The sequence below is a fragment of the Populus alba genome, chromosome 18, assembly GCF_005239225.2.
Source record: "Populus alba chromosome 18, ASM523922v2, whole genome shotgun sequence".
NCBI classification, from domain to species: domain Eukaryota; kingdom Viridiplantae; phylum Streptophyta; class Magnoliopsida; order Malpighiales; family Salicaceae; genus Populus; species Populus alba.
The window spans coordinates 14645296-14786174 of record NC_133301.1 but is presented as its reverse complement, the minus strand read 5'-3'; the positions used below and the strand labels follow the sequence as shown (position 1 = coordinate 14786174).

General features: G+C 32.6%; 16 protein-coding genes and 2 long non-coding RNA genes across 31 annotated transcripts; 9 read left to right on the top strand and 9 right to left on the bottom strand.

The window, feature by feature from the left end:
• Positions 1–3709: 3709 nt before the first annotated feature.
• Positions 3710–5948, bottom strand: LOC118039550 (transcription factor bHLH35). Its single transcript, XM_035046275.2, has 5 exons — positions 5747–5948; positions 5452–5617; positions 5080–5313; positions 4424–4594; positions 3710–4058 (listed from the first exon to the last, which is right to left on the bottom strand). Exons 1-5 carry the CDS (start codon positions 5824–5826, stop codon positions 3966–3968), a joined length of 744 nt encoding a protein of 247 aa, XP_034902166.1. The 5' UTR covers positions 5827–5948; the 3' UTR covers positions 3710–3965.
• An 11840-nt stretch (positions 5949–17788) lies between these two features.
• Positions 17789–22234, bottom strand: LOC118039551 (transcription factor bHLH35). 3 transcript variants are annotated; one of them, XM_035046277.2, is made up of 5 exons: positions 22081–22234; positions 21784–21946; positions 19125–19355; positions 18814–18984; positions 17789–18118 (listed from the first exon to the last, which is right to left on the bottom strand). In XM_035046277.2, exons 1-5 carry the CDS (start codon positions 22158–22160, stop codon positions 18029–18031), a joined length of 735 nt encoding a protein of 244 aa, XP_034902168.1. In that variant the 5' UTR covers positions 22161–22234; the 3' UTR covers positions 17789–18028. The 3 variants fall into 3 exon arrangements, with proteins under 3 accessions (XP_034902168.1, XP_073262261.1, XP_034902167.1); XM_073406160.1 differs by lacking the exons at positions 21784–21946; positions 22081–22234 and adding exons at positions 19496–19658; positions 19782–19961 and having other exon boundaries at positions 17789–18114; XM_035046276.2 differs by lacking the exons at positions 21784–21946; positions 22081–22234 and adding exons at positions 19496–19658; positions 19782–19960.
• Positions 22235–29529: 7295 nt separating this feature from the next.
• Positions 29530–31246, top strand: LOC118039553 (uncharacterized). Of its 2 annotated transcripts, XR_004685939.2 has the most exons (3): positions 29530–29688; positions 29827–30002; positions 31111–31246. It is a non-coding gene; the product is annotated as an uncharacterized lncRNA (long non-coding RNA). The 2 variants fall into 2 exon arrangements; XR_004685938.2 differs by lacking the exon at positions 31111–31246 and having other exon boundaries at positions 29827–31066.
• Positions 31247–31297: 51 nt separating this feature from the next.
• Positions 31298–34476, top strand: LOC118039584 (putative multidrug resistance protein). Its single transcript, XM_035046328.2, has 2 exons — positions 31298–32914; positions 33025–34476. Exon 2 carries the CDS (start codon positions 33607–33609, stop codon positions 34474–34476), a length of 870 nt encoding a protein of 289 aa, XP_034902219.2. The 5' UTR covers positions 31298–32914; positions 33025–33606.
• Positions 34477–36460: 1984 nt separating this feature from the next.
• On the top strand, positions 36461–37124 carry LOC140954944 (uncharacterized). The gene is made up of 2 exons (XR_012168628.1): positions 36461–36748; positions 36844–37124. It is a non-coding gene; the product is annotated as an uncharacterized lncRNA (long non-coding RNA).
• A 789-nt stretch (positions 37125–37913) lies between these two features.
• On the top strand, positions 37914–40905 carry LOC118039554 (protein At-4/1). 2 transcript variants are annotated; one of them, XR_012168720.1, is made up of 9 exons: positions 37914–38033; positions 38126–38231; positions 38328–38383; positions 38526–38603; positions 39312–39385; positions 39470–39603; positions 39698–39793; positions 39945–40262; positions 40372–40905. XR_012168720.1 is itself a non-coding variant. In XM_073406450.1 (8 exons), the coding sequence occupies exons 1-8, from the start codon at positions 37971–37973 to the stop codon at positions 40088–40090; spliced, it is 753 nt and encodes a 250-aa protein (XP_073262551.1). In that variant the 5' UTR covers positions 37914–37970; the 3' UTR covers positions 40091–40905. The 2 variants fall into 2 exon arrangements, 1 of the variants encoding a protein (XP_073262551.1); XM_073406450.1 differs by having other exon boundaries at positions 39945–40905.
• A 771-nt stretch (positions 40906–41676) lies between these two features.
• On the top strand, positions 41677–48030 carry LOC118039555 (mannosyl-oligosaccharide 1,2-alpha-mannosidase MNS1). 2 transcript variants are annotated; one of them, XR_012168719.1, is made up of 12 exons: positions 41677–42160; positions 42420–42532; positions 42663–42728; positions 42839–43010; positions 43169–43258; positions 43469–43593; positions 44323–44388; positions 44976–45084; positions 45175–45273; positions 46334–46498; positions 46589–46669; positions 46752–46786. XR_012168719.1 is itself a non-coding variant. In XM_035046279.2 (12 exons), the coding sequence occupies exons 1-12, from the start codon at positions 41783–41785 to the stop codon at positions 47555–47557; spliced, it is 1719 nt and encodes a 572-aa protein (XP_034902170.1). In that variant the 5' UTR covers positions 41684–41782; the 3' UTR covers positions 47558–48030. The 2 variants fall into 2 exon arrangements, 1 of the variants encoding a protein (XP_034902170.1); XM_035046279.2 differs by lacking the exon at positions 46334–46498 and adding an exon at positions 47309–48030 and having other exon boundaries at positions 41684–42160; positions 46752–46922.
• A 1578-nt stretch (positions 48031–49608) lies between these two features.
• LOC118039556 (receptor-like kinase TMK4) lies at positions 49609–53208 on the bottom strand. Its single transcript, XM_035046281.2, has 2 exons — positions 50848–53208; positions 49609–50429 (listed from the first exon to the last, which is right to left on the bottom strand). Exons 1-2 carry the CDS (start codon positions 53129–53131, stop codon positions 49927–49929), a joined length of 2787 nt encoding a protein of 928 aa, XP_034902172.1. The 5' UTR covers positions 53132–53208; the 3' UTR covers positions 49609–49926.
• Positions 53209–75256: 22048 nt separating this feature from the next.
• On the top strand, positions 75257–79626 carry LOC118039557 (protein SMAX1-LIKE 4). The gene is made up of 3 exons (XM_035046282.2): positions 75257–76846; positions 77620–77833; positions 77941–79626. The coding sequence occupies exons 1-3, from the start codon at positions 75588–75590 to the stop codon at positions 79516–79518; spliced, it is 3051 nt and encodes a 1016-aa protein (XP_034902173.1). The 5' UTR covers positions 75257–75587; the 3' UTR covers positions 79519–79626.
• A 3550-nt stretch (positions 79627–83176) lies between these two features.
• Positions 83177–90917, bottom strand: LOC118039558 (protein TRANSPARENT TESTA 9). 7 transcript variants are annotated; one of them, XM_035046283.2, is made up of 21 exons: positions 90646–90917; positions 90326–90377; positions 90126–90202; positions 89897–90030; positions 89717–89813; positions 89556–89613; positions 88867–88975; positions 88637–88760; positions 88366–88552; positions 87913–88220; positions 87551–87639; positions 87401–87474; positions 86937–87047; positions 86234–86299; positions 85601–85738; positions 85257–85377; positions 85099–85170; positions 84932–84990; positions 84480–84639; positions 84065–84231; positions 83177–83804 (listed from the first exon to the last, which is right to left on the bottom strand). In XM_035046283.2, the coding sequence occupies exons 1-21, from the start codon at positions 90696–90698 to the stop codon at positions 83475–83477; spliced, it is 2586 nt and encodes an 861-aa protein (XP_034902174.1). In that variant the 5' UTR covers positions 90699–90917; the 3' UTR covers positions 83177–83474. The 7 variants fall into 7 exon arrangements, 6 of the variants coding, with proteins under 6 accessions (XP_034902174.1, XP_034902176.1, XP_034902175.1 ...); XM_035046285.2 differs by having other exon boundaries at positions 85257–85362; XM_035046284.2 differs by having other exon boundaries at positions 87401–87471.
• A 1896-nt stretch (positions 90918–92813) lies between these two features.
• Positions 92814–95766, bottom strand: LOC118039559 (B3 domain-containing protein Os01g0234100). Its single transcript, XM_035046290.2, has 7 exons — positions 95562–95766; positions 95389–95466; positions 95133–95164; positions 94876–95026; positions 94582–94788; positions 93938–94028; positions 92814–93832 (listed from the first exon to the last, which is right to left on the bottom strand). The coding sequence occupies exons 1-7, from the start codon at positions 95589–95591 to the stop codon at positions 93120–93122; spliced, it is 1302 nt and encodes a 433-aa protein (XP_034902181.1). The 5' UTR covers positions 95592–95766; the 3' UTR covers positions 92814–93119.
• An 801-nt stretch (positions 95767–96567) lies between these two features.
• LOC118039560 (18.5 kDa class I heat shock protein) lies at positions 96568–97412 on the bottom strand. Its single transcript, XM_035046291.2, has one exon. The coding sequence runs from the start codon at positions 97314–97316 to the stop codon at positions 96864–96866; it is 453 nt and encodes a 150-aa protein (XP_034902182.1). The 5' UTR covers positions 97317–97412; the 3' UTR covers positions 96568–96863.
• An 11550-nt stretch (positions 97413–108962) lies between these two features.
• Positions 108963–109750, top strand: LOC118039561 (uncharacterized). Its single transcript, XM_035046292.2, has one exon. The coding sequence runs from the start codon at positions 109185–109187 to the stop codon at positions 109389–109391; it is 207 nt and encodes a 68-aa protein (XP_034902183.1). The 5' UTR covers positions 108963–109184; the 3' UTR covers positions 109392–109750.
• A 6015-nt stretch (positions 109751–115765) lies between these two features.
• LOC118039563 (uncharacterized) lies at positions 115766–118627 on the bottom strand. The gene has a single exon (XM_073406290.1). The coding sequence runs from the start codon at positions 118360–118362 to the stop codon at positions 118210–118212; it is 153 nt and encodes a 50-aa protein (XP_073262391.1). The 5' UTR covers positions 118363–118627; the 3' UTR covers positions 115766–118209.
• Positions 116345–117996, top strand: LOC118039562 (UDP-glycosyltransferase 91A1). The gene has a single exon (XM_035046293.2). The coding sequence runs from the start codon at positions 116345–116347 to the stop codon at positions 117743–117745; it is 1401 nt and encodes a 466-aa protein (XP_034902184.1). The 3' UTR covers positions 117746–117996.
• A 2361-nt stretch (positions 118628–120988) lies between the features above and the next one.
• Positions 120989–123596, bottom strand: LOC118039564 (large ribosomal subunit protein uL30x). Of its 2 annotated transcripts, none has more exons than XM_035046295.2 (7): positions 123477–123596; positions 122789–122974; positions 122577–122674; positions 122430–122487; positions 121738–121817; positions 121550–121652; positions 120989–121463 (listed from the first exon to the last, which is right to left on the bottom strand). In XM_035046295.2, the coding sequence occupies exons 2-7, from the start codon at positions 122966–122968 to the stop codon at positions 121248–121250; spliced, it is 735 nt and encodes a 244-aa protein (XP_034902186.1). In that variant the 5' UTR covers positions 122969–122974; positions 123477–123596; the 3' UTR covers positions 120989–121247. The 2 variants fall into 2 exon arrangements, with proteins under 2 accessions (XP_034902186.1, XP_034902187.1); XM_035046296.2 differs by having other exon boundaries at positions 123480–123504.
• Positions 123597–125588: 1992 nt separating this feature from the next.
• Positions 125589–129414, top strand: LOC118039566 (uncharacterized). 2 transcript variants are annotated; one of them, XM_035046298.2, is made up of 7 exons: positions 125589–125944; positions 126253–126320; positions 126619–126659; positions 126862–127688; positions 128087–128176; positions 128264–128325; positions 128988–129414. In XM_035046298.2, the coding sequence occupies exons 1-7, from the start codon at positions 125792–125794 to the stop codon at positions 129091–129093; spliced, it is 1347 nt and encodes a 448-aa protein (XP_034902189.1). In that variant the 5' UTR covers positions 125589–125791; the 3' UTR covers positions 129094–129414. The 2 variants fall into 2 exon arrangements, with proteins under 2 accessions (XP_034902189.1, XP_034902188.1); XM_035046297.2 differs by having other exon boundaries at positions 125590–125944; positions 126793–127688.
• A 470-nt stretch (positions 129415–129884) lies between these two features.
• LOC118039567 (mitochondrial inner membrane protein OXA1) lies at positions 129885–135683 on the bottom strand. The gene is made up of 9 exons (XM_035046299.2): positions 135127–135683; positions 134953–135043; positions 132431–132478; positions 131860–131918; positions 131321–131396; positions 131090–131221; positions 130814–130921; positions 130481–130535; positions 129885–130350 (listed from the first exon to the last, which is right to left on the bottom strand). Exons 1-9 carry the CDS (start codon positions 135549–135551, stop codon positions 130085–130087), a joined length of 1260 nt encoding a protein of 419 aa, XP_034902190.1. The 5' UTR covers positions 135552–135683; the 3' UTR covers positions 129885–130084.
• Positions 135684–140879: the final 5196 nt, after the last annotated feature.

Genomic DNA, 140879 nt, shown 5'->3' with positions numbered 1-140879 from the left:
TTATATAAACTTTGATCCTCATTCTTTTTATAAACTTGAAAAAAAATTAAAAATTAAAAAAAAATTATATTTTAGCTTATTTTTCATTATTTAACCAAACACTAGAAACTCTTTTTCTAATTTACTTTTTTATAATATTATCAAATATCAGGAAATAATTCACTTTTTAAAAATCTAATTTTAAAAAAAAATATATTATTTTTTTTAAAATTATTTTTAGCAAAGAAACACACATAGTTAAATATCAATTTGCTGGAGGGAGGTTGTGCATGTTCGAATGGGCAGAAACTTTTATACAAGGAGATCATGTAAGCCGTAAATATCTCACGTAGACATTAATTTAAAGGTGCTCATATAGAAGATATATTTATAATCCATCAAACTAATCTTTTAAATTGAAAATGATATTGTTCATCATTATATATAAGCTTTTGTTCATACATGTCAAATAAAAATACATAAGAACATGCATTTTATACATAAAATCCGGCTGTTCCAAACTCTTACAATAAATAAATATTTTAATTCGAACTCAAGACTTATTGTATAAATCTCAAGTCCTTTACTATCACATCACGTCTTTTAAGAACCTTATATCTAAACACGTACGTGCACCATAAAATCAAAATACTGTCAATGCACGCACACCATGCACTTCATAATAATTAATACGAGAAAGCAAGGTGGACATGCCAATTTATGAAGATTTTCTTTTGAAATTTTCTGTCATTTCGATGAAGCGTGCTTCAGTATCCATAGCTTCGTTTGAACGAAATGCAAGACTTTTTCTAGCCACCCACGTACAGGATAGCCACAACGTGCATCCTGCTATTTCATATTACTTCGAGAAAATAGAACATGTTTGTATAGTTTTTGTAATTTAATATTTTTCTTTTTTACATTTTAATTTTCTTTATTTGTTTATTATAGTTGCTGGTAGAGATAATTTACTTTAATATATAAGTGTGAGGTTGGATGTAAATAATTATTCATATTAGTGTTATATATGTGATGAAAAATTTTCTTAAAGGTAAAAATATATAGAGATATATTAGTAGAACTTTTATGATATCTCAAAATACTAATAAAGGCTATGCTGCATGCTTTGAAAGATGCATGATATCCAAACAATACAAAAATTATTACCTGGATTAACTATTATGTTGATCATTTCAAAGGTACATAGTTAGAGAATCAGTGATTATAAAATTCATACTTATTTAAAAAATTTAATTCAACAAGAAAAATTAGTGATTGTAAAATTAATTTGTTAAAAGTTAAAAAAAGTTCAAAATACATTTGAAAATCTAAGTTCTTCGGAGACGATATTAAAAAAACAAAAAATGATGTAAATATATTAAAGCTATATCTTTTATTATTTTTCTAAAATTTTATTAAAAATATAAATAAAAAATTGAATATAATAATTAAAGACGTCGTCATCCATTTAACTCACTAAATTATCGAAAGAGGAGAGTCGTTGGGTTTCCATTGTATGCGGCGCGACTTAGATTCAGTCTATCCACACTTGCTTAGGTGGTGTTGTATGCCTTTGAAAATGGTGGCCCTAAGATTTCACAATTGGAAAGTGATGCTCACTGACTTGACTCGTGGTGGTTGCACAAACGTCCATGGGACATTTATGTCTTCGAACATCTCTTACCATTCCCTCTTCGGTAGACACTAGATAGGCCAGTGCAATGCTGCGGTCTCTCTTTTTTATTTTTATTTTTGACATAAAAACCGGTGTATGTTTATATATATATATATGAAGACACTCCAGTATAAAATAAAACGAACAATAGATGAATTGACAGAAAAAATTAACAATGTAAAATAATAAAAAAAAAATTTTGATTTGAGCCCATTCGGTTTAACATACAAAATCTATGACTTGGTGATGATATCATGATAATCTTATCGAAAATAAATTAAATAAAACTATGAAACTCAATTATTAAACAATCTAATGTTAAAGAAAAAAACTAAAAATAAAGAATAATTTAAAAAAAAAGCAAAGAAAAAAAATATATGAATCAACCTAGGTTGACTCACTAAAAAAAACATACAAAACAACTAAAATTAACTCGTGTTAACCTTTGAAACTTGTAACCCTGATTATGAGTCTGGAACTAATCTTATAGAAGGCAAACTTTAAAAATAACAAAGAAAAATTATAAATCAAAAAAATATTGGGGATGAAATTGAAAAAAAATCAATAAAACATAGAAATAAAAAGAGGACTAAATTTGATGTAAAAATAATTTGAAATCGAATATTAAGGGATGAAATTGAAAATAAAAATCAATTAAAAAAACTATAGAAATTAACAATCAAAAGAATGAGAATCAAATTTGATATAAAAATTAAATGAAACCAATTGATGAGGAAAAAAATTAAAGAAAACAATAAAAAACCGAATAGTAATAAAAAAAATGAAGATCAAATTGAATACAAAAAACAAATGAAATGACACCTTTATATTTTGTCAAGGAGAAGAGAAGGAAAAGAGGGAGGAGAAGAAAAAAATTTACCAGGTTCCAATCATTACGTCACCGTGTACACACGCCACACCAATATTAGGAAGATGATATTTGGACATGCGACGACGCATTACACAATGCTTAAAGGGTGTGTGTCACAAGAATGAACCACTTTAATTTCTTAAATAATATTTATATTCATAAATATTAAATTATCTCTCATTCAACTTGTTAATTACTAAAAAAACCAGTTTGAAAATACAATAAAGATTATTGGTGCAAGTTTCAAAACTTTGTTTTTAAGGATAATATAATCGTTATACTATGATCGCATTACTCCCAATTGCAAGTTCATTGATTTTATATTGTGGTCAATAATGATTTATGTCCAGGTTAAAAGTGAATTTTTTTATGCCAATCGTTTTTTTTTTAATTGGTAATGGTTGAGTTCAGCTATTGAAAAATAGATAATAGGTTTATAATGAATATTTAATCACTAAAAGTTTAATTAATATTGATGAAATTATTATTTTTTCTTTATAAAAAAGAGACAACGATGCGTTTAGAGTTTTTTTTGACAGTGTCGATTAAAGCAAAGTTATTTATAGATATTTTTAGTTTTAGCTTTGCAAAATGAGAAGCTTGAACTTGTTGAAATCATTGAAAGAAACGGGACACAAAATTGGAATGAAAAATAACTAGAGGAGTGTATGCAACAACAAAACATTAATTAATGGGGTCCAGTTGGCCAGTATAGTTTTTTTTTTATTATTATTATTATTAATATAGATGTTTACGTCAGTTTGTGTATATCTTAAATAATCTCTTGTGCTTTAAAATTAATGATTATATAAATTTTCAGTAACTATCATATTAGTAATTATAAAATTTAAAAATAAAATTACAGACAAATAAATCCCTTACTCTTATTATTGGATGACGTACTAAATGGGTTGTAAAATGTGGTCTTATTTACGTTGTTGCTTGTCCATGGAAACCTGAAAGATTCGTTGACTAACAAAAAGACAAACTTTTCTCTATCTTAAACTATGCGTTAAATCCATAATTTTCATATGCTTTCTGTAAATAAAGTGATCGATTCTGTTTTCACATGCCTAGTTAATTCCCTACGTCGTCCTTTGCGTGGAAAGAAAACGTTCTTCGATTGAACCAAGAAATCAGCTTGTGCACGTTCATGGAGGAGGAAGAAACAAGAAGCTAAGCAGTGACGGGTTAAAGGGGTGCAAATAGTTAATTTGTTTGACAGTCAAAAACTTTTTCAACTGAGAAAAACTAAACAATAATTGTACAATATCGATCAATCACAGTAGCCAATAGTTATTCTGGAAAAGGCACAGCTCCTGCCTGATACCAAAAAAAGAAAAAAGAAAAAAAAAAGAACAACTCATGGATAGGGTTGTACTTAGATTTTAGCATTCCAACACAAGGCTTTAGGGAAATTGTTCTTCGATTTGCCATTATTTAGATGCTCATCATAGGATTATATGTGGATGTAAGAGCTAACACAGCCGTTTCAATTTTTGTCTTCAGATGCTCTTTCTCTTCTTCATCTACCTGCAAGACACAAAACTGCTGTCAACTTTCATGATCATGACGAAGTTTGAATATATAACTTCTTGGCACAATTTCAATTGTGCTATAAGTAAATATTTTCTTTGAACAATTTATGTCAATATTTAATTTTTTAAATGAATATCTATCTACTCTCAAGATCACTGGCCCCATTTTACTTTCTGTGGGAAAGCTCTTTCTTGTTTTCTTAAAATCAAAACCACAACTTTTACAACCTTTTATTTTGTAAATTATAATTTGGCACCATATGAGTTTTTTTCCAGTACTTGAAGTATGTTATCCACCACACAATATTGGTGTCACTTGAATTGAAATGATGGAGGTGAGGAAGAAGAAAAGATGCTGACCTCTATCAAGACAGTCTTCTTGACCATCCCTGAGAGAGTTGTGATATTTGCTGTGATAATTTTCAGCTTCAAAGGTTCAAAAGCCTCACAAATCCTAATCATCGCGTCTGCTGTTTTACTACATGTCAAGCTCACGAACAGAGTTTTCTCCCCCATAGAAGTGACACTAAGCTGAAAAACAACACCAAACAGTGTACCATAAGTAACACACAATAAAGCTTGATACGAATCATTTGAGGTGCAATTAGCGGGATGATATCTACTCTTTGATCTTCTGTAGGCTGGCAAAGGAAGCGGAGTGGATTTTAGAAACTTACTCCTCTAATGCTATGAGCTTGTTAAGAGATCTAGTGGAAGACCATGGAGAGTGCAGAATGAATTCAAATCAATTTTCAATTACATTAAAGGGTAAAGTCACTCTCAGAGATGTTCCAAGGGAGGAAAATGATTTAGCTCATAGCTTAGCAAGAGAAAGCATAGGAAGGCAGGATAGGATGTCTCCAGGTTGTTATCTCTGCTTTTTTGTTAGCACTAGTCATTTTCTTGTTGGCATGTGCTTGTTTTAATGCACAATCATCACCACAAAAAATAAAATAAAATAAAGAAAGAAGGAAATTGTGGGATATTTATTTTGCAAGGTAGAGAGAATCACTTACTTCATGAACTTGAATAGGACAAGTACTTCTGGCCAGGCAGTGATCATAAATTTGGTCATGTCTTGTTCTCTTTGATCTTAACAAGACTGGCAGCTCATCCTCAATGTCATAAGTATGATTTTTCTCCAATCTCCTGGATTCAAGTTCCCTTATATCAGCTTGGAGTCTCCTCTCTTGTTCTTGCAAATCTTGGATATACTTAATAGCATCTTTGATTACAGAAGCCTTATCCAGCTAAATGTTGCAAACCCAGAAAGAAAAGAATATTAATAACCTTTCAAATCATACAAACGAAGTAATAGACATTGGAATTATTGATCAATAAACGTTGGGTCAAATCTTATATATGTGTATATATGATTAGTGAAATACTTTGCTGATTTTGGGGACAGCTTCTCTGAGTGCCAAGAGCTTGTCACTAAGCTTCTGCCTCCTGCTCCTCTCTGAAACAATATTTTTGGATGCTATTGTCTGAGTATTTCCATCCGGTGAGCTTGAATCATAGTACCCGACATTAAATTGCTGATTCATTTCCCAACTGTATCAAAATTAAACTACTTCTTTAAGTTGAAAACTCTGTAGTGAAAAACAGATAAACTTAACAGAAACTACAAAATAAGTAAAGAGTTTGAACGTCAAAAGCAAGAATCAATGTGAGAAAGGGTACCTATAATCAAGGTCTTCATTCCAAAACCTGTTAGTCTCCCAGTAGTTTTGGTACTCCAAATGATTGTCGATAATTTCCATGGAAAGGTGGGGCTGTGTTGAAGGACAGAGAGAGAGAGAGAGAGAGAGAGAGAGAGAGAGAGCTCAATGAATCTTGCTTGTGATGTAGAGTGTGTTTTGCTTGCACACCCATGCAGGGTTTGTGGGCTTTCTTTATATAGACAGCGTGAGCTATCCCCGGGGATTCAAAGAATAACATAAAATTATTTTTGTAATTCGTTAAATTAATTTTTTTTTAATATGACGTTAGAGTTTTGATAAAGAAATTTTTATACTGTCGTGAGTTGGAATCTTACAGCCTCCTCTAACCATGCTTTCTAAGTAATTAATAATAAATATTCTTGGATGTTTTAAGCCTACAAAACTTGAATCGGATTACGATGACAAGTTAAGAATGACCTGAAGAGGAAGGGGAAAAAAAGTCTTTAAGAAAACGGAAAAAGAAGAACACTGGGAAATGTGCTGTCCACAAATATTTCAGGGGCTATTTTCTGCCTGTCTTCCACGTATTGGAAAAAAGTCCCCACATCCAACTGTTTGCAGCTCTTGTGCCTCTGAAACCACTTATAATACAATATTTATTTTATTTATTTTTTCAGCGTGATAAAAGATATTGAGCAGTGCCATGGCAAGATCATTGTGGTAGCTTGACTCTTGTGATTATCTAACATGCAGTGGTCGTCTAGCTAGCTAGCTAGGAGCAAGACAACTGTCCATGGTGCATTAGTTTCAACAAGAACAGTATCTTTCGTTGCAAGGAAGTTGTACATTATAATCACAGAGGTCGTGAAAGAAAGATTTGCTACCATTGAAAATAATTAATTTTCTTGTTGTGGGCACAGATCAAAACATTCCTTGGCATAGGCCACCTGTTGTCATTAGTTGAGATCTAGTTTATTATCTATATATATGTATGAATGAGATGTATAAATATAATTGAAGTCAAATAATGTATTCTTTATTATTTTTATTGGATTTTTAATTCCATTTCTAATTGAAATAAAATCTTAAGAAATAAAAATCCAAATATTCTATTTTTTGGTATTAATATAAAATGAAATTAATCATATATTGCTCTTCATTTAAGAAAAACAATTAGAATGAAAGAGAGTGTGAGAGGAAATAAGAGAAAGGAAGTGAGAAGGGAGGATTTTTGAGGTTAGAACTAATCTTAGATAAAATCTGAACGAGTAACAAAATTATTGATGAAATATTCTGTCCTTAATTTGAATTCTATTTTACAAGGATTTCGGTTAAAAGGGAAATAAAAATTTGAAATTATTTTTCAAGTTGTTTAAAATATATTTGTGACATAATTATTGTTGGAAATTGGATTTCTTTTTAAATTAATGCTATAATTTATATAATTAGAGTTCCGTCGCTAATTATACTTGCATTTAGCGACGGAATCACTCATTTTCGCTGTAATTAAACCTTTTTCGATGATAACGGCACCTGTGGCTCTTGTTCAAATGAAAGGAACTGGAAATAAAAACGAAGAAAAACGAAAAACAAAGAGAGAGCCCAATAAATACACATGAATATCAGCTGGCTAAGGAACCAATTAGCCAGCAAAGAACTGATTCGGTAGCATACAGACAAAACAAAAGGAAGAAGCAAACAACATGTTCAAAAAGTAGTTAATGTGATGGAACTACACACAGTAGGGATGTGGCCTATAATTCCCGGTCCGTTCAACTTTCCTTCCATACTCCACTGATTAAGCAGTCTGGTTTGTCTGGTGCTCGCACACTTGGCAAGCCATAAGCTTGGGGTTCCTGCGTTTTGGAACTGCACAAATTAATTGCCAGTCGAGTCTTTGTTTTGAAAATGAGAGGCAAAATAGCTTTGACAATTTGTAATTTCGGCCACAGCAGGAAGACAAATCATTCAAAAAGCAATATCTGATAAATGCAATGCATGCATAGGCTTACCTCAGGAGACGTCAAACTAATAGAAAACGCGCTTTCAAGAATATTAATGAGCACAAACAAGCAGGCACATTCGAGTCTTAGAAAATAAGAGATGGGTAATATGAGTTGTGATTGGGATTCCATCAAATATTTGTGTTTTTAAAAATTTTTGATTTTTTTTAAATAATTAATACTTTTTTAATCATCTTGATATATTAATGTTAAAAATAAAATACTTTCAAAAATAATTTTTATGGCACTCTCAATCATGCCTAAATAGAACCTAAGAGAGGAATCTGAGGAAATAAGAGAAATTAATTGAGAGAGAAGGGATTTTGAGGTTATAAAGAGATACCCTTCACAGGAGGAAAATTTTCTTCAGAAGGGAGGAAGCTAAATCCTAGACAAAATCTGAATTAGTTACCGAATTAATGATGAAATATTTAATCTGTAGTTTAAATTCTTTTTTACGAGAATTTTTGTTAACATGAACTGGCCAAGGAACCAATTAGCCAGCAAAGAACAGATTCACGAGCATCTACACAAAACAAAAACTAGAAGTAAACAAGATATTCAAAACCCACCATACACTGCGGCCTATTAATTCCTCGTTCAACTCTTCTTCTGTATTCTAGTTAGCTAATTAAAGCAAATATACACTACTGCATGCTTTGTCTGGTGCCTATGGGCATGGAGGAGATCACACACACACACTTGGCTAGTTACAAAATTGGGGTCCCTGCATTTTGAAATTCTGGCAAATAAGGAACAAGGATGTCATTCTCTTTGGGTACTTAAAGTGTGATTGTTTGTTTTTGTTTTTTTTTTGTCAAAAAGCGTTTTGAGATTTTTTTATTTTTTTTGTTTTAAATTAATTTTTTATATTTTTAGATCATTTTAATGTGTTGAAATGATGTCTTGAAATTAAAAAAAAATTTAAAAAATAAAAAAATATATTATTTTCATATATATATATATATATTTTTTAAAAAAATTACTTTTAAAAATAATTACTATTATAATTTTAAATACTAATTAACTCAATGAGATATAGAAGAGCCTCGAATAATTTTTGCCGGGTCACAAAAGAAATTGGCAGAGTCAAGAAAATGACCCCCTGATATTGAAGCCCTTGTTCGGTTTTATATTGTATAGGGACTGTACAACTATTGGCTCTGCTAGGTCACATTTACATGTGAAACTCGAGATCTAAGTTTGATATGGACAAGGTTTTTAATTGTACTGGGTAGAATATTGACTTAGGAATTAAAATTGAGTTGATTTGACTGGATTTTTAATAATATATTTGACCCGGGTAAACCGGTTTTTGTTAATCAATATCTTATTTAATTTAATTAGAAATACAATCAAATCAGGTTAACAGCGAGGAAAAAAAAACATTGTTAATAAATAACCGTTGTTTCAAGTTAATTTGATGACTTATAAGTTGATTTAATTATCCAGAATTTTTTTCATATTAATTTCTAAGTTGTGTAACAATTATGATGAAAATTTCTTATTTTGTATTGTATACAAGGTCATTGAATTAGAACTAATTTTAGATAAAATCTAAATGAATAACAAATTTATTGATGAAATATTCTATCCCTAATTTGATTTCTTTTTTACAAGGATTTCGGTTAAAAGGGAAATAAAAATTTGAAATTACAAGTTGTTTAAAATATATTTGTGACATAATTATTGATGGAAATTAGAATTTCTTTTTAAATCAATGCTATAATTTATATCATAAGAGTTCCGTCGCTAATTATACCTGCATTTAGCGACGGAATCACTCATTTTCGCTGTAATTCAATCTTTTTCAATGATAACAATACCTGTGGCTCTTGTCCAGATGAAAGGAACTGAAAATAAAAACGAAGAAAAACAAAAAACAAAGAGAGAACCCAATAAATACACATGAATATCTGGCTAAGGAACCAATTAGCCGGCAAAGAACTGATTTGGTAGCATACAGACAAAACGGGAGGTAGAATCAAACAACATATTCAAAAAGTATTTAATGTAATGGGACTACACTAGGAATGTGACTTGTATTGAGAATTATTTTAACTCGATAGTTTAAATTATTAGGTGAGATATTAGGATATGATTTATATTTTTTTTAACAGAATGAAAGCTTTTTGGGTTTGAAATTTGCACATGTTTATTTTACTTTATGCTTAATTTTTATCAAATAAATAGAAATGGTGAGATTCAAACTTGTTATAATTTGATCATTAAAGTTGTGATACCATGTCAAATAACCATCAAAACCTAATAACTTAAACTGTGAGATGAAGTTCTAAAATATAATTTATATTATTTTTTAATGGCCTATAATTCCCGTTCAACTTTCCTTCCATACTTTAGTTAGCTAATTAAACACTACTGCTTAATGGTGATGCTTGATTAAGCAGTCTGCTTTGTCTGGTGCTCACACACTTGGCTAGCAATAAGCTTGGGGTCCTGCGTTTTGGATTTGTACAAATTAAGTGCGTATATGTTATTCTCTTTGGTTACTAAATGAGAAACAGAAGAGCCTTAAATGTACACAATTTCGGCCAGATCTCAGAAAAAATGGCAAAGGCAAGAAAATAACAGTGAAGCCCAAGTTTGCTGTATGGGGAGTGGGAAGGTACAACTATGGGTTAAAATCATATTCATTATATCTTATCTAACAAGTTTATTATCTGGAGTCTAACTTACAACGAATTTATAATTGAATTAAACAAGTTATTAACTTGAATAAATCTAATTAATCTCCTTAGACTTTTAATAATATAAATGATTTTGTTAAACTCGATCTAAACTTAATTAGATCAATACCAAGAAAAAACAATGAGTGAAATATTATCGATTGAATAAAATTAATTGATCCAAATTAACTAAGTAAAAAACCCGCAAATTGATCAAGCAACCCAATGACACAGGATGTTTCCGAGCTGGTCTCCAATCTAACAATTATGATAAAAATCCGTTGTTTTGGATAGGATAAGATGCTTTATTAGCAGTCGAGTCTTTGTTTTGAAAATGAGAAACAAAATAGCTTTGACAATTTGGCCACAGCAGGAAGACAAGTCATTCAAAAATTGACTTGTTAACAAAGCAATATCTGATACATGCAATGCATGCATAGGCTTACCTCTGGAGACGTCAAACTAATAGAAAACGCGCTTTCAAGAATATTAATGAGCACAAACAAGCAGGCACATTCGAGTCTTAGGGTTGTGATTGGGATTCCCATCAAATTGTGTTTTTTAAAATTTTAAAATTTTTTTGTTTTAGATTATTTTTTTAATCGTTTTAATATATTAATATTAAAAATAAAAAAAAATATTATTTTAATATATTTCTAAATAAAAAATACTTTAAAAAATAATTTATATCATACTCATAAACATGCCTAAATAGAACCATAGAGGGGGATAAGAGGAAATAAGAAAAACGAATTGAGAGAGAAGGGATTTTGAGGTTATAAAGAGATACCCTTCACAGGAGGAAAATTTTCTTCAGAAGGGAGGAAACTAAATCCTAGACAAAATTTGAATTAGTTACGGAATTAATGATGAAATATTTAATCTTAGGTTTAAATTCTTTTTTATGAGAATTTTTGTTAACAGAAAAGTAAAATTTTGAAAATAAATTACAAGATTTTAAAATATTTATGAAATGTAACCATGGATAGTTGTACTAGGTAAGATATTGACTTAGTAAAATTTAGTTGACGTTTTTAATGATATGTTTCACTTGATTAAATTTAAGGGGTCAATTGAATTTTGTCAATTATTATTTTATCCAATTTAATTAGAAACTCAACCAAATCAGGTTTCGAGTCGGGTTAACACCACAAAAAAAAAATGTTGTTTTAATAATTACGATTGTTTTGAGTTAATCTGATGACTTATAGGCTGATTTAATTATCTAGAGTTTTTTTCAGATCAATTTCCAAGTTGTGTAACAAATATGATGAAAATTCCTTGTTTTGTATTGTACACACGACTATTGAATTATATAGTTTATAACTTTCAGATGCTTAGAGCTTGTTTGGGATTGTGATGGTAGTAACGGTTTAATTAAAATATTTTTTACTTAGAAATGAATTAAAATAATTTTTTTTTATTTAAAAAAAAAACTTTTTAATATAAGCAATGATATGAAAATTTGAAAATTTTTTATTTTAAGCAAAACAAAATTTAAAATTTTAGAAACCCAGTCCAATCACACCCTTAATAATTACTAGTTGAGGCTTGGTCATCGAAATGAGAAACGGAAGACCGTTAACAATGTATAATTTCGGGCACAGAAGAGTACTTGTTGTCGTCGGCCGGAGGAATAATCATCGGCGTGCTCGCAAAGCATCCATGTATTTATTTTGATAAGTGCATGCATCGCTTTCCTAGGGACCTCACTGCTAATGTATATCGTTTTGAGAAAGCAACCTGATTATTCCTCGCGTCTGTGATCACTTGAATAACATTTTTTTAAAATAGTGTTGAAATAAATCTAAGTTAATTCATTGATCGGCAAACTTGTGGCACAAAACTTGAGCTAGGGGAGATCATAGAATAGTTTTAGAGTAGTTCTGAGTTGCAAGTGTGGTGTATTTGGGAGTGGGAAGGTACAACTTGCCGAGGCAGGAGACGGTCCCCGACCAAGGTACGACAAGATTCTTCTGAATTTCCTTGGAGGTACCAACAACAATTCCTTGCCTCCTCCGTGGTGTAAGTGTGTGTTTGTTTTAGAGGTTGAGGTTCAGTTTGGGTGTGGGATCCACTAAAAAAACTATAAAAAACAAGAAAAAATAGCTTTTATGGTTGAGATTTTTGTGCATAATTGGGTTATATCCAACCACAAAAACTAAAACAAACAGCCAATAAAATTTCTTCGCCGATAAAGTAAATGGCCAGTATCGATTTGGATGTCAATTGTCAATCTTTTGAAAGAGAAAATAAATCAATTATTGCGATAACTTTCCAAGCAATTACGAATGGTGTTCATGCAATCCAGAATGAAAAGTTGAAATTACGAATGGTTTTTCTTTTGAAAAAATTTGAAAAATAGGGTCGGAAATTAGGTAATAACAATTATTATGGAATCCAATGAAGCTGAGCTATACCGCAATTAAAAAGGCTATGGAAATTAGTGCTGCATCTTTATTCTCACTGCAGGTTAGCTGGATTATAGAATCTTACTCCGACAATGTTGTGGCTTTGATGCTTTGGAGCTTTTTAAACCCGGTGAGGGGGTTGGGTCAGTCTAAAATCCGGGTTTTGACCGGATAAATTTTTTTTTTATTAAATCAAAATGATATTGTTTTAGTAAAAAAAAAATATCAACAAGTTGCAACCAGATTTTGACCGAGTTTTGACGGGTCAACCGAGTTGCCAGGTCACCTCGGGTTTTGCTTTTCCACATTTTTTATTAAACCTGGCCCGGTTTCAGTCCCGGATCGACCCGCCGAGTTGGGTTTTTAAACTATGCTTTGAAGGTTTCAAATTTGTTTAATTCTATATCCATGCTAGCTATAAGGGGTTGCGGTGCAACTTGTGTTTCCTAATTTCTTTAATTTGTTTTACTAATTTTTTTGAATTTTTTTGAAATGTTGATATCAAAAAAAAAAATTTAAGAATAAAAAATTATTATTTTAATGCACTTTCAAACAAAAAATACTTTAAAAATCAACAATTACCACACTCTCAAACACTCCCTTAAATCTTTAAAATCAGTTAGTTTCAGTCATGTATTTAGAGAAGCAAATTAGTTTTTTAATTGCACATGGCTAATTTCTTTCATTCATTCATTTTTTTTCTCTTTCACATATAATTACGTTTTAAACTAGATTTTGTAAGAGTTCAAATAATTTATTTTTTTAATCATGAAAATTTGTTTGTCATTAATGAAGACTTGATTTTCATTTATTTTACCTATAAAAAGTTATCTTATAATAGTTTTTAAAAATCTAATTTTTTAAAATTGCAATTAAAAACACCCACAAGAACACAACTTGCTGATGCAGGAGACGGTCCCCAACCAAGGTACGACAAGATTCTTCTGAATTCCTTGTAGGTACCAGCAATAATTCCTTGCCTCCTCCGTGGTGTTTTTGAATCCTTGTCGTTGCCCCAGCCGAGAAAAGTTCTTCGCCGAAGTAAATGGCCAGTATCGATTTGGATGTCAATTGTCCATCTTTTCAAAGAGAAAATAAATCAATTACTGCAATAAATTTCCAAGCAATTACGAATGGTGTGAATTACGAATTGTAAATTGTGTTTTTGTCATTGATACATTCCCTATCACTTGGAATTACGAATGGTGTCAATTACGATCGTTATAACCATATCATAACACGTCCTGGAAATTGATGAAATGAATATGCTTCTTTAAAATCTAATAAAGTGTTCACATCAACTTTTATACACACACACACTTAAAATTGAAGAAAAAATTAATATTCAACCAACAAAAACAAGCCTAAAAAAAAAAACAGAGAAAAAACAATGTCGAATAATGAAAAAAAAAAGAGTAAAAAAACGATGTCAATCTTGTTAAACCATTAACCATGTGACTCGAGTCTTTTGACCAGAAATAATAAATTTAAAAAAACATTGAAACCTAATTTTAAACTAATCAAACGTTGAAGGATTAAATTGAAAAAAAAATATACGAAACGAAAAAAAATAGCAATTATAAGTTTTTTTAGAAAACGATTTCAGGCTGCTCGGGTCAACCCACCTAACTTATGGGTCAGGTTATGAGATCTAGATAACCTGACAAAAAGTAAAACTAAGGAAATAAAAACACCTATTCTTTTTTTATATAAAAAAATAAAAAACAATATTGAATGTTGAATCATGAGATGGAAAAAAATTAGAAAAATTGCATTTATAAGTTAAAATAAAGATTTGAGCCCACCCAAGTGAATTCGCCATACCCACAATTAAGGTCATCATGAAATTGGAATAATCATACAATGGAAAAAAATGATGAATATAAAATCATGTTTATTTTCAAAAACATTCCATCCTTCTCTTCTCTAATTTAAGACCTCATTACATACTCATATTTTCTAAATTATTATTAAAAAAACTATCGTATATATATTAGTTTAATCTTCTAGGGCATGATAATTGGGCAACAATCATTTTCAAGTTAACCATCAATCTTAGCTGGATTACAATGTGAGAAGTTTCATTTATGAGTATATGGATATGATCCACCGACTAAAGCTTAAGAAGTTAATTAGGTTGAAAGGTACATCACTTCTATAATAGGCCATAGCTTTTGATTTGAGAGTTCAATTAGAAATAAATGATGAATATGAAATGCTAATTTAAAGCTTCATAGAATAATGATAATGCAAAATTAAGGCATCGAAGCTTATTTTCAAGATTAAAATTAACTCTGAAAATCCATTTTCATGCACTTTCTTTTTTTAACTTACAAATCAAATTTAGATTGCTCCTATTTAAAAAATTATAGCTTTCTAATACATCATTTTTGTGCATGTGTTTTTAATGTTTTCAGACTTGTTATTGATTTTTATCCTTACTATTTTGCCTTTTTTTTCAAATGATTTTTATTTTTATTATTTTTATAAAAACTATAAGATCGATATACCATAGATTTTTCATGTCCTATAATAATCTACTATTTTTAAGTGACTTTATGTGTGAACGTAGGAGTGATAATTATTTGCCGTTTCATTTCGTCAAACTATATGTTACATGTTTTTCAAGAGCAAATAATATTTTATTAAAAATAAATCAGTTGTATTTGATTCTTAAATTCCAGGGCTAATACTTGACAAAGGAAAGGGACGTAGTTAATTTCATATCCTGTGGTGTGCAAAAGTAGGAGATTAATTATTTGTTTCATAATTCTGTGCGGCGCGACTTTGATTCACCCTGTCCACACCTGCACAAAGACTTCTTAGGAAAGGAATGCCTTGTTTTCTGTTTGAGAATAAAATGATGACTTCTTGACTTGACTCGTGGTGGATGCTACGACGGAGCACATTGCTGCCTTGGTGGTGGGTCTCTTGTCCGAACTCCGTCGTCGTGAATTAAGGATTTTTTCCACTGCAAAATTTCTATATGGATGGCGAACTTGTCTTATGCTCTTGTCGTGCCCTTTAAAACATCATAATGTCGTCACACGTTTTCATAATGTCATTACACGTTATTCGTAGTTACATGAAATAAATAGTGATCGGTCCCCATACGTAGCGCATAAAATCATGACAATAATACTAACCAAATTAATAATTGGATCAAATCCAACTGATAATAGGGGAGTAAATGAAAAGAAATGTTCCATCACTATTCGTCTGCAATTCACCAAATGAACTTCTATTTCTGTCTTGTTAGCCATGCAAGGTCAGTAAAGAAAAGGGATTTCACTGCTCAACGATCTTCTTCTTGCAGTGTTGAATGGAGATTCAAAAGTATTGGGAACTTAAGAAAAATGGCAGACACACTGTTAAATCTTGTAAGTACTAGAAATCTCATTGACATTGAGCAAACAATCTGTCCACCTTGTGCTGCTGAAAGAGAATCTGCTGAGAACATCTTTTCCTCCACTATTACGAGTCTTTAGAGACTTTGGAGCGGTTTTATGCATTGGTTAGGGTTACAGTGGTGCGTGTCGAGTACTACAGAACAGCTTTTGATACAGTGAAGTGTCCTTGTAAGAGGAAAGTCTCAAACATCAAGTTGACATCATTCTGGCTTATGGAGTTTACAGGGGGTATTTGGATGGCTAGCAACAAATTGATCATCCATGATGAGTTGCCGTATTGGAATCCAATTTTGGAGTTAATTTTACATTGTCTGGCTTTACAGTTGATGGAAACTTTAGGTACACAAGGTTAGAGAGACTTATTCAAGGATCCAGAAGGTATACGAAATGGACTTATAATTAATGACCTTCATAGAGAATTTCTTCTTCTAGCTTAAGCGACTCTTACTTCAGTTATTTAATGTTTAGCTCCTTTTTTCTCTTTTTTTTTTTTTTTTTTTTTTGTATATAAGATCATGTACGTGTTCCTTCTTTAGCTAGTTTAGCTACTTTATACAATAACATCAATTTTTAACTTTAGATGATCTTCTCTCTTCTACATCTGCCTGCAGGACTGATCAGTATCAGATTCCATGATACTTGTTGCAGGGGACATTTCGATGAATTAAAGGTAAAAAATGTCCAGGTACAAGACAGGATGGAATATACATCCAGGTTTTAGCCCCTTCTCCTGAACAATTTGGCTATCTATTGCCCCACCAAAAACTTCAAGGCTTTATGTGGCTGATACTCCATAATGGCTTGAGTAATGTTCATATGCATTGACTATTATATTTTTTTTTTAAATGCCTACATAATAACAGAATTCTCATCAGCTTAGCGTTTGGCAATTGGCAATGTATCCACATCTACAAGAGCAAGAAGTTTTTATTTTTACTATATAGTAATGTAGAATTTTACATGCATGATATGTATTTATAATAGATCCTACATCGTCTAGGAAAACCTAGCTGTCCAAGAAGTATTAATACATTCACGGAAGCATTACCCCTGCATCACCCAATCTATTAATCATTCCTGATAACAAAACAAAAAATAAATCACATACTCTACTTTGAAATCTGTCCATGAATCCAAACCACAACAAATATTCACTAACAACATCTTAACCCTAACACATGCAGGGTCATCCTGTTGTTAAAATACATTTTACCCAGGATTTGAACACGTATCTCTCTTGACTATGCTTTTGCCATGACAGATCCTGGAAGTAAACAAATACCTATGCTTTTTATCAAATTCAGGGTTGATTGGGGTGCAAAAGAAGGAGATTATTTGTTTCATAATTCTGTGCGGCGCAACTTTGATTCACCCTGTCCACACGAGCTGACGGGGTGCCGTAGCTTCTGGGAAATTATGGCTCAAAGACTTCCAATGTTGGAAGGAAAGTGACGCCTTCTTTTTTGTTTGATAATGGAGAGAAGACTTCTTTTTTGTTTGATAATGGAGAGAAGACTTCTTGGCTTGACTCAGTGGTCATTTGCACAGTATAAAACCGAGCATAACGTGATCCCATCAAGTAATTATTAAAGAGAGAAAGATCAAATGCTAATTGCAGAGTCCGAGTTACAGTAGACAGACAGTAATTCCTACTGAAGCAAGCAAGTCTTGAACATACAAATGACAAGGTCATTTCATTTTACTTCTAAAGAAAAACAGAGACTGGAAAAGATTATTTAAAATAATTAGATATGGTTTGTCAAAGCTGTGGTCCTTCGATTTTCAATCAGCTACATGCCTTGAGGGTTATATGGACCGCTTAGAGCGTTAATAGCTCTTTCTATTCTTGACTTCAGATGATCTATCTCTTCTACATCTGCCTGCAAAACAAATTAACTAGTGTCAGCTCCCATGATGATGACCAAACATTGATGAGTAAAATCAACCAATTTTTCTCTTTTTTATTAACAATTCTTTCTCTGATTTACAGCATGAGACTGAAAATATTTATCTACATAGTATGTTATTATATATATATAATCCATCGTGAAAAAAATAATTGCACGGGCCCTTTTTAAGCTAGTCTTGTAGAAGTTTAGAACCAACTTATGTTCATTGTTCGTCTCACTGTTTAATTCATATAATGGTACTTGAAGATATAAGCTATATATATTTATATATATTTTAATCCTATCATGAATGACTTATATTTTATTGAATTCGATAGTTTATTCCGATCTTACTTGAGTCTCACTGTCTAATTCATATAATGGTGTCTTATTTTAAACTTTACATATGTTGCTTTATTAATTTGTTGTTTATTTATTCTATGTAGAAATGATGATTCTAACGATTCTCCGCACTTGCAACCTTTATTTTAAGATTTCTTAAGTAGATTGAACCTCATGATCTTCACTAAATGGTTATGATTTATACCTATGTGATTACTTATACATGAAATCGAAAGTTCTGTATCAACATTTACATGTATCCTGGGCAGCCATTTCTTATTGCTTAACATTTCAGTCCCTTGGAGTGAGACAATAGAGAGGCGGGGAGGAAAAAAGAGACGGACCTCTATCAAGAGTGTCTTCTTGACCATCCCTGAGACAGTTGTGACACTTGCTGTAATAATTTTCAGCTTTAAAGATTCAAAAACCTCGCAGATCTTAACCATTGCTTCTCTAGCTTGACTGCATGTCAAACTCACAAACAGAGTCTTCTCTCCCATGGACGAGACCCTAAGCTGGAAGGACATCAGCACAGATATCTCAAGTACTGTTCTAACATAACTAATGAATTGTTTGAGATACCTAGAGAGAGATTTGTTTTTTATTTTTTTTATATTTAAAAAACTGTGGCATATCTCCACTGTTTAGAACTTACTTGATGAACTTCTATGGGATCACTTCTGGGCACTCTGTGATCAGAAATGTGGTCATATCTTGTTTTCTTGGATGTTAACAAGACTGGTAGCTCTCTCTCAAATTCAAAACCCTTATCTTTCTCAGATCTCTCGGATTCAAGTTCCATTATCTCAGCTTGTAGTCTCGTCTCTTGTTCTTGCAAATCTTGGATGTAGTCTATAGCATCTTTGATTATAGAAGCCTTATCCAACTAAACGAGTTCAGCCCATAAATGAAAAACAACACCAATTTTTTTTTTCAGATTCAACAAACAATAAATTGGAAATAATTATTGCAATAGATGATTTAGAATGTTAATGACATGTCATGCTTAATGAGCTGTAAACTAACCTTGCTGATTCTGGGGACTGCTTCTCTAAGCGCGTAGAGCTTGTCATTAAGCTTCTTCCTCCTGTTTCTCTCTGAAACTGTATTTCTAGAGGCTGATGCTGAAGCAGCTCCGTCCGGCGAGCTTGAATCATAGATCTGGCTCGATGCCTGATCCATTTCCCAACTGTCTCAAAATCAAAGAACTTTTGTTCTTAGGTGGAACTAGTACGCTGAAAATAAACATGGACATGGAATAACAATAGAAGAAAGGTTTGGCCACTGAAAGCAAATAAGAAGGGATGAGTACCCGGTAAGCTCATCATTCCAAAACATGCTAGTCATCTCCCAGTAATTTTGGTACTCAGAAATGTTGTCAAAAGATTCCATGGATTGAGAGTGGGGCTGTCTTAAGGGAAAGAATTCAATGAGAAAACTTGAATGGTGCAATTATGCTTGAGATGGTGGGTTTTGGTTCCTCGGCCATGGATGTATAAAGGCACTTTATATGGACTAGCCAGGTGGACGGTGGGTGGGGTTATTTGAAATGTGACGAGACTAGTGACGCGGGGCGTTGCATCAACAAGTTTGGCGGTATACCACCTAAGATATTTTGATAAATAAATGAATTTTAAGCAAAGAAAAATAAACATGGATGGACAGTAAAATAAATAAATGTGTTTTGTACATAATGATTTTTTTATTTATATTTTGGATTGTTTTGATGCACTAATTTTAAAAATAAATTTTAAAAAATATATATATCATTTTAATGTATTTCAACATAAAAAATACTTTAAAAAATAACCGAAACTTATACCTCCAAACAATTTCTTAACTGATTTAATTTAAAACCTATTTTAACAAGACTAGAAGACAATATTTAGCGCAGTCAATTTGGAAAGGGAAAGTGTGAAGTGGGGAATCGTAGATTTATAGTTCTTTGCATCATGAGACCGTATGAGAAAGATCATAGAAATTTTACAGCATTGAAAGAAAAGGAAACTCGATTAGTATGTCTAAGTTATGGCGGGTCGAGTGATGACGGAAGGTTGGTCTTATTTACGTTATTGCTGGTGCATGGAAAGTAGGTGGAGCTTTCTTGACCATCCAAAAATACTTTCCTTCAAAGACAATAAAATGTGAACACCTTCCAAAGCTAAAAGTTAGATTATGCTCTTTTTGAAAGAAAATCGTGCTTTGATTGTATCAAAGTGTTCATTTTTGTGTACATCCATGGAGATTAACACAAAAGGATGCAAATTTCTAATTGGGACCCATGATTAATTCAATTTCAACTTTAGTCCATGGATAAAAAAATCGTTGCAATGTTATCCCAGTATATAAACGTACTCATTGGGCTTAAATCACCTTTGGTATTGTTAACAAGTTAGTTAATATCATAATTCTCACAGTCTTATAGTTAAGGAGATAGGTAAACCAGAAGTTTTTTATTTTTATTATATTAAAATAGAATTATATGGTATGTATTTATAATATATCCTAAATCGCTGAAAAATACCATCCTAGAGGTATTAATATATTTTTTGTGATACCCTTTTATAGTATCGCGGGGGCATTGCTCTGACGCCTCCCAATCTATGAATCATAGCAACAAAACATCAAATAAATCACACAGGGAGGTAGATGCCCGTACTCCGATCCAAAATCTGCCTCTGAGTCAAAAACTATAACAAATATTCTCAAACAACATCATAACCCTAACACATGCAGGGTCATCCTGTTGTTAAAATACATTTTACCCTGGATTTGTACACGTATCTCTCTTGACTATGCTTTTTGTCAAATTCAGGGTTGATTGGGAGCAAAAGAAGGAGAATATTTGTTTCATAATTCTGTGAGGCGCGACTTTGATTCACCCCGTCCACACCTGCTGACGGGGGGCTGTAGCTTCTGGGAAATTATGGCTCAAAGACTTCCAATGTTGGAAGGACAGTGACGCCTTCTTTTTTGTTTGATGATAGAGAGAAGACTTCTTGACTTGACTCAGTGGTCATTTGCACAGTATAGAACCGAGCATAACGTGACCCCATCAAGTAATTATTAAAGAGAGAAAGATCAAATGCTAATTGCAGAGTCTGAGTTACAATAGACAAACAGTAATTCTTATTGAATTGAGCAAGTCTTGAACATACAAATGACAAGGTCATTTTATTTTACATCTAAAGAAAAACAGAGCCTGAAAAAGATTGTTTAAAATAATTGGATATGGTTGCAATATAGAATTAATTATTGCAATATATGATTTAGATTGTTAATGACTTGTCATTATTAATGAGCTATAAAGTAACCTTGCTGATTTTGGGGACTGCTTGTCTAAGTTCCAAGAGCTTGTCATTAAGCTTCTTCCTCCTGTTCCTCTCTGAAACTGTATTTTTAGAGGCTACTGCTGAAGCAGCTTCGTCCGGCGAGCTTGAATCATAGTACTGGCTAGATGCCTGATCCATTGCCCAACTGTCTCAAAATTAAAGAACTTTTGTTCTTAAGTTGAGTACTGGTGTGAAAAAAAGAAAAAAGAAAAATGGACATGGAAAATAAAAATGTAAAAAACGTTTGGCAACTGAAAGCAAATATGAAAGGGGGTGTACCTTTTAAGCTCGTCATTCAAAAACATGCTAGTCATCTCCCAGTAATTTTGGTACTCAGAAATATCCTCAAAAGATTCCATGGATTGAGAGTGGGGCTGTCTTAACTCTCAAGGGAAAGAATTCAAAGACAGATCATGAATGCTGCTGTGCTTGAGATGGTCAGTTTTGTTTTCTCAACCATGTATGAATGAATAATGGGACTTAATACGGACTAGCTAGTTGGACGGTGGTTGCGACTATTCGAAATTTGACTAGAAACTGTTGACGGGTGACAGGACAGTTTGGAATCACATTCGTTTCTAAAAACTTTAATTTATTTATTTTTTATTTAAAATTATTTTTATATATTTTTAAATCATTTTAATGTACTAATATTATAAAATTATTTTAAAAAATAAAAAATATTAATTTAATATATTTTTAAATAAAAAAAATAAAAAAACAAATAATATCCTTTTTTAGTACCCCTTGTGTAATTCTTTAGAGGACGTTTGTTTCTGTTATTGCTTCTGCTTTTGAAGCCAATCACGAGAAACAAATGTTTGATAGTTCATAAAACTCAGTTTGCAATTCATGGATCTCATTAATTTCTGCGTTGAAAATATAGGCTTATTGAAAGTAGCACGAAGCTACTTTTAGCTTTGAAGAGCTCCACTGTTCATTTAAGGGAACAATGAAGACATGAACTACTTTTCACTTAAGTGAACAGTGGAGAATGTCTCTACTATTTGCTTAAGTGAATAGTGGTTCATGTTTCTACTGTTCTGGTTAAATCAGGTCCATTTCAAAGCTAAATGTATTTAATCGGGTCTGATTTAGTAAAAAAAAAATTAAATTAAATTTTTTATTTTTAATTGTGTTATATTGATGACTTAGTATTTTCAAAATTTGATCGCAATCTTAATTTTGTTTCTGATTATATTTTGCATGATGTTGGTGTGTGCTCAAGAAATCAAGGAAACTCTAGTTCTTGTCAGATGTATTTCATATGTGATGAAATTGTAGATAGTTTAATTGAATAATAAAAAATAATTTAAATAAAGTATTATTTATTTCATGATATAATAGCCATAGTTAAATCTACAATATTTAAATTAAAAACCATTAATACACACACACACACACACACAATTATTTTATAACCTCAATTTCAAAAACATTCTTAACCAAACATATTAAATTATTTTTTGTTGAACCTCAATTTTAACCAGTGGCGGAAGCAAGGGGGGGCAGGCAGGGGCCCGGGCCCCCTGCAAAATACATATTTTTTTATTACTAGGTAATTTAGTATAATTAAATAAGAGGAAGAGTTATTATTTTTAAAAAAGTGGGCCTTTCTTTGAGTTTATTCTTGATGTACGTGAAAAGAAATTATTTTACTAGGTAATTGAGTTTATTCTGGAGAATTCCCAGTTTATTCTTGAGTTTATTTTGAGAAATAAAATTTTTTTATCAATTTAATCTAATATAAATCATGCAATAATAAAAAAAAATTATAAATAAATTTTTTTTATAAAAATATTAAAATAAATCATCAATTAATTTATCTTTCATCAAACAAAACAAGGTAATTTAAATTTTAAATCTATTTTTGTTTTGTTTTGAGATGTTTGTTAATAATTTGATGAGATTTTTTTTATATAATTCTACCATTTTTGTTCTTTTTTTTTTTTTCTCAGATATGCTAATTCTACCAATTGTTTTTTGAATTCTTGTTATTGTGATTTTTTTTTTCTAATTAATTAGATATATTTTATTGGTTTTTTTGATTGAATTTTTTTATGTTGTTTTTAGAAGAGCCACTAAAATTATCAATTTTTTTCTTACGATACATGTTTTGATTTTAGGTTGAATAATGAACAAAATAAGAAGAATTGATATGATAATCGATTATTTCTATTTTATGAAAGAACGACGAGCACAATTAAAATAAATATGTAAGAATCATTCTTTATTATTTTTTTATTTCAAAGTTTATCAAACACAAATAATGCTTCGCTTTAGCTAATGTTTCTTATATACTTTGTATGTTTATATTTAATAGGTATAATGACTAACAACATTAAAGTGATGAATGCATTATGAAGATGAAATTAACTTCATTGCTTTGACTCGATTTGATATTGCTCCAAACCTTTTATCTTATACAAAGATCATTATATGTGTTTGTAGTAAATTATTTAAATAAAACTAAATTATACAGGTTTTGATTTATAACTCATATACAATAAATTAAAATAAATATTATATTTTATTATATTAATTTTGGCCCTCCCTAACAAATAATTCTAGCTCCGCCCCTGATTTTAACCACAGTTTTAACCAAACATATATAAATAATCAATAAACATTTTTCAATAAATCATGAAAAAAAAACTAATACGAAATTTAAAAACATTCCATAGCAACCAATTAAAAAAATTACAAGATTATATCAGCAACAAATTATTCATTTAAATAAATAAAAGCTAATATCAACAACAAAAAGGATTTTTTATTGTTGATAATAAGCAGCCACAAATATACATATGATAATTTTCATTACTGATTTATTGCTAAGTTTTACAAGTAATAAATTTTAATTTTATCCGCAACGTGAACTAATACTATCTTACCCAGGATTTGAACACATAACTGTTGATGTTTCTCTTGACTATGCTTGGGGCATATACCAAAATATAAGTGAACCTTGGACAAGTTTATAGTTTTGAAACCCAACTCAATGACCAATCTAGTCTAATAATCAGATTACTAATAATCAGATTACGGGTCAAATGGATTTATCCGGATCAACCAAAAACAATTAACTTGGCAAAGATAAAAATATTTCTGACGGCTGAACCCCCTTAGTTACCTAATGAGCTCATATACATCAAAATACCATGTTTAACTTGAAAGGGTGCACAGTTGATTTGTATAATTCATTACCCTCTCAGATTCCCTTCTTTCTTCGTCCCAATAAACCTGTGATGTTCATGGGAGCTGATGTGACTCATCCTCGCCCACTAGACGATATCAATCCATCTGCTGCTGCTGCGGTTGGTAGTATGAACTGGCCTGCAGCAAACAAGTATGTCTCAAGAATGAGGTCGCAAACATATCGACAAGAAATCATCTGGGACCTTGGTGCAATGATGAAAGGATTGATAGATGATTTTTACCAGGAATTGAATGAACTTCCAAAAAGAATAATATTCTTTAGCGAATGAGCAGGCGAAACCCAATTTTATAAGGTTCTTAAAGAGGAGTTGCAAGCCATTAGAGAAGCTTGTTCTAGATTCCATGGTTAAAGACCTCCCATTTCTTTTGCACTAGTCCAGAAGAGACATCACACAAGGTTCTTTCCTTGGGAGACTGATCCATCATCGACTAAAAACCAATTTTCTAACGAAAATATACCACCTGGGACTGTTGTAGCTGAGTTATAAGGTAAATGAAGGGTAGCAACAAACAGCATTGCCACTTCAATTCCAAGAAATTTATAAAGAACAAAAAAAGGAAGGTAGCCAGGTCACAGTCAAGTTTACCCGGGTCAACCGAGTTTTATCGGGCTAACTTTCTAGCAGGTTTTTACTTAGACCCAAACCGGTCTCAAGCTCAAATCAACCGGGTTCTAGGTCGACCCGCCGGGTCAGTTTGGATTTTAAAACTATGGATAAGTCATTTAAGATGCCGTGGGATGCAAAAGGAGGAGATTATTTGTTTCATAATTCTGTGCGGTGCGACTTTGATTCACCCTGTCCACACCTGCTGAAGTGGTGTTGTAGCTTCTGGGAAATTATGGCTCAAATACTTCCAATGTTAGAACTTAGAAGGAAAGTGATGCCTTTTTTTTTTTTTTCTTTTTTCTTTTTAAGAATAAACTAGTTGGGTGATTCACGTGATGCTTCGACATCAATTTTTTTTGCATAAAAATTATTAAAAAAAAGATAAATATTTTTTTAAAAAATTATATAATATTCAAGTAATTGGTTTGTATTGATCAGAATTCTGCTATCTTGAAGATGACGCAGATATGCCCTATTGGAGTACCTGCAGACGAATGGAGAGCAGAGCATAATATCCTCAGTCATAAAAAATGTGAAAGCTATCTCCCCTCTTCCAAAGCTGTATACAGAAGCTTTTGATTTCATGACTGCATCTGGATTATCCATCATCTTTACTTATGGTAGAGTTAGAATCTTGAACTTGTCCTTAATTTATTGGAGAGTTATGATCACAAACTAGCTATATAGTTTTTCACCCATCTTACCTTTTTATTTCTTTAATTTCAAAAAAATTAAATAATACTTTGTATTAATCTCTTAAAATACATTATTCTTTTTCTGGTGAATTCTTGCTGATGAGCTCCTCTTTTGTAGGGATATTTTCTTCAACATTAATAGTTGAATTAGAAGCATATATTATTACTCTGTTTTTTTTTTATAGCTTAGAAGCTTATATTATTACTCTGTTTTTTTTTATAGCTTAGGAACTTGCTTAATTGATTATAATAAAAATAAGTATATTATAATTAGATTTTGGTCAGATTTTTTTTCTTAGTTGTGTATAAAAAAATGTATTGCATTTGTTAAACCATAATATTGCAGCTTGAAATCGAGATTCACATTCTTGCTTCTAAAATGAACAAGCAAAAGAGAAGAATTTCTCTATAAAAAAATCCATCAACAATAAAAAAAAAAAAAAAAAAAAAGTTGAGAAAACCAAGCAAAAAAATAAAGATCAAGATATCTAACATCACAATACATATAATTTACCTGATTATGTTTAATGAATTCTTTATCAAAATAAATTTGTAATAGAAAAACACATAAAATTTATAATAAAAACCAACATACACATAAAATTTAAATAATAATTAAAAAAAAATGCAAGGCAACACATATAAAAAATCTTATAAAAAAATTCAATATTTTAAAAAAAAAATTAGTCTATATAAAATTAAGAAAAAATCACAAATAAATCATATCTACCTCTTTAAAAATTAAATGCACCCAATATCATTTAAAAATAATCAAAATATAATTAAAACATAAACTCAAAATTTATTTGAAAAAATAAACACAAATAATGCATTATTTTTAAAAAAAACTACAAAAAAAAAAAAAAAAAATCAGGTTAGGTATTGTTGGGCCAAGCAAGTCAGAACCCACACCTGACCTAATAAAGCAAAGGCCCACGTGTGGCCCTTTATTTTTTAAAAAAAAGTTAATGGGGGCGAACAACATCATCTGCCCCATGTATATATAAAAAAAATGACGAGTTGTCTGTGAACCTAGAATCCGGCCACCATGGCGTTCGGGAAAATATGATCCTTTTTTTTTTATATAAAAAAATCTATTTTTGATCCAAAACACTTAGAAAAAGACCCCAAACACCTTGTTAAGCCAATCTATGACCACAAAAAATCCAATAAATCACTCCAAAACTCAAAATTCACCCAAAACAAAAAAAATTTATGAGCTCAGATTTGTTTGTTAGGTGTTTTTAAGGAAAAAAAACATCAAAATATAAAATACTCATTATATGGAACCTTTTGATATAAAAATCAATCATTTTGATGATTGTAATCTTTCCCAACGGCTACTTTTTCTTTCTAAGCTGAAATCCGGTGAGTCTCTCTCTCTCCTCCTAATAAAAAAGAAAAAAAAAGAAAAAAATTATGTATCAAAATATATTTTTTTAAAATTCAAGGGACTAGTTATCTAATATCTAAAAAGTTAAGAAATTAAAATAAATATGTTAACAAAAGTTTCAATCTATACCTTATGTTTTCACTTCAATTCCTTATCTTTTAAGTTAACTATTTCTTCTAAAAAAATTATGTAATTAAAGGTTAATTTGAGTTCAAGAACGTAAAATCACCTAAAATAAAAATCCAAAATCCAAAATAAAAACTATAAAGAAAATGCACTAATCCGATCGACAGTGTACTGTGAAAGAATATACAGTAATTCAAAAAGCTATTGTCCTCTAGTACAAAGCTATTTTCCCGGCACAGTTTCCTTATGGACGGCTACCTTGTCTTATGCTCTTACTGTGCCCTTTGAAGGGTCATAATGCCATCACACGTTATTCACAGTTATGCAAGATAAATAGCGGCAACCAATATCATGACGATGTTAGTAACGAAAAAAGGGGAATCAAACCCAACCGAGAATATATAGCAGAGTATGCGAATAAAAAAGGAGAAGAAAAGGAGGAATATTGTATGTTTCGTCTTGCGCATGTTCTCGAATTGTATTATGCAGCTTAAAGCAATGCTAAAAGCATGCAAAATACGACTAAAAGATCATTTAAAGCAGGCACTTTGCAAGGGCAAGTGTGAACGTACTGGGGAATCGTAGGTATAGTTCTTTAAATTTCGCAGCGTTGAAGGAAAATGAAAAACTTTCGATACTCAGCATTTTTTTCAAAAGTTTCCATGGATTGAGGGTGGGGGCGGCTGTCTAAGGGAAAGGATTCAATAATTAGATTTAATGTTATTTTCATAATCTATTCTGGTAATTATGTTTCTAGTAATTCACTAAATGAACAAACGATTGCATGTTTCGTCTGCAAAATACGACTTTAGAGCAGGCACTTTTGCAAGGGGAAGTGTGAGGTACTGGGGAATCGTCGATAGTTCTTTGTATCATGATGAGACCGTCCGAGAAAGTTCATAGAAATTTTACAGAATTGAAAGAAAAGGGAACGCAATTAATATATATGTCTAAGTTATGGTGGGTCGAGTCATGATGGACGGTTGGTCTTATTTACGTTATTGCAAGTAGCAGGAGCTTTCTTGACTAACCAAAAATACTTTCCGCCTATTAAGAAATTAATAATTTCAAAATAAATTTATTATTGGAGTGGCTTCATTTATATATGCTGTTGAGGTACACATGTTTGTGTACCCTGGATTTCTCTTAAAATTAAATGGGGCAAGTGCCAACTGCCAACGATCAGGAATGTAACAGCCTCGAGAAAAGGTGGTGGTCCTTCAGCCCAAGTAATCTTTTCCGATCCACACGTGCATGTGCGATTAAATTCAAGAAACATCAATTAATAAGTGTTGTTGCATTCTTTCGTATTTATAAGGGGCAATGGGAGCAGGAGGGTGGCTGTGGCGGTCTCTGTGCAGCCATTCGTAGGGCTTGTCTCCCCCCGCCCCTTCATAATGGTGGTAGCATAGTTTTAAAACCCGGCCCGGCCCGGCCCGGCGGGTCGAACCGGGACCCGGCCGACCCGGGCATGGAACCGGTCCGGGTGAAGGCCAAAACCCGCTTGGGATTTGGCCCGGCCAAACCCGGTCGACCCGGTGGGTCGACCCGGGACCCGGTCGACCCGGCCAAACCCGGGTGAGACCCGGTCACTTTTTTTTTCTTTCCTGTCAATGAAAACGACGTTGTTTTCAGCTTTCTAAAGTGACAAAAGTCACAAAACGCAGAACGGCTGAAGACTAAAAAAAGACTGATGAAGAATGCACCAAAATCATCAATTCAGTAACCTAATTCCTCTTTGAAACCCAGCTGAGGAGCTGAGGGGGCAGTGGACGTCGAGCCATCGAGCCCAATCGCTGCCATCGATTCATTGTTCGTTGCTTCATTCGTAGCCCAGTCACCTCAGGTATGTTTCTCTAGCTTGATTTTTGTCTTTTCTTTTGCCAATTAACTCAGTTTCTCTAGCCCGATTTCAACTTCTGCCAAAAAAATAAGAACTTTGTTGTTTGCATGATGAATGCTGTTACTGATTCTGGGGACGTAGTCGATCACATGCTATTTTACAACTTGCTGTTAAGAAGCACAGCGAAGTAAAGGACTCCAGGAGGAACAATGATGTGAATGAGTCTAAAAGTGGAAAATAGTTGGGAAAATTTCATTTATTGATCTTGCTGGCAGTGAACGAGGCGCAGACACCACTGACAATGACCGGCAAACAAGGTACCCTTTATCTGAACCATACTCTTCATCTCTTCTTTTGCTCTAACTTCAAGTTCATTACTCTGGTTTTTGTTAATTACTCTGGTTTTTGTTAATTACTGACTCTACTCCATTGCTTGAGTTTTTAAGAATCCATTTATTATTTCATGTCAATCAAATACGATTTGTTGATCAGCAACATCAAGGCCTGTTTATGCTGCATGACTAGTGTGCCAATAGGACGGGTTTCCTCAGATTTTTTTCTCTTTCCAGCTTGGTCTGTCTAAAGAATTTGGGGACAAAAAAATACAAATTTCTATCGTAGAGATGCTAATTACTTATTTATTATGTCTGAAGCAGTTACTTTGTTTGGTAAAATTAATTTTCTGAAGAAACTTTCAGGATTTTAAGGTAAACGAGTTTACTACGTAAGACAAATAAAATTTCAAAATTTCCTAGAATGAATTTTTTCAAAGATCTTCCCATTCTTCCTGCACCTCTGTCAGGCAGTGTTTAACTATTCAATGGATTTTGGTTTTGTGATGAAGACTGGTAATGCTATCTTTTGCAATCTGGTTGCCTCTTTGGCATTGCATGGTTAATTGGGGCCATCAATCAGCTGAGTATCCCATACACATGTTTAGAATTCATTGACCTGGTGGTGGGCGAGCTAATTTTCTTCTAATTAAGGTGCTGGATTTTAGCTGTAATATCTAGGTTTTTTTTAGGAGAGTCAGGTCTTGTTATTTTTTTGGTATCTTGATTCATCACATTATGTTTGCTGTGGGGGTAATTTAAAGATTCAGTAAGAGATCCACACTAAGACTTCTCTAAAGCTTTTGTGTTTTTTCCTGGTTCCTGGCACCTAAACTAGCAATGCCAGTCTTGTACTGATGGGATTCATTCTCCATATGCTACATAAAACAACATAAACTAGATTGGCATTATCATTTTGCCTGATGTCCATCCTCATGACCACTGATGATGGATATGTTATACTCGTTGCAAAAAAAATTATATTTGGTTTGTATTTTGGATATTGAATTAAATTTATGTTGTTGGTTTATAATTTAAATTTGATTTAAGTAAGTGTTGTATTGTAATTAGTTATGTATTTTTTTTTATATAGGTTTTTTTGGGTTGACCGGGGTTAACCCGGGTCAACCCACCTGACCCGTGACCCAGAGGGTCGACCGGGTCAATGACCGGGTCGGGTTTCAAAACTATGGGTGGTAGGCCATGAAAGGGTGTGAGTTATGCTGGGTCGGCAAATTGTTGGGCGGGAGGGGGGGGGAGTTGTATATTATTGTTAAATTTTAATTTTGTATTTTTATTTTCTCAACCAATCTTTAATTATTTTCTAGGTATTCTTGTGTTTTTTTTCGCTGCTATATGTATTTTTCTTTTACCGACAAAAATGGGTAAAATTTTTCAACCAACATATTTTTATTTTGTGTGGGGATCCGAAAATGGATAACAACATGTAAAATCATTGGGTTTTTTTTTATCAACAAAAATAAAATTATTGACGAAAGGTTCATTGATGGACGGTTTCTGTTCATGAATTAATCGGTAAAATTCTTCCCAACGGAATGGTAGAGTAAATACCAACAAAAAAAAAAAAACTGTTAAATGCATTAGTAATTTTTATTTTCTATAGTCAGAATAAACTCAGTCCATGCATGAAAAATTTCGATCCAGAATCACGTAGGGTGGAACAACTGATTTTCTTGCCAATTTGTGAGATTCTCCCCCAAATTTCTTGCATTCGTTCCCCTAGTCACTGGCAAACCTGCTTAAGAATCCTGCACTGTGAGATTCCAAACTGAATAAAACTTGCAAAGAAGGAAAGATAGTGATGGTGGCATTGTAGACTTAGTCGTCTCTTCTAAATATGCCAAATTGTGTCCTTATTCCATGGCCGCCCCTTCTTGTTGAAATCATGCTACTATTACTGTTTAGGACTTATTGATTGAAAGTAAATGCAAATCGTTTTTGTTTACTCCATTCTTAAGCCGGACAAGAAAATGATGGCAACAACAAGGTGACTTGGTAAATTGCATTGTAGATTCCAAGAAATTAACTTGTTTATTCAAGAAATTGTACAGACAAAGCCACCAAGCAGCCAGTATTTTTTACTATTTATCAGGATCACCATCGTAGTAATTAATGGTTTTTCTAACTTATTTTGCTTGATGAAACATTAAACATTTTTATGACAAAACAAGTGCAAGAATTATATCTGTACTATCACTTTCATGGTTTCAATATAGGTTAAAACTGCCTCCAAAAAGAAAAGAATCTGTATGGGCTAGATTTTCCAAGCAGACAGGTTTATCAGCCAGCCTAAGTACAGATCAACTGACCATTTAGAGCGTGTTTGGCAGTATAGTAATGGTTGTTTTTTAAATAATTTTTCATGCCGAAATACATGTCAATGATATTTTTTTATTTTTTAAAAAATTATTTTTGACATCAACATATCAAAATGATCCAAAAGGTACAAACTATACTCAATTTTAACAAAAAAAAAAATTAAAATTTTTAAAAACACAGGTTGAACCGCATTTCCAAATTGCCTCTTAGTCTGACTTTACAGTTCAAAGCTATATCAACTTTAAACAAAACAATTGTGGACCAAATTCATGGGTTATATATGCTTGTCGAAAACAAAACAAGTTAGCAAGAAATATTAGGTGGATGGCAATGGAAGCCAAGCTGAAAGTAGAATCAAAGAAGAGAGAGGAGCTATCGAGCAGGGATGAAGCTAAGAAAAAAACATGTGATTCCCCATCTGGGCCATTGGAGACTGTGTTGGAACAGTCAGATTGGATGGATATGTTGCTGATGGCACTAGGGATAATGGGGAGTGTTGTAGATGGATCATCAATAGATATGGTGTTACTTCTGTCACCATTGAAGCAATAAACAAGGTATGTTCATAGATAGATTAATAGATTTGCAATTATATTATAGAAGCAAGCATCGTATATAACCGAGACATCAAAATCTAAGAAACTTTTCGTTCGTGTTAGTACTGCAGGGCGCTTTGACCTTAACTTATCATCGCACACCGCTTCTCCGCATTGCTGACTTAATTGCTGTTATTCAGTCTGGACAAGTGGGAGAATCTGGCTCGCACGAACAGCTTATGCAAAACTCAAGTGGTACATATGCAGTAATGGTGCAGTTGCAGAGAACATATATGAATGATGAAGTTATGCTGGAAGACATGGATAAAGAGCATGGAGGTGCTTCTCCTCTTGATGATGGAACCAGTCAAGCAGAGGAAACACCTGACAAGTCACTCTCTGGAAATTCTAGTTTTGGCATGATGACCGACCAGAAGCAAGAAGATGATTACGGTTCCCCATGCATCTTTACGGCAACTGATAAGCATGACAGCACCTGAGTGGAAGTCAACTCTAATAGGTTGTGTTGGAGCTCTAGGATATGGACTAGTTCCGCCATTGAACCCATTCTTTCTTGGTGCACTTCTAGCTGTATACTTTGAAGATGAGCATGCTCAGATAAGGTCTCAAAAAGAATCTATGGCTTTGTGTTTTTAGCCTTTCCTATCTTTACTTTGCTGGCAAATGTGATTCAGCATTACTATTTTGGGATAATGGGAGAGACATTGACTGAAAGATTCAGGGAGGCATTTTTTGAAAAAATCTTAACATTTGAGATTGAATGGTTCGATCAAGAAAACAACAGCAGTGGGGCTCTATGTGCAAGATTGGCCACAGACGCGGTAATGATGAGAACTCTTGTCACGGATCGCTTGTCATTGCTGACTCAGGCAGTTTCATCAGCAACTTTAGCTGTTGTCTTAGCTTTTATGTTGTCATGGAGACTTGCACTTGTAGCTATCGCCCTGGAACCTGGAGTCATTGCTGCCATCTATCTTAGAGAAATGTCAATGCGAATAATGTCTAAGAAAACTCTCAAAGCACAGAGCGCAAGTAGTGCACTGGCTAGTGAGGCTGTCGGAAACCACAAAATAATCACAGCATTTGGCTCTCAGGAAAAGGTTGTGAAACTATATGACCGTTCACAAGTAAGCTCTGGGAAAGAAAGCAATAGCCAATCTTGGTATGCAGGAACAATTAATGGAGGAATAGAGTTTAAGCAGGTGTATTTCATCTACCCAGCAAGACCAAAACAGATAATTCTGAGGGGAGTGGACCTAAAAATTGAAGCTTCAAAGATTGTTGCACTGGTTGGAAGAAGTGGGTCTGGAAAAGCCACCACCATCAGATTAATTGAGAGATTCTATGACACATTGAGCGGTTCAATTGAAGTTGATGGAATCAACATCATGTGCTCTAACCTAAGGGCTTCGAGGTCACATATAGCATTGGTAAGCCAAGAACAAACTCTTTTCGCAGGAACAAGACGCGATAACATTGCATATGCAAAAGAGAAAGCAACTGAAGTAGAGATTGTTGTAACCCAATTTTGGATTCACCAAATTTTCTTGAATATAATATAATTTTTATTATTATTTATAAAAATCCAAAAAAATTAAGAAAAATTTTAAAAAAATCAAAAATATTTTTTTTCTCTCGAGTCAACCGCATCTTTTCATTAAAACCATGTCGACCAGGGTAAAAAATGAGTTTCGGGTCAAAACCGTCATTTTCGACCAAAACCGAGTGCACCGGATCTATACGGGTCAAACCATGTTGACCAGGTCTAAAAATGAGTTTCGGGCTGTTTCGGGTCAAAAACATCATTTTCAACCAAAACCGAGTTCACCGGGTCAATACGGGTCAAACCATGTCGACCAGGTTTAAAAATGAGTGGCGGGCTGTTTCGGGTCAAAAACGTCATTTTCGACCAAAACCGAGTTCACCGGGTCAATACGGGGTCAAACCATGTCGACCGGGATGAAAAATGAGTTTCGAGCTATTTTTGGGTCAAAACCATTATTTTTCGGTTAAAACCCGGTTTACCAGGTTAATACCCATCAAATGTGTTTTTGGTATTCCGTTTCTTTTTTTTTGCGGTTGAAACAGGTTTTTTCTAATTCTGATTTGAATTTTTTAATTTTACCTGTATAAATATTTATTATTATATATAAAAACAAAAAATCAATAATACAGAAAATTTTTTCAACGGAGCAGAGCGGAGCAGTTGGGAGCAGTTGTGTTTTATTTAAAGAAGATGCTCGCTGTCCCCTCGTAATTGGCTATAAATAGGAAATTAAGGGGGGCAAAAAAGAAGAGAAATAAAAGGAAGAGAAAGAATCGTAACACTGCATGTTTTTTTTAATTTTTCTTCGGGAGAGTAGGATATTATTTAAAAAAAAAAGACAATTTGAAAAATACCAAATATATCCCGATTCATCTCAGCCATTGAATTAATTCAAGATTTAATCCCGTCGCGCCACGTCATCCGGTGCACCGAGATTTCGGTGCACCGAGCCACACAGGATCAAAAACCAGAAAATCACAGCCGTCCGATCAACCTGCAGATCTAGCTAATCACAGCCATCCGATCGTTTCATCCAAGATCCAACGGTTAACATCCTTCAGCGGCACCGGTACACCATATACGCATCCGCACCGTAGCCAATCTCAGAGCATCTCTCTCCTCTCGCCGGCGACTCTCTCTCTCCTCCGATCTCCCATCATCGGCCGTATCAAGCCTCCGCACCACCACATAAAGGTTCCTCACATGCTGTAAAGTAAAACCCCGGTGGTTTTCATCGTTTTCACCGCCTCATCTGGCCGGCAAAAGGCCGCGATCGTCGCCGGCAACCGAAGCTTCAAGGCGTTGATTCTCCCTCTTCAGCCATCAACGGCCGTCGAGACCACCACCAACAGAATCCTCGGCCTCAGATCTACCAGAACCGACCATCGGTTGGCCAGAAATCTCGCCGCCACCAACAGTAGCCGCGCGTGAGCCACACGCGCCGCCAGTGGCATTTTCGTAAATTTCTGATAAATCCGAGGGTATTTCAGTCTTTTACCTATACTGTGGTGCTCAAGTATTTTTTTTTTATTTCTAACATTTTTGTTATTTTGTATATAAATTTTCTTGCATGTTGTAAAATAAAAAAAATAAAACAAAAAAAAGAATAACAACGCGGGTCCAACACCCATCCTATAATGTTATCGTTTGTGGGTCCAAAGCCCAAATTTCAAATATAAGATACCCATTTCTCAACGATATAAAATAAATTTTATAAACAAATATTATTCGTCGACATGTCTTTTTTTTTAGAAAAAGATCGATGTCAAAAGTTTAAATACCAATATGGATTATGTCCATAGTTTTTTTTTTTGGTAACTCAGACGTACTTCTCCTTTATAGGGTTAAACGTCAATATTTTAGACAAGTCTTCTATTTTTAGGGACTGATGTCATTTTTAACGTGTCTCCTATTTTTAGGACCGACGTTAACCATAAAAAAATAATAAAAATTGCAAATAAAGCTCAAAATATAATATCATTTGAAACAAATAAAAAACACACAAGTAAGGGTAACCTTTCTTTTGAAAGGATGTTTTAAGGGTGGTGTCTACCTTCCCTTAATCATAACTAACCCAGTACCTGAATCTCTGGAACCAGTGTCTAATTTGGGATTTCTAGTTCCCTCAAATTACTAGATGGCGACTCCAATAAAAATTTCATTTCAACCAATCAAAACAAAATCTTTTTGTTAAATAAACAAAAATGATATGAAGCCGTCGCCCGACGTCGTGTATCGACCGAGATAATCGAAGCAGCAACCATTGCAAATGCTCCTGGTTTTATAAGGTATCATTACTTGTTCATTTACTTTTGGACTAATCATTCTCGGTCTCTTATCTCCTCATTGCCTAAAGTTGCTTAAATCTCTATTTCCATGGTAGCTACATGAAGGATGGATACGAGACTTACTGCGGAGAAGAAGGTGTGCAACTATCAGGGGGACAAAAACAAAGGATAGCACTCGCTCGAGCCATATTGAAAAATCCTGCAATATTGCTTTATAAAATCATGAGCATTTGCAGTGGTTGCTGCTTCAATTATCTCTGCTTCAGTTGCGTTCTCTTTTGTAAATGCAATGATGTCTCGGATTTTTCCTTGAGAAAAGAGTTGGTTCCTGACTTACTAATGCTATATTTGACCTCAAAGCTTTCAAGTTATAGCATTTGATGTCAACTCCATCAATTTCAACTAAACCACTCGCTGTGTCATAAAATCTCTCTATTAATCTGATGATGGTGGATTTTCCAGATCCACTTCTTCCAACCAGCCCAGCAACCTTTTGAGCTTAAGCTAGGAAATCCAAATCAATTCAAAAAGGTCTTTTTATTTATTTTTTTTAAATACAAATTATATTTTTTAAAAAATTAAACCGGGTTGATAATATTATGAATTAACCTAACAAATAAATTAGGTTATCTTCAAATATAATTTGATATAAAATCTTACTTGAGTTAGGTTCTAGATTGATAAGTCATTAACTTAAATGTTCAGTAAATTTTTCATCAATACCCTAAACTATACAATTAATATCAGATTCTCCATCAAATAATTATTTTATTCTTAAACTTTTATAAATTTTTAATTAAGAAATATTATTTTAAAAGGTTTTTTATCTATATTTTTATTTAAATTGCACTTTTTCTATAACAAATCACAGGATTTTGCATATAGCTTAACGGATCTGTTAATTGATTCTAACAAAAATTCTAGTTAATAAATAAAAATATTTTTTCAAAAACAATTGACAAAAAAAATATAGAATAAAAAACTTGCAAAAAAAAAAAAACACAAAAAACATTAAGCTGTAGAAAGGGCTGCTTGTTTTTAATAAGGCCCAGATAAAGAAACCTTGCGAAAAAATAAAGCCCAAACCAGCCCATTTAAATTACGAAAGGCCCGTATGTATAATTATATATACACACAGTATTACTAACTATTTATTAGACGGAGATTTATTTTCTTTTTTCTTTATTTTATTTTATTTTGAAAAGAAAAAAAAAGCGTGAAAATGGCGGCAACGATCGACGAAGAAATCAATTCGCTTCTCTCTTCCTTCGATCACATTTACGAGGCACTAAAAAATCTCCTTTCTGTTTGGTTGCTGAGAAAGCACGATAAAATCGAAATGAAAATTTATTTATTTATTTATTTATTTTTCTGAAGGATTTCAAGAACGGTATCACGGAAATTCAAACTCTGAGATCAAATTTGAATGCAGAGATTAAGAAAACAGAAGCACTCGAGTTCACTTGCAAATCTATTAATCAAGGTTTTCCTCTTCTTAATTACTGCTTAATCACTCTCTTAATCGCTTTTTTTATTTGTTGAGTATTATTATCATTATTATTATTATTATTATCTGCAGAAAATGAGAGACTTAGGAAGCTGTACACAGGATCTTTGAACAATCTAGCTGAAGAGGTACGTGCAATTTTGTTAATTATTAAAGCAAGTTTTTTTATATGTTGCTTAGTTTTTAATCACTACAAGTTTAAAGCAGAATTGATTGATAAAAATAAAAAATTAATTAATTTTTTTATTGCTTGAATTTATGTGAGTACAGCTTGAGCGCCGTACGAAATGTGTAAGCTTGAATGAGGAGCTAAAAAGATTGAGAGATGAGCTGATTAATAAAGAGGATGTAAGTTAATTTCATAATTATTGATGCCTCGAGTCTCCTGTTGATTGTGAGTAGATCAAAGTGCTATGTTGAAGCATTACATTACCATACGATGTGTGATTCAATCCCGAATGAGTTTCTTGAATACTGTCAACCCGTGATGGGTGGTGTGATGTGGGAATCGGATCCATCAGTTGAATCCACCTATGATGGTTGATATTATTGAGGGAATTAGTTCAATGTGGCTATTTTGAGATGAATAGCGTTACTTATAACTAGAGAGTAATTTGGAGTTCAATTTCTTTGAGAGATGATAATTTGTTGTGAAATGGATCATTCAATCTTGGATGGATTTCTCGAGTAATTTCATGTGGGAATGGGACCTGCCAGTTGAATCCCCGACGTGATGGTTCATATTTTCGGGAAACTCGTTCAGAGTGGCTATTTCGAGATGAATAGCGTTACTCATAACTCAAGTAATTTGGAGCTTAATTTCTTCAAGAGATGACAATTTGTTGTGAAATGTATAATTCAATCCCGAAAGAGTTTCCCGAATAATTTTGTATGTCATGGTTGATAGGGTACTCATAACTGGGGTAATTTGGAGCTCAATTTCTTTGGGGATGATAATTTGTGATGGGATGGAAATGGTTTCATTTAGAACATACACTATCTGATTGCATGATGAACATTGTATACCAGGATTAAGATGTTAAAATATGTGGGCAGGAGCATAAAACGGCAGTGGAATTGCTTAAGAAAGACTACACGACTAAGGTTGGAGATTTAGAGGACCAAATCAGGTAGCTTGTCTAATTCTGAGGGATGATTCAATTACTTTCCTCCGAGATGACTGTTCTTTTCTGCGTGATGATTATGCATGTTAGAGGATTTCTACTTGGGAAGGAAACAAATGAAGCAACTGTGACTCACCTCCGCCAAGATTTAGCAGCGCATAAAGCTCATATGCAAACTCTAGCAAACAGGTTGGACCGTGTAGCTTTCGAGGTGGAATCAAAATGTGAGGTTCATAATTTGTCAAGAATTCTTGAACTTGGTAGTTGGATTTTATTATACCAAAGGAATACTAAACTTTGCTGATCATTCCGTGACAGATCATCTTGAGCTTCAGGATCTGAAGGATTGCCTCATGGTTGAACAAGAAGAGAAAAATGAGTTGAATAAGAAACTCCAGGGTTTGGAAAAGGAATGTAAGTGTCTTATCTTTCTGTGCCTAATACATTTAAATGGTTCTGAATAACTTCGTACTTGTTTTCTTGCTCAAAAGATGTTTCTTCCGAGTAACTGAGGTTCCTTTGGCATGCCATGATGCGAATGGTTTCTGTATCTGGTGAATTGCAGTGCTGATAAGCAAAACAAAGCGGGTTGAACAGCAGCAAGATTTGGCTTCCAGTCGACTTGTTGAAACACTAAAACAGAAGATTATGAAACTGAGAAAGGAGAATGAGATCCTGAAAAGGAAGCTTTCCCATTCAGAGGAGGGCTAAAGTATGGTAACTGAAACTTAGAATAGATTTCTGCTTGTTAGAATTGAACTTTACCATGGCAAGCTGTAGGGCATCTAGCATTTGGTGCACAATATAAATGAATCAGAGATCCTATGCCTTTCAAGTTCCTGCCAGGTTCAGCAAACATTGAGAACCTTCATTACTGTTTCAAGTATGTTTACTTCTTAATAAACTGCTTCTGGCACTTTGACTAAACTTGTTCAGCCCTTCAAGGACAAGAAGAAGACTATTACATATAATCAATTTTCTGGTGTTTGCAGCTAACCACCAACTGCCATAGAAATGCAATGGATGAGTGACTTTCAAGCACTCTGATGGGAACAAAAATATGTTTTTTGTTACCCATAAAGCCGGCCAACAACAACTCTCTGTATGTTTCGACCTAAGTAATAACGTTGCCTGAATTTATTACATCATTAAGGCAAGAAAAGGAGAGAAGAGCTACCATTTCAAACTAAGACAACAACTATAAGAAAAACTCATATTGGTTCTCAACCTATACGCAAATCTTCAATGCAGTCCTCAAACTATCCATTTCCTCCATTGGGTTTAGTATACCATACATTCCTCAATCGAGTCTCTCAATGAAGCTATAACCTTCCCCATTCTAGAGACACCGAAACGTGTTTCAGGTTGCTGCCTTAGAATGATAGAGAAGCTAGAGAGCTAATCTTCGTCAAAATCTAACCCTGCTATGTTGCAAAGATCCAATCTTTCATATCAAATCTAGACAAAGATATTCAGAAGGTTAATGACTCAAAATAGTCCATGTGTTGCGAATATGCTTGTGTGCGATCATCTTCTCTTTTATATCAAGATAGACATGAATTGTTCACTATCGAGCTATATGGTTTGAACTTTATATCTAATGTAAACTTAGTTTAAGTTCTATTTTTATATCTCTTTCTTTTTTAACTAAATCTCATTTGTAATTTAGTTTAGCAGTAAAATATATGACTTGATTCGATACAACATATGACCTGATTCAATATTCAAGTTATAACTTTGGCATATTAATTCAAAATGACCTAAATTAATCTAGAATGATGTTATTTTAATATATATATATATATATATATATATTTTTTAAAAAAAAAAAATAATATTGTTTTGATTTTTTTTAAAATCAAATAAGATTTTGATTGGGTTAGAAGTTGACCCCTTAAATTAACCAGGTTAACTCTTATTCGATTTATTTTAAAATTTAATTAGTATTAGATCTTGAATCAATGAATTATCGAGTTAGTTATTAAAAGAAATTCTAAAATGACAAGTTATCAAGTTAACTTGCCAAAATAAATTTATTTTAATATATATTCTAATGCACCTAAAGCCTCGAATTTACTTCATTGTATTGCATAATATATGCAATTTAGATGTAAATCTTAAAGAAGATAGACGAGATCAAGGAACGTATAATACTTTGGGAACCCAGTTCATTAAATTAATAGTAGAGAGACCTAGTTGACAATTAGTGGATCGTTAGGAGAGTAATATGATGTTTGACCAAAAGACCAAGACAAGTCATTAACAACATCGTCCAATGACTTCAGTTTTGAGTTGACCTTACGTAGACTTTAGCACATGAATTAAATATATTAAGAAAGGAAAACTATCCCATGAGCCTCTCTCCCCTAAAATTTGGGTTTGTTTCTTAAATTTTAATCCAAAATGGGAAAAAAATCTTCTTCAAATTCCACTTCTTTATCAATATTTAATCCAAAATACTACCTCAAGAAACCCCAACAACTTGTTCTAGTCATTTTTGGATTTATCTCTCTAGTTTTGCTTGTTTCTGACCGTCAAAATCTTACCAGTGACCACCAAGAAGAGGTTTTGAGATTGAATGAAGAATTGGCACGGCTAAAATTGCAGCTTGAAGATTTTAATGTAAGGGTTAAATGGTCAGCAGGTCTGGACAGTGCAGACATTAGCAAAGATGATGATGATGATCCTGTTAGTGTTGAAAGAAGAGAGAAAGTCAAAGAAGCTATGCTTCATGCTTGGACTTCTTATGAGAAGTATGCTTGGGGCCATGATGAACTTCAGGTCTGATTTCTTTCTTTTCTTTTTTTTGTTTTTTAATCGCAGAAACTTACTGGGTTTTTAGTGCTTTGTATTATGATTTATTGATCAAGTTCAATACTTTTAGTATCTAGGGCTTTATTTTTATGATATTTAGGGTACGAGTGCAGTTTCCTAAAGAATGTTTGTGTTCACCTTTCTGTCTGTTATGAGAAATGGGGTTGGGGGTTGAGGTGTGGTGAGTCAATTTTGCAACCAATGAGTCCATTCTGATTCTAAACAGCCACAAACAAGGAATGGAGTTGATAGCTTTGGTAGTCTTGGAGCAACTCTAGTGGATTCTCTTGATACATTATTTATAATGGGTCTTCATGAGCAGTTTCAAAGAGCCAAAGAGTAAGTTTCTATTTCTTGAAAGTTGATTGGAAATCACTGTGGTTTATAATTTGGTAATTTTTTAAATTGTTTTATTTCTAGATTTAGAAATGGTTGTACGTAAGCTGGCTGTTATGTTACTTGATTGCAGGTGGGTTGCGAACTCATTGGATTTCAACAAGGATTATGTGGCTAGTGTCTTTGAGACAACCATAAGGTGGCATTAGAAGTTTTAATCTTTAATTTTCAGTTGCGTTACATTTTTTGCAAGACTACATTCTACCTGTGTTTCTTCTTAACTCTTTTGTCTACTTTTGCTGTGTTCAGGGTTGTTGGAGGGCTTCTCAGTGCTTATGATCTTTCTGGCGACAAAATTTTTCTTGAAAAGGCTAAAGATATTGCAGATAGATTGCTGCCTGCATGGAATTCTCCTTCAGGAATTCCCTATAACAGAATTAATTTAGCGCATGGGAGTGCACACAACTTTGGGTGGACTGGGGTAATTTGTGTTGTTCATTGGCTTTTTTAATGCTCCCAGATTATTCCTCGCTTTGTAATCTGTTCATACAATGCACTGAGAAGCCTGCTTCTGTCGTGAGCTTGACAATTCAAGACATACTCAACTCATTTTGACTCTAATGGTTATGTGTTTTATAGGGAAACAGTATCCTGGCAGATTCTGGAACAGAGCAGCTTGAATTCATTGCTTTATCTCAAAGAACAAAAGACCCAAAATATCAGGAGAAGGTATTTGCACTCTCATGGTTGTATGTCTGGAAGTTTCACTTTTGAATCTTTTTTTTTTTTTCGAGTCATGTTTGTTTAGTTAAGACTAGTTTTGGCAATTCGAAATATGATATGTGATTCCCAAAGAAAGCATGGTAATAATAATAGATGTGGAACTAGAGTGTTTCGTTATATGCTTTCTGTAAGTTTTTCTGTGAACTGATATTTCAGGTAGAGAAAGTCGTAAAAGAGCTTCAGAAAACCTTTCCAGCTGATGGTTTACTTCCCATATATATTAATCCTCGCTCTGGAACAGCTGCTTACTCAACAATAACATTTGGTGCCATGGGGGATAGGTATTGATGCATATTGTTGTATTGAAGATGCAATTAGCTGCAGAAACATTGTAAATTGATTTTACTGAATATGTTCCTTTTTATAACATCTATTGATGCTAAAAAAACAAAAATGTAGTATGTCAAGCTAGCTATATCATTTTTAAGAGGGCAGTGATCAAAAAATCATCTTGTAAGCACCATTCTGTCACGTATCATCAGACAATTAAACCTGAGTAACATGAATTTCGAACAAGATATTGATCTCGTCATGTATGATAAAGAAGCCATATATTGTGCTACTTGAATCCGCTACTTAGATACCATGATCAAATGATACAGGATTCATTTATGAAATTGTGCTTGTGATCCTTTTTTTTTTTTTTCCTCACATAAAATGTTCTATAGTGTTAATTCGTAGGTTTTATGTTTCTTGCTGGCAACAATCTACTTCAAAAGTTTGATCTCGTAGAAAGTGCTGTAACATTGTACTTGGTATTGCAGGTATTTGATCAAATGTTTGATTTACTAGGCAGTTTATGAAATCACCCAAATGGTTAATTCTTTATGTTGTGTTGATTATTGGGCTTGATGACCTGCCCATGAGAGGGATAGTTATGGACATTCTTAAACCTTTCTAACAGCCTAACTTTCTAGATTGAATGGTTCTTTTAGCATAAAACAACTCCACGATGTCATCTATGGCCTCTTAATACAAGCATAAATGACACGATGCTATTTTTTTTGCAGCTTTTATGAGTATTTACTCAAGGTGTGGATACAAGGGAACAAAACAGAAGCTGTGAAGCACTATAGGTAGTCTATATTCCCAATTTTAAATGATAAGCATTGATTATGCAATTTCACTTAAAATGCTTGTAATTTTGTGAGCTGTGTGGTAGGATTGGCAAAATTCCAAAAATCATGGTGTTAGATAGATGATGATAAAAATTCCTAACTGCTAATCTATAACCTGTGGGAGAAATGTTGCATTTCTTAGTGTTATATTTGGTTGCTAAATGATAAAATGATAGGTTACTTGACTAATTTATTGTTTGTGCCACCATGAAGACACCTATACCTCTGTCTCTCGCCTTGTAATATTATTTTTGCAAAGCTTGTAGAAGTGAGTAGCACGAAGTTTCAGTTCCCTATAATGTTGATTTCTGTGATGAAAAATTTATGGCATTGGCTTGTGATTTTGGAAAATCAATGTTAAATAGTGACATGGGATGCTGTGATCAATTTCTTCAATTGGTCACTGAACCATTATGATAAAGATGAGCTTTGATTATTATTCCCCTCATCTGTTTTGTAATGATTACATGACATTTTGCATTTTTGAGAACTCTCAAATGAATCTCTACATTGACTAAATCTGTGTTAATGAATACTGCAAACAGAGAAATGTGGGAGACATCGATGAAAGGTCTCCAAAGCTTAGTTCGGAAAACAACCCCATCATCCTTCACATACATTTGCGAGAAGAATGGAAATTTTTTATCTGACAAGGTAGTCAAACAATTTGAGGAAATCTCCTAACTATTTGATGACTAAGTTGTTGTGTGGTCTTTCAAGAGCTTAACTTTTTCATCACTGTAGATGGATGAATTGGCATGCTTTGCTCCTGGCATGTTGGCTTTAGGATCTAAAGGTTATGGCTCTGGTGAAGCCGAAAAGATTTTATCACTTGCAGAAGAGGTATTAATTAAGAAATAGCCTTTATATTTATTGATTTTGTTATCATTGTCATTTGCACTAATGTGCTTGTTTTCTAGTCAATTAGTATTAGTCTACACTGCAATACACCAAGCTAATTGTATTAAGACAGAGCATATAAAAAGGAGTTTCTTGGATTCAACTGACTTTGTGGTGTGTTCAAACTCTTAAAAAAATGAACTTAGAATATTGACAGTTTGTGAGATAAGAAGATCTGAATGAGCCAATAATCACTGAATTTTCAAATGAGTTCTGCGTCCTTTGTGAAGTTTATGAGAAGCAGAATTTATGGTGGTACAAAGTTAAGTTTAATTGATGAGGGATACCTTGATTTTCTGAAGTTTAAGGAAATCTCATTGTGTTTGCTCTCTCTTCTTTCTATCATGCCCCAACCCATCAGCCTTTGAAGGCTCCTGACCACTATGGATTTTGTATTGATAGTACAGGAATCTGAATGAAGTTTGTAATGCCATGTGTCAGTAGTAGACTGCTGCTTCTGTCACTGTGCTTGCAATTCTCCGAATGTATTTCCATGGTTCAAAAAAGATAAAATTTAAATATTTTTTGTTGAATTTAGAGATTTTGTTTTAAAGGAAAAATGGATGCTTATTGTTGCCAACTGGTCTTGAAAACTGCTTTGTTTTCACAAATAGTTGGGATGCTGGGATCAAGAATACTGGCTATCACATAAGGGAATACTAGGGAATTATGGTAATTTTACATTTCTTCTACTTCTAGATCAACGATAAGGTGTCGAACATAAAATTGTTGAGATAGATAGAAGATGGCTGCAGGAAGACAGAATTTTGTGTGGCAGAAGTGACATGGGAATTTAGATGAAGTGACTGGGAAATGCTTGGATGTGTGTGGATTAGATTATTTGGTAAGTATGAAAGAGTTCAAGTGTTGAAACCACAATGAAAATATGCTTTATTGAGGTAGAGTCATGTTTTTTTCAAGAAAATGCAGTAACAAAGAGAAGCGAGAAAAATAGCACGGTCTCCACCATCGTTATCCTTATTGTTACTATGATTGGTATTAGGTAACCTCAAGGATGCATTTGCAGAAAGCTTGCTTGCCTGGCCAAAAGTTGAGGTTCATAATACAAGCAAAAGCATTTAAAGAAGCATATAGGCAAAAAAAATGCGGCTGAGAACTTGAATATGCTGGTCCAGTTTCATGGCTTCCTAATCTACTTAATTGACTGGTGCATAATTATTTTGTTCGTGGTCCACATGTTTATTAGCTTCAGATTTCGGTGGCTACATCTAATTTAATTTTTGGCTTTGAACTGTAGCTTGCATGGACTTGTTATAATTTCTACCAGTTGACACCTACAAAACTGGCTGGAGAGAACTATTACTTTCACCCTGGACAGGTTTGATACTCTCTTCTAGATTGGAAAAATGGAAGATATTCACTTGTTGTATGCTAGATACTGAAAGATGATGAAATTGCAGGACATGAATGTTGGCACTTCATGGAACATTTTGAGGCCTGAGACAGTTGAGTCGCTGTTTTACCTGTGGCGTATCACTGGAAACAAGACATACCAAGAATGGGGTTGGAATATTTTTCAAGCATTCGAAAAGAACTCCCGCTTAGAGACTGGATATGTTGGTCTTAAGGATGTAAGATTTCTCTAACCCAAAGATTGTAGTCTTAATGTTATATAACAAACACCTTCATGCATGCACACGCATAATGACCCCAGTCCAGTCCATGTATTCTGTTGTGTCTTTTCAGAAAGGTATGACTTGAATCCTCTACTACTTTAATGCATGTTCGAGAAATAGAATGAACCAGAACCGCAACTCCTAAATACCACTGGTTTTTCCCATGCTTTGTGGTGTTTAGTTGCCTCAGAAGTTTGTGGTTTTGTTAAATGTACGAGTCCTATTCATATCCATTTTAAAATCCCATGCATGGATTTATTTTAATGAATAATCCTTAATTAGAACCTAAAAGCAAAGCATTATAAAGTTTTGAACTCAATTATTCTTGATTATTTGTGCAGGTGAACTCAGGTATCAAAGATAACATGATGCAGAGTTTCTTCCTTGCCGAGACGCTCAAGTATCTGTACCTCCTATTTTCACCTACATCTGTCATCTCTCTGGATGAATGGGTATTCAACACAGAAGCACACCCTCTGAGAATTGTGACTCGTGGTGATCTTCATCAGGAGAATTTCCAAGTTGACAGACAACAAAAGTTACCAATTCATTTTCGTGGTAGAAAGGAGGGTCGACTAGGATACAATTAGCAGCCATCCTCCCCACATTTTCAGACAGCTCACTTGCCTCCTGTCCTCACATACATCAACCATGAAAAAGGTGACGGTGCAGAACTTTTATATTATTCTAGATTCACAGCAGCATTAGTCCTTGAACCTGGATAAAGAGTGACACTGTCAATCATGTCCATCAATTAAGCAATCAGGGTGGTGCTGGTCAACATTCTGCCTCAGAATTTATATCCTCATCTTGTTTCCAGCTTGGATGGTTGTGTAAAACAGATAGCACATTCTCACTAGAAATTATCATATAGACATGATTGAGGGGCAAATGAGCTGTTGTGCAAATACAATATGGGTTCACAGGTCATAAAGAATGGTTATAGATTATTGAAAATAAAATAAAGGGAACCAAAATATATTCGTGCAGAATTCTTGGTGTATTTAAACCTTGTCAACTGGATAACATAAGAAAAGAAAAATGAAGTATACTGTTGCTATGAGTCTGGATTGTGTATTTCTTTCTCAAAAGAAAATCTATCAATTTTATATTATAATTATTTAGCAGTAACAACGAAAGATTTTCCTACATAGAAATACGTTCATCAACGAAGATTTTAAGAGAGAACTAATGTTTTGAAGTGAGATATTATACTTGAAAAGGTTAGTTAAGGTGGTTGTTTTCAATTAGGTATTTAATCAAACAACCTTGCAATATAAAGTTGAACAACTCTTGAAGATGTTAGTTGTGCTAGCTTTATGATCCATCAAGAAACTGTAATTGTGAAAGACAGCTCAAAGAACATCCTCTTTAATGAAATACCATTGCCAACTCATACATGTATTTTTCCTCTTTCATAACAACAACCATAGTTTTTCCGTGGGACAGGTTCTAGATTAACTCGGGTGGACAAAAAAATTAAAATAATTTTAAAATAATGTTTTGATGAAATAAAAATTAATTAATTGATGCTTGGATTTATATCTAATCAGACATGGATCAGCTAAATTATCAAAATTATCAGCTAAACCCAAGTTTTTCACTAGGTTAACAAGGTTTTTTTTTTTTTTTTTTTTTTTATATATATGATCTGATCAGATCAAAATTAGCTGAACTACCGGAATAACCCAAGTATTTTATTAGATCAACAAACTTATTTTTTTCAACCTAGTTTATTCTGAATTCTAGATCGAACGAGCTTTACATTGCTATTAAGCCCGTTCGAGTTTACTATAACGAATCATTATTGCAAAAATAATTTAATTATTTTTCCTAAATGTAGAAATGGAGATTAGGTCCCATGGCATGTGCTGGCACCTACAAAAAGTCATCCTGGAATCAAGAACAGAACGTGTGGACCACTACAAAAGTCATCCGTTGATGAAGGGATCTTTCTGAATTCCCTCTCAACATGCCGTGGTTGCACCTTTGAAGGAATGATTTCCATGTGAAATCACTTTTAAGTTCAAACCATATAAAGCACACATAACCTTCTTTTTAAAATTGAATGATTAATTAATTTCAGTTGAAATTACTTATGATTTACTATTGTATATGATATTATATGATGATATGATTCAAGAATGAAATATCACACATAATCTTCTTTTTAAAATTGAATGATTAATTAATTTTAGTTGAAATTACTTATGATTTACTATTATATATGATATTATATGATGATATGATTCAAGATTGAAATATGAAAAAAGTAATGCAAGAGATTTAAAACAAAACATTTATGCAGTCCACAGTGACTACAAATTAGCCGGCACAAAAGCTTAAATGCTTGGAAAGCAAGAATATTATCAGAGCCTGTCATCCAGCTAACATCCAACTCATCAGAGCATGCCCCCACGGTGGTGTCTTTTTATTCTTGTACAAAGCAACTAACCTTGAAGCCTAGTTGACAATAACAGGATCCTAACTCCTTCCATTTGTTTTCACACAGCCTTGAGAATTACTCAACACGTCTAAAGCTGGCAAGAAATATTAGAGAATATTCCAGGGAAAATGATGAGAGAAAAGGGGTCAAGGTGATCATGGACCTACAAGATGTAAATGTAATGTAATAGTGAGATGATGAAAACCGAGTGAAGAAATATATTACAACATCCCCCATTGTCTGGATAACCAAATCAATTGGTTAGCTACAAGGAGTTGATCAAAAACGACAAGGCTATTAGTTTGGCTCTGTAACGGATAAGATCATTCAAGGAAAAACAAAAAAACAAAAAAAAATGAATCGATCAATGTAGCAAAACAGTGCTATCAACTGAGATTTTGCATTGCAGCTCGCGGGGTTGAATAGCTTGGCAGCCTATCTCTTCCCCCCATTCATCTTTAACTGTATGATACCTGTCTCCTCTTAAGAAATATACAGATTGTTTCTTTCTGGTCACCGGCAATCAGTTGACGTAAATGAGTCTGAAAATCCTCCTGGAATACTTGATTGGGATTGGGAGTAAGACATGTTAAACATTGTCGAAGTGCCTTCATCAGCTTGCCATCTCTGGAGAAACTGAGGAAGGCTCATGTGGAGATCAATGCCAGAATTGCCTTCCTCTTCATGGTTGGTAGGTTTCCATTGTTCTACTAGAGGTCCTAAGATGTTGACAGCATGGCCCATATCTGGTCTTTGGTGTGGCTCGCGAGCTGTGCAATGCCCTGCTAGCTCAGCCACTTTGAAAATGCTCACAAAGGTCTCCTCGTCAGGATTCAGTGTTTGGTCGATTGCCTTTGGAAGGTTGTCCTTGTTGACTAGGACTCGGCGGAACCATGTGACCAAGTGAGCCCTCTCATCTGGCACTGTATCATCTAGAGCTTTTCTCCCTGTCATAATCTCCATCAAAATCACTCCAAAAGCATATACATCCACTTTTGTTGTAACCCTTCCAGTAGCTGTGCAGGACATAGCAGGTTCAGTTCATATTTGAAGAGAACAGTCATCAACAAATCAACATATTCAAGATGAAGCAAATGAATATGAAAACTTAATATACCAACATCTTAAGATCATATTAACAGGAAACAACTGAAAGATAAAGAGGATCGTGCCTCTTGATCAAGAATCACACTTTCTGAAACTTCAGTGTGCATAGAAAAGTACCATGCTCGTTGAAAAATGAAATGCAAGTGTGTAGGAGGCCTTAGGTTTTCCTATAATTATACAAATGGGTAAAAGTAGGCAATTTTACTACTTCAAGGTTGCATGCATGGAAAGATAACAAAATGCGAATTAATGCAATATAATAAGCTAAGGAACTTGCAATCACTTGAATGGAGATAACCAAGTATGGACATTTAAACCTCTACTAACCAGCATATTCGGGTGCAAGATAGCCAAAGGTTCCTGCCAGCCTTGTCTCCATAGAATACTTCCCATCAGGCGCATTTTTAACCAAACCAAAATCAGCAACCTTAGCTCTCATGTCATCTCCAAGAAGTATGTTTGAAGGCTTCAAATCTCTATGAATGAAACTCTGCTGAGCTAAGCTGTGCAGGTATTCCACTCCTCGAGCCACATCCAGTGCAATTGTGACCCTCTGTTTCCAAGTAAGAGGAGGGTAACCAAGTTCTTGCCATTCAAACAAATGTTGAGCGAGAGTCCCCTGTGGCATGTACTCATACACCAAGAGCCTCTCATTTCCATTTATACAGTAACCCAAAAGAGCAACTAAATGCCTGTGCCTCACTTTAGTAAGTACTGCAATCTCTGCCTGGAACTCATTCATTCCTTTTGTCCCCATTGCCCCAGATTCCATCCGCTTCACAGCAATCTTAGTCCCATCATGCAATTCGCCCTTATAAACCACACCAAAACCTCCCTTACCCAGAATCTTATTCTCGCTGAAATTATCAGTTACTTGTCTAAGTACCTCGATTGAAATCACAATGTTCCCACCCTCAAAAAAGTGCCGGCCGCTATGGTTGCCGCTACTTTGACTTTGTATTTCACTGAGAACCCCGTACCCCTTCGTGCAACACGATGAACCATTCTTAACCAATGGATTGATTCCATTCCCATTCTCTTGATCATTCACTCTCCCAGACTTCCCTCTCTTTTTCTTGCGATAAACCTTAAACAACACGAAGAGGCCAATAGCACCAACAATCACAATACCAACAACACCAGCAATGACACCTGGACTCACCTTCTTACCACCATTTGCTCTTCCATTAGGAACACCTCCAGGTGTAGTTGAATTTGAATCTGAACCAGATGGTGATGTCCCTCCACTTCCAGAACCCCCACCACTCCCAAGAAAAGGATTACCTGGTGTAATGGTTAGCTTCACTGAAGGTGCGAAAGCTGGGATCTTCCCAGTGAGATTGTTATTGGAGACATCAAGAATCGAAAGTTGAGACAACTTTATCAAGCTATCGGGAATGGGACCCGATAAATTATTATCATTCAATTTCAAAGTTGTCAAAGCAGTGAGATTAGCAAATGCAGGAGAGATTATCCCTCCAAAATGCTGCTTCCCCAAACTCACTGTAATGACAGTCTTTTTTAGTGAATCACAGGTAACAAAAGGCCAACCACTGCAAGCCTCATTCCCTTTCCAAGAATCAGACAGCACCACAGGATAACCAAAACCACCAGCAATCTCGAGCAAAGTGGTCACTTGTGGATCACAAGCAACACCAGCAGTATCCACACAAAAATTATTAAGACCACTATTATCAACTTTAACACCTTTTCCAAACAGAGGCACAGGACCTTGTAATTTATTATTATAAAAAGAAATATTCAACAAACCAGCTTGGGAAGACAAGGAAACCGGAAAGATCCCAGTAAACTGATTATCCCTCAACTGCAAATCAAACAAATTCTTGCTCTTTGAAAAATCTGGAATTGGCCCAGTAAACTGATTCTTCTGTAGCCAAACTTGACTCAACTGCTCCATTGAAGGCAACACCTCAATAGTACCAGACAACCCCATTTCCTGATTATTAAGCCACAAATTCTGGATCCCAGAATTAGCAAAAGATGGAGGCAACCCTCCGGTTAAGTTATTATAAGACAGTCTAAGATTTTGCAAACTAGGAAAAGAAGCAAACATATCAGGTATAGTACCAAAGATGTTAGCGTTACTAGCCTCAAAAGTATTTAAACTAGAAGACTCACTTAGATCAGTAGAAATAGCCCAAGGTTCCAAATTTATATTCGCACCCATGCTCAAAGTTTGCAAACTAGTTAACCCTTTAAAGAAACCTATAGGGATACTGGTAAAATTATTGGTACCCATATAAACTTCTCTCAAAGAAGCTAAATTTGCAAGAGAAGGCAAAGGACCGATCAGCTTGTTGTCTTGAAGAGACAAACTTTGAAGCTGAGAAAGCGTTGAAAGCTCAGAAGGGAGAGTCCCTGAAAGACCTTGAGAAGCTAAGTTAATGGAAATCACATTGTTGGAGTTGTCACAATTAACGCCACTCCACTTGCAGAAACCATTGGTGTTTGTTGTTGACCAGCCTTTTGGTGTTGGGGTTAGGGCAGAGGCTAGTTTTAGCATGGTGCCTGCATCATCCGCGGTGGTTGTTGTGGTGGTGGAGAGGAGGAGAAAGAGGAGGAGAAAGAAAGAGAGAAGAAGGTCAGCCATTGAGAGAGAGAGAGAGAGAGAGAGATTGGTATTTTTCCTTTTCTGTGTTATAAAGTCCTCTTGTTTTGTTTGGTGTACTGACTAGGGTTCATGCGAGATATTTAATTGTTGTTTTTTAAGGTTTTTTTTATTTACAAATATAATTAAATAATATGTTTTTAATTTTTAAAAATTATTTGTGATATTAATATATTAAAATGATTTTAAAATGTTAAAAAATAATTTAATGTAAAAAAAGAAAAATAAATATTTTTTTCAAAAAAACACTTTCAAAAAAATTCCAACTATTAATATGATTTAATGTTTTCTAATACTTTTTTCTTTTTTTGTATTGGTGAGGGATTTGGTTTTTTTCTAGATTTTTTCTCTTTTTTGAAAGCGATTTAACTGGTAATTAAAATATAATGAAACCTCACATTGCGATAAATCAAGAATAAAATCAACTATTTCTTACTTAGGATTAACTTGGGATTTATTTGTTTCGAGATTTGAATTTGTTTATGTAAAAAACAATTAAAAATTTAGATTAATTTGTTAATTTAATTTATTTGGGTATCAATCGGTTAAAACTCAACCTTCAACTCGTAAATTTTAAAAAAATAATAATAATAATATTTTAATTTAAAAAAATAAATAAATTTAAATTAACTCTGATAAACTTGTAATAAAAACCTTTATCTCATGTTAACCCTAGGTTTTTACAACTATGAATAATCTTTCTCCATTTAACAATCAATGTGATGCTTGCTGTCATTGGCATGGTTTCCCTTCCCCATATGTTTCCTTCTCTTTTACACTTTTGTGAGAGAAAAAATAATAATAATGACCAGTGATTTGTAAATTAATAAATGGCTCTATGATCATAACCACCACGATCAACGTAATTTTTTAATTAATTTTTATATATCAAGATTAAATTTGTTTAGCAACTAAATAAATCCAAGCTTCGAGGATTGACTATGATTTATTTATTTCTCATTTAAAAATGATATATAGATAGGTCAAGCATATATATAATGGTGAATATTGTAAAAGTACACAAGAATGCAATAAGTATATTTTAGTTAATACTAGATAATTTTACGTACGTTGTGTATTGGATTAAAAAATTTTAATATATATATATAAAATCAGTGACAATATTTTTAAAGAATCGGGTTATTGATTTGAATAAGTTAAATAAATTTAGTTAATTTGATAATATAATTAAAAAAACATTATCAATAAATAAAAGCAAACAAAAAAATCAACAATAAAAAATCATAAAAATAAGTTATTAATATTATACTCGGCAAAATAACAAAAAAGACTTATTATCACGAGAGTTTAAACTTTATTGTAAACAGTTGCATAATAATACTAAAAACAATTGCACACACTTTCAAGTGAGGTTTTAGAAAAACAAACCATACAAAATATATAATAAGTATCTTAAAAACACTCATTTTTTTTTTAATGAATGGAGCTAATAAAATATAGATATACCATCTTAAAAAAAAAAAAAAAAAAAACTGAAGTATTTTGGTCTCGAGGCTTGCATCACAATTATACTAAGATTGAAATTTATGATGCCTTAATGAATAAATAAGACTATAATTTCGATTCCCTAATTAGAATGGCACTCAAGAATAGAATTCATAAGCTTTTTATAATTTTTAAGAGTATTTAAGAGTACAGTAGTAATTATTTTTTAAAGTAATTTTTATTTTAAATTAAAATAATTTTTTTTAACACCAACGTGTCAAAAATAATTTAAAATATTAAAAAAATTAATTTAAAAAAAATGTTTAAAAAATCATAAAACAAGATTGCACCCGCGACCCCAGCCAACTTCTTGATCTCCAGAGTTCTTCAAGCCATCCACCCTCTCAATCTAAATCAATCTCTCTGTCTCCCAATCTCTCCCAATATCTCTATCTCTGAATCAAATCCCCTCCTCCAAGTTCCCGGCTCCTCTCAATCTCCCTGTTTCTTTGTCTCTTCGATGCCATCGTCTCCGTCTCTTCGTTGCAGTCGTCTCTGTCATGACATCAAGGTAACTATTTCTTTGCCAAGTTCATGAAAAGAAATATTTTTATATGAACTAGCACTGGGATCTCATTCGTAATATCATATATAGTGGCTTATATTGTTTGATAGTAGCTGGTCGTTTTCTTTTCTTGGATAGAATTTAGATTAATTTAGATTTTGTAACAGTGGTTGTCTCTGTCAACAATAGTTCTCTGTTTTTTTTAATAAACTCTGATGATCGATTACTTATTAACCATCATTAATTTTTTATCCAGATTAATATAATAAAGTTTTTTCCCTTAACTATTGATGTTTTGTCTGGAAATGATATCAGGTAAAGGAAAGTAAGAGAAGGAATTTTCATTGGACTTAATTTTTTTTTTTTTTTTAGCTTGATGTCCATTTGTTCTTTTTAGTTGAAAACCGAACCAAAAATGAACATTTCAGACTCAAACCCGAACCGAGATGGAAGTCCATGCCACTAGATGAACCGCTGTTGGAGTGAATTAAGAGACATAATAATTGAAGAGGGATCATTTTTGTTGATTACTAATGATTAGCAGAGAGAGGGAGTGGAGTTATTAGAACAATTGATAAAAATAAAAATAAAAAACTGGTGAATGTTGTTAGCTTGACAATGTGAATTTATGCTCATTTGAAAAGGACGAGTGTATAATTTTGCAAAGTGAGTGAAGATGACTCTTGTTGTTGAAATATACTAGTTTACATATCTCCAATTCGCATCAAATTTGTTTTAACATAATAAAGATTCTAGAGGTTTATAATTATTTGATTAAACCTAATCTAATAGGTTAATTTTGAAATGTTTTATTATAATTATTATATTTAAAATTAAATTATGTAAAAGTCATTCTAATATGATTTAATTGATATAATTGGTTCAAAGACAATTACCAGTAAAAAAAAAAATTTAATGACGAGATTAAAAAAAAATATAGTGTAATTGAAAAAAAAAAAAATCTTTCAACCCAACTTTTTAAAATGATTTAAACTAAATTATGTAAAAATTGCCTAACATATTCAAAGCTATGACAATATGTAATGCTTAATGAGATTACTAAAATCTTTGTCTCATGTATTTTGATTTTTTAAAAAATAAATAATATTGTTATGGATGATTTTTTTTTTAAATAAAATGATATTATTTTTTTAAAAAATATTTACTCAATCACTTGAATTACTAACTAAGCTGCATAGTAACTTCGGTTTAATCAAGTCAAATTTTCCATATGATTTAACATAAAACTTAATCCGAGACAGGTTTCAAATCCATCAACTGCTAATGAGTGCACCTAGGAGTAGTTGTGTCTATTTTATTAATAATAATAAAAAAGATTTAGTTCATTATTTGATCGAGAGAAGTCGCTGTAGTTGTTTGGAACTTTGGATACTGAATTTTAGCGTGAAAACGAAGCTCAAGATTACAAAACTGTACACGCGGAAAGCCTCAGACAAAGATCAATGCGATGGGGCCCAGCAACAACGAACATGAGGCTTCCTCGCTAGACTATGTACACACACACACAACCAACGAAGACACATGTTTTCATTGCGTTTTAAATGGTGTTTCATCAAATTTTAAATTTTGTTTTATTAAAATTAAATGTGGTTTATATTTTTTAAATCGTTTTGATATGTTGATGTTAAAAATATTTTTTAAAAAATAAAAAAATATCATTGGCATATATTTCGGCACGAAAAGTTATTTGAAAAACAACCGCTACCACACTATTAAACACACTCTTACAATAAAAATATCGTTACTTTATCTCCATGCTTAATTTCCATGTGAAGTGTTTGATACTAGGTTTTACCAACTTGTCGAAGTTAGATAATACATTACCTACTAATCCACCATGCAATGCTATTGTAATTTTCATGTACAGTTTAGGATTGCAGTTGGATAATATTTTTTTAAGTTTTTTTACTTTTAAAAGTTTTAAATTAATATTTGTTTTAGTGTTTGTTTGATCGTTTTTATATGTTGATATTAAAAATAAAAAAATATTATTTTTATTTATTTTCAAATAAAAATATTTTAAAAAATAATTTTTATCACACTTTTAACCAAGCTTTCAATCTAATTATAAAACTCAATTTGTTTTAATAGTTTAACTTCATGACATGTGATTGAGATAAATTAGTAAATAAATATTTTATTATTATTATTATTATTATTATTATTATGACAATGCTTTAGAATTTTTTTAAAAGTTAAAGGATAGATTGTCCTTGATTAACGATTGTAACTTCAATATCAAACTTTTTTTTTTTTATATTAGAATTTTAAAATGCTCTCAAATCAAGTTATAACTATAATTTTGAAATAAACATCTTATTTTAAGAGAAAAAAAAACCCTTTATAGTGCTATTTTTTCTTATGATAAACGGTATTTTTGAATCAAATTGCACGTAAATCAAGATTAAATATTTTTGCATCATGTAATTGCTGAGTTGCATCCAGCTTGGCCGAGATATTTCGTTCCAATTCACGCGTTATCCTAATTGGAAATATTAGGTAGCAGCTATAAATTCGTCGGTTATGATATTCCTTGAAAAGCAAATCTTCAAGGCCATAGAAGGCCTGCAACCAGAGATACTGACAAATCCAGATGGCTGATTGAATTTATTTGGTCTAATTAGGTGCCACGCCATCTACCAAAATTAAAATATAGGATGTAACATGACTTCTTGACATAAGCACATGAAAGGGTGGAGAGGGTTCTCAAAAAACAAAAAGAAAAATACGTGCAGGTTTATCTGTGAGATCCATATGGAAACCCTCTACGCACAATCTTTTCATGAACAAGGATGCTTTACAAATCTCAGTTTATGGTCATGTACCAAGATCCGGCAACATCTTGTTGTTTGATTATGCCATTCTTTGTAAAAAGGTCAAGATTTGTAGGCATAATAATGAAAACCCTTGACCCGGCCTTCGACCTGAGTTATCAATCGTTAGATTAACTCGGGTTGATTCTAATCTTGTGTAGACCGCATAAAGTTGGCCAGATTAGATTTGATAACTGTGATTGTGTGTGTTCTCCAACAAACTTTCATACCTATATGCACACCTTTGAATCTCATATGATCTGCTCTGCCCCATGTTAACTGGTTTCCTTGCAAGCAAGCAAACAGAGGACAATTGCTGCATAATATATGTATGGACAGGGTCCAATCTTTGAATTGATCATCACTGTGTTTGCATAGCTACATGAGTCCAACTACGTACGCTGGGAGGGAGCAATGCATTGAATATTTCAGAAAATCCAGCAATCAATCCTCAGGACAGCACCCCTTTTTGTCTATCAAATTGGTGACTTTTGAAGGTGATGGTAATGGACATGAAACCATTTCCATTTCACATCTTCACTCTCCTGCCCTCTCCCCGCCATTGAATTCCTTGAAGAATGTATAATACCTCTCTGCCATTGTCCTTTGCAGCTGCTGAGCATAAACAAAATTGACAAGTAAAAAAGCCATCTAACGAGGTAGGGTTTTAATACCAGCCCAAGAAAATCTTAAGAGTGGATCTTGAAATAAAATCATGACCTAGGCTTGAAGTCATTGCTGCACATGATTTGGGCTTTGAAGTATACAAGATTTCTTTCGCTTTGATTTAGTTTCTGGGCTGCTGTCTTCGAGATGTATTACAACGGGCTTGATGTACATGTTCGAATTGTATTCTTTACTGGGCTGGGTATAGTATATATATTTTTTTAATTTTAAAAAAAAAATAATTAATAGATATTTTTTTAGTGTTTTATGATGGTTTTAATGTATTAATATAAAAAAATCTGAAAAAATTTATTCTGAATTTTCAAGCAAAAATCTATTTTAAAAAGCACCTTACACTTGCACTCTCGTCACCCCTCTCATATTCCATGTTGATATGGTACATTTAAAAGATTTTAATAAAATTTTCCGAATACAACTCTGAATATTTGAACCATTTTATGGGTGTGATGGGGCTATGAATATCAGGAAAACCTGATAATTTTTCTTTTCAGCAACTTCAATCGGAAGCCATTTTGTATGAAGACAGCAGGATCCAAAGAAATTGGGAGATTTTTTTGCTGGTGGATTCAATGGCCTGGAATAAAACTAAAAATGGAAGAGAGCCGTTCACATGCCTGGGCTGGGGAGGAGCTGACAGGGCCAATCCACCGTATTTGAAGAGGCAGAGGTGGCTGGGCTAGGGTGGGTCTATGAAACTTCAGTAAATTCACTCCCATGGAAGCTCCAACGTATGGCAGCTTGAAGGAACACTCTTTAGGTTGTTGGTATGATCATGCGGTTCATGTTAAGCTATTAATTCAAGCAAGCAAAGCAACGTGAGATTAATTTGGATATTTTATATTTGTCTTCTTCAAATCGCAACAATTATGAACAAAAATAAAGGAAACAATTCCACAACAACAACAAAAGTATATTTTTATTTTTTCATATAGTAGGGGATTTTACTTAAAAAAGAAAATATTAATTCCATGCTATGAGATTCATGTCGGTAACTATGAGTTTCAATGTATGAGATCTTTTAACAATTACTACACAGAGAAAATCAATTTTCTATATATATTATTAGTTAGATATTCTCTTTAAGGCATGGATAAAAGTTCTTTTCCACAATAAAGTGAAAAGAGGAAAATTTTCTACATTTTATTTCTAATAATATCTACATCTTCTCCAACTTTATTGCAAATTACGACTAGTATTGTTTTTGAGCTGTACTCTATTAAGAGTAGTTTCCTTTGGGCAACGTTACATCACTATTTTATAAAGTTTTGATTTTTTTTTTTACTTTAAATTAATTTTTTAGTATTTTTTGGATTGTTTTATTATTCTGATATAGAAAATAAATCTTAAAAAAATTAATTTTCTATATTTTCAAATAAAAAATACTTTAAAAATAATATCTATTACTGTTAGAAATATCCCAAAGAATTACACGAGTGAAAATGACATGGGAAAACGTTGATCACTAATTAGCAAGAAGCAATTAAAGGTCATGCTTGAATATTCTTTCCATTTCACTTCACACACACACTCACAAGATGAACAAACCCACAGTCCCAAGACAAGTGGAGGGCACAAAGATTGAAGAAGAAAAAGAAAAGGAAATTCACAAGCTCAAGCAAAGAGACATTCCTTCAACCCTACCCAAAAAAAGGTATGTTCAAAGTTAAAAAGCAACACCATCCCCACCACCACCTCAGCTGCAATGATGGCAATAAGAGTGGGAGTGGGGTCTTTTTGACACATAAAATAATAAAAACAATGTCCCAGAAAGGATCATGATCACAATTTATGATTCATTATATTCCCATGCAAAATACATAAACAAATCATCAATATATATATATATATACACCATAGTGAGCAGTAACATAACTCTCTCTCTCTCTCTCTCTCTCTTGAAATAAAGATGATGAAAGGGAGGAGCAAAAGTGTGAAAATAGAATCTAGTACTATCTCTTGAGAGAAGTGATGGGTTTTGCTCTGGCAAAGAGAATCCATGTTGCTTGAAAAGGTGAGCCAGCAAAGAAAGAAAAAGATAGAGAGGTGAGTGTTTAGGGTGTTTGTATGTGTGTTTGTGTCAGCTTGATAGGGCATGCGTTTCTCAAACTTCAAAGGCAGATAGATATGGAGAGAGCTGATGCTGATGCTGTTGCTGTTTCAGACATTAAGGAATTTGAGGGGTTTTCTTCGGTCCTTTCCTTTTGGCGTTTTACTACATTCCCTTCAAATCTTAGCCCAGGCTTATTCCCATGCTACCCATTTATGTGTCAGTAGTCATTATACATTATACTTTTTTTTCTCCCTTTCATTTCTTGCTCTAAGAGTCCTAGGGACTAAGTAAGTTATTGAGAGGTTGTTTAATTTAAGTAGGGCTCGATCCTACGTCTAGATTAATATATTTAAGCCTCGTTTGATCATGTAATTGGAGTATGTTTCGCCCCTAAAAGAATGCTTTTTTTAGGAGTATAATTTGTAGTTAATTGGAGTATATCTTAACATGATTTTGACGTAAAACACTTAAAATTGTTTACAAAAATATTTAAGCCTAATTTGATAATGTATTTGGAACATGTTGTCACGCAAAAGAATCAAAATGAGAATTTTTATAGTATTTGTAAACGATCTTGATGTGAATTATATGTCAAATAAATTATAAAATCATCAAATATACATTCATCTATATCACGGTAATTAAAATTTTCAAGTTTTGAATCAAGCCACAACCTCTTACCAATTACTCTAGAAATATTTTTTTAGTTTACTTTGTTACCAATGTACTGTACTTTGAGGTATAAACTCTCAAATCAAAAAACAAAACCTTTTTCTCTCTGTCTTCCTGGTGGCAAATTCTTTGTTTTATCAAAGATGGAAGGGAGAGGCGAGGCCAATAGGCCCTCAAAGACATAAATGTAAGATACGAAAAAAGCTTTCTTGATTCGATCTTCAACCCAATGATTTAAATAATAAAATGATTTTTTTATTCAATTTTTACTGGCATGGATAAAGGATTCATAAAAGGTGTAAAAGGTGAAGAAAACTTTTGACTATAATAGTGGCGAGTGTGTTCTTGCACCTTTTTACTCTTTTATTTAATGTGTCTTCGTAGCTTTTTCCTCAAAAGTTATTGCCATATGTAAAGATCCCTGTGCTGATCAGACGTGTTCAATCACATATAGATTCTTTTCTTCAAGCGAGAATCAATCAAGTACGTTCAATTTGATTTGTAAATGTTTTTATATGTAAACAAGTTTAATCATGGATTTTAATTTCTAATGTGGATCATGGATACATTTTCTTAAAAAAAACAACCAGCTTATTCCATATGTTTGCTCTTGATATCATAAACAACACTCTTAAACATAAATATTAAATTAACTTGATATAGTGTAAAATCCAGGTCACGAATTAAGTAAATTAACTCATATCAATTGAAATTTTTAAAAATATTATTTTGAATAATAATTAAGAATAAATCAATCGGGCTATGACATGATCAACTAGATAATAAGTTAACTAAATTTATTCTAAGTTGATTTTTTTACACTCTAACTGACTTAAAGAGATAGGTTGATCAAATCAAGTTTAATAATATTGTTCTTGAATGATGATTACTAAATCATACAATTAATATAAAAATTATCAAAACTTTGGAAACAAAAATCTTTCAAGAATATAAAAGGATCATGAATTTTAAAATTGTCCGGATCCACTTCATGCGATGTTTAAAACTTAAAATTCAATATAAAGGAAGGTTGCTACTAATTTAATTTGAAGGGAGCAGTATGCGGCCAGAAGCTTAATTTTGTGCTATCATGCATTGCATGAAACACAACATTAATCATCTTTTTGATACTTAGGAGTAAAGGAAAAACAAAATGAGGGTTAAATTCAAGAACCAAATGAGTGATCTTTTGACAGACTCGTGAGATAAAAAGATTCATGTTGTCATTAATGGACAATTGGTACTTCAATAAAAAGTTTTTATGATTATTAGGAGAATCACTGTGAAATGATATTTACATGCATGCTCAAATAGATGATCTGCTAAGAGAAAGTTGAACTCGAAGAGCAGTATCATTCTTGAAATGATTAATTTCAACTGTAAATTTGTACATCTGCCTTGGTCTTTACCACACAGTTTGTTTTTTTTATTTTATTATTATTATTCTAATTTTTTAATTATCCATTGCCTAATCCTGGCTTTCTGCATGGATTTTTGGATGACAAGACCCTTATTCATTTTATTATTAAACCAAGCTTAGCTTGTTGCATATCATTTAACTAGCTGAGAGTTAATGTAATGTAATTTAGTTATTTTAGTTAAAACTGACTTCATTTTTTATTTTTATTTTTATTTTTTATAAAAAATAATGTTAGTTTAATTTTAAAAAAATCTTAAAAAATATGTTATTAATTTTAGATTGATCCAAATTAACCTATTAAATTCATAAATTTAAGCTGGTACAAGTTTAATAACTTTTTTTTTATTATTAAAGACTAAAAAAAAAAAAAAAAAAGCCGAGGCCAGGGAAAAACTACAGGGACAGGAAGGGTAAGAACTTTACAAATGGAAGAGCACATATCAATTTTAGTCAATAGCGCCATCACTATCTATCTATACATGGCGCAGGCTCTGCTGACCAATATGGGACAATTGAGTCTTTCATATATGTCATATTGCATATTCTTATTCCCAGCTGACTACTGAGCTTGAAAATTAGTTGATGTTTGCATCTGCAGAATCTTCACAAGTTTCCAACATCTTCAACCCCACAGATAGGAATATTATGTAATGTGATGCAATCACAAAAGTTGTCGTATCAAATATTTCTTGGAGTTTTTTGTTTTGGCCAATGAATAAATCTTAGTGCATCCCTGTCATCTTACGAAGAGACATCATGAAGAATATAGGACGACAAGAGTTTTTGATTTCAAATTAAGTTCATTATTAATTACCAGAGCAAAAAATTATTTTAGCTAGGTTAAGCACACCATACTGGCCTGTTGAAACCCCAGATAGGCCACAAAGAGTTAATTAAAGTGTATATATATTTTATAATTAAAGACTTTTTAGTCTTAATTATGCAAATAAGCTAAATTTACTTCATAATAAAAAATAAAATTTGGGTTATCTTACTTCTGCATTTGTATTGAAGGAACAGGATATATTTACCCTTATTTGGAAATTCCTTTTTCTTAATAAATAAATAAATTTAATCATTATAAATTAAGGAACCTACAAGGGGAAGACATTATATGAATTAATCATTGATTTTTCAGCTTCAAAAAAATGGAAAAAATACTATAATATAGAAATAATTTATTTAACAACTACTTACATGTGTTGGTCTATTTTAAGAATACAGAAATTCATTCTAAAATTAAAAATAAGTTTATGTTTTTATCTTTATTTCTTTAGCTAAACACATTTTTTTTCTTTTAAATATGTGTTATCTTTTCAATCCTGAAACACTAATCAAACACCGCTAAGATAAAATTGAACATATACTCACATGTCCTCTAGTTTTCACTGCCAAACTCAAGAACAAGACGTGCTCTTCCAATGTCCAAATGAAAGAAGCCAATTTATTGGTCATAAATATGGCTAAATGCCTTGACAAGCACAGTGCATGTGTTTACCCTTAGAACAAGTAGAATATTTGTGGGGGAGTCTATTCAAAATCCAGCACGATCAACATTAACATTGTAGATGTCAATTTCGAAACCATCACACGCGTTTTGAAAGGTCTATTTCTAACCCAACACCCATGCACAGGGACTTTGTTGTTTAGTAACATGACTTAGGTGGTAAGATCAGTAAATTTTGTTTCTCTTACAACCCTAGCTAGAGACCGTAACATAGAAATCTTGGATTCCACTACTTCTCTGCCATGCACCAGAGTTATTTGAAAGAGAAGCTAGCCTTTTGTCTATGAATTATTATCTGAGTGAAAGCTTTTGTCCATCAATTATCAGCTCCCTGCGATCCAGGGCATAAGTCATGACTTGTGTTGCAAATTGCTTAAAAAAAGAAAAAAAAAACTGACAAGGAAAAGGAAAAGGCAATATAAAAAGGATGCCAACAGAGAATAAAACAAACTCAATGTTTAGAATGATTTGACTGACTCTCGTAGCTGTGGAAAGTTGGGGGATTGCTCTAAAGTTTCTTGTTTTTGAGAGTTATCACTAGTTTAATCCTGCCCAAATCTTTTTTTTTTTTTTTTGGGTGAATGCAGATCTTGATGGGAATGATTAGTAGTTTAATCCTATCAAAATCTAGAAGGGCATTGTTCCAATATTATTGGAAAAACTTCAATTTAGTGTCAAACATATGATCTCATCCCAAATTAATCTTATAGTCTTAATCAAAATATAGCCTCCATCAGACTGCATCACCTAAATTTATATATTTTTGATGTTAAACACTTTTATAGAAGCATAGCCTTTATTTATGGAGGTATAATAAATTTTGACTGTGATATGAATGTGGTGGAAGTTTTTTCAAATATATATAGAAGTGAAATTAAGATGTAATTTTCCTTACTAGATGTATGGTCAACTTATATGCCCTTCCATTTTTTTAATAACAAGAAAAAAATAATATCTATAATAATATATCATTCTTCTATAAGTAGAGAGAATTTTATTATGACTCAACAACTAAAATTTTTTTATATTCTCTCAATGTTCTCGCTATGTTAATCAATTGAATCTAATAAATGTATGCTTACAATTACCCATCGGTCACAAGTTAATTAATTCCATATCAAGATCATGCTTGAGTGTTGATGATCGAGATCGTGAAGAAAATCAACCGGAAAGTGTGCTTCTTTTAGATTAAAATGGATTGGAATTGTAGAGAAATTGAGGCTATTGTGCAAGGAAAGATCTAAAAACAAAGGCAAATCTCTTGAAATGTAGAAGACCCTCCAATATTTAAACTGGTGAAGAAAAATATCCTTAAAAGGTTGTGCTGTGTAGGTTTACCTAGCAAAGCTTAAAGAGAAACAAGGTGAAAAAAGTTCAGGAAAAAAAAAAAAGAGAGAGAGCATGAGATTGAGATATATATTGAGAGGAGAGAGAGGATACCCTTTACAATTTGTAAGATGCATCAAGAAATAAATTTGCTTTTTTTTTTTTTTTTGCATAATCATCGAGAGAATTGGCAAGTAGAGGCTATTAATGGACGTTGTGATGGATTTTTCCATTATCAGGCCCCATCAAGAAAAATCTTCGAGGTCTATCAAGATCCATGGCAATCTCGGTTTCAATGCATATGTAGGTTAACATTGTCATAGTACCGATATCAAACTTTTTCTTCATATTCTTTTCTTCCATTCTTTTTGTTCAAAGAAAATCTTGCATAAAAATAAACTAGATCACACCCTAATTTAAGGACACGTCGGGCCATCAAGCTGGACATGTACGTAAGTAGGTCTTAATGCTTTCTAATTATTCTTTCCTTTCTTAACACATCCATTCTCAAAACGGTACTCCTAATTGTTCTTGTAAAGCAGGTGAGAAAGAAAGAAAAAGAGGGAGAGATCATAGATTCTTATTCTGCTCATAGGGATTGGTGAACAAAAGAAAGAGTGAGAGTAATGATGGGTTATAGGTTGTCATCGTTATAAATGCATGCAATAAGGGAAAAAGAAAGAAAGAAACACACTTTCATTTTCTTTTCTTCTTTTTTTTGTTTTCTTTCACTTTCTTTTGCTTTCTATGGTGACCTACTTTGATCATCAGTCTCTTAGATTTCAGCATCAAACGTTCCTTTACTCTCATTTTTGTTCTGTACATTAATAAACATGGATTTTTGCTTAGGCTAGCGATTGGCCGCCTTCTCAAACGGGTTTCTCAATAAAAAAGAGCCATTAATGCTATTTAAATTACAAATTCTATACATGATGCTAGCTCTTAATTATATATTTAAGAAGCTGTATTATTGCTCAATCCCATTAATGGAAAGACTAACTCAAATTACTTATATCTTTTCCTTAATTAGCAGGGTCATGCTTGTGCCAAGCAGATTGATCTTGCAAAAAAATAAAAATAAAATGATCTGTGGCATGATTTACAGTCATGACAAGCAGATTGAGTTTGCAACAGTACTTTTTTGCATGCATGGCAAGTACTCAATAATTACAGCTCACCATCGACTACAAAGGTGCGATCGATCCATTCTTTCATCACATGAAAAGGTTGGAGTGATTGCAAAACCCCACAAGAAATCTAAGGCATATATGCTTACCCATTTATATCAATCGGGATATATTGAAGGACCACTGTCTACGAAACATTTTTGATGAAATACTTCAATTAATTACAATGACATGAAATTTTTTTAGTTTTATTGCTATTATCTACATCTTTCCGCAAAATTCACCTGTTTTTTTTTTTTTAAATAAAATTATTAGAAGGTCTAATGGAGAATATCCTTAATGTATTATTATAACTAAAAACACTATAGCTATTGAAACTCAAACTTCAAGTGACGATTTGGTTAGCTTTTCAAAACACTAACCAAGTATAAAAGGGATAGAAAATTGTTTGGCTAGAAGAAAAAACAAAAAAAAAACCATAAAATAAATTTGTCTTTTATTTTTTATCTATTTTCTTAGAGTAAATTTTTGTTTCTTTTTTTTAATAAATACACACACACGCAGCATCCACCAACACGTACCTAATGCAAAGCAATGCATGCTAAATCTTGAATTCACATGGCAATCCAAAAAGATGTCCATGCAAATTGTATATTTGAAAGGATTGCATGCGTAAGATTTATAAGTAATTAATTTTATATGCGTGTGTATGTGTGTGTGAAGATAAGATCATAATCTAGCTCATGGTCTGTAACAGCAGGACCACAAATTATATATATGGCTTATGTATATCTGCACAAGCTAGCTAGGACTGACCGCTTGCAATTTTCTCAAAAAATACACTGATCTGCGAAAACCTAAAAGTATATAATATAATTTATTTTTTCTGGCATTCTTTGATCTCTAGATACTATTTGAAATAGCATAACTAAGTGTCTTTGGAAATAAATCATACCCTTTTCCTTTTTGCTTCTTTTGGAAGCTCAAGCCGCAGTTGTCGAGGGGATTCGCATGGTGGAGGGTACTGCAAAATGCCTGAAAACTTACCTATATAAAATTAGCAGCTTAAATTTGGGAAGATAATTAAACACTGGACTTACATGAATAATTTTACGATAAGCTAAAATATCATTATCAAAGTTACTGCAACCATTCGGGCAATGCTATCGACGCTTCATGTCAATGTTAATGAGGTGGATTGGTAAAAAAAAAAGAAAAAAAGAAAAGAAAAGGGAATTGCAAATCCCTAAGAAGGAAAAGGGAATTGGAATATTGTTATGTAAGGTGATTCAATCACTCAGAGAGAGTACGTAAAGGAAAAGAGGAAGGACATTTAAAGTGTTGGACTGAGAAAAGAAAGGAAAAGCAAAAGGTGGAGTACCACATGATATGATGTTGGTTTGGGGACATTTATTGTATAAAGTAGCACGCTTTCTTTGCAATTTAGTCCTCTCTAATTCCAAATCTTTCTATTCCCCGAGCCATATATGCTTTTGCCCTTTTGATTTCAATTGAGTCAGGTGGGAATTCTGATGACCAGAAAACGTTAACCGGTGAAGGTTTGGACTGTGTGCGTATGATCAGTGAGACCCATTTGCCTCTTCAAAGTGTAGGACCCAACTGAAGGGCTACACTACTGCCATTGCCTTTTTCTTTTCTTTACTTTTCCTCACATTCCCACCCCCAAAAGGCAGAGCCTATTTTTGTTCTTGGTTATAGGCATTTATCCTTAATTTGGTCCACATCTGAAGTATTATTAAGGCTATTTTCACCATTTTCCAATGCCTGGAGAAATTCACTAAAGGGTAATAATGTTCAGCTTCATCTTCGATTTACTAAAGGGTAAGCTAGCATGTGCTCTTCTTTGTTTGTTTGTCATAATATATACCAGTGGATTTTTATTTTTATTTTTCCTGGCCATAAAAAAAAAAAAAAAAAAAAATTCTGTTTAGATTTGAGGCAAGGCCTAATGTCAATTAATGGGCATCAAGCCCATGAGTAAAATATATAGAAAAAAGCTAAATAAATTAGCACCACTTCTATATATGGAAACTCCCTAACAGACAGTCTCCAGAAATCCTTGTCGAGAAAAACTAAAAGTATATTTGAGGAATGTGGTGTAAATTGTGTTTTTTTAGCTCATACACACCCTAGATCACGCACCAAAACCCAACACAAGTATCCATAAACTACAGGAGACTCCATCCATGGCAATTTCTTTGGTGTGTTCGATGTTAAGTTTTAGCTCTTCAATCACGTTAAAGTAGAGCATCTATGTGAACGTTAGATAATTGTGGAACTGCATAAACCCTTGGGGAAAAGAGTTTTCAAGGGTCTAATCGCTACAATGGAAACTTGTGAGAACAATATTGCATAACTTTTTTCTTGAAGGACCAAAGTGGAACCTTATGTGAAATATAAGCATAAATTCTCTAGGGGCAACAACCCTCGTATGATTTCCTAACCCATACATACACGTACCGACTCGCAATTCAGCAATATTCAATTAATTTCACAACCTAGTTTTTTATTCGATTGAATTAGATCTTCAATATATTATAATTGACTCAAGTTAATCTTTCTATCTATATTTGTTAATTGACTGATCAATTTTATCAAGAACTTGACATTTTATAGTCAAGATTTACAATGATTTTAGATGAGAGGACTGATCATTTGAATTATCTCTTCATTGATTAGCTAGAGTAGGGACAAAAACCAAGCTCAAACTTCGCATGGCCGGTCTTGGTATTGACGAGGACATTCAATTCGGGCATAAAGAAAAGTTTTGTAATAATTTCATAAAATTTAAAAGGGGTTCCAACATCAAATCATGAAATGGTAAATGGATGGATATTAAATCTTATTAATGCATAGTCCAAAATCATCCAATGATCGCAGCTTCATGAGCACGAGCACTTTATTGATTGATATTTTTTTTCAAAGCAAAGCAAAGCAAAATGGGATGAGGTCATGAGTTGATATTGATTTGTAGTACTGCTAATTAAGTGGTCTTGCTTTTATCATGTGGGCCTCGATGTCCCATTTAATGTAGCCTGTGATTTAATCCCTTTTCTCCCTTTGTTGAATTTTGGTTTTGAAAATTGCAAACCAAATCATTAGGACTCCCAAAGATGACACAAAAGAATTACGCAATCTCCAATTAATTTCATAAAGGGATACCTTTCTTCCAAGATGAGAAATTCTCATTCTTCACCTCCTCTTGATCATCACCAGCTTTAAACCTTGAAATATTATGCCCTAATGATTTGAACACCTGCCCCTCAAAACTAGCCCTTTTTCTCAATCAATACCACGATTTTCCTTGGCAAAAGGAGCATTGATAACCCAACTAGCTAGCTATATGAACCTTATGTATCGTTCATTATACAATGGATCAAGAATGGTCCTATGAAGCTCACAATCATGAGAAATGCAGAGATTATAAAAGTTATTAAAAGGGTATTTATTGCTAGTATTTATTAGCATTAATTGTTTTTTTTTTTTTATTAGCATTAATTGTTACCCTTGGTATATAAAGCTTTTTACATGAAAATGTTAGCCTAGGCGATATTTATGACTTTGACCGGCTGAGACCCATGTTTGAATGCGTGTTGTTTTTCTACTTTTTTGACCGAAAAAACAAAAGGTTGTTTTAAAGGCCTGAGGAAGTGTGTTCTTTGTACAAGAGCACAAAAATTGACGAGAAAGCAGGATTTTGTGCTCGTTAATTATAAAAGTTTTCATGTGTTCCACGATGAGGATTAATATAATTAAGTAGCATTTGGATAGAGATTAGATGACCATTTGGGTTTGATTTTACAAGGAAGATCTTCTAAATTTGAAAACATAATACTAAAAAGATTTTCTTTTGTCAGCAGTCCAACTATTTTCAGACCAACTTTTTGCAAGCTGATATTAAGTGGTTTTGGACGAGCTATGATATTTATACTTGTACATTTATTTAAAAAATAATAATAATAATTGTTTTGGACTCAAAACTAAAATAATAATAAAAAAGTTAATTACTAGTTTTTTTTTTATTAAAATCATGTTTGAATAGTGTTTCAAGATAAAAAAAAAATATATATAAAAATAATTTAAAATATGTTCGGTTAGAGGAACAGAGATAAAATATAAATATCTCTAAAATAATTTTAAAATAAATTTTAATTTTTTCAATGAAATATATAGAAACACATTTTTAATCTCTCCTCAATATATTTATTGTTTTTTATCTTAAAATAATAATAAAATACTAAATAATTCCATATCCCATCAACTAATACAGAGAACAAGAACATGATTTTTTGGCTTCATGAATTTTGAATGTGCTTTTTTCCAAATACTTTAAACAGAAGCACTGTTTGGATGGTGGCGTAGCACTCTGCAAATTTCTTTTGGCTCCTTTTAATGCAATGAAGACTTGGGAAAACAACCCTTGAATCAATCTTTTTACGTCCTGTATAGATGCTGTTCTTGGAAGTCTCCCCGTTCAAGTTTTCTCCTTGCTCAAATTCCATTTTAAATAAATTAAAAATATCTGTTTTCAATCATTTTTTGGGTAAAAATCGAGATTAAGATAGTGTTTAGGGCTACATTTCTATCTGTGTTTTGTAAAAATTTAAATTTTTGTTTTTTTTTGTTAAAATTGAGTACGGTTTATACTTTTTGGATCGTTTTAATGTGCTGATGTCAAAAATAATTTTTAAAAAAATAAAAATATATCATTAATATATATTTCAGCACGAAAAACTATTTAAAAAACAATCATTATTACATTACTAAACATACTCTTACATCCTATGAGGGTGGTATAAAATCAAATTAAGGAGAAAGTTTGTTGACGCTTTCTACGGGCTTCACAAAATTGTACACAGAAAATTTATTTGATGGGCCCTACAACATCTATAAAAATAAAATTCATTCTATACTTAAATCAGTGAAGTGATTGTATAGATAACAATAAAAGTAATTATTCTCTACATTTAAATATTTTTAAAATTTTATATTAAATCTATAGATATGAACTTAAAGATATAAACTCTCATCTTTTTTAGCCTCTTTATACCCTAAAAAGATATGTTTATATAAACTTTTTTAAAATAAATATCTTAAGAAATATCTAAAATATTTAATATAAATATCTTATAATTATATAAATATCTTATAAATATCTAATTAAGTTATAAGATATTTAATATAAATATCTAAGGTATTTATAAATATATTTATGGAAATGTGTATATTATATAAAAAAACTTGTGTAGTTTTTTCATGTAACATGGATAAAAACCTTAAATTGATCATCTAGATCCAATCATACCATAATTAACCTGCTATTTGTTTACACTAATGTAAATATTGAGTAATTAATCATGCATGAATAAATCTTGAGGAGATTAATGTTTTTGATGTGGCCCCATTAATTCCCTTGTTGATTAAACCTCTAATTTAATTCGTTTTGTATGGTAAGATATCACCATCACATTCCACATCACCCAAAAGCTTGAAATATTCCTTATGAATAACTTATTATCTGTCTACTTCTAAAAAGCTAGCTCTGGGGATTCTCATCTTATATAATAATGTAGCTATAATGCCTAGGTTTTTTTTTTTTTTTTTCATAATACTGAGCTACTTTATATATATATATATTTATATATATATATATATATATATATATATTTGGTTATAAAATATTGTATTTTCATGCTAACTATATGTTGCCATATGGTTGTTGGATAATTAGAAAATTTCACTTGAAAAACAAGAATTAGGGTATATTACATCATGATCAAGGGAGTTCAAATGACAACCCCCTCCAAAAAAAAAAAAATCCGTGAAGTTCTTATGAAATGATTGGTGATAGCAGTAACTATAACTTTTTCCGTGGATTCGAGGTTTGCTATGTATTATTAAACCAGATGGGTAGTAGTGGTTCAATCTAAAATCTAGTTCACATACAGTTTTGAAAATATTAGATAAAAATTAACTTGGTTCATTACAATTGATATAGTTAAAATCTAGTTTGATTTTTTAAAATAATATTATTTTAATTTAACAAAAATAAAACATTCAAATGATGTCATTTTGGGTTGATTCAAATTACTCTATCTAATTTGTATTACAAATCCTAAACCGAGTCATGAGATGTGATGGATTTTATAACTTTGGATTTGAATACTAATTTAAGTATCGTGCATTTATTTATTTATTTATTTTTATTTTATCTATTAATAAAATATTTATTTAAAAATATTAGATCGCATAAAAAGGTGGAATTGCATATAAAAGTTCATTGTATATTAAAGAGTTGTTTGAAAATATAATAATAATTATTTTTTTAATATATTTTTTGTTCAGAAATACATCAAAATAATACATATTGTTTTAGAAATTATTTTTGATGTTAGCATATCAAAAAATAATTTAAATAAAAAATATATTATTTTTTAAAAAAATTTAAAACGCAAAAACAAATGTGTTTTAAGACCCACAATATCCCAGTACAATTGAAATTTCTTTCATATTTTTCATAAAAAAAAAAACCCATTAGTTTGGGGTTGATTCAAATGTGTTTTAAGACCCCGCAATATGCATGAAGCTATATATATGCTGAATTAGCAAAGCAATTAGATAGTGAAAAATTACCCACAATTTTCTACCATCTGTAAATTACTATAACACAGAATATTACAGTTACTGAGCAAAAAAATAGAGGAATGATGAAAGGCATAGATGCCTGTTCCTTGATGTCCAAGCATGGACAGCCATAAGAACAAAATAGGGAAAAGGATAAGAAACCTATCAAGTATATTTCTTGATGTCCAAAGACACATACAGACAACCAACAGTAGTGCGTGTTTCTTTCTTACATGAACAGGATGTGAACATTGTTGTCTGTAAGCACAGCAGATTTCTGTGTTTTTACCTCCTTTTTTTAGCAAATTAAAAGACCATTTTTTCCAAGAGGGTTGCTTGCAGTGTTATTAAACCCTGCACTTAGTGACATGTTGGTTCTTATATCTTATTTCTGTCGGGTCTTATATCGAACTAGAAGGTTAACCCAAGATCTGATTTGATTTTTAAAAAAAAAAATTAAAATGGTTAATGTTTTATTTTTTATAAAAAAATATCCTGAAACGATATCATTTTAGCTGGGTCACGAGTCAGCTGGTTCTTATAACCATGGGTGTTGGAAATGAGATGAGATTAAGACAAAATGACATTGCAGGGTGTAGGGAAGGGAGTGAAAGAGAGCTGAAAAGAGCCAATAATGCGATGTAGGATAGGAGACAGAGGGCTGCTTTTTGAGTACTTTGGGAATAAAATGCTGTCTCTCTACGAGGATTGGCGTGAAGAGAGAGACTCTCCTTCTTTTCCTTTTCTTGATAACTAAATATTTTTATACAGGCAAAAGATGATAAACATGAAGAAGAAAATAAAATCATCCTAAAAAAATAAAGAAGAAAACAATTTCCTTTTTATCTCTCATCGCAGTCTAGCCTTCTTTTAATCCAACTTTTCTCTTTACTACTTTTTTTGAATTTCTGCTGGTTTTGTCTGTCCATTCAAAGAAGATGATGTGGAAAAATGAAAGGTAAGCTATCTCTGCCTATGGATAATAAATTTTGAATCCCGGGTCCTTCTTGTGGACTTTTTTTTTTATCCCATGAAGTACTATTGGTTATAAAATCTGAATTGGTCTATTAAATCAACTTTATATTTAGCGTTAATCCACAATTTAATTAAGCGATTAAAAACTTAATAATTTGAGTGAAATCTCATGACTTGAGACTTTTTCAAAGTCAGGTTTTAAAATTATTGAAATAACAGATGTAAAGGTGTAAACTTTGTTGCTAATTATAAATAAATTGGTGTTATTTTGATAGTTGTCAAGGTGTGCTAGTATACTCTCCTGTTTAAAAAAAAAAAAAAAAGAGTACTAGAAATGCTGTTATCCTAAAATACAAGACAGTTTTCCTTTGAGGAATAGCAGTCTTACAGTTTTGGCTCTTGAAATCTTGTTAAACATGTAGTCTTATTCCTGTATTGATTAATATTAAACGCACCCACATACAAATTTTTCTTGAAGAAGGTAAACAATGTAAGAAGAATTAGATTGAAATCTTCTTTTTGCAGCTTTTGATCGTCTAGCTGGGGAGAAAATTTAGTATCTTGTATATTTATAAGTCTATCATGCATGGCATGCCACTAAATTTTACCACATGATTTTGATATTTGCAAGTCCCAACAAAAAGAATATGATTGTTAAAGGTAAGCCCTTTTCTTTTTTATCATAATTATCACCAAAACATAAATCAAGTGACCTATTAGAGTACCCTTTAGAGGGACATTGGGTGATAAAAAGATGTTGCAGAGGTACTGTTAACTGTTAACTGAGGACAGAGAAAGCAATGAATAAGTGGGAATAAAAAAGAGGAAAAGCAAAAGCTAGATCAGCAGCAAGGAGTATAAAGAAGGTGGAGTGATCTAGACTTGTTCTTCTAAGACTCTACCAAGACGTCTAAGCTCTCCTTTCAAAAAATCTCACTATCCATTTTCAGTTCAAGCCTCAAAACCAGGGTGGTAGTTCTCGTTTCCTCTAAGCACAAGAGAGGAAAGTAACCAGCTTTTCTGTGAGGCTTAAAGCTTTAGGATTTGTGACAAAGAGAGAGGTGGGGGTGGTGTAAGGGGGAGAGAAAACATAAGAAAAAACTAAGGAAAGGGAGAAGTTTGGTCCTGAAAACACACAGGTTTCTTTCAAAGGGGGTGGTGTGGGGGTGGGTTTTAGCTAAGTTATGCGCTCAGGAGCTTGTACGGTCCAGCAGACCCTCACAACAGAGGCTGCTTCAGTATTGAAGCACTCTCTTAGCTTGGCAAGGAGGAGAGGCCATGCTCAGGTCACTCCTTTGCATGTAGCTGCAACCTTGCTGAGCTCAAGAACTAGTCTTTTGAGAAGGGCTTGTCTTAAATCACAGCCTCATCAAACTTCGCATCCTCTTCAATGCAGAGCTCTTGAGCTTTGCTTTAATGTTGCACTAAACAGACTCCCAACAACTCCTGGTCCTTTACTTCATGGCCAGCCATCTTTGTCCAATGCTTTGATTGCAGCCCTCAAAAGAGCACAAGCACATCAAAGAAGGGGTTGCATAGAGCAGCAGCAGCAGCAACCTCTTTTGACTATTAAGGTTGAGCTTGAACAGCTTATCGTATCCATCTTAGATGACCCTAGTGTTAGTAGGGTTATGAGAGAGGCTGGGTTCTCTAGCACTGCAGTCAAAAGCAATATAGAGGACTCTTCAGCTTCTTCTGTGTTTCAGTGTTATAGTACTTCTGGTGGGGTTTTCTCTTCACCTTGTTCACCTTCTGCTACTGAAACTCAAAGAGAAGTCATTAACCCTACTACCTTTTGGCAAAGCCATTTCTTGACTTACTCTTCTGAGCAAAACCCTGCTCTTTTTTCAGCGCAAAAGAAAGTTTCAAGCAACTATTTCACAGATTCTGGTTCTGTGAAGGAAGATATCAAGTTGGTTTTGGAGGTTTTATTGAGAAAAGGAAAGAATGTTGTGATAGTTGGTGACTGTGTATCTGTAACTGAAGGTCTTATTGGAGAGTTGGTGGGAAGGTTAGAGAGAGGAGAGGTTCCAATGCAATTGAAACAAACTCAGTTTATCAAGTTTCAGTTTGCACCAGTTTCTTTGAAGTTCATGAAGAAACAAGATGTGGAAATGAATCTCTCAGAACTGAAAAGAAAAGTGGATTCTCTTGGTGAAAGTGGGGCCATTATCTATACAGGAGACCTGAAATGGACTGTTGAAGAAACTTTTGTTAATGGAGAGGTATCTGTTTATAGTCCAGTTGATCATCTAGTCAGAGAAATCGGTAGGCTACTCTCTGAATATAGTAGCTCAAACAGAAAAGTATGGTTAATGGCAACTGCAAGTTACCAAACATACATGAAGTGTCAGATGAGACAACCTTCTCTTGAGACTCAATGGGCACTTCAAGCTGTCTCAGTTCCTTCAGGTGGACTTGGTTTGAGCCTCCATCCATCCAGGTAACTTCCGGCACCTCTAGTGTCATCGTCACCGTTATTATTATTTTATCTACATATCCATTATTATTTCTAGATAGAGAAATACATAAATTCTCCGTTGGTTTTCATCAATTTCTTGAAGCTCTTTATTTTGTTTTTGTACTTTTCTATCTGTGCATCCCTTTATGGTCTGAATGAGGCAAAAAAACACTGTGAAAAGCATGGTTAGGTGGCAAGACAGGTCACAGATATAGATCATTGTCCTTGTGTTACTTTGTTTTGTCAGGATGTATACAGCAACTGCATATTGCAGATTTTTCTTATAGCAGAATCATTAGAAAAGAAAAGGGAAAAAAAGTAAAAATGAAAGGTTTTCAAGGTTGCACTTTGCTTTACTTTTTGGTTGAGTGACTTTAAATTTGATCAGTTTCATTTCTTTGAAGGAATGTAGAGGTAGAATTCATTCATTTTGAACGAAGATCTTAGTCGATACTTGATAGAGTCTAGACCTAAATTTTCTAGTCAACTTTTTCTTTTTTTGACTTTTTAGCCTATTTCGGTTGCCTTTTTTTATATTCTTATAGCACTGGCTCCTGTGTGTGTGTGTGTGTGTTTGACAACCCAGCAACCTTGAAACATTTACTAATAGAGGAATGTTTGAATTTTTTATTGGCCCAAGACAAGATAGTAGCAGCTTAACTGTTCTGCATTTGTTAGTCCACTTTGCTGTCTACCCTCAGCTTGGTTAATTGTGTTTATTAATGGATTTTGTGTAATGAACTTGTTAATTTCAGCATCCATGATTCAAGGATAAAGTTCTCCCATAACCCATCTCTAGTCCTGGAAACAAAGCCATTCATTAATGATGGCAAGGAGGAAGAGGATAGATTCACTTGCTGTCCAGAATGCAACTCTAATTATGAGAAAGAAGTTCATTCACTCAAATCAGGACAGCAGAAACATTTGCCTCCTTGGCTTCAGCCACAAGGCACAAATTCCATTCAAAAGGTAATGCAAAGATGAGGCCTTTCTGTTCTATAACAATCTGAGAAAACAATATATAAATGAACTTATCAAGTGGATAATCTATATAATATCTTTATTTAAATTTTCAGGATGAATTTGTTGAGTTGAGGAGAAAATGGAACAGATTGTGCCACAGCCTACACCACCAAGGAAGACAGAGCAACTTGAACTCAACTTTGTATAGCAATCAAAGCCTGCTTGGAAAAAATTTCTCATTTGCTTCATCATATCCTTGGTGGCCAAGCCAAAACAGCTTCCTCCCAGATTCAAATTCAATTTCCTTCGGAGATTCGGCTTTGAAGCCTAACCACAGCTCCAGTTATGTGCCTAAATTTAGAAGACAACAGTCGTGCCATGTTGAGTTCAACTTCGTTAATGGTACTCAGAAGAATGAACCAGGTGAACCAAACTTGGATTCTCTAAAGAATACTGAAGGCAAGGAAGTAAAGATCACCCTTGCTCTTGGCAATTCTTTGTTTTCTGATATAGGCAAACTGGGAAGTGGTCATTTGTGCAAGTTGCTGAAAGAGAATGTGCCTTGGCAATCTGAAACCATTCCTTCAATAGTGGATGCTTTGGTTGAATCCAAGTCAAATGAAAAGGACACTTGGTTACTGATTCAAGGGAATGACACGTTGGGAAAGAGAAGATTGGCGCTCGCAATTGCCGAGTCTGTATTAGGCTCTGCTGATTTGTTGCTACACTTGAACATGAGGAAAAGAGATAATGAGGTGACCTCTTATTCCGAGATGCTTGCAAGAGCCTTAAGAAACCAAGAAAAACTTGTTGTTTTTGTGGAAGATGTTGATTTGGCTGAGACGCGGTTCTTGAAATTCCTTGCTGATGGATTTGAAAGTGGAAAATTTGGAGAATCAAGTAATAGAAGAGAGGGAAATGCCAGCCAAGTAATATTTATTTTGACTACGGGTGACTCCAACATTTATGAAGACAGGAAGATGGATGATTCTGTTATCCAGATGACACTGAAGGTGAATGAAATGAGAAATGCTAGTTTTGGAACACCCAACATTGACCACAAGAGAAAAGCTGAGTGGGAGATTTCAGGCAAGTCTAAGTCTCCAAGAGTCGATGAAAAGGAAAATGCATCTTGGTTTCCTGATGAGAATGGAAACAAGAAGAAAGACTTCTCAAGGCAGTCAAGTTTCAACACCCTTGATCTCAACCTGAAGGCCGATGAGGATGACGAAAGCGAGGGAAAACCAGGGGAATTCAGCCCCATTTCAAGTGATCTGACTCGTGAGACCTCATCTGATCAGCTTAGTCCAAAAGGGCTTCTTGATATGATCAAGAACCGTTTTGTTTTCGATCGAAATCAGGCTCATGATATAGAGATGACAGAGGTTTTGTCATCCAAGATCAAGAGACATGTTAATGAGGTTTTTGGGGATCAAAATGGGGTATACTTTAGCATTGAAGAGAGGGTATTAGGGGAGGTATTAGAAGGGTCGGGTTCTTTTGTGAATAGTCAGTTTGAGAAATGGCTAAAAGGCATCTTTCAAACAAGCTTGAAAACAGTTAAATTGGGTGGGAAAGAAGAGGGTATAGGTGTTAGGCTTTGTTTTGGATTCACTAGTGATAGAGTTTTTGAGGATGGGTTCATGGGTACATGTCTCCCCAAGAAAATCCAAGTCTCTTTCATGGACTGACTGGCTAGCTAGTCTCTTTTGTAAAATCCATCATCAAATGACATTGCATCACAATGTCCTTGTGTAACTTCTAATTTTCTTAATAGGATGTGTTTTGTTTCTTTTTCTTCTCCTTTCGCCCTTCTCTTGCTACATCCCTGAGATCCATTTCACTAGCAGATAGCCAGCTCTGTCTTCATTACCAGCATCTGAATTCCCTATCAGGATATCAACAAGTCCATTGTGCAGGAAATGCAAGCCTGGACCAAGCAAAACACACACACACACACACTGTGTTATATTGCCTTCTGCAGAAAGAGCATCTAGCTAGTCACTGAATATGCCAAACTGTGACTAAATGGTATGTTGTCAGCCTTCAAGTTTCTCATTCTGGGCTATATTTTAACCCGATTCTGGATTATTCAATCTCTTTAAAATCCTCCAACTATTCAAACTTCATGGTAGACTGGAAAGGTGCTCTCCAAGACACCAGTCCACCTTAGCCTATTGTCATCTACAAGTCTAGAACATGCATCTACAGGCTAGTATAAGACCAAAGATTTCAATGGCTGAGGTTAGATAGCAGAGCTCTTCCACTTGTTTTCTGGGCCAAAAGAGGCAAAGAGTGGCACTCCTCCAATAAGAAATCTTTGAACAAGTGCTTAGGTCACCATGGCACTTGCCTAAAGCTTCTTTCAAGATCGTTAATTTGACACTCCAAGTCTCCTGGCTAGTGAAGGCACAATTCCATAGCTAGTGAAGACACAATTCCAGCCTGAATCCTGCCCTCTAGTTATTTTTTTCGAGGAGAATGCACTGGGCCAAATCAAACACTTAATTAATTCCGTCAAGATAAGCCTATCATGCAACAGAACCGTTCAACTTGAATTGTATTCTCAGCATCCATCAATTATTGCTCCATATAAAACACCACGCAATGATTCATTCCTCATCACAAACTTAATTAATCATAATAATGAGATGATAATGAAGGAAAAAGAAAGGGAAAGGAGTGACCATGCTGCCCAAGCAATGATGAGAAAATTGACACCCCAAGAACCTAAACAATTAACTTAAAAAACATATCATCTAATTGTATAAGATTTTATGCACAAAGTGGAAGGTTTTTAGCATTGAAGATGTGGAACTCACTCACTCACTTGGAAAGGTTTCTTAATTAAAAAATGTTATCCTAGTTATTTTAATTTTCCATTTGTCTACTCTTTTGACTAAATTTCATACTATCAAATATTTCATTTATACAAGTTGGCCTCATAAAACAAAAAAGACATAGTTTTAAAACACAATTTAATGGTTAATCTCAAGGCAGAAATAGGCCACTAGTCAAAGAATTAATTCAAAAAAAATTTAAAAAATAATAATTAAAATAATATTATTTTTATATAAAAAAAAAAGATTAACTATTTTTTTTTTCTGGTTGATTAGATCACAAATCAACATGGATTTTTAACTATTTTTAACTGAATTAATTTTTATTTTTAATTTTTTTCAACTCAAGCTAGTTTAAATTTTAAATCAATCATATTCAGAATCAACCCAATCCTTTAAACTAGATCCAATTACGTTTTACAGGCACAAGAACAAACCTCGTTCCCCACTAGAAGCCAATTACTACACTATTTGCTTAAGAAATTCATTGTACTTTGTCTAATTTGATGCAAATTTGAATTTTTTTTTTTATTAAAATTAAGTTTGGTTTGTACTTTTTGGATCGTTTTGATGTGCTGATGTCAAAAATGATTTTTAAAAAATAAAAAAACATCATTGATATGTATTTCGGCATGAAAAACTATTTAAAAAGCAATCGCTACCACACTAATAATAATAAGCGAAGATATGATTGCATCAAACGGCGGGAGTGGGGACTGTCTTCCTGTGGTAGAACATACAATTATTTCATCTCTATATGCTTTTTTTTTTTTTTTTTAATCATTGTACAACTTAATTCAGATAAACACAGCTTTAGAAAAGCTATCAAGTGTCCTATGATGTTAATTAAAGAAGAAAAGATGGGGTTTGTTGTAGGGTAATGATGGAAATTTTTTTTTGTCCTTGCTATTGCTTTTAAACATGCTATCGATTCTTAACATCCTCCACTACGGTTCTTCATGAGGCTTGATTGGAGATGCCTTTGTATTGCTTGCCCACCTCCATTATATAATAATAATAATAAAAAAAAAGTACGCCTATGGATACGGGAAGTTGTGCTTGTGCTCAAGTATTTCTTCTGTTATGTATAAATTATGAGGCCATTTAGGAGTTTTCACCGCCACCTGCGAACGACTGGGAAACAAATTCTCCTCCGGTTCCAGATGGCTTAAGCCCCGGCCCTCCGACGAGGCTGTGGAGAGAGGATGCTTTCAACCCTTTAAAAATTAATTTTTATTATACTTTCCAACATATTTTTAATTTTTTTTTTAAAATGTTGTTGGGAAAAAAAAAAGTAACAGTTATGTCAAAAGCTATTCATCTAAGTAATTATTTATAGTACATAATGACTCCATTATTTACGAAAGCTTAGATATAAACCACAACCCATCTTAGCGAGTCAGCTTTGTGACATGTCAATTAAGGGTATGATTCAGACATAATCAGTGGAAAAAACCCGATCTTGTTTTTTTAGACAATAATTTTGGCTTCCCTTAAAAAATAAAGGGAAAAAAACCCTACTATCTGAGCCTTAAATCAAATTGATCCCCGAGATGGGTCTTATGGCTATGCTACTAAGATATCTTATTGGGAAAAAAAAGAAAAGAAAAAAGGAGTAACATAAGATTCCTAAAACGCTAGGAGTTTCTTTCCCTAGTGAAATTAGAGTTATGTTTTTTAACATAGTTATAAGAACTCTCCCTATGAGAGAAAACTAGCCTGATAAAATTTTTATATCACTGTACATCAAATCAACCAGGATAATCATTATTATTAAAATAACATAGATTTTTTTTTTTAATTCCTTGACACGATTAAATTTACACCAAATTAAATAAGTCAATTAAATTAATAAAAACTCCTATAAATTAAACAACTTTTATTGTTTTATCTGGTCAATGTTTTTTTATTTAACTTCAAACCCAACCAAGATCAGACTCTGAGTCGCAGGTTTCTCTTATCAACTAAATAGAAGAGACCAGGTTTAACAACAGTGTTTCTGGTACATCACTTTCCGAGAATCCTCCATTCTAGATGTTCGAGAATCCGAGATACCAAACAGGTTTAACCTGGACATATGGCATCTGCTAAAGAAGGCAGAAATGCTTAAAGCACAATGAACAGTCAAGATAAATAAGGGCCAATGGGGAGCGAATATCCATGAATTTTTGAAGTTAAATTGTTGGCATGCCTTGAACACATGATGTTTTATGCTAAAGAAGTCTATTCCCTTTATGACCCTTCTAGTTCTGTGGAAAATCATCTCTGGGGCTCATTTACTGATCTGGAGCACTTCTGATAGTAGCAGCAACCTCAAAGGTGAGAAGGACCCACTAATTCAACGGGTGAGATTCTTTCGTGAGGTCATTCCGGGAAAAGTTTTTGGTAAAATTAGCATATCAATATCTAAGCTGATTTTAGAGGAGGGTTAGGGTTAACATCCAAGAATGAAGCTTTAGGTTAGCAAACATTATGGGATTTAATGAAGCTGTAACATGCACTCTGAATATCAATAAACAAAAGCTTTTACTATAAAATTGCCTCAGATATACACTAATGTTACACGATACAAAATTCAGAAACAAAAAAATTGAGAAGCCTAGGGTTAGAGGCTAAAGAATGTTAGAAAAAGGCCACTAAATTCATCAAATCAAGGCAAAGGAAGCTCGTATACAAAGAATGACTTAATTGGGGTGTTAATCTATGTTATCTACTGTTTCCATATAAACATATATGTTAGGGTGAGACCGCATAATAAGTTCCCACTCAAAGCATACTATTACTGAGAACTCAAATCAAGCAGGAACTTACGATGAATTGGAAGGTGTTTGAGTTGATGAGGAAGCCTCAGAAGGCTGTAGAGAAGTGTCTGGTACATCTATACTTCCTTCAATGTTGAGCAATGAATTTAGTCTTCTCTTGACTTCACTGCTTTGCAGATCAAACTCCTCAATAATCATCGACAACGCAGTCTTGCAAGATTCGTCATCCCTGAATGCTAAGGTCCATCTCCCATCAACCAGGGCTTTTGTCTTAGCCTTCCCATGAGTAATGGATTTAGCAGGATCCAAAACAGGCAAAGTAGATGGACGGATCCGCAAGTGTAACCATCTTGAATGCTTCTCATCAATTGTAGGCTGATGACACAAATCAAGAAAGATAAAGCAATTGTAAGATTAGAATCATTTTGCCAAGGCCCAAAATAGAAGACATGAACAGTATGAATATTAGAAGTCTCTGGTCATATTATTGAGTAGTGCATGCTCACTGAAAAATGAGCTACATGATGCATAGAAAAAAATGTCTCTGCATACATGCCAATGTTATAAGAGAAAAATTCAACAATTTTCACCCAAGCAATATTAAAAAAGAGAAGGCACAAAAAACCCAGACATACATTGGAACCTGCCAGAGGAGCAACAATACGGATGATTCCATAATGCTTCTTCAAGGGTAATTCTTCTGCAAGTAGGATCCACCCAGATGTGCCCACAGAGATTGCTAAAAAGCAAAAATGGCGTTCTTTACCCCTCTCAAATGCAATCCTACAAGGCACGGCATCAACTGCATATGGCAGTGACCAGGGAGATTTAACCAAGAAATATTTTAATCACCTGACTCTCGCAACAAATTTCTAAGAAAATAAAGCCATACTTCAGAAGTTGGAAGCAATAGGTCATATAGGCGAAATCATCAGTTATCAAGGTAAATAGTGCACAGGAATTATCATTGTTATATACCATCACTGTCATTGTCATCATTGTTATTATCATCATCAATTAACCATATCAAATACCAGATGGAAAACTGACCTAGTCTCAACTCGGCACCTAGTTTTGGACCTGAAGCGTCCAGGCCAGCAGTTCTTGCACGGGAATTTTCAGGGATATCACTTGGAAGACAAGTAGGAGGCTGGTCAGGTAAGGCTCTACCTAGGGAGAAAATGTGAAGTTGATGAAGAAGTACAAACACCTGAAATGGAAATGAAAATAAGAAATTAGAAACTGTAAAAGTACAGAAAGAAACACAGCAGAATTCCTACACGATATCTAATTGCCAAATTATGTAGGCTATTTATTCTCAATAATTCTCATAATACAAACTCAAACAGCAGGCCAAAGTCATGCATGTGTGTGTGCATACAGAGAATATCTTTAAGTTCATTGACTCTATAATATCAGCATACACCAGATCTACATCATTCTCAAACTTTATCAATTTGGAAGAAAAAAATAGCTGAGCAAGAAAGAATGCAAAAGCGAACCTTCACCACCTTGCACATTTTTTCACCAGAAATAATTGATGATTCACTGGGAAGAACATCTACAAGTCAAATAGAAACACTGAGTGAATATTAGTGAACAAACTCCCAAACCTGTAATGAATGGAAGAAGAATATCCAAAAACACATCTAATGCACAATAGCATTACCATCAGCAGAGGACTTCTCTAATGGAAAGAGTATGCACTTTGGCTCTTTCGGAGGAGACGAAGCTTCCATTGCTAAAGTGCAAATTTAATTGGTCAAATACACAAGTCAACCACTTACTCAAAAAGTTACTTGTAACATTCAGAGTTCTACCAAATACCTCTTTTGCACTTTTTCCATTCATCACGTAAGATGGACACAAGTAGATCAGGCCATGTACCTCTGGTCTCCTCAAGAAGATCACATGTGCAATTCTTATAAGAATCCTGTGTATGAGAAGTCTAATGAATCATTACAAAATAATGATATTACTAGATCATCCAAAGAGACACAACAGCATCTACAAATGTAAGACATGCATCATGAAACTCAGTAGCATAAAATCACGATTTCAAACATTGGCTGCAATGTGACAAATACCTAACATCCCATTATGTTGCACTTTTATAACTGGCCATCATGTATGGACACAATTCAAAATATTTATTGGTGAGTATTACTTACTTTGAGTAATTTAAGATGCTGGCTATTGAATTCTGCCTCACTATAAGGAAGTAGCTGACGAAAAAGCCAACCACCATCCCACAATGTCTCCGGAGATATATTTGAACGGCAAAAAAGACTAACCAATGTGTGGAGTACCTGCACAACACATTACATGACTAATCAAGCATCAAGTACATAAAGGATATTTTCCCAAAAGAGGAGCTCATTAACATTTTAAAGGGAATGGAGGTTGAACCATGTCAATTTTCAATTTAGTAAAGAATGTTCAACAAAGTACGATAAGCAAGCATAATTCATGTCTGCTTTGTAAGAGGAACTTCAACTTGCAACAATCTACTTGTAGCAAGGTCCATGTTTGAACGATAGAAGGTTTTGGGACATAATTTCTCACATCATAATTTTTTATAGAAAAAGGTAAAACAATTCTATTTATTTCCTGATTTTTCTTGCTGCCTCAGGCTGCAGCTATCTAGAAGACAATGCATATCACAAGGATTATATACCTCAAGCTCCTGCTGTCAACTAAAGTGCAGGCCAATAAAAATGAAATTTCTATCCCAGAAAATATTCAGATCGATAGGCCACAAATGCATTCAAAGAGCTCACATTTGACTCAAAAAGAAAACGTACCTGAAATCTATGTGCAGAGGGGGTTGTTCCCAACTCCAGAGAAGAGCATGCTACTCCATACTGATCCTGTTATATATTATTTAAAGGAATAAGAAAACAATCATCATGTGGAAATGAAAGTGTTTTGTTTCCTCAAAATAAGATAGGAAGTAACAAGCAATATCAGAACAGGATAAAAACTTTGTGGAACAAGTGTAACCACATCGCAATAAAGGAAATTCTTAATCATAATTACTTTTCAAAAAGAATAATTGATAAGCATGGATATATCAGTAGTGAAACAGTTTGATTCCACAGAGAAGAGGGGCATTGCATGTCTAAGTTTGATGATGATTAACCGGAGTTGTTGAATAAACCTACATCTATTCTGTGCAGTAAAACCCTAGTTTTTCCTCAAAAACAAAAACAAAATATTCTGACAAGCAGGGTACAACAGCAAAACAACACAATACTCGCCGCATTAATTCAAACAGATGCTAAAGTAATCATCTGCCCTGCAACTAAATCAGTTTTGAATTTTAATCTTATAAGCAATCAAAATATTAAGTCCTAATTATCTACTGTAATCCTTCACATATTACAACAATGTTAAGACATGATTTCAATATAACCAAGATTCCATTTTTTTCCTAGATCTCGTTGCACAAGATCCACCATTGCTAATATTTCTTTCGAGGGAGAGAAAAGGGGAAGGAATCATTACCTTTAGAGTTTGTAGATGGCCATCAAGCTCACAATTAAATTCATCTCTTATAGAGCTGCTTCCTAACGAAAAAAGTTGATCTTCCCGTGAGTCCTCGCCAACCAATGCTTGCTGCAGAGAGGAGCACAAACCGATTAATTTACACTTCCTTAACCAATCAACAAGTAACAAGTTTCACCAAATATTAGTTTAGATTAGAAATAACAGGATCTTGAAGCCCAAGCATTAGAAAAAATTAAAATCCATGCTATATTGGCAAATACACAGCTATCTTAGAGCTGCTAACAGTTAATCACTGAAAGTTGTTGACAATATCTAGCTAATAACCACAATTCGAATTCACAATTTAGTCGAAAGAAATATGAGATGCATATTGTTTACCAAACATGAAGTGGGAAAAAAGAACAAATAAGAAAGTATCCCAACATAGCTATCACAAGGAAAAAAATATATTCATAACTTACCAGTAAGAGTTTCTTGTGTTGCTTGCGCTGGGGGAGAATTCCAAGAGCATCTAGCATTATTTCATCTAATTCTACTAAAAGAGATATCCAATAAGATAACAGCAATAGAAATCAGTAGCAACAGAAGCTGAATAATTCCAAAAAGAAAACCTTTTGTTTGCAACAACGTAGCCAGCATGCTCAAAGAACCCAGAACTTGAAGATCATCTCCAACTGTAATATATGAAAGCAAAGCATCCCTGCAAGTATTACATGGATCAAGATAAAATTGGAAGGGATAGCAAACAAAGGCTGAAAAATCAGAAAGCTAGTGAATCAGAAACTGCAGTTCAAGTCAAGCAGCAGCATTTAGAAGGCAGGCAGTGCTCAGTTAGATATTCAGTTGGGCAGAGAAAGAAAACATTCTTGTCATTTTATAAAGCAAACAACAAAGAGTAGACTAAAATTGGACAGTGAGGGAGGAGATTGAAAATAGAAAGAGACTTAGTACTTCAGAATTTATTAATCTTTACCTCAAAGTTGAATGAGAAACACCTTTTGAGATAATGTCTTCAGTACGAACTTGGGAAGAACTAGACAAGCTCTGCATGATCTGTTTTGAACATCCATTCACCTCAATCACATTCTCATTTTCTGGCTGCTGGATTTCATGCACATGATCAGGCACATAACCATTGAGTTTAGTTTCAGAATCTGCAATGAAAGCCTCCGGTGAACAGAAAAGAGCAGCAGCAATGGTATTTGCCAAATCTTTGATTTTAACTATGCGTAAGATGCAACAGAGCAAATATAGAGAAGTGATAGCGCCAATCTGAATATCCTGAATTCACAAGCTATCAGAGGTTAAGTAAGAAAAATTTGTATTCCAAAGTCAAAAAGTGCATCAGCAGACTGTTAAAAGCCCTTGAGCTCAAAGGGAAAAATTAAAGAATGAATAAAAGCATGAAACAAGAGCAAGTTCATACATTAGCAGCATCCAACTGCAAAGATGGAAGAAGCAAAGGAAGAATCAAAAGTTGCATAATTTTGTCTGTTATTAATCTCCCAACATCAGGAATCCCTGCTGAAATAACATCACTAATATAGTAGAGATCATCCTCTATTTCATCCACAGCAGCAAGAATCGCAGTGGTTGTATCTGAGTCTGGGTTTCTGCCTCGGCAACCAAACAACAATATTTAGGACTAAGTAGTTTCAACTCACTGTGATATAAAGTTTTAATTATCCTACTCTTACTTTAGAGTTTCAGAGACCAATCCATTTAGATCAATGCACTGCTTTCGGAAATAAGTAAGCAAGTTTGAAAAATAATCAGCATGAGGGGCCTTCACAACAAATCTATTCACAGATTCATCTCCAACTGAAAACCAAGAGGAAATAGAAGAAAACTTGTTCAGTTTACAATATACCATTGAAAGAAAAACAGTTGGAGCAAAAGGAGCAGGGATAGAATAACACCTACTCACCATGATAGACATTAAGTGTCAGAGCACGGACTGCAGTACGGATCATATTCTCTTCATGGAAAGCAAACCGTATAGCCTCAACATACAGTGGAAATGAAACAACTTCTTCCTACATGCACAAAGCAGTAGAGGAAAACATCAATAAGCTATACCATGCACAGAGATGGCTTGATTTCAGATATAGCCAACAAGTAGAAATTAAGAAAAACATGAATAAGTGCGTGAAAATAATATAGCTAAAATTGATGCAATGTTTAGGCCAGCAAACAACAACCCCAACTAGTTGGGAATTGAGGCTTTGCTGTTGTTTATGCAGCTAGCCATGCATTGCTTGTCAGCTTGAACCACTTACAATCAGCCAGGTGCCCTAGGATTTCAGTTTCTGTAGTTCTCAACAACATATAATACTCAAAAGCACTATATAGTGCTGTTCAAGTGGACTGTTGAAAGTGTCAACGATATGGTAGACTGCACGGGTATGCAATTGTTCACATCTGTAAGTGCAGAGACATGCTACGGGATTTCCCTCATCAAATACATACTCAACATCAAATCTCAACATTATCTTTATTTATTATCAATTTCAATATTCTTTGAACCTTCAGGCACAAGCAACATTTAAAATACACAATAAGGAAAACAATGGGATCATGCAACAAAAACAAAGTAGAAAAAACAGAAAAACCTACATTTTGTGTCTTCACGAACAAAGAAATTGTGTTCTTGTCAAGCTTCACACTTATTGCCCTTCACGAACCGCAAAACATGTTGTTAGAAGATCATACTCAACACAAATTACCAACATAACAGTCAATTACCACCAAAACAACTTAAAAAGCACAAAACACACCTCAAGAAAGAAATGTAGTAAGACAACAACTCCTCATTCTTAAAATCAAATGCATAAGTTATCAAAAAATTAATATGCTCATTACTGAACAAATAATCTGCAAAAACAAAAACAACTTGTTAAACAAATCCAACATCCTCCAAAACAAACAAAATTCAACACTTCAACAACCAAACTCACATATTGCGTGCTCGGATTTTAAATTCTGAATCATGATGCTCATCGTTTGCAGCAACTGACGTGAAACTGAAACAGTTCTACTAACCTTTAGTATCCTCACAAACTCTCCCATTACTTGCCTTTCCATAAAAAACCTACAAAGCACAGAATAACACTCAAAATTCATGAAAAAATAACAGAAACCTAACCTATGGAAACAAAAATTTATACAATTTTTTATCAGTCTTACTCAAAATAGTTTGAATCATGCTGGTCTCCGTACGTTATTAATTCCGATATCGATCTCAACGCCTCTATTACAAAGTCCTTTAACATCATCATCATCATCATCAACAACAACAACAACAACAAAATTCGGTTCAATGAGTGTAAAATTACAAAAAAAAAAAAAAAACTACATTGATTTTTAATTAAGAATTAATTAATTACCTTATTAACATTATTTACAATTTGAACTTTTTGCAGCTGATCAATTAAATATCTGCAAACAAAGTAGACAAAAATAAAAATAAAAAATTAGAATTTCGTACAAAAGATTGTCGAATTAAACAGTAGACAGTGACATGTTTTACTAATAATTTGAAAAAAAAATAAAGAAAAATAGATGCAATTGACTAAAGAGTGTAAATTCCTTGAAAAATCAAAAGCGAATTGACTGTTAAACACAGTACAATAAAAAACAATCGCGCGAAATTGAGAGTAATTGGTACAATAAAAAGAGAAATTAGTGAGAACTAAGAGAGAGAGACCTGAGTTCATCTAAGGAGAAACGATCTCTGGATCTCCACAAGGAAGACCACATGATTTGCAGTGTTAACTCGATCACAGCCGTCAGATTGAGAGAATCATTCGTTCATTCGTCCGAAGCTAATCTCTGAATTTTCCGATATTATCTTTTTCTGATTAACCGAAAAATGGAGGACGATGGAGAGAGAGAGTGATCGGAGGGTGACTGGTGATGGCAAACAAAGAAGGAAAGAACACTTATTTTTTATTTTTTATTTTTTATTTTGGATTTCTGTCTTTGATATCATTTATTGCTATAGTTATGTGTTTAAGACAAGATAGGTATACTTTATATTAGTCCCTATAGATTTCCTAATGTTACAGTTATATCTCTGTATTCTTAAAAAATCCAATGCCAATCATAATAATTAATAGCCAGTTTTTTTTATGAAATTTAAGTTGGTTTTTTTAGTTTTTTTATACTATTTATTTGAGTACAGATGCTAATATTTTATAACATATATGAATGAAATTATAATCACATGGTAATGATTTATGTGTTTATATTGAAATGTCATGAATTTGATTTTTAGCAAATATTAAATATATTTGGAAATGTGATAGTTTTTGCGGTAATAATTTAAAAAAAAAGTTTAAAAGTATATAAATTTATGTTTTATTTTTAATTTAAGATTTTATCACAATTTAAGATTAACTCCATAGATGTTTTTTTATAAGAAATAAAACTTTTAAAATTCTAATCACAGCAAAAATATCTTCCACTAAAAAGACAAACATAGCTTTAGAATTGAACTTATTTAAAATCATGTAAGAAACAGTAAAAACTAATTTCTTATTTTTTTTGTTATTATTGCTTCTTCTTTTTTTAATATTAACAACTAGTCACTAATACATATTAAGATTTGAGAGGAAATAGTTGGATGAGAATGAGAAAAGCTAGATAAATGTTTTAAAAAGTGGGGTTTTTTTAGTATTTTAGTAGTGGAATAGGACATAATTAAAATGTTTTTGAAATTATTGAGGTTTTTTTGTAAGTTTTGAACTATAGGGGTAGGAGTGGAGAAGGTGAAACAAGAAGGGCTAAAATATAAAAAGGTAAAGAGAATGAATATGCTAGAAAGGTAGAGTTGGCTGCTTGTGTTGTGTTATGTATGGGTGAGGTGGCAGTGCCAAATATATTAATTAATTAATGTGTTTGTTTGATTGTTTGTGGTTGAGTTAAATTTTGCTTCTTATTATGTATAAAAGCCCATGATGGGATTGTGGGTCTAAATTCAAGAGCCCAGATTTCAGCCCATAATGGTGGACAATTTTATTTTTTTCCAACTATCAGGAATATACTTGGAACATTCCGCGCGTCACTCTCAATTAACTTTCCTTTTCGGGTAATTGTAAAGGTTTTCGGTTGATCATAAAATAATAGTTAGCCTGTTGATTTAAAAACTAACCTGAATTAATTATTCATATTAAAAATGATAGTGTTTTTTTGTGTGTGTTGAATTTAGTGAGTCAATTAATTTTTATTAAATCAATTTTTTATATGATTTTAACTAGAAATCTGGATAAAATTCATTTTCAAAATCTAGAGTTCATGAATCAACTTAGTCTAGAAATTGACTTGGAAAAAAAAATTGAATTACAAGATCATTAAGTCAACCTGCAAGTTATTAGATCAATCATTTATATTAGAATTATGCCGTTTTATTTTTTTATTTTTATTTACTTGCTGAATTTAATTGAATCAATCAAATAGCTAAGAAACTTAATGAAAATAATTACATTTTATTTTTTATTAATATTTGATTTGATTTAACTAAAAACTCGAAATATTTCAAGTTTTATATTCCAAATTTCATGAATCGACTCCTGAGAGGAGGTCAGGAGGCAAGTGAGTTTAATAATTATATAATAAAAATATTATTTTTACATTATTCTCCTATATTTTAGATAATTGTAAAGATAATTTGGAAAATAAATTCTAATGAATGTTTTTTTTTTTTACAAATATATGAAGTATATATTTAATACCATGGCAGTTTTTACGGATTAAAAAAAAAAAATTAGTTGTGATTTAAAAAGATGGTTTTAAAATATATATTCTTAATTAAAACTACCAGATAGATTTTTACCTTTAAAATAAAAGGGTAATAATAATTATACGTGAGGTCAAGCTATTTATCTGTCCAAACAATTTTTTCTCTCTCCAACGATTTCATTACTAAAACACAGGTTCTATTAATACATGTCCAAGAGCGACACCACTGTCATGGGGAACACGAGCAGAAACAAAATCCTGAATGCCTGGTGGCCATACAACTGCTGTGTGCTGCTCAAAAAGCTATCAGCTAACATTGCAGCAAGAGCCATTTGAACCATAACTAACAAAAAGATTGATTTTAGCCATGGCCATCATACATCTCCAGAAGCATAAAGCTCTTGTTTCCCAGCAAAAACTATGTGACATGTCTTCTCATTGTCACCATGGGGCTTTAGCCAGTTCTTGGAACCTAGGCTCAAGATTCTCAGCATTCACCTCCAATGTTTCAACCACAACATCTAGTCGATTCATTGTTTCTTCAACTCCCGAAATCTTTGCCTCAAGAATTCTCATCTCATCTTCGGCATTATCTTTCTCAAGTCTAGCTTTCTTGTGCCTCTCTGATTTAGCAGATAAGTTGATGAGTTGTTCCATCCTAGCAAGCAAGAAATCAACCTTCATTCCTAACCCCAGAAAGGCTTTGAGAGTCTTCTCCCACGTTGTGAGATTATCATAGGAGGTAGTGACCTTGGAAGCTCTAATGGCATCTGCAATGTTGATAGTCTCGGAAATTATTCCGGCAATTAGTTTGCAGTTAAGGCCCTCAATAAAATTTTCATGGAGAAAACATTTTTGACTGCAGCAAAGCTCATAATACTTCATTTGGAGGTGTTTGGAGAGCTCACAGTTTATAACCAAACCATTTACTAGGATGTCGAAATCCTCAAAACTTCTCACTTCCTTAAAATCAACCACAGTTTCTGACATTCTGATTCCATCTGTGATTTCAAAGCCAAAATCCCCACTTTCATTTTCAGAATGATCTGATACAAGTCTAATGCTAGAAATACCGGGCATCGTGTTATTCTCTTCAGGATTGGTTAGATAGAGGTGTTCCAAATCCTGATATTCCATTTCTGACTCTGCATGATCTGTAACAATGACCGTAAATAATGAAGTGATTATATTTTTAATTATTTGGGCCATCTGTAGCTTGACAAGGGAGCATAGATCTTCTGAATAGAGAAACGACTTACAAGGATTCATTTGCTTAATACGAGAATCAAATTTCAGAAAGGCAAGAGCACCATCCTCTTCTTCTGCACTATTTGCTCTCACAACGTAGACCTTATAACAATGCAAACATCAATAAAATTAGAAAATACCAATACATAAAATAATGATAACTTCAAATTTGGAATTTTCAATCACACGTAAGCTCGGTTTAGGATCATGGGATCCTTTTCTATCAGAAAAATAAGGGTTGTTGCACAAAATGTATCTCTAAATAATTGCCTCATATATCCTATATCTATTTTTATGAAGAAGAAATCATGTAATGAAGGGGATTCTTATTTGAACAAATGGTACTTCCAACTTGAGCATGAAGAAATCAACATGCTTCTTTTATCTTTCTGAGCTGTTCTGCCACAAATTGCTCAAGACCTTTAGTCACTACCAGGACCACTGAAAAAAATGGAATTGGTTTTTATGGACTTGTTCGGAATGATGTTGATCTAGATGCAAAGTAACATTCATGAACATATCACAATCAACAACTCTAAAACTTCTTCAAGCAAGTTTTACTCATTCTATTTATTTGATGGCCACAACAGAGCAAGAATTGCACTTAAGCAACCACAACTATAGTACACTTAAGAAGACAAGTTCATATAATTACCTTGAATTTCGTCGGCTTGACTAAATGAAAAACCAACACATCTCCCTCCACTAAGTTGTGATCAATGGAGAACCCTCTCCATCCACCACTAAGGCCTGACTTGTGTGCAAGATATTTTGTTTGGGAACTTTTTCCACTTCCATCTTCCAAAACAATTACCGTATCCTCACTTGGCAAATGTTCATCACAGAATTTCTTACAAAGACCCTATCATTCAATAAATAAACTCATTCAATTCACTAAAATACCAATTTCATAAAATATGAAAAAGAGGGAAGGAAAATTGGGGTTTACCAGCCAAAATCCTCCACTGACATGTGAGGGCTGCATATACTTGATCAGGCTAGGGAATTCTGACGATAGACTAGCTTGAATCTCTATGGCTCTTATCATGGCTTTAGATTTAACCCCATCATTAACAACAGTGCCTCTCTTCCTTTTGTTGCTATATTTGATAAAATGGAGTCAAAATTTAATCAAATTTGAAATGAAAAACCCAAGATTTTACACCTCAAAAGAATATCAGATATCCATCGCATTTATTCACTAACCTTTCAGACTTCACAGAAACATTATGCAGTGCCTGTTCAAGAATTCACGGTACCCGTCAATCCATCAATCTTTATCATTCTTAACATTTAAACAAGCTATGGATATTTGACACCGCGTCAGAATAGTCTCTTTTATTTTTCATTTCAGAACAAAAAAAGCTGATCAAATATAGAATCAAAATCAAAATATTTCTAAAACCCGTTTTCTAAAAAAAAAAGAAGAAAAGAAAACAGACCACGGAGTAAAGATTCTCACTTGTTTCTTATTATTTGTTTGTGTTGAAGCCAAAACCATTTCACTTCCTTTCACCTTTGATGACCTTCCTCGCTTTGCCTACAATGAACACACAAAACAAGCAAAAATAACCAACAAGCAAAGGGGGCAGGCAGTAGACACGCGTAAAGAGGAAGAGAGAAAGAGAGGGGAACCTGCTGTGTACTTGCTTCAAGTATAGCCATTGCTTGGTGGTATTTGGTAGTGGTAAACAAGGGAGTCTAGTTGGGAGATAGAAGTAGAAAGTTCCTGTAGAGACCCGTTAATTTTGAATTTTTGGACTGTGCTTGAGTCCATACTGCTCTGTTAAACTGTCACTTCGTAGGCTTAGAGGGCTCTGAAAGCCTGCCTAAAATGGAGCCATATTTACAACATACTTGGAATTTCTAAACTGCCATCTTTCTTTGAGCCCGCTTGCAGTCGCAATTGCGATTTAAAAAAAATACTTTGGCACAGCTGAAATAAATGGGGTCTTTATGTACGTATAAGGCCTATGAAGACTTAATTTTTTATTTTAAATTTTCAACATACCAAATTTTCACTTGGCTGTAATTTTTAAAAAAAAAATTATTTTTTTTTAATTTTTTTTTATATTTTTAGACTATTTTGATATGTTAAAATTAAAAATAAATTTAAAAAAATAATAATAAAATATTATTTTATTATATTTCTAAAAAAATACTTTAAAAAATAATCATTATTACAATACTAAATAAACTTCTATAAAATAAATTCGGTAAAATATTTATGTCTCTAATGGGTTTTTAAAAAAAGATTTAGGGATCTATTTAGTATGTTAGGGAAATATTAGATGTGATCGTCGTAACACTCATTGTTATAAAACAAAACTCAACTCGGATGTTTAATTTGGTGGTGACCTACTGTGTTGGGGAGTAAAATTATTTTCACTTTTATGTATTTTTAAAAAAATATATTAAATTAATATTTTTTATAATTTTAATAAACTAATATAGAAAATAAATTTAAAACGTTTTAATAAATTCTCCAGTAAAATACACATTACATGTAATGTCAAACACATTCGTTGAATTCAAGTCAATTCTAAACAATGTTCGCTTGAATTGGAATCTACTATTCAACTTTTTTTAAAAGATTTTTCAAAAATAATTTCAATAATTCATTAGTATTAATATGCTAAAATAAAAAATAAAAAACATATATTTTTTAATTAAAAAAACATTTTAGATTACAATACATTCTCGATCATCTTTCCTGACACACTTATCAAGCTCAGTTTTACATCACAGGATTGATAAATTAGCAACAGCAGCAAAAAACTGTGAACTGACAAACAAAAGCCATTACATAGCAAACACAAAGGCTCATAAAATACAATACAGAGCACACCATGTGACATGCCACACCACACTGCTACAAACTCTAATTACAGCCTAATCACGTAAATTACATTATAGTCCTTAATCAACACATGATTTTCAGTCAGAACCTTCAATCTCAACAACCCTAACATCGGGCCTATAACTGGCAACTTCTTGCTTAGGAATAGTAACAGCAAGCACTCCATTCACCATATCAGCCTTAATCTGATCCCTTCTAGCATTATCAGGCAACTTGAACTTGCTCATGAACTTACCATCCTCTGTACTTATTTGAAGCATATCATCATCGTCAATATAAACAAGCACATCTTCTCTGCCAAACCCAGGAAACACAGCTCTAAACACATGCGCCCTTGATGTTTCCTTCCAGTTCACTTGGGTTTGCCTTGGAAAGGCAGGAAAGTGAGTGGAAAACAATGAAGGGAACGGAAAGTTTTGAAACGGGTCCCAAAGATCCAGTGAAGTGAAGAACTCTTCAGGATCCCATGTGTCTAAGGAGGCGGGATTTGTGATTTCACCGCCTTGGTTACCAATTGGGACTATGGACATGGTTTTTCAGTGTCTGAATCGTGAGCAGGACCGAGCTGGAGAGGTGAGGTTGTTGATTGATGGATATAAGGTGTGATGAAAGTAAAGTGGAGAGAAGGCTTTCTTTATGGTACTTTCTGGAACATGGGTGGGTGGGCTTTTTTCTTTTTGAGGTTGTAAGGGGTGGATTGTAGGTGAGATCATACCAAGCCTACTATATTAATGGGCCTTGGACATCATGTCATATGGGCCTTAGTTTTAGTCTTCCAAATCAAAAGAAATTATTATGGTGCCTCTGCTGCATAGTTACAAGACCTGGCGCGGCGCGTGCCTCACCGGCCTGGTCTGGATTCATGAATTAAAAAAAAAAAAAAAAAAAACTGTTTTAGGTTTTTTAAATATAAAATCTTAGATTGACTTTGATTTAGACTCAGGTATCTCCAGTTGGGATAGCTCTTGAATTAGATTTTTCAATCCTGAATAAGTGTTGTGTGTTTATTATATTGGATCTTTGAAAATTAGAAGCACAGTATAAATAATAAAATAAAATTATTTTGAAATTTTTAGAATTTTATAAGACAGATTTAGTGTTGTTTATGAATTTATTATTTAAAGATCTGATATTTTTCTGCTTAGAATAATTTTTTAAAAAGATGATTATTACAAATTATAAACCGTTTCAATTATTTGGGCTTCAATAATAACCCACATAAATAAATAAAAAATATACTAAATTTCTATTTAGAAAGGAGTGAGATTGTTATACCTAAAGTGTTAGTTTATTTATCATATGATTTACATGTAGTTTTTTTCTCTATCTAATAAACAATTATATAAAAAAAAAAAAAACATGGCTGATTATTTATAGTAAAATCTGAAAAATCCTATAAATTGATAAAATATCAATTTGTCCCTTAAATAACATCCATATATTAATTCAAAATAATTTTAAAAATTAACTCAATCAAGTCCTTACTATAATTTTTTAAATTTAAAAATATAACCTTATATTAATTATATTATATTCATTATTTTCTAAAATATTTTTTGATTAATATATACTTGATTAAATTATCTCAGTGTAAGTTTTTTTAACTTTAAATTAAATTTTTTTTATTAAAAGTGAGGTTTTCTAGTAAATATTAGAGAAAATGCAAGAATACTTATTGATCCCTTCGAAGTGTATAAAAATATTTTTGCATAAGCAAGAAACATTGATCCTGGGACTTGATTGGGATATGAATTTGATGGCCGCCGATTGTACGAATGATTATGATAAATGAAGGACACCTTCTCGTCAATTTTATTACTGTTATTACTTATAGCAAAAGAAAAACTGATTGGAGTTTAGTGCATCAGTATTCTTCTTCGTTGAAAAAATTAAGAAAGTGGTGATCAATTATCGGTAATATTTATTTTTAAAAATATTTTAAAAAATAAAAAAAAATTTTATTTTTTAAAAATTAATATATTTTTAGATTATTTTAATGTATTGATATGAAAAATAAATTTTAAAAAATAAAAATATATATTATTTTTATGTAATTTTAAATAAAAAAATATTTTAAAAAGTAATTATAATTATATTTTTAATTGAGTGGAAAATTTTTTTTTCCTTCTCTCTCTAGTTATTTTCTCAATCACGAAAATCAAGTCCGTGTACAAGCACTAATTCACCTAATTTCATCCCGACAATTGACTCAAAAATTTATCATGTTTTAAGCATGATAAAAAGATTTATCATGCTTTCATATTAACTTAGTCACACATTTAGTTTGGATTTTTGAGCTAAGATTGTTTTTAACAAGATGTTAATTTTTTTTTATCAAGCAATCAAAAATTTTAATCATGTCACATTCATTTTATGTCGGGATTGTTTTAAATTATGAGTTGAAATAAAATAAATAAATATTAATATACTTTGTTCATGTATTAAAGACTAAACATGTTTTATTTTAAGATTAAAGTTTATTTGTGTAAGTCTCTATTCTCTATATTCCCGTTGTTAGAGAGAAGAGAAAAAATAAAAACTGAGTTTTTTTTGTTATTTAAGATCTCAAACAAGAAAGTAATTTTGTATGATATATTATAATTTTTTGTTTTCTTATAATGAATTTTTATGATTATCTCATCCGTAAAATAGATCTAAGTTGTTGATAATTAATTGTATTTATTCTTTTATATTTTTATACTTGCTAATTAATTTGAGATTATAGGGTTGTTTATGCAGTATTTCCTAATTAGATTACAAAACATCAACTCAAAAGAATGATGAATTTGAACAAGTTTTTGAGAAGAATTAATATAAAATTATTTTTTAAATATCAACTTATATTTTAAATTTTTAAATCAAGGATAATTTTTTAACAATTTTAAATTAACCCGCTCACATAATTCTTTTCGGATAAAACTCAATATGATGTATAAATCTGAACTATCGCAAGCAATGACCAAATGAGCTTCGAGAAGAAGCAACTTGTGAACAATTTTATCCTTGGCTTACGTTTAATGAAGTTTGATGTGGGCACGGCAAAAGTCCGAAAAGCAAGCTTGAAAGAAGAAAAAAATTCTATATGTATTCGAGATTATGATCAAAATAATTTAAAAATAAATAAAATATTTTTTTATATAAAAATAAATAAAATTTAAAAAAAATATGATTTATACTGCGTTTTCCAACGCTCTCGACTTAAAAGGAAATAAAAACTACAATTCTCTTTACGGTCCAGTATTTGAAAGTATTGATCACTTTTACTTTTATTGTATGTTTATAAAATATATTTTATTTAAAAAAAAAATTAGTATTTTATAGTAGTTTTGTTGTAAAAAAAAAATTAATATATTTTAAAATAAAAAATACTTTCCAACATAATACTAATACATGATACTTTATGTTGTTCAAGTCAATTTTTGATCAAAAGTTTAATTACATCATTAGAGGTTAAAGGTTGGCACTTGTGTCTTATTATAATGCGAAAGCAGGAAAAGACGTTATGATTAATCTTATTTTAATCTTTAATATTGCTATCCTTTCCATTATTTCCTCAGGTTTGCACCACCCCACGCGAACAAGTCTCAGATAAAACTAAATTTGTGAAAATTATAATTATAATTTTCAAATTCTTAGGGTTAATATTCACCACGGATCACAAGTCACAATCTTTTCATTTGTGCTTGAATCAGTGAAGTTGTTTTGTAACTTTTGTCCTACCAAGAGAAAAAGAAATCAATCTTGTAGTTTCATGGTGGGGGATAGGTGTCCCTCTCAACTAAATATGGCCAAGGATGACAAAGTAATGAGTTGATAAGTTGATAAGTTAATTTGAGTTGATGTTTAATAATTTAAAAAAAAATTATTTTAATATGTTTTAATGTTAAAATGATATTATTTTTAAAGTTAAATCGAGTTTGACATGATTGATTGGATTTTAAATTAACTAATTAAGTTAATCAAGTCACATTACATCTCAATTTAATTTGAAATCCAATCAACTCAACCTAGATTAGTTAATAAGTTACTTAATTAACCTATCATTTGAAATATTTTTAATAACACTAAATGTGTTAGAATCAACATCCCTTTTAATTTTTTTTTTTATTAATGTAGGTGTCTGAATTAATTTACGCGTATCTCAATTAATTCCACATGCCATAAAATTAACGACCATATAAGCTTTTAGTGGCCATCATATTAGTAACCATATAACTTGAACTTAAGATCATAAAGAGATCAAATCTTTTAATTCTAAGTTTTTACCACTAAACCATTTATTAGATGATTTCTTTAATACTTTTCTTATTTGGATGTTGTTGTATCTCATTGAAATGTTGTTGTCTGCTCTGTTTTTTCTATGCAAGTTATTTATATTTAATCTTTCATTAGGTAGAAAAGAAATTCTTTTGGGGGCGGGTGCTAAATTTGGCCATCAAACAAGACAGAATAAATTTTAAAAAATACTTCAAATTTTGAAAAAAAAAAATCAAACTTTGGGAAAGCAATAAAAATTTGAATTTTTCTCTAGGACATAAAATCTGAAAAATTGAATGTTTACTTTTCAAATTTATAAAATTATGGCGATAATCTTAAACAGCAAGACCAGCCGATTGGGTTGGAAATTAATGTTGTCGAAATAATCAGCCATTGAATCGCGCGAGTCGTTTCTTAATTTAGACGAACACCCAAATTTTAACTATGTTTAAGAGTTTAAGCATTGAATTAACAATATGGAAATCAATTAGTCAGGTCAGTGTTCATCCAGAAGTGCAAGGCTATGAATGGATATGACTCCTCGTCCATAATTAATTAAAATCATCAATCTAATCAAGAGTCAAAGAACACAATAGATTAAGGATATATCATAAAAATTTCTACTTGCAAGGTTAAGATAATGTAGATTTTTTATGCTTATCCATTAAAAATAACAAAAAAAATTCGTTGTCTTCAACAAAATATCTGTATGCTGACAACATTTTGTAGTCCATAATATCATATTTCATCAATGTGCATGTCTAAGTAGGTGTTGAGAGTTTTAAGAAAGGTATTTGCCTGGATTTTCATAGGTAAAAAATCCGTTTATATAAAAATCTTTAGGTTCGGGTCATGCATGGTCTAGAGGATCAATTCAAGTTGATCACATAATATTTATTTTAATAAAAAAAAAATTTTTAAAAAAAAAACCAACATGGTAAGAGCTAAGTTTTATTTAGATCGGGTCTCTTCTTTTTTTTTTTTTTTTTTTTAACTCTGGTTAGTTTAAATCCTAAGTCAACACATAAAGTTAATATGAGTTTTATAACTAGGTTTTAAACAATATTTTTCTAGTACTTTCACATTATTTGAAATCAATTTCATCTATTTATTTGACAAAACCAATTAGTGGAAATAAATAAAATTTGAGTCAATAAAATCTAAAAAATTATATGTTCTCATAGGAATGGATTATTTATAAAATTCATAAATGTTATTGTTTAATATTATTATTATTATTATTATTATTATTATTATTATTATTATTATAGAATGGAAAGGTATAACAATTATTGAAAACTATAAAATGGTTCTAGTTGGCAACAGTTTTGCCCTGGCCTTTCAGGGTTCCCAAGAGACATCCTACACCAAAATCTGAACTTGTAAATGCCCTTTGGTACACAGCCTGTCTTTGGAATCCCCCCAGCAGCATAACTTCTATGTGTAAAATTGTGAATAATATTATTGCTCAAGTTCCATGAAAATTATGGCCATGGGAAAAAAACAGCAAGGTATTTATTTAATTCCTTTTAATTTACACAAATATAAGTGTGTTTGGCAGTGTGGTAGCGGTTGCTTTTCAAATAACTTTTTGTGCTGAAATACATGCCAATGATTTTTTTTATTTTAAAAAAATTATTTTTGACATCAGCACATAAAACGATCCAAAAAGTACAAACCAAACTCAATTTTAGCAAAAAAAAAAAAAATTAAATTTAGGCAAAACACGTTTAGAACGGAAGTGCCAAACAGTGTTTTACATTGACATGAAATCACAATGAACTTGTTTACTGCCTGCTGCACCTGGCTGGCATAGAGCAAACAAATTGCAATTATAGATAACAGTCACAAATCAGCACAAAACTGGCTCAAGATGAATGAGAATTTTGGACAAAACTATAAATAAAATATTTAAAAAATATTTTTTAATGTATATTTGATAAAGCCTTGGATAAACTTCATTTATTACTTGTGGTTTTTTATTAAGTGAGATAATTTTCATTTCATAAGATATAATTAACAAATATATCTTATCAATTATTTAAAAAAAAATATTAATTGAGAGCCTTAAACTATTGCTCAAATAATCCTTAGTTTACGCCGTCTCTCTAAGTCAGCAAATTAATGGTAGCGAGTTAGCCACGGAGAGTATAAATGACATTCAACATTTCATAATCACCGCGATCATGAATTTCACATGAGCTTACTTCTTTTTTTTCTCTACGATTTTGATTTTTTTTTTTAATTGTTTATCAGACAAAGTAGGTTAATGTGAACTTGTTGTTGGTCCACAAATAATAATTATTGCCTCATGTGCATGGAAAGGGAATTTGAGGACTGTTAAATCCAACCCTTGGTAGATTGATTCAAAAATTTTAGGATTTTTAGCCACTCCAATACAAGTTTTTAATTAATATGAGTGTTTGGAAATATGATTATATTTATTTTAAAAAAAAAATTATTAAAAGTTATTTTTTTATGTTTAGAATATTTTTATGCGCTGATCTTAAAATAATTTTTAAAAAATAAAAAAACATTATTTTGATGTATTTCAGAATAAAAAATACTTTAAAAAACAATCATAATTATACTCTTAACCAAATCATAACTTAAAAATTACATTGTCTTTTAATAAAAATAAGTGGTCGATATTGATTTGGTGATCTACATATTAATCTAAGACAATTTTTAAAATTAGGTTTTACAGCTATGATAATGATAAGTCTTTCATGATACAGAAGCAGCAGAAAATGGTGATCCTTATGGAACACGTTGATAGATGTTCATTGAAAAAGAAAAGGAAGAAAAACTTAATTAACCTTGTTAGCATAGTAAATTCATGTTGGTGATGAGGATAATCTCCATAGCTCTGGTAAGCAGTGACGTGGGATTTGGGATGCAAATTTCCTGAATTTTTGCTTAATTATTTTTGAAATTAACTCTAATATCATAAATATATTAATAATTAAATGGGAATTACAATAAAAATAATTAGGTGAAATTAAAATATTGGGTATGGTTCAGTGTTATATATATATAATTTCACTTGTACGTAGTTTGTAAGTATTTATTATAGCACATTTCACTTGTACGTAGTTTGTAAGTAATTATTATAGCACATTTCACTTGTACGTGGTTTGTAAGTATTTATAATTAGGTGAAATTAAAATTAATCGAGTTTAATAACTTTAATCACATTTTTTTATTAAAAAAAAACACTAACATAATATGAATAATTATTTATATATTAAAAAAACCTAATCTTAATCAACAACATAGCGCAGGCCATCAATCCTGGCAATTAAATGTCACAACAATCAACAATTCAGCATCTTATTTGTCATAATTTGTCATATATGTCGACATTTTGACTCTCTTGCTACCACGTCGGCAGACCCCAGTGGCGTGGAGATGTTAATGTGTTCGTGCCATTATTGTTTTGCCTTTCTAGTAATTACCAGCTAGGCCATTGAAATGCAAAAAAAAAAAAAAAAAAAAAAAAAAACAGTTTAAGACCTATAAAATTATACCTCTATAAATTAATATCTTTAAAATCATAAAAAATATTAATTAATTAAGATATTATATAATCAAGATATTATTAAAATTTTAAATTTAAGTCGAAAAAAATATTATATAATTAATAAAGATTATTAATTCATTGAGGTTATACTTAATATTGTATTTGCCAAACTCTTATACTAAAATTAATTCAAGGAGGTTTCTCGACACCTTTTCCTCTAAACTATAGTTATTTTATTTAAATGATTCATCCTTATTCATTTTACTTGATATAGTTTATAATATCGATTGATGTAATTTATATTTAATTGATTTGATTTATGTCTAATTAATTTAAATATAGCTAAATCCAAATTTTTTTCACATGAATGTTAGTTTTTTTTACACAAGTTCTAACATGATATATCACCAAATCATACTTATATTTATAAAATTAAAAATGAGATAAAGTGTTAATTTGAAATTATTAAAGGAAAAATAATGGAGGTAGCGATGGCAGATGTTCACCGAAGAATTAATAAACAGGAAAAACAAATTGATGAAAACAATAAAGAATTTGATAAAAATATAGTTTCAAAGTTTTTAAAAAAATATTTGTTTTTGATTTTTTTATTAAGAGAAAACAACCATCATTATTGTAATTTTTTTTAAATTACTTTGTTTGGTTTTGAAATTTTCTTACTAACGAATGGCCAGCTCTTTATGTTTTTTTCAAAAAAAAAAAAAAACAAAAGCAAATAAAATTTTCTGCAATGATACAAAATTTTTCCTAAATCAAATTTGAAAAATACTTTTCTCTATTTGTTTTTATATCGATTCTCAAGAGGACAATCCGACAATTAAAATTTGGAATTTCAACTTGATTCTTTCATATAGAATGGAATAGATGATCAAGACTACATCTATTATGTTTAAATTTTATTTAATTAGTATTTTTTTTAAAAAATACTAATTAATTGTTATGGTTTTTAAAAAAATCACTTTTAGATGCTAAGTTTGGTTATATATATGCTTGGTTAAATTTATTTTGTAATAGTTTTTGAGTAAAAGGTTTTTCTTAGGAGTTTTGATTAAAATCGTTGTTGATAATAAAAATAATTAAAAAAAACAAGTATTTAATTTAGTTTCACATGTAAAAATAAATTTAATTGTTTCCCAACATGATGTCATGATACCTTTTAAATGAAAAGCAATCAAAATACAAACAATTTTACTTGTTCATGGCTATATATACTTGTGATGATATTGGTCCTGAACAGCAAGCATTGTATATCAAGCATGAGGAGTGTTTTGTTAAATTATATTGAAAAAATAAAATAAAAAATGAATATGGTTTTGTTTTGAGAGAAATCAAACACACTCTCAAATATGGTTTACAGAAACCACAGGCTCTTAATCCAGCCATAAATACTATTAAGTTTATGTTTTTTTTTTTTTATTTTACAAATAAACACTACCCTCAAGCTAGTTAAAAAGTGGTTTGCACTCCATGTCAACATTCTAATAAAAATGTAAATAAATGTTATAAATTGAAGGAAATCACACCATAAAATAGTAATCAAATCTCTAATCGAGATTGCATTTAAAAACGTAGGTTAACCCGTTTTTTAATAAATTTAATTTTTTTATGAAAAATTTTTTTTATGTTTTAGATTTTTTTGATACGCTGATTTTAAAATAATTTTTTTAAAAATAAAAAAAAATATTATTTTTTGATATTTTATCATAAAAAATATTTTTAAAAAAGTAACTACAACTACATTTCAAAAACAAATTCATGTGCAAATAATTGAGACATCAACATGAGTAGAATATTCCATAGTTACAAAAAAACATTAGGAGTAAGACCTGATTCATTTAGTGCAATGCTCAATCTAGGTTCAGCCAAATTTTTCATGATGTTGTTTTAATAAAAAAAAAAAAACAAATAAGTGGTTTGAGAACTCTAGTTTGATCATTTTGAGTTGTGAGCCAACTAGGTTGTTTAATTGGATAAAATTAAGTTAATTTTTATTTTATTTATTTTTAATCTAGACAATGGAAGCCCTGGATTGATCATCTTCCAGGTTTTATAATTAGAAAAAAATCCTTCCATCCTTGCGAGTTTCTGTGGGTTCAATGATCGTCCGGTTGGCTAGATATTTTTCTTGGCAAATGACGTTGAGCATTCATTACCTACCCAAAGCACATCCCCTCTTCAAAACTAGAAAACAAGCATACGTACGGGCACAAACCTCAGCCTTTTTCCGGTGCAGGCGATTCAAAAACACGTCAGTCTGCGAGGTCACCACAGCTGACTTCTTCAATTCAAGAAACAAACTGCCTTGGCTGCCCTGTAAACTTCTTGGGAGAACCCTTGGGCGGGCGCCGACGAAGAACAGTCAAAAAAATAATAAAAACCAGCTTGGTTGAATCAGGGCCGTCAAGATCATGCATGGGACCAAGAAAAACAAGGTTCAATGGAACCCAGTGAGTGATCATGACAAGCAGGGTTGCAGCCTGATTCTGCTTGCCATTTTAGAATGGTGATGTGATGGCCAAGATTCAATTGGGCTGTGTTTTCGCAACAAATTTTACCAGAAAAACTTGAAACGTGTTTGACTGACCTTTCTTCATTGTTGTTAGCATCCTCACCGCCTCCATTTGCGTCCAAAAGCAACCCGACCTCTCTCTTTTTTCTTTTTCTTTTTTCTGTTTTCCATCGTATTCTCTAATCACTTCTAATTAATACAATACACACACACACACACAACAATTCTCTACTACATAATAAATTAAATCACTACGATTTTAATAAGCTTCGATTCAATGAAAGAATTATCGAATAAAATAATTTTTGTTAAATTAATTCTATTTGTTATTTTTTTATATTTCTGATTTAATAATAAAAGAATTTTCGAACTAGTTCATCCATTGACCAAAGTAAATTCTATTCTCGAATGATTTTAGGGTATTTTCTATACTAGTCTAGTGTATTTAAAAGGATAAATTCTTTTAGACGGTGATTTTAAAGTTTAGCTCGTGTGCTCCCCATCCGCCCTGCTGACCACAATTTAGTTTTGGAGCTCAGCTATAATTAATGATATATTTCTTTAATTAAGTGTTTTGTTTACATCATGGATTAATTGTTTTTAACCCAATCTAGCTCTGCTGGTGTGCCCGCATTCGCGGTCTCCTCCTCTAACAAGCGCAGTTCCTCCCTGGCTACATGTTCATCGTAATTAAACGTCAAACCTTACAATGTGTCAAAGCTAACCAGTGCCATGCTCAAGCAAATTTTTTTTATATAAATTTCTGAGTAGTACTCCAACAGTCAAAATTGAATTTACTTTTCAATGTTACAAAAGTTGTTTTAAAATTACTTTTCAAATTTACATTATTGATAATTTTAAAATTTCATAAAATTAGTTAAAAATACATATAAACTGACTTAAATATTTATAATAATTAAAAAAATATAATTTTTTTCATATTAGAAGGGTACATTATTTGCTTAAATTGGTAGTCGACATCAAATCCAATTTTCTTTTATAAAAAGATACATATTATTATTGTAAAATTAGATAAAGTACATACAAACTAACTCGAATATTTATAATAATTTAAAAAGAAGTAATTTTTTCATATTAGAAGGATACAATATTTGCTTAAATTGGTAGTCGACATCAAATTCAATTTTCTTTTATAGAAAGATACATATCATTATTGTAAGTGGGTGTCATAAATTATAATAGTATTTTTATAATTATGGTTTTTTTTTTAAATAAAAATATTTTTATTAACTAAATATTTTAGAAAATATGGCCAAGTAAAATATACTTTCAATTACACCTCATCACATTATCAAATAAAAATTTATCAGTAAAACTGATGATATATAATCCAAAAATACAAACCAAATTTCAACCCGCATGATAAAATTAATATCCTGTATTTTGATACATATACATTGTCGTAGGTGTTTTCCTGTGGTTATGATTATAATTATAAAATTCAGCTCGAAATCTAACTTAATTCATTATTAAAGTTAAGGTGGTTGAGTCAAGTTGTCATTCAATTAATCAATTTTTATTTGTATTTACCAAAACAACCTTTGTTTTAGAAAAATAAAATATGATGCAAATTAAAAAACTGATTTAAATCAAAATCTGAATCAATGAATTATCCAATTTGTTCTATACTGAGAGGAGTTTTATGACTATGATGGTCACTGCTCCATGTTTAAGTTTTTATTTTTTCATTGAAGTCTTAAATTAACCATTCTTTAAACTGATTGTTTAAGTAAGTTAATGATTATCTTAAGTATTAATCAAAGTGGGCCAAAACAAACTCTTTTGCTGAGAAAAAATAACAGAAAAAAAACCTAACTTTACTACAGAAACTAAATAAGGCATAAAGCTGTCTTCACGTGAGACTCTAATTTCTATCAGCCAACCAATCCGAACCTTTCATCCTCTTTAAATACTCCCTGACACTTTCAAAATTCTTCTCTTGTCATAGTTTCTTCACCTTTTCAACATCCAAACTCAACTCAAACAGTTCCAATCTCAGATCATCATCATCATCATCAAGCAAGCAAGCTAGCTCTAGCCAGCAAAGAAAGAGACAGAACAGCAGAGATGTGTTTTGTGTTTCTATGTGATGAAGAAGAGAGGGAGTTAGGCAGGCAACAAGCTTCAGGGTCATGTCCACACTGTGGAGGAAAAGTACAGGCCGTGGATTTTGAAAGCCGGTGGAGGTTCTGTTTCTTACCCATTTGCTACAAGAATAAAAGAAAATATTTATGCACTCTATGTTCCAGGAGGCTGGAGTTGTATCAATATTAAAGACAAAGAAGTTGATGTCCGATTATAAACCAAAAAAATCCAGCAGCTAGCTTCACACCTTCCCTGGTGATCGATGAACATTCCAAGATGGCTGCTTCACTTGTAAAATTTCTTCTTCTTTTCTTTTTCATTAATAATTTGTCTGTCTTTAATTATGTTGTGAAGGGAGGGATTTCGTGGACCTGGCAAAAACAATTTGTCGGTAGGAACTCTTGACATTATCAATAAGAGTGTACAACTGTACATTACGTATGGCTATGTATTTTAAGTAGTACGAGATTATTTTATTCGAATAGAAGAGATGAAGAAATTGAAAACAAAAAAATTCTATATTTTTTATTTAGAAATTATTTTTAAAAAATATAATCTATTAAACACTTATTTTCCTCCGTGAGGAAGATGAAAAATCTGAAAAGGGTTCTTCTTCTTCTTCTTTGTTATGGTACTGCTTGTTTGAAAATTTTGGATGGAAGGATATCCCATTATTCTTGTGGATTATTCTCTTTGACTTCTGTGCCTGATTCCTACAAAGGGTGTATGCTATTACTAGAGGTGGCTGCTAGGATAAAGAATTGATATTTCTAGAAAACTCCACCTTTAGATCAATGGAGTTTTTGTTCAAGAAAAATAAAGAAGGAAAGGATCGAGAAAGGAGGGGGTAAATATGTGATTTTGTGCACTTTAGCAAATATACATAATAATTATTATTTTCCAGATGAGTATACTTAAATTGCTTAACTCCCCATGTTGAATTACACTAATGTTCATAGCAACAACGTGGAGATTTAGTAACATTGGAAATATATTTAGTTTGATTGTAGGTTTTTAATTTTTATTTCATGATCAAGAAAGCAGAGGCTTCTTTTTCGACAGGGAAGGAAATAATTAATTTAGATAAGACAAGAATGTATGGGTAGCAAGTTGATATTGTTTTAAAATATATATGTTTGTGTTTATGTTGTTTAAAAAGAGAATATTTTGAAGGGAACAAAGGAGTTTTAATTATTATTACGGCAAAGAATATTTGGGTTCACCTTACGAGATAGTTGAGATTAAAGATTATTTTATAAATGATTTCAATAAAGTATTTTATATCATCAATTTTATGCATTTAAAATAATAATTTTGAATATAAATTATTTATTATGAAGTAAATAAAAAGTGAATTTATTTAACTAGCAAGCTTGTTATCAAATTAGAATATTATTATACTCATTAAAAAAAAAATGTTTAGGAGTGCTGTAATGCACTTAAAAAGTGTGTTTCTCTTTAAAAAATATAAATTAATATCTTTTTAATATTAAAAATTGTTTCAATGTATTCTTAAATTAAAAACACTCCCTCAAAAAAGATTATTTTATCAATATGATATAATTATTTCATACCATGTATATTCAAATCTAAAATACCGTATATGACATTAAATTATGACAACAGATCTTTGTCTTAATTTCCACAAAGCAATAGTCCCTGATTCATCACCAGTAAAGGGTAAACCTAGAAAGAAAATTTTAGACCAAAAATTAATTTCTCCTGTCTACATCATGTCATGTCCTGTATAGATTTGAAAAAGGTGATTAGATTTAATTTCCCCCCATCATTGTAAACTATATAATATTCTGATGTCAATAATATAATTTTACTATTCCCTTTATAATTATAAAGGTTTACAGAAGGTAAAGGCTTGTGATCTTGTGTGCCTAACAATAGATGCTATTAGAGTATTGTTGGAGAAAAAAAAGGTGTCCCTCCCTTTACTTCTTTTACTAGAGGAAAAGAAATGTCTTTTAATTATTTCTATGATCACGAGAGAGAGAGAGAGATTGCTGTCAAATGATAGCAGAGTATTACATAATCAAGCAAACATTCAATTCATTGGTGGCCGGCCACCGCATGCATGTGGTCGCATGATGACTATCGCATCAAAACCTAACGGTAGCTTCATCTCCTTCTCTTTTGCAAGCTTTTTTCATGCAATCTATAGCTTTTTTATATGTTAGTAATGATGAAGTTGTGAAAAGACTTCACGTGGAAAACGTGAAAATGGATTTTTCATGTGCTACAATCTTGGATTAAGATATATAGGCTTGATTATAGGCGCAATTGTTCCTGAAAAAATAAATTTCTTATGTAATTAAGATTAGTTGATGCTTAAGTTAATAGATATATGATATAAATAATGTGCAAGAGAATTAAGAGAAAACATATAGTGAATCATTGGAGAAAGAAAATTATTAAGTCTGAGAAACTTTTATTTATCTGGTGATTTAAAGTATTTATTAACTTATATTATATTAGTTTAAGACATGGAGAATTGCACAACAATTGATAGGTGAAAATATTGGTTTTCATTATTTATTGTAGTGCCTTGTATTTTTATTGGTAGAGAGATTGATGATTGCTTGTGACTAATTGGCTATAAAAAGTGTTGTTCAAGAAAGGAAGCACATGAATGTATCGAATGTAGTGCATGAATGCACTATTGACCATTAACTAGAAAAGATGGTGTCATCCCTGCATAAAAATATATACTTGCAAAAAAGTATGTCATAGCAAATTATAAAAAAGTTTGAGCTTAGTAAAAGTATGTTTATAGTCTTAACCATTATAACTCGTTGTAACTTGAAAAAGTACATCGAGATGTGTGCTAGCAACTAGAAATTTTTCATGAAATTGGGTTAAAGCTAAATAATTTTTTAAAGTTAAAATTGGATGCCATCCTACTCCTCCTCTTCTTCTTCTTTGTAAAAACATGCACCATTATTTTTCTTTGAAGTCCTTTAAACAAATGAGTTTGAAAAACTTAACTAATAGAAATGAAGGGAAAAAATACTTACAGTATAAATGTTACATGTTGTGGGTGTGTGTGCATGAAAATGTTGCCTCTTTGTGTATTGTGAACATGTCTACATGAGGTTCTCCTTGTAATTGTGTTAACATTGATCATAGAGATCCAGATAAGGATCATTGATTCTTCTAGAGATAAATGATCAAGGGGACTCGAAGAAGGATTACTAATCCTTTTAGAGACATTAGAGACGTGTATATAGATTCAATGGAGACATACTTGGAAACATAAAGATCTTGCCGTAAATATTTTTCATGGAAATATGTTTGGAAACGTGAGAGCTTTTTTGAAGATTTTCATGGAAACACATTTGAAGGTATAGAGATTTTACAATGAAAATCTTCATGGAAACAAGTTTGTAGGCATGAAGATTTTATCGTGGAGATTTTTCATGGAATTACATTAAGAGATTTTAATGAAGATTTTTGCTAGAAACATTGGAGCAATGAAGAAAAGTTAATGCTTTTATTAAAAATCTTAAAAATATAGAGATACAATTCTTAAAACTAATTCAAAGATTTTTTTTTCACCATCATCTGACATATCTACTCTTGCTTTCTTGGTGCCCATAACATGTTTGCCACAGTGGCAATCAAGCATTGAGTATCCATGGTAGTAATGGACTTAAACTAAAGTATTGCAAATGGAAGTCTTTAAATTCGATTATCTAATTCATTAAAAAAAAAAAAATAGATTTGAAAAAAAAAAGGGCTATCACGTTCCAACCTTACATTTCTTAGAGTATAGGATGTTGAACAAAACTTTGCTCTAAAAAAAAATACATTGGCTAATATTGAATTCTGAACATAGGAAACGTAACACCATGCATTTGTTGCAGGTGAGATGGGCTTAATTCATAGGGAAAACCAACTCTTCTCGTCGTAGGACGATTGTGTAATAAGCAGAGAGTTCTTTCTCTCTACCGTTGAAGGGGTGGGTGGAGATTTTTAGTAGGAGTTTGATAGCAATAATAATGATAGATGCAAGTGGTCGCAGTGGTGAAGCTTCTGGGAGCGACCACCGGAGGCAATGGTTGCTTTTGGCATTTTGGAAGCAAAAAAAGATGAAGCTTGTTTGTTCAGGATTAAACACACAAACATAAAGTAAAAATAATAATTACACAATATAATAATTTTTACGTGATTCAAATTCTTCGATGAAGATAATATATTTTATTATAATTAGAACCAATACAGGTTTTAAAGAATTTTTAGAGGCTGTTTTGAACGCGGTTGAAGTTGTTTTTAAAATTTAAATTTTTATATTTTTAAATTATTTTGATGTGTTTATCAATAATGATTTTTTTTAAATAAAAAAATATTATATTAATATATTTTTAAATAAAAACATTTTAAAAAACAATTACTAAAACACTCTCAATCTATCAAAAAAACTAACTCAATCCAATAGCTTAAATTTTTAGGTGAGGTCTCAATATATAATTTATATTAATTATTTAACACACCTCCTCAAGTGAAAAGTTTTTCGGACTTGAAATTTGCACGGACTCACATTACATTATACTTGATTTTTATTAAATAAATGGGGTGGTAAGATTGAAACTCGTAACCACTTGATCATTAAAGTTTTGATACCATCTCAAAAAAATAAACTCAACCCAACAACTTAAACTTTTAAATAAAATTTCAATTTATAGTATTCTCTCCCACAATCATCTTATTAAAATCAAATTCTATATGTGTGTGTCGTTTGTGTGTTTGTATGTCATTGTCCTAATGGGTAGGGCCCAGGGGCGTGGTATAGCAGTAATCTTACGGAGATTCGTTTTCTATACAAGCCCATCCCCAAGTCTATAAAAACTCTCATTGTTTAATGTGAATATCCTTATATAATAAAATATTTAAATTTATGTCACATCTCAACAAGCTCAAAACACTAATACAAACACCTTGAAGTAACAAAGTAATACTCCATTTTTTATAAAAAAAAAACATGAAAAATAAAATTTTGTGTTCAAATACGATGTTTTTACAAATTAGATAAAGAAAAAGGTGTTTTTCATTTTTCCATGAATATAGTTAAAGTTGGATAACAGCTAGTGCAAAACGCTTTTCTCCAGCATTCTATCAAGTAAATGAATTTTTTTGGACAAAAATTTCCTTGCACATTTTATTAAATTACAATGATATCATGTGTATAAATTCTTTATTTTTTTTCTCACCTACATTTTAGACATTGTTCTTCCCCTTTTGCATCCCCTCCAAACTTCAAGAAGAAAAAGAATTAAATTTTTGTTTATTTTTATATTTTAAAAATATTTTTATTTTTATTTTTTTTTTTTACTTGAAATTAATATATTTTTTATTTTTTAAAAATTATTTTAATGCGTTGATGTCAAAAATAATATTTTAAAAATAAAAAAAATATTATTTTGATATATTTCAGAGTAAAAAATACTTTAAAAAAACAATCATAACCATACTTTTAAACTAACCATGAAGAGAAATAAATAAATAAAAACAGAGATGAAGGATTGTGATTTTATGGAAAAATATATGTGATCTTCATCTTCCTTTGAAAGGTTAATTTTTTATTTTTATTTTATTCCATTATTGAGATACAGATCATATAAAATGGATCTTATATGATTCATAGAAAGACGAGCAGTACTGGTTAGGAAAATTGCAGTGTCGATTGGTCCACATTACCAAATAATTATACGGGAAAATCATCAAATATTGTCTACATATTTCAAGATAAAATTGGAACATTTTTTGGACCCTTTTTAATTCTCATAGTTGACAAACAAAGAAAATAATCTTATTTTAAAATACTTGGTTTTAGTGTGCGAAAGTTGGCGTCTAGGCATGGTGAGATGTCACATTACATCTCGCAAATAATCTTATTTTTTTTTTTTTATGGTAAATCAAAACTGATTTTTAGAGTATTTTCCCGGTGGAATAATCAGGCGCGGGCCTCTTTTTTTTGTTTGAAGGAATAGCAAGATAATGAAGCTTCGAGAGGACTTTGGAGGGCCATGGAAATTGGCAACGTCCAAGGCAGTGATAGTATTTTAAATCTTTGCCATTTTCTCTCTTCACTTGATTTGCACAAAAAATAGGCTTGTTAAACGTTAGGGCACACATCACGTATTATCGGAATGCATTTGTTAGACTTTATTCATATTTGAATTATGATAAAAAAAAATAATATAAAAAATAAACATTATTTACATAAAAATCAGTGATATTAATTTATTATTTCATATGGTAATGTTTTTAAATATTTATAATTAACTCTAAACAAGAAAAATACATGAATTGATCCTGTAGTGCTTTAAATCTTTGCCAATTATATATATATATATATATATATATATTAACATTTATCAAAATCTTTTACTTAATAAATAATTAATAAGATAAAAAAAACTCTATCATGTGAATACACCGGCATATTTCCAAGATTGTGATTGAGTTATAGGACAATTGAATGTGAAAATCCACCTGTAAAGAATAATATTTACCTTTTTTTTAACTTATTTTAAAAATATATAAAGGGCTCATTTAAAATAAAATTTAAAATTTGTATCTGCATTACTTCATGTCTTTGCTTAGAATTTAAATAAATTGTTTAATAACAAACTCCAAAAAAATTGGTACCACTACTGCACGCACGATCTAAACCACTATCATAAAAATAAAAAATAACAATCGAATAAAATGAAATCTGCACGAAATCTGCCAGCTGGAGCATTAATGCAATGCTGGCCATCCTATCTTCGACTTCCAGTGTTTTTAGCAGCCACACTAGCCACGCCTCTGATACATTTTCCTTTAGCCAACTTCTTATCCAGCTCCTTATCCACGAGGACGTTGTTCAGAACAGGCAACCCCCCTACTTCAAATTAAAGAAACTCAGTTTATTAGCGAACTTCTTTGAATAGTATCTGTCCTTGTCCTTATTGCCAAAATAATTGCCTTACAGGTGCTCTGTGTCTTGGGAATGGAGGCAGGACCCGTATCAGAGCTGTGAATAATATCTGTCCTTGATTTATTGCCAAAATAATTGCCTTAGTATTAAAGGTGCTCTACGCCTTTGGAATCTAGACAAGAACCAGATCAGAGCTTTGAATTTCACACCCATGGCTGGTAACTCAAAGCTTCACATCGCCATGTTTCCATGGCTAGCCTTTGGTCACATGATTCCATTTTTAGAGCTTGCCAAACTCATAGCTCAAAAGGGTCACAAAATCTCCTTCATTTCCACCCCTAGAAACATTGATCGTCTCCCCAAACTCCATCCAAGTGTATCACCTCTGATAACTTTCGTCAAGCTGTCATTGCCTCAAGTGGAAAACCTACCTAAAGATGCCGAGGCAACCACTGATGTCCCATACGACAAAGTCCAGTACCTGAAACAAGCCTTCGACGACCTCAAAGAACCCTTGTCCAAGTTTCTTGAAACTTGTGATGATCTTGATTGCATACTTTTTGATTTTGCCCCATATTGGCTACCAGATATCGCCACGAGTCTTGGCATCATAAGTGTTTTCTTCAGCATATTCACAGCAGCAATGCTGAGTTATGTCAAGCCAGCTTCTGATGTTGATGATCGATCAAAACCAGAAGATTTTACTGTCCCTCCCAAGTGGGTTACATTTCCTACCAATGTGGTCTTCAGAATTTTCGAGGTTTTGAGGATTTTTGATCAGACTATAGCTGGGAATTTTGTTTCAGATTTTTATCGTGCCCAGGAAGGTGTGAAAGGCTGTGATATGATAGCTGTGAGGAGCTGCATGGAATTTGAACCAGAATGGTTGCAACTACTTGAAGAAATTCATGGAAAACCAGTTATACCAGTTGGTGTTCTTGCCACTACAGAATATGATACAGGGTTGGAAAATGAAGCATGGAGATCAATTAAAGATTGGCTGGACAAGCAAAAGCAAGGTTCTGTAGTTTACATTGCATTTGGCAGCGAAGCAAAACCAAGCCAGGTTGAGCTGACTGAGATAGCTCTAGGGCTAGAACTATCTGGTCTCCCGTTCTTCTGGGTGCTAAGGAAGCATAGAGGCTCAGCTGATACCGAGTCGATCGAGCTGCCAGAAGGGTTCGAGGAGAGAACCAAAGCGCAAGGTTTGGTCTGGACTAGTTGGGCTCCTCAGCTCAAGATTTTAGCTCATGACTCCGTAGGTGGATTCTTGACTCATTCTGGATGGAGCTCTGTGGTGGAGGCACTCCAACATGCCAGAGCTCTTATACTCTTGACATTCTTGGCTGACCAGGGGATCAATGCCAGGGTTTTGGAGGATAAGAAAATGGGGTATTCCATACCAAGGAATGAGAAGAACGGATATTTCACAAGGGATTCAGTTGCTGAGTCCTTGAGATTGGTGATGGAGAAGGAAGAAGGGAAGATTTATAGGGACAAGGTTAAGGAGATGAAGCCGTTGTTTGCTGACAAAGATCGACAAGACAAGTATGTGGACAAGCTTGTGGACCATCTCAGAAGCCATATACGGATGAAGAAAATCAAGAAGTAAGATATGGGTAGGGTTTCTTAACACTACCATTGCATGTGAAGAGTGGATCTCAATGTAAAAGTTGTATGAGTGCATTGATTGATCTACATGTGCGAGGAGTGTGAACCACAAATAAGAAAGGTCAAAGCTTGTGCCATGATTATTTAAGTAGCTGTTATCGTCCCCTCCCATGGGCACCATTTCTGCCCCTGTATGGCTGTATCCTTACTAAAATAAATGCCATGTCTATTGAACAATGGTTTCACTATTTACTTACTAGTCTTTTCCATTAGGTTAACTTGTACCCCAAATAATTTACTTCTATGAAGGAAATTACCTACATGACAGCAATCAAATAAAAGCATAGCAGTAAAATCATACATAACAGTAATTAACTGCAGATCCTAATTACCATTGATTCATCTCAGAAATTACAGAATACATATAATTACCTCCATTCTTATCATCTCCATTGTCTTCGTGTTTCACTCCAGTACTGAGGAGTCAATCTTGTGAACTGATCTAGAGAAGGCAAGAACACCATCAGGATCTTGAGCACCAGCCTTGCTTTCTTCATCCCCATTACCATTACTACTATTATCACTAACGATTGATTCACGTATCAACATCTTTGCCATTGGATATTCAACACCCCTAGTAGATGAACCTTTCTTCTCTCCTGTCACTTCCTACTCTAATTGCTCTTAATTTTCTCTCTTTGTTTGCCTCCATGAACATTCACTGCCCTCAGCTTCCTTCTACTATTTTCTCCTCTTTTGCCTCGTTTTTTGTTAAAAGCACAGATGCAAAACACGTGGGAGTACAGGCCTTGTACTCGTAGTTATTGTTAAACAGCAAGGAGTGGCTGTTCTTAGATGCAGAGAAGCACAACACCACACTATAATCTCTATCACAATTCCAAAAACCTTCAACCAGACAAGTTATAAGTTGTTGTCACACCGTGTCCGAACGAGTCTAATAAAACACGTCAACGTTAATTGAGGATTAATGCAAATTTTATTTCTCATGTTTGAAGACTTGTGACAATGAGCACACAATTCTTGGACTTTAAGCTAACCCAAAATGAGGTAATTACAAGAAACAATATTTATATTTTCATTTCAATTTCCATATCTTTTAAAGATCAATAAAATCCATCTTGAATTATATGTGCAGTCAGGTTTTTGCAGCTTACGAGCACAATCCACCCAGCATGGAATCTTAAAGGGATCGCACCACACCCTCTCGGCTAGTTGTTTCCTCTACATTTCCTTCTTTCCCAGCCTGTTCCCTTTATCTCTCAACCTTTATTCCCTGAGCAGGACACGCTTTGAACAAATCAATCAACAGTATTAGACATTGAAAGACAAGTTAATAGTAGAAAAATTTCAAGAGAGAGTATCACATCAGCTGTGAGAAAATTGCAGGCGTGAAGATGTACTAACAGAAATCTTGCTACGGCTGCCAGTAAAATTTATAGTCAAATTCAAGTATGTTTGCAAACCATGGCTTCTCCTCGTATCAAGCACTCAGTTCTGTTATAACCACAACTGCAAGAACACAAATACTGCACCCTCAGGCCTCTTCTTTCCATGTTTATTTTATGTTTCTCTTAGAAAGAAGAATTTTCATCAATATGATAACCATCTAGGGTTTCCTTCTCTTGAATTTTTAAACACCCCAGTTGTTAACATTATCCAGTCTTGTAATGGTTTGTTACCTTGCAGCTCTACCACATAATTGAATGACTCTACTGCCACTTCATTTGCAACCCTACAACCTGCAGGAAATTGGCTGAGTTTCTCTCACCTTGTATGGTGTCTTCCAGCAGCAAATGCTGTATTGTTGGCGTTAGTTTAGCTTTCGATCTCTTAAAATCATTTCATTTCAAAGTTGTTTATGTTCGGAATTTAATTGACAAAGAGCAAGATCAAGATCTTGCATTTGTTGTTCCTCACACTAATCAAATAAGTATATATTCCTCTGAGAGAGGTATTTGAGGTCTATCAGGTGATCCTTTTAGTGCATCAATCGCTACTGGTTTTGATTATCGTGTGTTTTGGAAGGGTGCCATTCATTGGCTGTCCAGAGAGGACATCTGCATACTTTTGACGTTGATAAAGAATGCTTTGACAATAATGTGTGGAAGGCCATGCCTCAGAACAGAAGGCATGGAAAGGTTTCGCTATTTTTAGGAGTGCAGTGACCGCTTGCTTCTTGTTTAGGTTGACATGCTTAACGATTCACTCTTTCCTGTTCGTGAATTGGAGAGGGATTAGTACTCGTAAAGGTGGGTTATCAAGTGCTGTGTCAATCTTGGTAGTATAGGAGTTACATGTGGGCGATGCATTCTTAGCGTTGCTGGGGCAGAGCAAAAGCATGGTCTGGCACCGGCTATGTGGGGACAACAGGGCATTGTTATAAAACCCAGAGCATATCGGGTCACTGGCCAGTTTTAATGTAGAACCAGGTGGAAATTTTATTTATTAAAATGCAATCAAACCGCAATCCAATTAAAATCTATAACAAACCCGGTTCAACTTTCATTTTAAAAAAAATCCTCAAAACACGTTTTAACCTTTTTTTAATATATAAAAAAGAGAAGTTTTGGATTAAACAAGACCAAACCCGGTGAATCCAAGTCTTAGACCAGTCCAAGTTAATCCAACTAACCCAGATTGAATTGAGTCTTGGGTCAATGCTGGTTTTATAACTAAGGGTTCCTGACCACTTATGCCCTGGCACTGAAGTTAACAGGTGTAGAAAGCACCATTTGATTTTGATAGCTCCTTTCCTGCTTCGTGGTTTGTGAATCCTGTCTAATATGGGCGTGCTACCTTTGAGGAGCTTGTTACCTTTCTAAAAAACTAGTCGGTCCAGCTACCATGTGTTCCTGTATCAGCATAATTCTTAAGATGGTTCGGCTGCTGCCTTTCATCATATGCACATGGTAAAAATCCCTTTCGTGGATATTGAATCTAAAAATACCTAGTAGATGAGGAGCTCCAAACCTGCTAAGTCTAGATCATGTTGGCACTTGGAGTTCAAGTGAAATCTGTTACTAGATAGAGTTGATGCCGGATACCTTACCTCTCACATGTGAGGCAAGATTGCCTCAATTTCCTACAAATGGAGGCTTGATTACGCATGGCGAACTACCGCAAATCCCGTGGCTTCTCAAGGTATCAAGATATTGCTGAGATAGGCCAACTGAGGGCGGCACCATGGTCAATACAACAAGTTTGATGAATGAAAGCAAAGACAAATCAGCGAACTATTGCCTCTGGGATTGTCTCTAGAACAGTTCATACAGATGCTTAATAAAGCAGTAGTGAAGTAACAAGCTAGCAAAACTTCTATGGCAAAAGAAGAGAGATTAAACATAACTCAAAGACCAAATGACCACCATCCTGTGTCTGCTGGAGAAGTACTAACATTGAACGTAAACAAAGCAAGACAGCAATTTCTGATAACTTTGATCAACAAAAATATGAAAAGAGAATCAAAACAAGGTAATAAAAACCTAATTCATCCTCCTGATTAGCTCATTGATGAAATCCTCACGATTTCCAGCATCACCTCCTTCAACATAATGATTTCTCTTTTTCTTCAAGCCTCCAAGTGGTGCCTTCAGCTGGAAAGGCCACAGGAAGTTGTTTGCCTCCTTGAAATGGGGTCCAACAGTAATAATTTCATGGATGAGATCTTCTGTGCAGATGATTCCATGCTTGCCCAAGCCCTGCAGTCAAAAAGGAATCAAGCTCACCCATTAAAAAAACAGATTCTGGTAAAGCGATTAACTCAAACAATGTTCAACCTACAGACCTGCTCAACGATTGAATTGTCAGTCAAGGGAATTCTCTGTTGGTTTAGTTTCCCAAAGCCCCTCTTGTAAATCAATTCTTTGACACTCTTTAAATTAGGATACCTGAAAACATTAACATCCCAGTAAACAAATTTTGCAGAATGAAAAGACAATGAAATAAGATTACAATCATAAGATGAAAACACACCCAAATGTCACATAAGGCTCAACCCTGTGAAGCATATTCACGGTTGCTTTGTTAACTTTCAGGAATACACCATTAAATATCTGCAATGGAAGACCAGGCAATGTGTTTAGTCAAAAATAATTCCATATCAATTTCTCATTAAAAAAACCTTATCATAAGAAAATAATTGCACTAGCTCGAGTAATTTTATCTCTGAGAAAAAAAGAACGCATTAATTAAAACATGGAAAAAGCTGTTAATGGCAAACAACTGCAGCCTGAAGAAATCCTTTTGCACTTCAATTGTGACCAGCGAGGACATTTTGACATTATTATTGCAAGACCTCATTATCGACATCATTAAGCATCCTAAACAAACACCCACCTATCAAAAAACACAGCAAACTACAAATTGTATGAAGAAAAAAATTCCTGAGCTGAATTACCATTAATTAGAGAAAGATGTGATTAGATGCATATTTCACATTCTAGTTGATATTTTTATTAATTTGTTTAGTAAAATTGATGAAAAGAAAACAAAAACGTGAAACAAATGCCTCAACCTATGAGCCTCATATAGAACAGAATTCAGCTTGACACTTATCAGGGTTAAGGAACAATCCACTGATACAGTACAAAATTCAGCATATCGTTTTAATGAAAATAAATATAAACTTTCATGGAATCAAGGAAGTCACTGGAAATGAGGCACACCTGTCTCAAACGCAGAAGCTGCAGGATCGATCTTGTCTTTGGGTGCATGGCATTGATACTGAAAGTCATAGAATCCATAGCATTAATCAAATGTACAATTAAACTAAGATTAAGAGGTACAAGCTAAAATAAATACAACAGTCTTACCCACGGATCCTGATGATAAACAACAGCTTAGCTTCTGGGTTGACATAGAACCCTCCCTTGAGTCTGGCTTCACGTTTCAACCTAATAAGCTCCTTTTGCTGATCATGAGAGAAAAAAGCATTCCAAACAGTCAGAATTCAAATTAGTACCAAGTCAGCACAAAACCAATAAATAAAGCAGCACATAAAAGATTATATGATGCGGTATACTACCTCATCATCATACTCCTTGGCATACTGCTTAGCCCTATTGTAAATCAACTTGCGATTTTCAACATTCTTCTTCTTCAAAGCTAGCTTCTCTTCCTTCTTAGCCAATGCCCATTCCTCGTTCCTTTTTTGCTTTTTCAACACAGACTCTGGTACCGCTACCTGAACTTCTTCCCCGCCCATCTCTCTCTACACACAAGACGTAATAATCAAAATCAACCAGATATCAATAACCCAGCACACCAAAAGCAAAGCATGTCCCCAAACTAAATAAAAGTAATCTATCAAATTCTGCATTTGAAGCAAAAATAACAACAATCATTTACATCAAAATATAAAACTAAGCAACCCTTCTAAGCTTAGAGTAGAATGAGAAGCAAAGTTTCTAGCTTTTTTTGCTTCTAAGCCCAACAGATGGCCTTCAGAATAGCTTAATCACACTATCATTCAATAGAAGATATCAAAAACCATTATTTCAAAATCTAAAACTAAGCAAACCCTTTTGAAATCATTGTAAGAGGGCATATTCTTGATTTTTGTTTCGGCAAAATGAGAAGCAGAGTTTCTACCTTTTTGGCTTCTAAAACCAATAGAAGTGATTAAGAATTACTTAAACATAAGGATTTAGCAACAAAAGACATATGACTGATAGCTCTGAAGAAGAAGAAATAGGAGAGACTGAGAGATTTACTTCTTGTTCGGCTTGATGGTGGCGACTGCTATCTTCAGAGAGAGAAGTGTGTGTTCGCTGCTCAAAGGTAAAATATATGAGAGTAAAGGATTAGGGTTTTTCGAGAGAGTTGTGGGCTTTGTTTGCTAGGTTGCAACTCCTAAAGATTTTCAATATGTGGGCCTCTGTTGGACTGGCCCAACGCTAATCTACTTTTCGTGTTCCTTTCTCTCTTCTTCTCTTGTATTTTAAAAGCAAAAAATACCAAACAACTCCTAAGGATCCGTCCATTCCATTTGATAGTAAAGTGAGTGGGGTTAGTGTTTTATCTCTGAAAATATTTATTTAATCAATACATCTTCTAGCTTTATACGAGTTCTACTGAAAAATCTATCTTAAAATTTTAATTATAAAAAAGCTATAATTTATAATTTTTATTAAATTTATTTTTTCAAAACATATAAACAAAAATTACCACCAAGTCAAATACATGCTATGTATAAGATTTAACCATTGTAGCATTTAATTTAAAATGGACTAGAATGAAACTTTTTTAAAAATTATAACCAAAATGTAGCCTATCAAGAGATAAATATGGATTTTGGACGTTAGATTTTTTAAACAACAATACCATTATAAATTGTGTGTTGATTTACTTATTTGGAGTGTGATTATGATTGCTTTTTAAAGTGTTTTTTACTCAGAAATGTATCAAAATAATATTTATTTTATTTTTTAAAAATTATTTTTAATATAAGTATATCAAAATAATTTAAAAATATTAAAAATATATTAATTTGAAAAAAAAATAAAAAAAAATATATATTTTTTTTAAAATCTTTTTAAAATGTAAAAACAACATTGATAAATGCATGGTTGTCGGATGTGGGGATCAAACCTGAAGAAGAAAAAACCTGTGTTATTAGATAGTTGAGGTTTATATCCTAGATTAATATCTCTTCTAGTGTAAATTAAAAAAACAGCTTTAGTTGAAATTTAAGTTAATAGTTTCTAGATTAATCTAACTCTCATTATTTAGGATAAGCCGAGTTTAATAACAGTGGATAAAAAAATACTTGATAAATTTCGTTTTATTTTCCCATCATACATTCATTCGGATATTAGTTTGTGCTTGATTTTATCTTATTGTTCCTCGGACTTTCCAGGAAATTTCGAACGCTACATACAATACCAGACCAGAAGCTATTAATATGTAGAGAGGATGCTTTGCAAAGAATGATGATTTTGACATTTTATCATGGTGGAAAGTTCAAGGGGAAATCTTACAATTTATTGCTGGAGATTTTATTGGCTATCCCTGTATCTATCATAGCTTTAGAGTTTGCTTTTAGCACTAGCAGTAGATTGGTGGCTCTGCATTGCAGTAAACTTCATCCAAAGACTATAGAAGCATCAATATGTGCTCAAAATTGGTTATGGGCTGCTGAAACTGAAGAAGGTAACTCAATAAATATTTATGTTTTATTATAGTTATATACTTCTTAACAATATATTGAAGCAAGATCCTGACTTTTTTATTAAATCCCACATTTCCAAATATATGCTAGACAAAATCAATATGATATGATACTCCAGATTGTACAAAGATGTTAGAGTAATTTGAAAAGTATGTCCTAGAATCCATTGCTGTTATACTTGGTCTAGCTCGATGGATTAATTTAGGAAATTTGAAGCTTAACTTTGGTTGGATTGTTAATGAACTAAATAAGATATTAATTTGACTAAATTTATTCAACTTAATTAAGCTTTTAAATAATATAGTTAATTCATCAAAATTTAATTAAAATTTTAATGATATAGTTAATACAGCTAAATCCGACTCCATAAAAAAATAACTTTATAATTATTATTTTAATAAAAATAATTCATCTACTCGTGCGACTTAATAATTCAATGGCTTAGTTTTTCATGCTAGTTCTAGGATCGTGTCTGACGGGTCAGACAACTATTCTAGAAACTACTGGATAAAAAAGGTAAAGGGAATATAATTGTTTTTTATACTAAAGGGACTATTCAATTAATATTGATAAACTAGATGGACCAAAATATATAATCAAGACAATCTATTTTAATTTGCTTGATCCAACGGCTCTTAAACCCCAACATCAATACCCAACCAATCCAAACCCATTCCCTAAACCCTTCTGTCCGTTGAGGTTTATTGCTCAGTCTGACCCAAACCCAGGTAGTAACAAAAACCTAGGAATCCATCTCTTTATGCACAAAACCCCAGTTGCCAGCACAGTGAACATAAACCCTAACCCTTATCATTTAAGCCTCGCCAGGTGCTGTTGCTCTCTAACCCACCACCAACCATGAAACAAGAAAACAACAAGGACAACACAAAAACCCAAACTTTAAAGCCTGAGCAGAAGGCACTTCTGCTTCATTCTATAGCTAAGTATCTTGAAAACATTGGTGGGTTTTCCAAAACATTAAAGAAGTTCGAATCTGAAGCCAAATTTGAGGTACAAAAAAGCAAAACTAGTCATTCTCTCTTTCTATATCCTGGTTTATCAAATTATGCAAAATTTTAGTTAAAGAGAAAAGGATTGATTTTTTGTTAGTGTTTTGTGTTGAATTTATGTTTATGCGTATGGGTTTTTCTGAATTTGGTTTGATGTTTAGGTATCCGGTGTATATGAGATGATTGAGATTAATGAAGCCTAATGTGATAATGTGTCCGTGCTGTGCTGTAGCTTCTGGGTGTTCTTTGTTTTGTTTACTTGATTTTGTTTGGTTGTTTTAAATGTGGAAAGTTGTGTTCTTTGTGCAGAAAGATGATTTGGGTGGTGACTCCTTGATTGATTTGGAGGAGGTGTTTTGCAAGTTTTTGAAGACAAGGTAGGGTGATTATATTTCTTTTTTTTCAGAAAAAAAATTGTAATCTCTTGTTGACAGTGAATTTCAATTGTGGAGCTATACAAAGGGATTTTTTTATGATTACCCTTAAGGCGTTAATGGTGTCTTGGATTTGATATGAAAAGAATGCACTAGGTTTCTTTTAGTCATCAGACTGAAATTGAATGTGGTTCGCAGATTCCTCTGAATTCAAGCTATATACTGCAAATGGATTTTCTTGATTTAAGTGTTAAATTTGAATGGCCATTCTCAAATTGCATGACTTCCTGTATTTTTGCAGTGACGATACCAGCAAAAAGTTAGAGAGCAATCAGGTTCAAGGTGCGTTTAATTCTCCAAATGAAATTGCTTGTCTAGTAGGCAACTATATCATGTATTTCTACATAGTTAGTAGAATGTTCTTTATAGGGTGGATTTTGGTACTAGCTCATAGTCTAGTTCTATTTAACTGTAGATATACAGACGAACGGTGTCACTAAAAAGAAAGGGAAGTGTGATACTGATGCTATAAAAAATCAATTAGGAGCTGGTGATAACGTTAATGATTCTGAGAGTGTTGAAGAGATCATAACAAATGATAAAGTGGCTACTGAAGTAAGGTCGAAAGAGAAGAAGGGGAAGAAAAGGAATTCTGATTCTCATGGACAAGAGGAACAAGACAATGTCAAAGCTTTGAAGGAACCTGCTGATAACGGTGCTGGTGAATTGCCTGATAAGAAACGCAGGGACAAAAAGAAGAAGAAAAGCAACTCGGAATCCGAGTCTCAAGATGATAACAATGGACATCATCTGGCAGAGCCTATGTCAATGGAAGAAAAATCTAAGGATGTGGCATCTTCGAAGGGAAACAAAGTAACTGGTGGTGAGACAGATAATAAACCAAAGGATAAGAAGAGAAAGAAAGACAAGCTTTTTGATTCTGCTATTGGAAATGGGGAGCAACATATCTCAGAGAGTAAGCAAGGAGCAAGTGCTGACAGTATTATGGACAACAAGAACATCAAATCTGAAGGGAAGAAGGAAAGGAAGGATGCTGTTTTTTCTGAAAATTTGTCTGCTGAGATGCTTGATGAAGGGAAATCAAATTCTGAAAAGGATGACTCTAAGAACTTGAAGGAGGATGTGAATGTCAAAGACAATAAGAGTTCCAAGAAGAGGAAAAGAATGTCTTCTGAAGATGATGCCACTCAGACTGCCGATGAAAAAGCCATTGAAGAATCTAAACGAAGAAAGACAGAAAGTTCAGAAGAACTAAAGGAAAATTTCCAGGCAAACGGGAACCTTGAGGAAAATGGAGCAAAATCAGCACCACAGAAATCTATGATGAAGGAAAAGAATGGTTCTGTTGAGGTATGGTTTTGAGCACCCTAATTTAGGGAAGCTTGTTACTTCAACCTTAAATTCTGAAGCTGGGTTTTTTTTTAAATCCCAATGAACAGCATGTTCAAATTGTTCCAGTGCTATAAGTTTCCCAGGTTTCCTGTATATATGTGCTTAAACCTATTTGCCTATGTGGTGGAACTAAAACCTGAAGTAGTTATGTCTAGCCAGGTTTTGAACAAAACTGATTTTTATGGAGAGATGATTAACCTATGAGCTCTTCAAAAATATTCTCATTGTTATGAGCAAACCCATTTTTTGTTGAAGTTCATGATAGCATTGTTGTGTTCTATATTAGCATGAATAATTATGTTCAGGTGTATTGTTGGGTTTATGTGTATGCTTAGACTGAAACTATGTCATTGCAGCCAAAGATGGTTAAACATTTTCAAAGAGTAAAAGTTGATGAGGTGGTATTCTCTGATGAGAGGCTTAAAGATAATTCATACTGGGCAAAGGTTTGACAAGTTTTCCATTTTTGTTTTTGAGTTTTCTGGTCCTTCATCAGTTTCTTTTTTTTAAGATTTTCCATAAATTCTCTGTAGGACGGGGCCGAGGATGGTTATGGTGCAAAAGCACAAGAAGTTCTTGGGCAAGTTAGAGGAAGGTACAATTTGTAGTTATGGCATTTCTATATCTTTATTTTCAGATACGCAAACAAAAGGTTGTTCCTGTCATCTTATTGTTATTCTTTCCACCAGTGTAAACTGTAGCGATAACTTAATTGGGAAGTAAATGATCCGATCTAAACTGCTGGCATGGCTATTCTAACTCCGAGCCTAAACCTAGTTCAGTTTAGGAACCTCTTTTCTTCCAGTAATTCTAACTTTGAGCAAGTTTTCAATATGAAACACTGATTCAAATATTGCTGTTAAACTTAATCTGGGATCTTTTAAGGAATCAAAGAAGGGTTTGGTTTTTGTTGGTCATTACTTTTTTATGTTTTTGAAGAAAAAATCTCGAAATTGAAAAAAAAAAAAAAGGGGGTATATAACTTCAATTTCAATATCTTGGGGTTTTGTACATTAAGAACAAATTAGAGTTGCTATTTTAGATTGCATGATTTTGTTAATGATTACTGTATGACTTCCACATTATGATTTTTCTTCTTTATTCTTTTTAATGCACATCAAAGAAACCCTAGACTTTACACCCAGCCCCATGCTGTTCTTCTATTACGGATAGTGCATTTAGAATGATAAGCTGGGATACCATTCCTTTTGATCTTATTCTGGTAATTCTCTCATCTTTGTCTCTCTCTCTCTCTAGGGGTTTTAGGCATGAAAAAACAAAGAAGAAGCGGGGGACATACAGAGGAGGGCAGATTGATTTGCAGTCACACTCATTTAAGTTCAACTACTCAGATGAAGATTGATCGGGGACCTTCTTTGTGTGCGATGAACACTTGATTTTGATATCATTACATTTTTACTTGTATTTACCAGAGCACAGCATCATCAATGTGCTGACTTCTGCTTCCGTGATGATTATTGCCCATTGTTTTGTACGTTTAGTGTCCCCTTTCTCTTATTTAACAAGCTCCGAGTCAAGTCAAGCATCTAAGCCATCTAATCTGTATTCTGTCTAGTTTGTCACAGCTTTCTCAGGTTTCTTTAGTTTATTGCTAGTTACTATGATATTTAAATTGTTTTCTTGAGAAATGTATCTATAATATTTTTTTATTTTTAAAATTTTATTTTTGATATCAAAACAATCTAAATACACAAAAAAATAATTTTAAAATGGAAAAAAAAAATAAAAAAAAAAAAAACTTGAGCTTAAAAGTTTACAAGACGGGTTTTTTTTTTTTTTTTTCCAATAGGGATATACTTAGAGATAGAAATGATAAATTTTGATGTTCAAAAATACCCCTGAAAATATGGGAGCCCTCAGCTACTGCAATAAAAAATAAAAACTTCCGATGCATCTCTAGGCTCAAGTTAAGAGAATAAAATATGGGAGCTTCTGAGCTCAAGCTGGCATGGGCAGGACTACGAGAGAATTTCGATAAACTGGACTAATTGTTTGTCATTTCATGATCTACAAATACAACAGAAAATGAGCTTCACTAAATAAAACAATGTCCTGATGGTTTTCATCTTCCTTGAAATCCATGAACTACAGGAAGATTTCTCCAAGCCATATTAAGGCTTGGAATGCTAGAGAGAAGAAAAATCAGGTATGATAGCATAGTATTTTGCACATCAAAATTGCAACACAGTTTATTGAAATAACAAGGCTGAATCTAGCCACAAAACAATATATGAATCATGAATAGCTAATATTACACTGACTTGAGAACTTCACTAGCAGTCAATCCTCCTCTGCATTAATCAAAGATGATTTAATCTTAATGAGAAACCATTTCACCTCTTCTTATTTTTCTTTCTTCCCTTTACTTCTTTCTCTAAACTTCTTATCCTTTTAGTGATTACTGAAGATGAAGACTTTTTATGCTCAAAAAGCTTTGGTGGTTCAATGGGCAGGGATGGAGTAGGTTCCTTTCTGGCTGTTGAGAGTTGTTTGATTGCTGAAAACAGATCAAAGGAAGATGATTTTGCAGCAGTAGTTGGTGGTGCCACGGGTACTTTTGGAACACCCAAGAATTCTTTTACCCCAGGAGCTTTGAGCACTGAAGTACAAGTGGAGAATTAGGTAGCGAACAGGGTTAAAGCGAACATCAAACCAAAATAATGTAAAAAAAACAAGTTCTTCAATGATCTTTGAAGATTGCACAGAAGCTTTTTGAAAGGAAAACTCACCAAGCCCATACGTAAGTGAAAACAAGTTTGATGTAATCCAATAACAAAATATAGCCTGCAAAGACAAACGAGAAATTCATCATGAACTCAAACATACAAGTCATTTCTCAATCTCTAAATAAGGGAAGGCAGGGGAAAAGGTGAATCATGATGGGACTGGAAGGGCAGGGATGAGATGGGTGGGGCTGCAGAGCCTAAAACCACTACTTTTCCCTGGAAACTCATTTATACTCCATTACTAGAAGAAAATCTCAACTTTCAAGATGCTGATGCAGTAAACAACTTCAATATGATCTCATAATCCCATGTACTTGTAAGTGATCATAAAAAAACCTTTGGAAAACTCATAGTCAAAGGAACTGAAGCAGCAGCAAGGGCCCTTGAAACGTTTTTCATGGTGCCAGCAGCAGGATTTCCTTCCATTCCTTCTTGCGTGTTGCTCTGCAGAATAGTACAGATTAGTCAACTCAACAACAAAAACCAAAACTGAGTAGAATAAGATTGAATCAATTTTGCAGATTTCTTTTTTCTCTTCTTTTTTATAAAGAACAACAAAAAATAACCATGCACTAAAACATAACCACCTTATTGGATAGAACAAGTATCTACCTCTACTGTTATCAAGAAAGTTAATGCTGTCAAAACTGGAAAGATGTATAAATCATCTGCAGTTGTGAGGTCAACGAACCAGAATGCTCCACCACTTTTAAAGGATGGCACTTTTTCTGCCATGTTTGTAATCTGGGGGGGGGCATTGTCATGACATGTAGAATGTGAGGATAAAATATAAACGAAGAATTACTCATTTAAAGTGTATTTATGAATGGAAGTTTAGCTTACAGCAAGGAAAAAGCTGATGAAGACAGGAGCTTGAATAAAGAGCCCCTTCAGTGGAGTAAATGGACTCACACCATGTCTGCATTTTGTAAGTCAGAATGAACTAAATTTTCCAGGGAAATTAACAGCCATGAAGGGGAGAATTATACTGTCTAAAAACTTGGCCTACTTCTAGTAATCAAACTTCAATGAAGATACATTATAGCATTATGTAAAGCAAAAAGGAATGGAAAAGGTGAAAACCTCATCCAGAAAGGAAAGTACATATGATCCTCTCTAAGCAGGACTAATTATATAGCAATTTGATAATATCCTATCTTCTTCAGCAACATTACATGAAATATATAAAAGCACTTGAATGACACCATGTGTCCAAGTCATCCAAGGAGGTTCACAAGGCGTGACTCTTCAAATACTAGTGTAGTCAGAATGGACTACTATATAGAACACAACTTCAATCATGGTATTTCCTTTGTTTAAGAAACTAAATTGTCATGAAACAATCAATACTTCCCCTAAAAGCAAATGGAAGAGTTTCTTACTCCTTAAACAGCTTCTTCATTTCTTTTTGACCTTCAGAAACAGCAGTGGGGTCCATACCCTGAGATAGAGACAGAGATAGTGCCAACATGATTGATGAAAGCATTCTGAAAACAAGAAATGGATTATATAGTAGAGTGACCACAGGCTACATCAACCTTTTGGTCCATTGTCATATGCATGCTATCACTTGAAGACAATAAAGTTTTATTCACGTAAAAAACTCAGATGAACACAGGCCAACCAAAAAGTTTCACAACTCTAAACTAAGGAGATTTTGTCACAGTTCGCTATCTTGCCCTTTTGTTTCATGTTATCCCCTTTTTATATGGCAATTCCATACAGAGAACCAGGAAAACCACTCACTTACAGGAACCTAGATTTATATCCAAAATGACGAAGCATAACATCTAAAAACAAGTCAACTTGTATTTCTGATAACCAGGAGGGAAATGCACCGGTAAAAGTAAAATATCAACATAACATAGAAAAGGGGGGCTACAGGCACATAAAACAGACCAACAATGTATGTATGAGGTCATCAGAGCAAGGATTGATATCAATGAGAAATACCTGACGTTCCACCCTTTGCTTAACCTCCTCCAAGTGTGGTCTTACGATCTGCAGAATACACATAAATCCATATGAGATGAAAGCATATAAACTCTGAATTTTTGCTTTTCATACACCAAGAGAAAAATAAAAGATCTTTGTGGAGGGTTAAGAAAGTTTCACCAAGTCATGTAGTAGCAGGAGCAAAAACCATGTGCAAATTCAGGTATGCAATGTACTTCAATGTTCTAATCACCGTATTGCACAAGTGATTTAATGATAAGTACAAAATATTCATATATTTTTATTCCTCTCACATTATGCTTTTTAATGTGTTTTAAGCTTATTTGAGCTTATTAAAAGTTATTTTATGGGTTTGGCATGCCTAAGAGATTTCGTGAATTAATTGTTGAAAAAGATAAGAAATTCTGCATTTTATATTTCATATCTTTGTTTCTTATGATAGGTTTTTCACCAAGTTGGAGTTCCAAAATAGAAACATGGGCTTCATCTAAGTTGAAGTACATATATCAAGCTTTCCAGAAAAACATTATGGACAGAAATTCAAGTTTGTTTGGACCTCTAAATAGACTTGCAAAAATTAAGCCTGGATCCTACTTGTGGTAGGATTCTCTGTTCATATACTAAATATTCAAACAAACATATCTTGAGTATTGGATATCGAAATCATGAAACCTCAAATATCAAAATCATGCATTCAAAAGCCCATATTCATCTACACATTGAGGGCTGCAACTTTTATGTAGGGCTCCAGGTCAGAAAATTCTTTTTCAATACGAAAATCCTGATGCAAGCTGAAACACGAGTTTTATCTCCTAATCTGATAGGAAACTAACATTGTGGAAATCTTATCATTAAGAAGAAATCTGATGGGATTCAGAGAGATTTATCTACATCCTTTAATCTCCTAATCTTTAGCCTTGATATCTTATCATGAAGGCTATCCATTGGAATACAAAAGGAGGGGAGATCGTTGGGTGCAGAGTTTTCTTTTGGCGGCTAGAAATTCCTAGAGGATGAGGAAATAATTCTTGAGTTAGGTTCAAGGGGAATAGAATCCATCTCCATTAGTAGTTGTGAGAAGTAACATTATCATTGTAATTCTTTCATGTTTAAGTACTTATTCATCCTGGTTTAAGAATTATGCTATTGATTTATGTTAATGCTAATTGAATTGTTTTGAGATGACATATATGCTTTCTAGTTTTTTTCAATCCGTACTTGTTGTTAGGAACAAGAATAAGAAGCAAAAGTAATTAATTTGATTGCTGCTACTTTCAATTTAATTTATTAAGGAGGAATAAGCCAAGTAAAATTGTTCAAACTTTTGAACAGTTGCTTAGAATAAGGTTTACAATCTTTGCTCCTAAAGCTATTACCAAGTGAACGAAAATTGCTTTTCAATATTAAATTCACTTGATGGTAAGAAATTGATTAGAAAGTTTGTTATAATTAGTTTATTGATAACCTTCTCGATTTCCCTTAGCTTTACGGGATATCAAAAGTATTTACTTAAATTGAAAGGATATTTATTTTACTTCTATGATCAATAAATTTATAAGAATGGATGTATAGACCTTAAACTGAGTTAACAACATATCGATTTATTATTTTTATCTTCAGAATATTTTTTTTTTATTATTTTTTATTCAATTCCTCACCATACTTGTGTTTTTTTCAGCATCTTGTAGGAAGATTTAGTAGAATTTCCCTTGGGTTCAACCTAGGTTTTCACAATTATACTATGAAATATTTTTTATATATATAGTAAAGTCAGAATTAAATTTGGGAGGTTTTCGACACCGATCATTTAACAAACACGATCAATTTCACATGATTGTTTCTAGAGAGGAAACTTAATCTTCTACTTGAATAATGGTGTCACAATGCAAAAACATAGGTATCACAACTTAATAGGTTGCTAGACGTTGTACTTTAAAATCCAAACTAGAGGCTGAAATGCTACAGCTTAACCAGCATCATAGAAGATTATAAACTAAAAACTGAAAATACAAGCTATGAAAAGCAAGCAGAAGGTGACTGTGCAAATGCCAACCGGGATTCAAAAGTACAAAAACCTAAAAAATGTTCACAATTTTAAAGCTTTAACACCATATAGCAATTAAAAGAAAAATAGGATTTTTTTCAACAATTAAAAATACAGGAATTTTTTTTAGAAACATCCAAAAGCACCAAACCATGAAGAATTTAATGAACTTGAGAGCCTACCTTCACTTGAAATTTATAAAAGCACAATTCTTTTCGCATGAAATATCTATCGATATATCAAGTAGATTCTTACAAATGCAACTCCAAAACATTTCAACAGGAGAAAAACACCATCCTTAACTCACCAAGCAAACAAGCAAAACATAATGACACCAACCCCAACATGCATAAAAATAATGTGCAAACGCGCGCGCGCGCGCACAATTTGCAAGCATACATACATCAATTAAAAAAATTTAAAAAAGTAAAAATTAAAACATTCAAATTACACCGTAGTATATGAGTAAACTTACACTGAGTTTGGATGTAGCTTTCAACTGATTTATCAAAAGAGGAAGCGTAAAGCTTCTTATAAGCAATGTAGTCACAACTATCGAAGCCCACCTATTAAGATTTTTTTTAAAAAAAAAAAAAATTAAATTCTCATTTTTTAAATAATAATAAAAATTAAATGTTTGAGTACCAACCAATTGAATCCAGTAAAATTATGAACAGCATCAATCGCATGCTGAAGAACCGCAACAGGTAAGAAAGAATCCGCAGCAGCTATCGCAACCTCATTCACAGCAGGAGCCGCCATATCCATCACCACATCGATATTCTCAGCCGCGGAAGTAGTGGTGGTGGTAGACATGTAGCGCACTAAACACGCGCCGGCGAAGTGTGTGTGATTTGGTTCGCGAAGAAGAGAGCCGAAAGCGGTTGGAGCGGTGTAGAAGGATCTTTGAGGAAAGTAAATAGTGGGAGTGATTGCTGGTTTTGCGGAGGCATCAAGTTGTTCCTGGTTTTTTTCCTTCTGGTGGTGGTCGTCGTGGAGGATGTATGTGAAACGCGGATAATATTGTCGATTCAAGATGGTTGATCGACTCGAGAGACTTCGCATATAAGCCATTTTGGTGGCTAGAATTTGAAGCTCCTTTAGAATTAATAAAAACAAATTAGATATATTAAGGTATTGGATAAAGAATAAATTAGGAATTTTGAGGGTTGATGACCTGTTGAGAGCTTCTGGGTTTTAGGTTAGAGAAAGAGAGGGGAGGGTCAGGGGAGAGGGTTTAGGAGGTTTCGATTCTGCGAGGATGGGCTGGGCTGGACTAGGATGGTCTGGGCCTAAGAGAACTTGAGAGTTTAGGATATTAGTAAATGGGCCCTTTATTTCTAGTCCAGTTTTAGACCATTTACTGGCCTTTTCTTATAGTCCAGTAGGTGAAAAATTGGAGATCTCAATTGTGTCCGTACACAGTTGGGCATGGAGGGATGTGGATAAAAATACATGATTTATTTGGATACAAAGATGGAGGTGACATCATCTAATCCGATGAATCTCTCTCTCTCTCTCTCTGTTTGCAGACTTTTTTTGTTAGTTCTTTTTCATGAATGGAAGACATTTTTTTATTGCCTTTGTATATTATTTTTATTTGATGGAAATTGATAAATATATACACACACACATGTGAATCTCCGGATGTTCATCTCCGCGAGAGATATCTATTAAAATTAAATTTTTTCTTCGCGGGTATAAAAGTTAGGAGGTTAGGAGATCTTCATAAAAATAGAGATGGAAAGTGCATTCTTCATCTCCATAAACTTTCACTGTCATCTCTGGTGTGATAATACAAAAAAAAAAATTGATAAAGTTCAGTTAGGCCACAATCTAATAAAGCTATTTTGGCTCAGTCCACGAATTAATTTTTGCTCAGACCCAAAACTCATCAACTAGGGGAAATATATTTTTTCTATAAAGTTTTTCCATGACTTTATTAATGGTATTTTTTATAGGAAAATAATATTAAAAAAAATTATCCATTCTCTTTCAACTTGTACAAAAACTTTCCTTGGCTGGCGAGATCCAGTACATGGAGGAGTGACTGATCTCCCAACAGGGACAACTTCGTTCTTTTGTTTTCGGTACAACCAATAAAAAAGACAATTCACAATATTAGATATATAAAGATAACTCCAGTTTCAGGAACTATACTCTAACTCTCCAGATTAGTCAAAACTCGCTAACATATCTAGTTCACAGACGTGGCTATTTCTATTAATCTTTTATTTAGTCTCAACCTTCTCGTTTGCATGTTTCCCATTACAAAAAACCTAGGCACTACATGCAGGAGATTGCACCAGATCCAACTCATGTACACCATTCCGACCAGGTGGAAAAGTCTCCATTTTATTATAGAATATTCAACAGTCGAGTTAATTATATTAGTGGGTTCAGTTGAGAAGCCAAAATCATCTTATATATATCTCTCATTACCTCTACAATTTGATTTATGCAGTGTTTTGTTACTGTTTCAGTTATAAAAACAAGGATAATAAAAATAGAAATATATTTAATTGAATATAACATATATATCTTTAAAGTAAATTACTATATTTTAAAATTAACAGGTACATGAAAATATGTTTTCTCTGTGCTGCATTATCTGTCTTTTTTGTTACAAGATAGTTATCAAATGCTACTTTACAAATTTGACTAAGTGTATTATCTTGTCATTTAAATAAAATTATGGAGAGGTAATGAGAAGAAAAAATCGCATAAATGCAAGTCGAGTATGATGAATTTATCTAACACCAATAAAGAATATAGTTTCAATTCATGAAACTGCCCTGAAAGTGATCAAATTGGAGCAAAACAATTCACGAGATATAAGAAAAAAATGTTTAATTATCATTCCCATTCTTAATTGTAGACGTTGAGTTAGGCAATGCAGGGAGGCCATGAGAGGACCTACATGTTGAAGCAAACACATAAAAGAGGTTTGAGCTCTTATTTATTTTTATATTTTAAAAATATTTTTGAGAAAAATTAATTTTTTTTTTATATTTTTACTTTAAAATAATATATTTTTATGTTTTTATAACATTTTGATACGCTAATTTCAAAAAAAAATAAAAAAATAAAATAATATTATTTTAATATATTTTTAAATAAAAAACACTTTAAAAAATAACAACAACCACACCAAACAAGAATATATATAGTTGAACCGGAGTTTTGAAAAAAATTGAATATAATTTTTCTGTTTTTTTATTAATTTTTTATGGTATTATTTGATTATTTTAATATGTTAATATTAAAAATAAAAATAATATAAATTTTTTAATATATTTTTAAAAATAAATAAATAAAAATTTTGCATCGAAATACAGTCTCTTGAATCTCACCATTCACATTTGCACAATTTCAGATTACATGTTTCACTATATCCATTGCGGCTTTGTGTTACACGACTGAATTGCTTTTGATGATCACCGTACACATTTGCATAAAATTCAAATTAATTACGCGTTTCTTGATATCCGTGAGACATTCATTGGTCATTGGTCGACGATGACCCTTTTTTTTTTTAATTACAGTGAAAGAAACTTGAACTCGAAATCTTTTAGAAAAAACCAATAATAATTAAGATGTGACTCATTAAAATAATTAAAAACGAGATTTACTAATTTTCTTGTGATTTGTTCTCTTTAGATGTCCACCTGGGACACCGTGTCAACTGAAATTTTTAAATGTTTTGTATATATACCATACCATGTATAGGATGAAGTAAAATAGTATTTCACTAAGATGAAACCCATAAAAAATCACCCAATGACAGTTCACAGAAGTCACTGCAAACCCTAAAATAATTCCAAAGTTTTGATAGCGATGACGAGTTTTTCACTGTTTAATTTCTAGGTGGGGCAAAAAAAAATGCAATTTCAGTCTTCAGCTCTGATTGGATTGAACATGAACAGCGAAACTTAACTGAAATCTCTAGTATAAATTAAACTATGAATCATAGTCTCGGGGGACCAAATGTCCATACACTCTCTCCAGCATACATCTTGTTAGCTAATCCAGGCACTAAGCTGGTCTTCAATCCCTAGGGCACTGGGAAAGTATCATTTTTCCATATCATATGATTGGATATTCAAAACCAAATTAATTTTCAATTTTTTTTTTTCAAACTAGACATTTAACAAGTTCAAACTTTTTCGAAAACTTTACTTCATTTATCTATGGGCTGTAAAGATGTTAGGAATATATATTTCGAATTATTTTCGATGTAGGGTCAATGTACGTTTTCTGTGATGTTTTCCTACCGTACGTCCTGGAAATTAAAGTGTGCCTGGCTTGCATGTGTTTTCTGCCCTATTTTTATATTTACAGTACTATTTTTGGTTTCCCACTGGCTTACACAGGAATAGCCCAATTTTCCACGTACCGACATAAGCATCAGCTTTGTACAGATAGATATTCAATGCGTTTGGTACTGTAATAATTTTTATGATTAAAATTTTTTAAAAAATTATTTTATAAAAAAATATTTTTGTTGACATTAGTTTGAAACTGTGATTAAAATTGAAATTGAACAAAAAAATAATCTAATATGTATGGTTAAAAAAAAAAATTAATTGAGATTATAATATATATATGGTTTTAATTTAAATATTGTAAATTTAACTAATGTTATTACATTATAAAATAAATAATATTAATATCAAATATTTTTTATTGTTCTATTAAACTATGTGCAATTTCATCACGTACGAAATCTATCCAATAAGAACTATATTTTTCATGGTCGCTTAAGCGTGCAACGACATCAGGTAAAATATCATCAAGAATAAAATTAAAATTGCGATAAAATTCTGTAAATGCTACATCATCAAGCGATCTCCTTCTAATTCTTTTGAATAAAACACAATTAAAAATAAAAATTGAATATTTTTTACCTGGATCGGACTTGGCAAGAACAAAATTGGGATTGCGATTAAATTTTGCAAATGTTACATCGTGAAGGGATCTCCTTTTATATAAAACACAATTAAAAAAATAAAAATTATATTTTTTTACTGGATCGGACCCGGTTCAATGCATTTAGTTTTGGATCAGATCTAGTCCAACTTGCACTCTTTGTTGTTCACATAAGTGAACAGTGAAGAGCCACACCCCACTCTTCACTTAATAAAAACGCAGCAAGAAGCATAAAAAAATTGCTTATGCAAAACCTGCGATGAAACATCATATTTTTGTGGGTCTTATTGTCAAAACACAGTTGCTGAAGATAACCAAACATCATATTATTGAGTTTGACAAAAAAATACAGTAGCTAACGCATGGCCAAACACTCTTAGTGTTTAAATTGTAATCCTTAAAAATTTAAAATTTTTATTTAAAATTTTACATTTTGATATTAAAAATAATTTTATAAAATAAAAAAATAATTTTAATATATTTCTAAAAAATACAATTTAAACTACAAATATTATCACGCGTCCGAATATTTTTCCATATGCCCCTTCGAGGAAGTTGCTGTGCTAACCCCACTTGCCAAGTAGCTCTCGTAATGATATATAAAGAGCGGATATGCACTGGATTCGAAGAGGATAGACGAGAAAGAAAGCTAGTGGGGGGAACATCAGCCTTGCATATTCTTGTCGTTTTGGCATAAACAGGTACGTGCATTTATGTTATATCCTTCCCCTATTTAAGAGGGTAGTCGTCATTTTCATGTTATAATTTCCACCCTTCACTAACAAGGTGTAGTCCTCTTTGCTTGTCGTTCGGTGTCGAATGTCGATGGTAGAAAGTGTCAATTTTGCTTGCTAATTGTAGAGTAATGGAGTCATTAGTAGCGTCAGTAATGCCACCAAAGAAAAAGCAACATATACTTCTTTTGATAATGAAGATTCCAAGAGGAGAAGCAGTCTAGGGTTTCATTTCCTATATTTGTTTGTAGTGGGTTCCCTTGAAATAGCGAGAGATTAATAATACTTTATGGAGGGGGCAAAACGAAGTTAATTTCTTTTTTAGAGGAGCCAATTCTGCATCTTTGAAAAATTACCACTCAGGGGTGATTTTGAAAACTTCTAAGACTTTAGGGGGCCATGGCCTTCCTAACCTCGTTTAGATCCATCATTGTACAACTATGACTTCATTGCTCGGTAATTCTTCATTCATCATATCACAAAGCATGTTTGTATTCATGTTTTTAGACGGTTTTTGAAAAAAAAAAATATTTTTTTATATAATAATATTTTTTTGATTATTTTCATATATTTATATCAAAAATATTTTTTTAAAAAAATATATTATTAAATTAAAAATACTTTAAAAAACAATTATAACCACCTCTAAAAAATTCCTAATCTTAGTTCAAGCTTGCAGTCAAGAAATTGGAGGTAGAAAGCTGAGTAGAAGGACTTGACTGTGGGACCACTTGTTGAT

What these genes read in the sequence shown, in the direction of transcription:
- LOC118039550 (XM_035046275.2), bottom strand. Translation starts at nt 5,826, where the DNA reads ATGGAAATTATCGACAATCATTTGGAGTACCAAAACTACTGGGAGACT. An exon ending in CTGTCCCCAAAATCAGCAAA is followed by an intron (nt 5,314 to 5,451) that starts GTATTTCACTAA and finishes TGCAACATTTAG; the next exon opens with CTGGATAAGGCTTCTGTAAT. An exon ending in AGAAGACTGTCTTGATAGAG is followed by an intron (nt 4,059 to 4,423) that starts GTCAGCATCTTT and finishes TGTGTCTTGCAG; the next exon opens with GTAGATGAAGAAGAGAAAGA.
- LOC118039551 (XM_035046277.2), bottom strand. Translation starts at nt 22,160, where the DNA reads ATGGAATCTTTTGAGGATATTTCTGAGTACCAAAATTACTGGGAGATG. An exon ending in CAGTCCCCAAAATCAGCAAG is followed by an intron (nt 19,356 to 21,783) that starts GTTACTTTATAG and finishes GAACTCGTTTAG; the next exon opens with TTGGATAAGGCTTCTATAAT. An exon ending in ATCCCATAGAAGTTCATCAA is followed by an intron (nt 18,985 to 19,124) that starts GTAAGTTCTAAA and finishes ATGTCCTTCCAG; the next exon opens with CTTAGGGTCTCGTCCATGGG.
- LOC118039584 (XM_035046328.2), top strand. Translation starts at nt 33,607, where the DNA reads ATGGGAGAGACATTGACTGAAAGATTCAGGGAGGCATTTTTTGAAAAA.
- LOC118039554 (XM_073406450.1), top strand. Translation starts at nt 37,971, where the DNA reads ATGGCGGCAACGATCGACGAAGAAATCAATTCGCTTCTCTCTTCCTTC. An exon ending in TTGCAAATCTATTAATCAAG is followed by an intron (nt 38,232 to 38,327) that starts GTTTTCCTCTTC and finishes TATTATCTGCAG; the next exon opens with AAAATGAGAGACTTAGGAAG. An exon ending in GATTTAGAGGACCAAATCAG is followed by an intron (nt 39,386 to 39,469) that starts GTAGCTTGTCTA and finishes TATGCATGTTAG; the next exon opens with AGGATTTCTACTTGGGAAGG.
- LOC118039555 (XM_035046279.2), top strand. Translation starts at nt 41,783, where the DNA reads ATGGGAAAAAAATCTTCTTCAAATTCCACTTCTTTATCAATATTTAAT. An exon ending in GTCTTTGAGACAACCATAAG is followed by an intron (nt 42,729 to 42,838) that starts GTGGCATTAGAA and finishes TGCTGTGTTCAG; the next exon opens with GGTTGTTGGAGGGCTTCTCA. An exon ending in ACCCAAAATATCAGGAGAAG is followed by an intron (nt 43,259 to 43,468) that starts GTATTTGCACTC and finishes CTGATATTTCAG; the next exon opens with GTAGAGAAAGTCGTAAAAGA.
- LOC118039556 (XM_035046281.2), bottom strand. Translation starts at nt 53,131, where the DNA reads ATGGCTGACCTTCTTCTCTCTTTCTTTCTCCTCCTCTTTCTCCTCCTC. An exon ending in TCTTGCACCCGAATATGCTG is followed by an intron (nt 50,430 to 50,847) that starts GTTAGTAGAGGT and finishes TGTCCTGCACAG; the next exon opens with CTACTGGAAGGGTTACAACA.
- LOC118039557 (XM_035046282.2), top strand. Translation starts at nt 75,588, where the DNA reads ATGCGCTCAGGAGCTTGTACGGTCCAGCAGACCCTCACAACAGAGGCT. An exon ending in TTGAGCCTCCATCCATCCAG is followed by an intron (nt 76,847 to 77,619) that starts GTAACTTCCGGC and finishes TGTTAATTTCAG; the next exon opens with CATCCATGATTCAAGGATAA. An exon ending in GCACAAATTCCATTCAAAAG is followed by an intron (nt 77,834 to 77,940) that starts GTAATGCAAAGA and finishes TTAAATTTTCAG; the next exon opens with GATGAATTTGTTGAGTTGAG.
- LOC118039558 (XM_035046283.2), bottom strand. Translation starts at nt 90,698, where the DNA reads ATGTGGTCTTCCTTGTGGAGATCCAGAGATCGTTTCTCCTTAGATGAA. An exon ending in AAAATCCGAGCACGCAATAT is followed by an intron (nt 89,814 to 89,896) that starts GTGAGTTTGGTT and finishes TTGTTTTTGCAG; the next exon opens with ATTATTTGTTCAGTAATGAG. An exon ending in TGTTCGTGAAGACACAAAAT is followed by an intron (nt 88,976 to 89,555) that starts GTAGGTTTTTCT and finishes TTGTGCATGTAG; the next exon opens with GAAGAAGTTGTTTCATTTCC.
- LOC118039559 (XM_035046290.2), bottom strand. Translation starts at nt 95,591, where the DNA reads ATGGCTATACTTGAAGCAAGTACACAGCAG. An exon ending in GTTTCTGTGAAGTCTGAAAG is followed by an intron (nt 95,027 to 95,132) that starts GTTAGTGAATAA and finishes TATCAAATATAG; the next exon opens with CAACAAAAGGAAGAGAGGCA. An exon ending in TCAAGCCGACGAAATTCAAG is followed by an intron (nt 94,029 to 94,581) that starts GTAATTATATGA and finishes CATTGTTATAAG; the next exon opens with GTCTACGTTGTGAGAGCAAA.
- LOC118039560 (XM_035046291.2), bottom strand. Translation starts at nt 97,316, where the DNA reads ATGTCCATAGTCCCAATTGGTAACCAAGGCGGTGAAATCACAAATCCC.
- LOC118039561 (XM_035046292.2), top strand. Translation starts at nt 109,185, where the DNA reads ATGTGTTTTGTGTTTCTATGTGATGAAGAAGAGAGGGAGTTAGGCAGG.
- LOC118039562 (XM_035046293.2), top strand. Translation starts at nt 116,345, where the DNA reads ATGGCTGGTAACTCAAAGCTTCACATCGCCATGTTTCCATGGCTAGCC.
- LOC118039563 (XM_073406290.1), bottom strand. Translation starts at nt 118,362, where the DNA reads ATGGCAAAGATGTTGATACGTGAATCAATCGTTAGTGATAATAGTAGT.
- LOC118039564 (XM_035046295.2), bottom strand. Translation starts at nt 122,968, where the DNA reads ATGGGCGGGGAAGAAGTTCAGGTAGCGGTACCAGAGTCTGTGTTGAAA. An exon ending in AGCTTCTGCGTTTGAGACAG is followed by an intron (nt 121,818 to 122,429) that starts GTGTGCCTCATT and finishes CTTCCATTGCAG; the next exon opens with ATATTTAATGGTGTATTCCT. An exon ending in GAGCCTTATGTGACATTTGG is followed by an intron (nt 121,653 to 121,737) that starts GTGTGTTTTCAT and finishes TAATGTTTTCAG; the next exon opens with GTATCCTAATTTAAAGAGTG.
- LOC118039566 (XM_035046297.2), top strand. Translation starts at nt 125,792, where the DNA reads ATGAAACAAGAAAACAACAAGGACAACACAAAAACCCAAACTTTAAAG. An exon ending in AGAGAGCAATCAGGTTCAAG is followed by an intron (nt 126,660 to 126,792) that starts GTGCGTTTAATT and finishes ATTTAACTGTAG; the next exon opens with ATATACAGACGAACGGTGTC. An exon ending in CTTGGGCAAGTTAGAGGAAG is followed by an intron (nt 128,326 to 128,987) that starts GTACAATTTGTA and finishes CTCTCTCTCTAG; the next exon opens with GGGTTTTAGGCATGAAAAAA.
- LOC118039567 (XM_035046299.2), bottom strand. Translation starts at nt 135,551, where the DNA reads ATGGCTTATATGCGAAGTCTCTCGAGTCGATCAACCATCTTGAATCGA. An exon ending in AATTTTACTGGATTCAATTG is followed by an intron (nt 135,044 to 135,126) that starts GTTGGTACTCAA and finishes AAATCTTAATAG; the next exon opens with GTGGGCTTCGATAGTTGTGA. An exon ending in AGCAAAGGGTGGAACGTCAG is followed by an intron (nt 131,919 to 132,430) that starts GTATTTCTCATT and finishes TCTCTATCTCAG; the next exon opens with GGTATGGACCCCACTGCTGT.